The 103,701-nt window shown below is 37.9% G+C and overlaps 3 protein-coding genes across 8 annotated transcripts; 2 read left to right on the top strand and 1 right to left on the bottom strand.

The window, feature by feature from the left end:
• The first annotated feature begins 13,855 nt into the window (after window positions 1–13,855).
• Window positions 13,856–31,851, top strand: GLRX2 (glutaredoxin 2). Of its 3 annotated transcripts, XM_007191159.2 has the most exons (6): window positions 13,856–14,029; window positions 15,501–15,564; window positions 18,372–18,548; window positions 19,947–20,058; window positions 20,443–20,508; window positions 31,716–31,804. In XM_007191159.2, exons 1-5 carry the CDS (start codon window positions 13,929–13,931, stop codon window positions 20,478–20,480), a joined length of 492 nt encoding a protein of 163 aa, XP_007191221.2. In that variant the 5' UTR covers window positions 13,856–13,928; the 3' UTR covers window positions 20,481–20,508; window positions 31,716–31,804. The 3 variants fall into 3 exon arrangements, with proteins under 3 accessions (XP_007191221.2, XP_007191220.2, XP_007191222.2); XM_007191158.2 differs by lacking the exon at window positions 20,443–20,508 and having other exon boundaries at window positions 31,716–31,851; XM_007191160.3 differs by lacking the exons at window positions 20,443–20,508; window positions 31,716–31,804 and having other exon boundaries at window positions 19,947–20,267.
• On the bottom strand, window positions 23,411–51,393 carry RO60 (Ro60, Y RNA binding protein). 3 transcript variants are annotated; one of them, XM_057532597.1, is made up of 10 exons: window positions 51,190–51,393; window positions 48,841–49,014; window positions 41,790–42,389; window positions 37,456–37,676; window positions 36,690–36,836; window positions 36,303–36,440; window positions 33,252–33,368; window positions 32,128–32,241; window positions 31,698–31,844; window positions 23,411–30,211 (listed from the first exon to the last, which is right to left on the bottom strand). In XM_057532597.1, exons 3-10 carry the CDS (start codon window positions 42,367–42,369, stop codon window positions 30,059–30,061), a joined length of 1,617 nt encoding a protein of 538 aa, XP_057388580.1. In that variant the 5' UTR covers window positions 42,370–42,389; window positions 48,841–49,014; window positions 51,190–51,393; the 3' UTR covers window positions 23,411–30,058. The 3 variants fall into 3 exon arrangements, with proteins under 3 accessions (XP_057388580.1, XP_057388571.1, XP_057388563.1); XM_057532588.1 differs by having other exon boundaries at window positions 48,859–49,014; XM_057532580.1 differs by lacking the exon at window positions 48,841–49,014 and having other exon boundaries at window positions 51,190–51,392.
• A 172-nt stretch (window positions 51,394–51,565) lies between these two features.
• Window positions 51,566–102,543, top strand: UCHL5 (ubiquitin C-terminal hydrolase L5). 2 transcript variants are annotated; one of them, XM_007191162.3, is made up of 11 exons: window positions 51,566–51,768; window positions 60,223–60,286; window positions 62,627–62,732; window positions 76,024–76,149; window positions 76,232–76,293; window positions 76,366–76,496; window positions 77,882–77,945; window positions 86,170–86,272; window positions 87,126–87,236; window positions 97,407–97,505; window positions 102,078–102,543. In XM_007191162.3, exons 1-11 carry the CDS (start codon window positions 51,693–51,695, stop codon window positions 102,120–102,122), a joined length of 987 nt encoding a protein of 328 aa, XP_007191224.1. In that variant the 5' UTR covers window positions 51,566–51,692; the 3' UTR covers window positions 102,123–102,543. The 2 variants fall into 2 exon arrangements, with proteins under 2 accessions (XP_007191224.1, XP_007191223.1); XM_007191161.3 differs by having other exon boundaries at window positions 87,123–87,236.
• The last annotated feature ends 1,158 nt before the right edge of the window (window positions 102,544–103,701 follow it).

Below are 103,701 nucleotides of genomic sequence, written 5' to 3'. Positions count from 1 at the left end.
GCGCACTGGGTGCTCCACGACCCACCTGGAGTGTGGCCAGTGGTTCTCGGGTCTCTTCTTTAGCCAGGATGGAGTTTGGCGAGAGATTTGCAGAACCGGGATTACCTTCCCAACTAGATCGGACCCGCCTAGCAAATGGCCTGTAGGTCTTAGTGATTAAGCCCTCTTTGAAGGGACGGGTTTGGGGGAAGGGGTTGCTTTGGGGGTTGTTTTTTATTACGTGTTTTTGGTGGACTCGCATAGTGGAAAAGACCGCGTCCAGTGGAGATCAATCCCGGGCACTGGTGTTTGTTAGCTGCCTTTTGACCTTGGTCAAGTTACGCACCTTCTCACAGCATCAATTGGTTAATGGAGAAAATGGAATTAGTATAAGAAGGTGAAAGCACCTAGCAAATCATCTAAATATCATAAATGTTGGATCTTCCCCCTCAATTCCTTAGGTGGTGACTTTTTCCATCCTGTCCTCTTCTCCCCGCCAACCCCAAAGGGCTACATTTAAATGGCTCTGTTCCAAGATGCTGATAGGAAAGTTAGAGAACACGAACTCAATTTATTGATAGAAATTCAATGTACTGTGGCCTGTTTACCTGAATTGAAACATATCCCATAGGCCATTTTTAAAAATTTCTCTTACTATAAGCAGAAAGGAAAAGAAGGCAACTTTGTGATTGACATAACCAAATTCTGTTACCTGCTTTGAAAAGACTCAATTCTCGTTATCTGCCCTGCAGAGACATACATAGAAGAATGTGGTTCATTTTTCTATACACTCTCTAGCCATTTTGCAACTGAATTTGAGAAATTTTGGCTATTCTGCAAATGTTCCCGTTACTATGGTATTTTCCTAAACTTCACCCCAAACACTCAGGTTAAAAACAACGTTTTTTATTTATCCCCAGCACTATCTACTCTATTTATACTTGTATCAGAGCACCCAGTACTACTTGACTGCCTCCCCTACAAAACTAAATGACAATAGACCTGTGTCATCCTATCAGGGTGTCTTGCACATTATTTGCCACGTTGTTGGCCCCTTAAAAAAATGTTAAATCAATAAATGTATAGATGAGTTCAAGGAAGTCAAAGTTTTATGATCGATTAGGAGAGTCAACTTCAGTCCCCTCAGAAGATACTTAATTTCATTTCGTAAACAAACAACGATTATCTTAGTCCATTCAGGCTGCTACAAGAGAATACTATAGACTAGATGGCTTATAAACAAATTTATTTCTGATAGTTCTGAAGGCTAGGAAGTCCAAGAGCAAGGCACCTGCAGACTCAGTGTCTGGTGAGAGCCTGCTTCCTGGTTCATAGACCTTGGTCTTCACATTGCATCCTCACCTGGTAGAAAGAGGAAGGGAGCTCTCTGGAGTCTTTTTTATATATATATATAAGTTCCTAGTCACCCCTCCAAAGGCCTCACTCTTGGTACCATCACCCTGGAGTTAGAATTCCAACATATGAATTGGTGGATGGGCGCAGGGACACAAACATTCAGTTTTATAGCAGTGACCAAACAGTCTCTCTTTGGGGATAAATCATGTTTTTTTGAGGGTAATGATTCTATTTTTTTCTTTTCCATTATAGTTTATTACAAGATGTTGAATATAGTTTCCTGTGCTATGCAGTAGGACCTTGTTGTTTATTTTATATATAGTAGTTTGTATCTGCTAATCCCAAACTCCTAATTTATCCCTCCCCCCCTCCCCCTTTGGGAACCATAAGTTTGTTTTCTATGTCTGCGAGTCTGTTTTTGTATTGTAAATAAGTTCATTTGTATCATATTTTAGATTCCACATGTAAGTGGTGTCATATACTATCTTTCTCTGACTTCCTTCATTTGCTACAAATGGCATTATTTCATTATTTTTTATGGCTGAGTAGTATTCCATTGTATATATCAATATATATACCACACCTTCTTTAGCCATTCATTTAGGCTGCTTCCATGTCTTGGCTATTGTAAATAGTGCTGCTATGAACATTGGGGTGCATGTGTCTTTTCAAATTAGTGTTTTCTCCCGATATATGCCCAGGAGTGGGATTACAGGATCATATGGTAGCTCTATTTTTAGTTTTTAAAGGAACCTCCAAACGGTTCTCCATAGTGGCTGCTCCAATTTATATTCCCACCAGCAGTGTAGGAGGGTTCCCTTTCCTCCACACCTTGAAAGCAATGATTCTTAAACTCAATGTAGTGAGATATGTCATTAGTTATCTGTTACTTGTAACAGTTAAAGGACTGAAAGTTGTAGATCATTTTGTTTTTAAATCTCTTACAATTACCCCACTAATGTTAATTCAATAATGTTGTGTCAAAATACAATAAAGGCAAGTAGTAGCGCTGAAAAAGTAGAATATTAATTAGAAAAAAATCGAAAATTAGTCTTGTTTCTTGGTCTCAGATAAAAGCTGCCCACTTCTGTAGTCATCAGCTTCTAAAGAATTCTTAACAATCCTCAGTTTGAAGTCTCCTGATAGAATAAATGCCCAGCAATCAGGAGAAAGTGGAACATGCTTTTAGCTGCAAACCATGGATCCAAGATCGTCACCTTGGAGTTTTACCACTATGTCCATTGTTAACAGCGCCTGATAAGGATCTGTCCATCAATGCCCAAGGGCAGTTTTATTCTGATGCCTTTTCCAGATGACCAATCTCCAGGTTTTAGATCAAGAAGGGTCTGTTTTAGGTAGGTATTTTGGAAATGCAGCTTGAAACTGCTAGTGATAATTCTGGAGGCATCATAAATTTCTTGTAGTACTTATTAACGTTGCTCTGTAATGGATAGAATCTAGGATTGGAAGTAAACTTTTCAAATGCAAGGGATGGTGGGAGATGGAGAATGGGGTTGGGGCATAGTTGTTAAATCTTGAGGAGATGCTCTGGGTTCCAGAGGGAGTGATCTTATCGCCATCAAGGCCAATGGCAATACGAAAGGCAATGAAAGTTCAGCTTTCTGAGAGCTTTGCTAATTTTAGTTTTAGGATTCGATTAATTTTCTTTAGTTTTCCTAAAGTTTGTAGAAGATAGGAAATGGAATTATAGCTCCCCAGCAAGGAAAAACCTCTGCCCATCCTGAAAATAAACAAACAACGATCTGAACATATTCTTAACTTACTGCTAGAAGAATTTGTGTAAAATCTGTTTGGCAGTGTTTAAAGGGGCCTCGAGGCTGTGGCTTCTGTCCATTTCCTATCTTTACAGTCATGCCCAGATTATGTCCTTGGCTGAAAGGATGCACATTGGAAACATCCTCAGTGATACCCTCACGATTACCCCAAGAATGTTGGTTCCATATTGTTGTCAATTTATCTCTGCTACTGTGTTTAATATCATGAAGCATCCTGGTTAAAGTTCACTTTTATTATTGCTTTGTCCTTAGATGATAGCAAAGCATCTAAAGATTTTTAATTTGTTGTCCATTTTATAAAGGTTACTGTAGAGGTCGGGGATTCTCTTTGTTTTCAAAGCATTCCAAGGTCATGGACTTATCCAATACAATTATTACATATATATGTAATGTTTACACATATACACACATATATATGTGTGCGTGTCTATGTATATATACATATGTTTATCTATACATATGCATATATACATACCCTTACCTTTTGTCAGTAGGTTAGGTAAGAGAAATTTGGCATTCAAACTGATTTGATTCTGGAAGCACCTTATATTTTAAGGATAAATTTGAGCAATCTTTAATTTTTCTTTTTATGCATGAATCATCAACAAACAAAATTAAATCAGAAACATCCAAGAGTTCTTAGAGGTGTGTGTGTATTATGGATAGTTTTCTAACAGAGGTAATTTCTATTGGGATTCCTTTTGGTAAAGAAAGGAGGGTGCCTGGGCTCGGTATTGCAGTAATGGATAGTGGTGTGTAAGGAAAACAGTATTTTATAGGAGGTTAGGCAGCTAGCTGAGAAGTGTGGAGTATTTTTTGTCAATAAAAGAGTCTGCGTGGCTTGGGGAATGATTAGGTTTAGTGGATACCCTGGAACACTAAACATGAAGTTTTCACGTTTTGCTATTATTTGTTACAGCTCTTATACAAGATGGATGCCCTTTGCTGCTGGATCTAATGAAAGACTGAAATAAGTAATAAACCTCTGAAGAGTCAGGATGCCTGACCAGTAGTAGTTCAGACTTTTCATGAACACAAACAAGAAAATTTCCGCATGGGGGTTTCTTCCTTTGTTGTTCTAAAGCAACTCTGTAGTGAGTAATCTTGTTCTTGTCAAAAGTAGCCTAAGTGGCGGGTGTAATTCCAAATTGTCCCTGGCGCAATTGTGCCAGTTGGAAAGTTAAGCGTATAAGTGGACATTATGGTGTGAAAACATGAGGGAAGCAGGTTTGGGGCAAGGAAGTGGCAGTTTTCAATTTCGAGGAACATATGAGAACAGCAATGTTCCCCAAAGATGTGCTTGTGCAACCCCACATCTCTGGAAGTTGGTCAAAGGCTCAGCATCACCAAACACAGGTTGGACAAACCTCTTTCTTCCAAGCAGATGGAATTAAAGGAATCAGGGACATAAAGACAAGACTAAGGAGGAAGTCTTTGTATAATTTTTAAATGGAGACTCGAGGCAAAGTTGGTTCAGAGGCACTGGTCTGAGTAGACCTTCTGTGCTCATCAGCCCCAGGACCAGCTCAGGATAGACTTAGGAAGTCTCTGCCTGTCCTATGCCCATAGATTTTCCTCTAATAGACCACTAAACAAGCAGACAGACCTCAGGGGGGAAAAAAAAATGTTAGGAGGCTAGAAAAAGATTTCACTAAGGAGCGGTTCAAATCTGATCAGACAACAGAAGGATCCCTTGAGACTTTATTCCGAGGAAAAGAAAATAAAACCCAACGTGAAGGATTTCAACAAAATGTTGAAGCTCAATTAAACATCATTTTACCTCCCCACTCCAGGCATGATGGCCTTAACCAGGAGAAGATGCAAGAGATTTCAGCTGTCCAGACCAGGAAGTTGCAGGTCCCATCTGCAGCTGTGAGGATCTGAACTCAATCTTGGTGGAAACTTCACTTCTGTCAATGACCTTCAAACAGCAAACACCGGAGCACACTGTGGGGAGAGGCAGTCCACCAAGCGCCCTGGGTGTCCCTGCCTGTTCTTACTGAGGGTGCCAGACTGCAAGGCTTGTCCATCTCTTGATTCTAAACAGTTGCTGTATGAAGTTGTAGAGGCAACTAAATGTCAAGGTAACCTCAGACTCCTGCTCAACCCCCAGGCAAGGGGGACTGGTTTAATGGCGTCTTGCTGTAACCTTTGCTATTGCTCAAAAAACGCTGGACCCTTAGCCCCAGGTTCTTTTACCGTAAAGGAACCCACTGAATATACTGGTGTCATCTGGCCCTCCACATCTCCCTGTTAAAATTGGGGCTTAGGAAACCAGTGCAAATACGGTGACACTCTAGCCACTGTTTTCAGTAATAAAGCCCTTCATCTCTGATCCAGGAATCTCATGTCTTTTGTCATCATCTATGAAACGGATACAAATTAACTTGTCAGCTTGAAAGTGCAATAAAATCTCAGACCCTTCCCAGTTCTTGACCAGGAGTTGGCAAAATTTTCTGTGAAGGGTCGAATAATAAATATTTTAGCACTTGTGGGACATACATGGTCTCTGTTACATATTCTTCTTCGTTTGTTTGTTTGATTTGAAACAATCCTTCAATTTACAAAAATCACTTGTAGCTTTCAGGCCACAGATGGGATTTGGTCTGAGTTTGCTGGCTGTTGTTCTTGATACATTTATTGGTCAAACAAAGTTGGGCTTATTGACTGTTTGCTATAAGGAAGACCATACATTATGTGTATCTGTGCAGTATCTCTGTAAGAGGGTGTTAGGATTATTATAGGCTTTGGGACTGATGTTAGGTAATTTGGGGAAACACTTAAGGATGTGGAGCTTTGCTCTTCTTTGGATCCTCTCAGGAAGCAAAGGTAAACTTATGACTGTGTATCTTAATTTTCTCCAAAACAGGGATTGACAAACTTTTTCTGTAAATGACTAGATGGAAAATATTTTAGGCTTTGCAGGTGAACTATGGTCTCTTTCACATATTGTTCTTTGTTTTTATTTTCTTTTATTTTTTTACTTTTAAAAAATGTTAAAAACCATTCTTTGCTCAAAGGCTGTATGAGAACAGTCAAGGTCCAGATGCAACCTTATCTCGAAGGTGAGAGCAATGAAGTGAGGCTGAAACTGTAACTAGCAAACTGTAATGACCCCAGTAGTGGTCATTTTAGGATGTGCGTTCAGATATGATTCCTGAGTGGTCTTGTTTTGTCTTGATCCATCATGGTCACAGAGTGATCTTATCTGAAGTCGGTGCCCTGTGAAATTATTTATATTTAACAGGAGAATATCATGGCCTCGCTGTTGGTATGGATGCAGATCCTGGATGTCAAAGACAGCTTTTCTCTTTGTCTGTGAGTGGACAGAGGGCTAGACTGACTTCTTTCACTACCATTGCCTTGACAGTGCCCACCTCAGGTACCCTGAGGTACCTGATTTTACACAAATCTAACAAACAGGTGAACAGGTCTTTGTTCTGTGCTTGGCCCTCATATCATAGTGGAAAGTTGGTGATATTGGAATTGGAGAGACTTGGGATCAAACTGCAATTCTGTCATCAATAAGTGTAGCCTTGGTCATGTTACTTGCCCTTCCTTTTTTCATTACTAGTTAGAGATAAAAATATTCCATTGTGGGCTCTGGTTTCAGACTACTTGGATTAAAAGCCCAATCTGTCAACTGTATAACTCTAGACAAGTTACTTAAACTTTTGGTGCTTTGGGTTCTTTATATGTAAAATGAAAGGTAAGAACATACCTGCTTCATAAGGTGGCTAAGAACAGTAGATGAAAAAACATGTAAAGTACAGATGATCCTTGAACAACACACGTTTGAACTGCATGCGTCCACTCATGTATGGATTTTTTTTTCAATAGTAAATACTACAGGGCTTCCCTGGTGGCGCAGTGGTTAAGAATCCTCCTGCCAATGCAAGGGACACGGGCTCAAGCCCTGGTCCGGGAAGATCCCACATGCCGCGGAGCAACTAAGCCCCCGCGCCACAACTACTGAAGCCCGTGTGCCTAGATCCCGTGCTCCGCAACAAGAGAAGCCACCGCAATGAAGAGCCCGTGCACCACAACGAAGAGTAGCCCCCGCTCACCGCAACTAGAGAAAGCCCGTACGCAGCAATGAAGACTCAACGCAGACAAAATAAATAATAAATAAATAAATTTATTTTTTTAAAAAATAGTAAATACTACAGTACTACACGATCTGAGGTTGGTTGGGTTCCCGGATGCAAAACCTTGGATACGGAGGAACCAAGTTTACAGAGAGCCAACTATGAATTACATGCGGGGATTTCTGGTTGTGAAGTGCCCCTAACCCCAGCATTGTTCAAGGGTCAACTGGAGTTCCCAAGTAAGCTGTTGTTTGCCAAATGAGTTTCTATATGTGAATCACTCAAATGCAGTATCTGATACATCAGTAAATGTGAGTTATTTTCCGCTCTTCAAAGTGCTGTTTGCCAACCTCCTTAGCACCCTGGAGAGTGTCAGGCATATTGATCTCTGTTACTCAGTGGAGGGTTGGAGGGAAGACAACGGTAGCCTTCTACAGGCTCCAGGCCCCTTCCTTCTAGCTCAGACCTGCAGCACTGCTGGGAAATTCTCTGTTTGCCTTCACCTTCCCCTTTACCTTCTTTCTTCTCTTTCCTTTCACCTCAGTTGTCCGGATCACCTGGTTCTGCTCCATCCACAACTTCATAGTCAATCTCTTTGTCAGTCACCTCTAATCTGATTTCTGCTACTACCACAACCATTCATGAGAATTTGTCCCTTGAAAGGTAACAATATCTTTCCTTTTGCAAATCAAAGAATCTATGTAAGTTCTCACTCCTTCACTAATGTCCTTTTTTGCTGCTATTGACTCTGCCCTCTCTTCAGAAAACTTTTTCCCTCCATAATTCTGCCTACATTGTCTTGTGTGGATTCCCAAAAAGGATAAAAGATACAATTCAAGGAAAAAGAAAAGGGTTACAAAAGCCTATGTTCTTTGCCTCTTGTTTGCAGGAAAGCTGAAGTCTCCCAGGCTTCCCAAGGTCACAAAGGAGAAGGCTCGAGCAGTTAATGTCCTAATGATTAGGACAACAGAGTCATAGATTCGGTGTCTGATGTACATTCTGAGTTGTTTTACAAGTACTATAACTCCCACCAGAGGACATGACATAAGCTGCTCCAACTTGAGCAGTACTGAATCTATGGCTAGCACAATTCCAAGAACTGGCCTCAGGAACATGGGATTAAAACTATTGCTCATAATAATCTGTATCTTTGTGGGCATCAAAATAATTGTAGCTTTCTCTGCCCATATATGTAAGCTGGCAACTTAAATTGTCAGCAAAGAGATGCTACAGACCAATGTTGACATCTTCCACTTGAGAAAATGGTGCCCTATGTCAGCATGAAGAAGTTACAGAAGATGGACCTTTGCCCCTAATCCCATAGAAATGCAATGATGTTTGACAGTGGGGAATTGAAAGCGGCTCTTCTGCCCCTTTCCTGTTTGCCCATTTCTGTTCCTCTCTAACCTTCAAAGAACCTAATTATAAGAATGAGATCACTAGGCAGTTTAACCTAACTCCTGACTTATGCTCTCCTGAAGCACACCATGCCTTGCCTAACCTGTCAATTCTTTTCCTGGATAAAAAGAAGTAAGAATGAAGAATTAAATAATTAAAGAATGATTAGCTCTCTCCCCACAAAGGCCTCCTAAGGAATCCTGCAGGCAGATCATGTGGGCAAGATAACGTCTGAAAAGAGAGTCAGCCAGTCTGCATGCAGAGGAGAATGATGCAGTACCCAACCTCCTGCCTTGATGATTCACTGAGATTCTTTCCCCCATTTTTCCCTTTAAAAACTGTCATGACTGAGCAGAATCTTCGGAGTTGGTCTCTGGACACGAGTCCACCTTCTCCCCAGATTTCTGGCTTTTCTAATTAAAGCACCTTTCCTTTCTACTGACACTTGCCTCTAAGATTATTGACTTTTGAGCAGCGAGCAGCTGAACCTGAGTTCAGTAACAATACAAGTTCAGCCTCCTCTTAAGGAAAGAAATAGGACAGGGCAAAGCAATAGTGACCTCTATGGAGATAGAGAGAAAAGACAAAATTTCAGAATGCAAAGGTTAGGAAACATCTATCACAAAATGCTGTTTGTTCAACACCAGATGGCAATCAGAGGTATTAATTTGTCCAGTGCAAGGCTTATAGACTACCCAAGATCTTTTTTTTTTTTCAGTTGAGGTATGGCTGATTTACAATATTATGAAAGTTTCAGGTGTACAATGTAGTGATTCACAATTTTTAATGTTATACTCCATTTATAGTTACTATAAAATATTAGTTATATTCCCTGTGTTGTACAACATATCCTTATAGCTTATCTATTTATACATAGTAGTTTGTACCTCTTATCCTCAACCCCTATCTTGCCCCTCCCAGCTTCCCTCTCCCCACTGGTAACCACAACTTTGGTCCTCTATATCTGTGAGGCCACCCAAGATTTTAAAAAACAATTTGCTCACACTTCAAAAGAAAATATTTTTGTTCTTGTCATTCCCAGTCTATTGACCCAGAGACTTAAGAACACACATATTAGGGATTTAGAAATGATATAGAAGTTAAGAAGTGCTTGACAAAAAATAAAAGCTAAATAAATATTTTCATTAGAGCCCACTGGATGCTAATTCTTCAGCAAACTGAAGTGGTAGAGGTACCACATTCTTTAACAAAAGTTTCCCTAATCCATGATATAACTTTCATTTCCTTCATAAGTATGTCCAGGGCATACTTGGTTAAGGAATTCCAAGTCTTCCATATAGCTATAAAATACTCCCTATCTGGTTTTCTTTCCCCTGTTCTCTGGGCTCAGAGCATTTAAATATCTTTCAGTTTGACACTTAAAAATTCTGAATAAATCTTGACATAATTCTTTCCCATCTTACTATGCTGGTGGATATTCTAATCTACCTATCCAAGGTATTTTCTTATTCATTTCATTCTTGAATTAGGAACCTGAACTATATGCCTTCTGAGTATAAGAACTTAAATAACATTTGACATCCCCATTCATTATGGCTTATCCCTGGGTTCTTCCAAAAAGATCACATAGGTCCTTGTGGTATCAAAAATATATATATATATTTGGCTTTTGTCCCCGGTTTGGTTCCTGGCACAGAGCCCCTAAAACTCTTGGAATTTCCTGAGTGATTGAAGGGTTTTTGTTATTCATAACAAGTCCCTTCCCCTCATAACTGAGTTTATGTTAATGAATTTATTCTTGATGTCCCATATTTAGCTTCAAGGGAGGGGCTCGCTGGGCTTAAAAGTTGGATTTTCAATGCCCCCTGCCCCTCCCCCCAAACACACATCTCAATGGAAGGGACAAGTTTGAGTCCCACCAAGTCAGTGATCCAATCAGCCATGCCCATGCAATGGAACTTTGATACCAACTCCGGAATGACAAGATTTCGGGGAGCTTCCGGGCTGGTAAACAGGTTGATTTGCTGGAAGGGTGGTGCTCCTGGCGAGAGTGTTGGACTTCTGCACCCAACCTTCCCCCAGCCGCTCCCCAGGCATCGCTTCTATTGACCTGTTCCTGGTTTGTATCCTTCATAATAAAACTCTTTTTTGTAAGTACAGTGCTTTCCTGCATTTCGTTTGTTTGTTTAGTCAATTATTGAACTTGAGGTGAGGTCGTAGTAACACCCAAATTTGAAGCTGGCCAGGCAGAAGTGTGGGCAGCCTGGACACCCCCTTTTGGCTGGTGTCTGAAGTGGAAGCAGTCTTGTAGGACTGAGCCCTTGACGTTTGAGGTCTGTGCCACCTCCGCGTAGTTAGCGCCAGAATTAAATTGAAATGTAGGACACCCAGTTGATGTCAGAGCATTGGAAAACTGGGTGTTGTTTGAAAAAGCAGAGAGTCCTTATCAAGCTTTCCTGTGAAATAATAATGTGTTGTACTTTTTGTTACTTGTTGAATGAGAAACTCTATAATGCCCAAAAGCTTACAATGAATCTCAGTCATGGTTTTAAACTAATGTGGTTTTAATTTAGAGTTGCAGTCTATTTGGGAGAAAAACACAAGGGGGAGACATTGTTCAGGCTACGACAATGCACGGGCACACATAAGTTTGTTTTTACCTTTTCAAATGGGAGTACTTAACAGTGATGTCAAAGTAAAAATATGACACATCTTTGTGAACCATGAACTATACACCGTTTACAACTTTACAGCGTTCAAAAATTTGTTGAAAAGGTAGAGTGTTATCTCCTATGGGGCAGGAACCTCGTCTCTATCGTGTGTCCAGAACAGAGGCTGACCGAATAAAGGATGAAGTAATACAGGAAAACAAATCCAGAAAATGACTATAATGCAAAATTCACAGGATTTTAACAAAATACACAAGACTTCAGTGAAATATCAGGCTTTCTCTAGGCTGTGTTAGGTGTGGTAGGTTGAAAACCGGTCCTTCCCCCCAAAATGTGGAGGTCAAATCCCTGCAACCTGTGAATGTTACCTTATTTGGAAAACTGAATCTGCAGATGTAATTTCGTGAAGGACCTAGAGATGAAATCATCCTGGATTTTTCAGCTGGGCCCTAAACCTAATCACAAGTGTCCTTATCAGAGAAGGAGACGTGAAGAAGGAGCCAGAGACTGAAGAGATGTGGCCATAGCCAAGGAACACCTGGAGCACCAGAAGGTGGAAGAGGAAGGACATGAATTCCCCTTTATAGTTGCCTCTAGAAGGAACACAGTGCTGCCAGATTTTGGACTTTTAGCCTCCAGAACTGTGAGAGAATAGATTTCTGTCCTTTAAGTCTGTGGGAATTTGCTACAACAGCCCTAAGACAACGAATACAATAGCTGATCCTCCAGGGCTCACAATCACGCTCTTTTTAAAGTTTCTTTGGAGGAAGCATTTTCCAAGGTTCCTAGATGTCTAAGGTCCACAGGTTGGACCCACTCTGGAGGACCTCCTGAAGGGCCTTTCAAGTAGAAGATCTCATCGTTTACTGATCTGAGCGACTTGCAACGCTAGGAAGCGGAAAACCCTGCTCTTGATGTCAAACACACTGTGTGAGCTTTAACTGACAATTTAGAGAATAAAAAACGAGTTTGAAAGAACGTTCAAAGATACGTCAATTCTTTTAATTGATACCATGTCGAATCTTGAAAAAAAATTGTAGAACTCCTAAGGCTGTATTTACCAATATATTCTTGATCTACCTATACTGGCCATCCCCCATTATGTTCACACATAAATGAACAGCCCACATCTTCATGTATCATTGCAGACATCACAATTATGACCAAAAATCATCACTTCTGTAGCTACCCAAAGAAGTACAAAGCAGTTGAAGATGATGAATATATCATGCTTAATTCAGGCATAACACTTTTCGTCTGAAGTACTCTCATTTGGGAACCCCTTTTTAAAAATCTGTCCAGTGAATTCTGTGCTTAACATAGGCCATCTATACTATATTAAAATTAAATTGTGACGTGATTGTTTCACCTCACAATACACAAGTGGAGACAATAAGGTAAAATTCTACAACAAAACAAAAAAAAATACAGTAAATTTCCTAAAAAGCTGTCTTTTGATTAAAAAAAAACCAAAAACACAAAACCTCACAACATTGTAGATAACAACATATCTTCATTTTTAAATTTAATTTTGGATTTATGGAGAATGACTTTACACCTTTTGGGGTATTTGTTTTTGCAACCAATTTTCATCCTTTTATGAAGTAATGAAACATGGCCCACTTGAAAGTAGGGAAAGAACTCTCAGAACTAAATCTTAAATTTAGCTAATTGAGCATGAAGGATCAAAAAAGGTCTGAATTTTTCAAATAATTGTTTAGAATTTTAAACATACCATTTGACCTTTGACCTTAACAAATAGATTTCAACATCGTCAGTAAATAAAGGCCGACCGGCCTCTTCTTATACAGCCACGCACAAAGGGCTACTATTACCGTGACTGAGTGACACAATCCTGTCATTAGCAGCACTCAAAGCCATAGGGAAAACTCCTGGGCTATTTTAAGTTTTATTTTCTAATTTTATTTTGAAAACACAATCTTTGTTTTCTTTGGAATGAACGTTCTACATTGGATGGCTTTTTTTCTAAAATCCAATATTCCCATGATTTATATGAGTTCTCGATCAACGGCCTAATTTTGAGATGACATCTTTAGGCTCTGATTTCACCAACACAAAAACCTGTCCGATAGGAAGTTGCGCTGACGCTGCCTTCCTATGTAAACATCCCAGGCACTTTGATTCCGTGTCGGACACTCATTATTTTTCTTCTCCGTTTTGTCAGAATGTTGGCCACAATCCCCAGGAACTGCCTCCACGTGCCTGTGAGCCTTCATGAGCGTCCCGAACCCTAAAAGGAACAGGTGCGGGGCTTGGATGAACCCTTGAGACATGCAGGTGAGGCCTCGGCTAGGACTCCAACAGCTGTTCCCAAGTGGGCGGGGACTCGCGGGACCCAGCTTTTCGGCTGCCGGGACAGGGAGAACTCGCGGGCCGCACAGAGAGACCGGCGCCGGCGTGGGCAGCCCGGAGGGGCGCGGCCGGCCGGTGGGGGCGGGGCGGGCTAGCGGGGGCCGGGCCGGTGGGCGGAGGAGGGTTCTGAGGGGGCGGGGCCGTCGAACGAGGGTGGAACCGGCGGGAGGAGGCGGGGCCGGTTAGAGGGGCAGGGCCGGCGGATGACGGCGCCGGCAGCCCGGCGGGGCGGGGCCGGCGGGCGGGGGCGGGCTCTCACGGGTCGCAGTCGCCGGCGCGTCTACTCGCGGTGGCCCAGCGCCACGGCCATGTACCGGCGCCGCGCAGCACTGGTGGGGACGCGGCTTGTCCGGAGCGGGAGCAGGTCGGCGGACAGGCTCGAGGGGGCAGCGGGCGTTTCGGCCTCTGGGTAAGGGGCGCCGCGACCACCACCGGCCGGGCGTGGCGCAGAGGCCTCGCGGGGGTCTGGACCTAGCGGTGGGCGGGGCGGCTCTTCCCGGGTGCCGGGTGGGCCCTGAGTCGATGCAGGTGCCGAGGCCCCTCGGAGGGCTGGGGGCCCAGGAAGGGCGGGGAGGGAATATTCCCTAAGCGCTCAGGTCGACTTAAGGATCACGTGACTTTCAGGTTGCAAATACCTGAGTCTTGTTCGCTTGGATCCCCCCACCCCCTCGGTTGCTAGGTAAAATACAAGATGCTCTAATAAATTGGTATTTCAAATAAACATCGAATAATGGTTTGGTTTAAGTATATACCAAATATTGCACGGGACATACGTAGGCTAAACAGTTATTCGCTGTTTACCTGAAATTCCAATTTAACCGAGCGATCTTCATTCTTATTTGCTAAATCTGGCAACCCTGCGGCAGGAAGTGAAAGTGGCGCTTTCTACCAAATCGCCAAGTCTTTGAGGATAGGACGGTTGCCTACTCATGCTGAAGTCGTCCTTGGCTCGAGCGAGGACGGTGAATACCCGCGGCTCCCAGGCCTGCGGTGCGAGACCCACTGCCCAGACGGATGCTCTGCCCACCTCACTCCTGCGCGGCTGGTCGGGGCTGTCCTGTCCGCTCGCCCGTCTCTGCATCCATCCGTCTGTCTGGGAGTTTCTTCCTAATTCCTTGATCTGGTAACTCCTACCAGTTTTGCAAGACTCCAGGAACTCTTGATTAACCTTCTATGCTAAACTAGAGAACCCCTCCGGAAGGTGCCAATCACATAGTGCAACTGTTTGACAGGTCTTTGAGGCTCTTTGTGTTTTTCCAGTGATACGTATCCCTGGGGCATTTCGCCTGTTTAGCACATAGTCGGTGCTCCATAAATGTGGCATGGCTAGTGGCTACTTCATCAATGAAACGTTTATTGAACACTTGCTGCTTTCTCGACTAGAATTGGAGAAAAGTGCCTTCCAGAAGCTTTCTCTTTTCTTTGGCAGAGAAGAGAATGATGTTTCAGAATGCACCTCTCACCTCCTCTCTTAGTACCCAAGAAAGCATTGTCTTATGAAAGTTCTACTGGAATTCCTGCTTCCAGAGTAGATGCAAATAGTAGATGGTTTAGGGATGATAATTAAATGCTGGAATTGAGATGAAAAGGACGTGTTTTCTTAGTTGATAAGACAAATAGATTTCTGTGTTATTCCACCCCTGCACCCCTTAACCTCCTTTTTCTGTTCTGGAGGCTAGTTAGAGAAGCACACAGGCCCTTTTGATATTAGTAAACAAATACTTTGAAAACTGATATTTTGAACTGATATTAAGTAAAACTTTTTTCTCTTTCATAAGTTTGGATATATATTAGCATATCGGGTTTTCTTCAAATGGATCTCATCTGATATGTTGTCTTTATGTTTAATAAACTGCAGTGCCTTTTAAAATTCCTTTTAGGATGGGGACCAGCACATCGTCACCTTTGGGGAACACAGCAACTACTCCCATGAATCAGATCCAAGTGAGTGATGTGGGACATGTAGGAAAAAACTTTCCTTGGAAAAAGAATTGTCTTACACATTTAATATGCTTATTCTGTATCCAAACCTGACATAGTCCAGCAAATGAATTAGTAAGTTATTATATATTTTAAAATCAGCTATCAAAATCATGCATGTGACAAAGAAGTTCTAGATCATTTTGTTAGTCAGAATTTATGAGATTTATTCTTTGTTTTGTTTTTTTTGACCATGCTGCATTGCTTGTGGGATCTTAGTTCCCCGACCAGGGATCGAACCTTCCTGCAGTGGAAGTGCGGAGTCCTAACCACTGGACCGCCAGGGAATTCCCTATGAGATTTATTCTTAATGGAGCCTTCGCTTCCCTAAGCTGGGTCTATGACGTTGGCTGCTCTTACCATCTCACCCAACTCAGGTCTACTGTTGATACCAGTCAGGCTGCCCTTAACCAGGGGTAGTGTTTGGTTCTGGTCTGGGAAGCTGCTTCCCTAATACAGAACCAAGTTTGCAGTAGTTACTCTATGACCGATCCTCTCAAGGATACTGTGCACTGCTGTGTTCTCTTGTCTTTCTCTTGCTTGCACTGCGAAGCCCAGTTAAGCCTGCCTCAGAAAATTCCTCTTGTGTGTATGTTTTTCTTCCCTTGTAGCCTCCAGGACATACTCATTTGTCTGCTCCTCACCACCAAACACCACTTCACACAAACATTTTTGCCTTTAATTTATTTGGCTACAGAAGTATCCACCCGCAGCCACTGAATATAACAGTAATGTTGGAGACCTATAGTGAGGGATTGCCTCTTTTAAAATAAGAATACAAAACCATGGTGGGGGTGGGGGACTTCCCTGGCGGTCCAGTGGTTAAGACTCTGCACTTTCACTGCAGAGGGCATGGGTTCGATCCCTGGTCGTGGAACTAAGATCCTGCATACCGCGTGACTAGGTCCAAAAAAAAAGAATACAAAACCATGAACTGTTTAGCAAGGACGAGGTTGAGAAAAGGTGAGAAGGAAGGTTCAAGAAACTTGGACACTGTCACCCTGAGTTTCGGCTCACTTTGGAATCTCTCCATCAGTGTTTGTACTACGTCTCAGCCGCCAGGGTGCTCCTCTCTCTCTGAATTATGGTCCATGTGTCTCTAACCCGAGGCAGCACAGTGAGGAAGGAGCACTGGCTTTGGTGTTGGGACAGGTTGGGTGGAATCCCATCCAGTATTGTGGACTTCCCAACCTCAGTTTTCTCATCTGTAAAATGGATTCAGTAGTACATCTCTGGTGTGTCTGGCTCTCCCTGAGATAGACTTCTGTAGTAAATATTATGAGTGAGCAGGAGAGAAAGCATAAAAATAGACCAATCTGCAGACACCTAGACACTGACCTAGAACCCTTCTGACACCCAAGGGCAGATATAATTTCTGAAACACTTTGCCTGGGTGCTCCACTTTCTGATTTTTGGTCTTCTTGAAGGTGCTGCTTATAACCCACATTAGGATAGCCTAGGCAGATGCCTAGGTGCCAGACATGCCCATTCAGAAACTCTTGAAGTACCTGGGCATTGATATGTTTAGGAACACAAAGCTCAACAAATTTCACAGGTGACGCAGATGCATAGCAGAGTCTCAGGGTCTTTGTGATAAAAGCCTGGAGAGTAGCTTCCAAACCTGGCTGATATCATTAGAATCATCTGGAAAGGTTTTTCAAAAATAGCTTCTGACCTCTGCCTCAAACTCATTGAATTAGTCTTTCTGGAAGTAGCATTTCCAGGAACAACGCTGTGGGAAGACCTTATCAAAACAGTAATGACTTTTTTTGTTTTGTTTTTTTTACTATAAAGATACACAAGAAGGAGTGGAAGTTGAGGGGTAGGGGAAGCTGTTGTTTACATCTGGATCAGTGAAAGCCTTACATTTTAAAGAGAAATCATACATCATTTCTCACCACTGAACGTTTAGGAAATGGTGATCATTTTGTAAAGTATAAAAATATCGAATCACCATGCTCTACATTACATGAGACTAATATAATAGTGTAAATCAGTTATATTCCAGTTTTAAAAATAGCAAAGAAGGGAATTCCCTGGTGGTCCAGGGGTTAGGTTAGGACTCCACGCTTCCACTGCAGAGGGCATGGGTTCGATACCTGGTGGGGGATATAAGATCCTGCAAGCTGCATGGTATAGCGAAAAAAAAAAGCAAAGAACGGTTAAGATGGTAAAAATAAAAATAATAGTAATAATAAATTAAGAAAAAAAAGTTAAGGAAGGTAAGGAGTTAACTCCTGAACACCTTCTCCTGAACACCTTCTGAATATTTGAGAAGCAGTATAGCAGAGATTAACTGCTGTGGGCTGTGGCATCAGACTTGCCTGGGTTCAAATCCCAGCTCGCCCACTTATCGGCTGAGGACCAGGGGTAAGTTATTTCCCCTCCTCTGTACCTCAGTTTCCTCATCTGTAAAGTGGAGATGATGATAGCGCCTATCTCAAGATTGTAGTGAGGTTTAAGTGAGCTAGTAAAGGTAAAGTGTTGAGAATTGTGTCGGCACACAGAAGTATCTGCTGTATATGAATTGGCTGTGATTATTGGTGTTATTATTCTTTGCCAACACTTTCCACCTGTCACATCCTTTTTTTGCTAATAATGTTTCTTTGTCCTCAATCTACGGATGAGAAAACAGATTGATGGCGACTGAGTTTGAGCCCTGAATTGTGAGACTCCAAATTCCATACCCTTTCTACTGTATCATGATTCCTTTCTGAAAGATAATGTCTAGAATTCAAATGATTTTTTTGTTCTGGTTTGTTTTCCTGCAGGAAACCATTTCTAATAATTGCGTGGTGATTTTCTCCAAAACTTCTTGTTCTTACTGTACGATGGCAAAAAAACTTTTCCACGACATGAATGTAAACTATAAAGTGGTGGAATTGGACATGCTTGAACACGGAAGCCAGTTTCAAGACGCTCTTCACAAAATGACCGGTGAAAGAACTGTGAGTACCTCCACTGTGGTGCTTTGCCCCGAAGTGGGGACTGAGCTGGGTCACCTCGGGCCTGTGCCCTCATGTTGGGAAAAGTGAGCCAGACATACTCTGAGAATCTTAATTGATACAGAAATGGCAGATCTGGAAACCAGACTCATAGACTAGGAAACAGCAGAGTTCATTTGCTTTATTTTTATTTTTGCCGTGTGTGTGTGTGTGTGTGTGTGTGTGTGTGTGTGTGTGTGTGAGATGGGAGGGGTAATGATGATGTTGTCGTGAGTGCTGGTCTACCAATCTTTGAGGTCCTCCTGGGGCTTTTTCAAGATGAAAGCATCCTTCCTTCCTCCCTTGAACAGTGAAGACCAAGGGTTGGTCTTCATGTTCCGTGCTAATAGGAGTGTTTTCGGGCTCCATGTTTTTAGATTCTTGCGATCTGTGGATTTTCCCATAATATGCATTATCAGAAAAACACCCTGGCGGTCCAGTGGTTAGGGCTCCATGCTTCCACCGCAGGGGGCACAGGTTTGATCCCTGGTCAGGGAACTAAGATCCTGCATGCTGCGTGGCACGGCCAAAAAAAAACCCCAAACGCCCCGACGACCCAAAACAAACAAACAAACAAACAAAAGAAAAATAGATAATATTGCCATTTTCCTTCTTGTTTGTATGTGCCTGGAAGGAGTTGATAGTGTACTCTTCCTCTTTAGTAAACAATGGTAAGAAAGAACCACTTAAACATTATTAATAATTAGAGATTGCTTTATTTTGCCTTTTAAAAATTTTTCTTATTTTTTTATTTTTAAAAATTTATTTATTTTATTTTATTTATGGCTGTGTTAGGGTCTTCGTTTCTGTGCGAGGGCTTTCTCCAGTTGCGGCAAGCGGGGGCCACTCTTCATCACAGTGCGCGGGCCTCTCACTATCGCGGCCTCTCTTGCTGTGGAGCACAGGCTCCAGACGCGCAGGCTCAGTAATTGTGGCTCACGGGCCCAGTTGCTCCGCGGCATGTGGGATCTTCCCAGACCAGGACTCGAACCCGTGTCCCCTGCATTGGCAGGCAGATTCTCAACCACTGCGCCACCAGGGAAGATCCTATTTTGCCTTTTATATGCCATAGCGATGAGGAGGAGGGGGTTGAGAGTTAGATTGTCCTGGATTTACATCCCAGCTGTGTCATTTACTATCACTGTGATCTTGGGCAAGGTCCTGTGCCTCCTCTTCCTCCAAAATAAGGCTAAAAATAATACCTACCTGAAGGGTTGTAAAGTTTAAATAGGTAATTAGTCAGAGAGCTTCGTGTATGTCTGGCCCATAAAAGTACTCACAGTGGAATATGTATTAGCATTATGTGAATGGCCTTATACTTCTGACACCAAGGTGCCATCTAATCTTTTCTTTATCCAACAGGTGCCAAGAATATTTGTCAATGGAACTTTTATTGGCGGTGCAACTGACACTCACAGGCTTCACAAAGAAGGGAAATTGCTTCCACTAGTTCACCAGTGTTATCTAAAAAAAAGTAAGAGGAAAGAATTTTAGTGATGTAGGTGCTCATAACTTTGCTAATAAAATGTCACTATACATTTAAAGTGATAATGCCTGATAATGCCTTTTAAATATTCGAGGATATTTTAAACATATGAATTATCTTCATGAAAAAGTTGTAAAAATAGTGAACAATAAATCACGCTGGAAACCGCTTCTTATTTGCCAATTCTTGAGTAAAATGGATGATATTTAAAACTGAAGGAGTAGAGTTGTATCTAAAGATAAGGAAAGAATGTGTTTTATTCGGAATTTATAGATGAATTTTACAACCAAGAGCTAGAAAGTAAGCATTTGGGACTCTTTATTCTGTATTGTATTCAGAAGGAGTTAATGCCTTTTCTTTTCTGGCTTTCAGTGGTGAGCGCTGATGGGTGCCTTCTCTGCAAAATGTAAGGCTCTCACTGATGCAGTTGTGAACTCGGTAGGGATATCCTTGTACTGTATTGTGGCAAGCCTTCACACTTTGTGCTTCTAGAGTAAGAGAAGTATATTAAATTTGTAGGATGGAATGAAATTCATTTTAGAAAAACCACATTATTCATCTGATGATTTAGTAGTTCTAGAGAATAAAACGGCACCTCTGGGCAGAAATTAAGAGGAGGAAGATTTCAGCGTCGTATGAGGATGAACTGCTGAAGCAGTTCAGAAATGTACTTGAGTTATAGTGTGAGGTGGGGAGTTCTGCTTTCCAGGAGGTGTTGGAAGCTGTTGGAAATGTTCCATAGGGGATCCAGGTATTGGGTGGGAGATTAAACTGAATGTCCCTAATTCTGTGACTGGGAGTTCTAGCTGATCCCACAGAGTCACACGGGGCAGATTACCAGATGCTGGGAAGAGAGAAGTCTTCCTCAGAGGTGGGAGGAGGATGGACTTCAAGAGAAGCGGTGAGCGTCTGCTTTCTGGTCAAGATGGATCAGAGAATCTGGGATAGTCCCGCAGAAGACAGCTGGTGGCTTTTTTTGCCATTTGCCCTCAATGATGCTTCCTACACGGTCTATTAAGCTGTCGTTAGACCTTGATAAAGCAAGAATTTGGACTGTTTCATTCTCATGTGATAAGTTATAACGGGAATGGAACAGTGGAGTCATTCCTTTAGCCCTTTATTTTGCATTATGTCATGATGCAAAATTCTTGCCTGCTTGCTATGTTGTAAACTCTTTGTTAGAGAGTAGAGGAAATCTATTACCTCGTGTGATACTGTGATTTATATTAAATATATATTTGGTCTTCATGCCATTCCTAGCACACAGCTGAAACCCCTGGAATTTCCTGTGAGAAGAGCTATTAAATTGTCTTGGTTATGTTAATGAGGTGTTTTTTGGAAGGCCCCTGAGGATGGAGGCTGGTTGCCTGGGGAAGCTTGTGATTAGAAGGTTGGAAATATCAGCCCCACCTCCGACCTCTGGGGAGGGGAGAAGGGCTGGAGGTTGCGTTCAATCATCAATGGCTAATCGATCCTGCCTGTGTAATGAAGCCTCTGTAAAAACCCAAAAGGACAGGATTTGTGAAGCTCCCTGGTTGGTGAAAACGTGGAGACTGGGGGAGAACGAAGTGCCCAGGGAGGACACGGAAGCTCTCCCCTTTCCCCATACTTTGCTCTATACTTCTCTTACAACTAGCTGTTCCTGAGTTAGAGGCTTTTATCATACACTGGAAATCCAGAAAGTAAAATGTTCTCTCTGAGTACTGTGAGCTGCTGTAGCAAACTAATCAAACCCAAGGAAGGGAGGGAGAGGGTTGGTGGAATCCCGTCTATATCTGGTTGGGAGAAGCACAGGTGACAACCTGGACTTGAGATTGGCATCTGAAGTGAGGGCTGGAGGGGACAGCCTTGTGGGTCTGAGCAGCTGCCCCGATGACATGCCAATCCTGGCTGACCGAGGATTTAACTAGTTGTGCAGGGGCTAGTTACAAAGCCGAGGATTAACAGGAAGAGATTTCGATAGGGGACTGTAACAGATTCTCAGTGGAAAAACTCATATAATTGGTGCTGGGGATGAGGGTTTCAGCATAAATTTTGGGGAGACACGTTCAGTCCATGACACCATAAATTACAGCTAGATAAAAGTATATATATATATATAAAAAGTATAATATAAATCTAAGGCAAAACTAGGTATGAGGGGTTTCAGCAGCTCTGTTTTCTTTCCAAAACCATAGGTTAGAAAGAAAATCAGGACCAGTTTAAGAAAAAGTAATGATACCATTGTTTTTTTTTTTTGGTCCTCTATTTTTAATGTTAAGATCTGAAAGACATAGTTTAATATTTTAAAAATGGGCCATTTGTTTTCTCACTTTATCACTAATCAACTTACACATAAATTGCCAAAATATTTAATTGGGAAGCTGAAAAGCTGTTGAGAAAAAAAGGGGTCATTTGTTAAATATATCTGGATTTTATTATTTACTAATATTTTAAAAAATACCATTTGAATATATTTTTTAAAGGCAAGTTTTCTTGATAAGGTTTAACGTAAAGTTTTTTTAAGTTTAGTTTTTTCCATCTATGAGGAAATGTATACAGTTGACCCCTAGAACAACACAGGGGTTAGGGGCTCCAAACCCCACCTTGAAAATCCAAGTATAATTTATAGTCAGCCCTCTGCATCCAAGGTTCTGCATGCCCAGATTCAGCCGACCGCTGTTCAAGGGTCCACTGTAGTTTGTGATCGTCCTTTCTCCATACAACTGTTCACTGTCATCTTTAAATGGAGAACTATAAAATCGATCAAACATTCAAAGTTTTGGTGGGTATATTCATATGTAACTTGTTCTCACTCTTCTTCATAACCTACAGCTCAGATCTTAGAACTTTTAATATGAAAGTTTTATGGGAATTCAGAGAAAAGAAATTTCTGCAAATTGGCACTTAAAATATTTTTATTTGCATAGTTGACTTTTGGTGTTAACTTTTCCCAAAGGCAACTTTTATTTTCTTATTTTAAAAATTTTTTATTGAAGTATAGTTGATTTACAATGTTGGATTAGTTTCAGGTATACAGCAAAGTGATTCAGTTACAGATATATATATCCATTCTTTTTCAGATCCTTTTCCCTTATAGGTTATTACAAAGTATTGAGTATAGTTCCCTATGCTATACAGTAGTAGGTCCTTGTTGGTTATCTATTTTACATATAGTAGTGTGTATATGTTAATCCCAAACTCCTAATTTATCCCTCTCCCACTCCCAAAGGCAACTTTGAATTTTATTTTCACAAAAGAATCCTGTTTTAAACTCTTTAAGAATATGCACTTTTATTAAATCCAGTCGTTTTGATCCTATAATATAAAAATAAATACCACATATTTTAAATAATTAAATAATAGTTATATACAAGTAGAGGCATTTTAAGACCAATATTAATGGTCAAACCTTAATTTCATCTTATTTAAATATTATAAGATTGCTAAGAGCCTTACATTTTATAAGGCATATAATAACCTTAAAATTCTTCTTTAAAGAAATGGAAAGACAATTACTTGATGTGCATAGAGTTTATTTGGTACATCTATCAATCTTTACAATAATACAAGTGACCAGAAACAGTTCACATTGTGCCCACCTGCACTCCATGTCTAAAATGATTTATCCAGTATGGGGTTTTGCAGGGCTAGAAAGGAGAGTCCAGATTTCACAGTATCGGTGAAAACTGTTTTATCATGAAGTAAATTTCATACATTAGTATTTCATCCATTTTCGATCAGAAAACAGCAAGATTACATTGCTAGGTATGTTATTTACAGTGAAAACTTGGAAGACTCAACAAAGTATCAGTGAGTTGATCAACAGACCTAGGAAACCTCCTGCCCCTCCTTTCAGTGTCCTTTTCCTTTGAAATGGAACTTGTTATAAATTGAACTTTATATACTTTTAAGCACCAGCTTGACAATTTAAAGTTTTCTCTCATTTTTATAAAATATTCCTGCTTTGAAAGGCAAAGTGAATGTAAAAATGTGAATGTAATTAAACATCACTGGCCTGGATACTTTTTATTGCAATAGTTGCAGTGTCTTACAACTGTATTCACTTCTTTGAATGAATTTGCTGGTAGGCTTGAAACAAAATATTTGCCTTTTGTCTTGAAAAATTCCCTTAAAAAATTAATCATTTTTGGAACTGTACAACTATATTTTTCATTCAGAGTGTTTAAATATGCAACTTGGTCCTTGGAGATCAGTTACAGAGTCCAGCTTCCTGGATAATTTGTTATACAAAACAATAAAAAACGTTAAACTACCACAAAATATTACTGATGTTAACAGTCATGTATGTATAACACATCAGTGTCCCTAGATTATCCTGTTAATGGGTGCTTAAACAGCTAATGTACAATCAGGTTTTAAAACTTAATAATTAAATTTCCATTCTTTATGTAAAAGAGAAAGCTGTAAAAGACCTTTCAAGTTCTATACTTCAGAAACACTGACACTATTAAGGCATTACTTAATGAACAGACCCTATGCAAAGTATGTATGCCTGTGTTGGAGAGCTAGTCATATTTTAAGGCAGTCAGAAGGCTCATTTTTTTCACTTTAAGGCTCTTGCATACTTAAATTTTATTCTATGCAGGCATTAGTCTGTATAATTTAAATATTTATTGAGTGGTCAAATATGGAAATCAAAGCCTTTATATAAAGCAAATGGACAGTTTAGAACTAGATTATAACACCTCTTCCCCATTCAATTTTTTTAAAAAAGATGATTTCATGAATCTCATCTCTTGGAGAATTTCTTCATTATCAGAAGCTGGCAATAAAAGGAAGAAAATTGAACTCAAATGCATTACAAGTTATGTCTAGTCACACCATACCGAATTGCAAGCAGTCCATCTTTAGAATAATAGTGAACAAAAACACTTTTTCTTGGTTACTATTCATTAATTGTATAATATGTTTAATTTGGCTATCTATGGATTCTAAACAGTTTACATTGCAAATAAAGCCTAATAAGTAATTTAAACAGAAGTTTCAATACAATGATTATATTGATATAATATTCCATCAATTATGTGGTAATGATATATAGCAAGACTTTAACCTCATTTACTACACTTAACAATCCAAGTATTCATTAAGTGAAGCCAGCGAAGTGTAGCTAACTTACTATTTCTTTTGTTCAAGAACAGATTCTGATAACTTCTAAAAGCAGAGAAATTTAAATATATTTTAAAATGAAGTATATTATCACTTGTGTTCATAAAATTAATATGACACATGGTGGTGCTAAATTAAATAGAAGAGGAAAATCTCCTTAGGCTCAGAAACATCTTTATATCTTTTCATTGTATTTACAAAATTAATTCTCATTGAAAATAATCACCTTAATTTTAGTAACTGAATTTTGCAACATAACTCCTAAGTTTATGTTTCTTTCTACCAATTTCCTATATAATTTGGTATTTTCAGGGTTTAGGAAAATGTGTCATTTATTATAATTCTATTCAGACAGTAAGTTTGACTAAATTATTAGTTTTCTACATGAAAAATATTACCATATGATTTTTAAATTAACTTCATAATAATTTTTCAAAAGCAAATAAAAACACTCACCAATTAAAAAAATGTTGAATGTGGATACATGTCATTTACAAGACCTTTTATGCTACAAGCCATGTATATATAAGCTCTGTGAAGTATTTGGTAGACAAAGATTTTGTGGGTAGTCTTTATAATTATGGAAATATGAGCACTGAGACATGCTATTTTCTGAAAGAGTATTCACGTAATTATTTTTCAGAGTGCTTTTTCTAAGAGCTAGGTACATCTATAATTGCAAACAAAGGCTGAATAACTGATCCTATTCAAAGGCCACAAAATTTCTGCAAACATCTAATATAAAAGGTATGCAGTATAACTTGATTTGGGGAGAGAATTTATCAATTCAATTATTGTTCCAGGAGAACTGCCCATTATTAATTTGAAAACAATATGACCTTAAAATCTATATGGAACAAAAAGCAATCTGCAAGATGTATCCCAAACCTAAATACAGGTGACTTTCCTGTCATTTATTTTATTACTCAGGAAGAGCAGGACTAGAAAAACAAACAGAAGACCAAAATGTCAGAAGAAAGGAATTTTAAAAGAAAAAAAAAAAAGGTATAGAAGGAATCTTCCAACAAATAAGGGACTACGGAGCAAGTAACTGGGATATATACTAAATTAAATGCATACAGTAAATACAACTAATGAAATAGTTTAACTTATCTTTTTTCTAATTCTCCCTTGTGCACGTTTACATTGAAGCTATCTGACATTTCTCTAGAGGGGATATAGCCTTAACGAATCACCCAAGTCTGTGGTATACAAGACTAGAATTTTTCATTTGTGATTACTAACTGTAAGGGACTCACCGAGAGATCTGTGGGTATATCATCTTTAGGTCAAATTGAAATAAGTCCAATAAGTGATCACAATCATTTCCCTTTAATTATTGTTTAGATGTAGCTTTACTGTGCTTCTGAAGATGTTTCTTACTTAACTGTCAGATCCTCAAATTTATTCAGAAATTCTATCTTAAATTTCCAAAATAATTTTCAATTGTTTTGCAGAAAAAAATCCTGATTAACTAATATTCTATCGCTTGTAGATTTACCTGTTATTTTAAAAGATTAAGCAAATGTTCGTAACACCATCTTCTCATTTAGAGTATGAGTTAGTTTTTCTTGATCTATCTAATGGAATATATTCCTTCTTTCTCTTATCAGAGAATAGTGACTTCTTTAGTCATTACCTTTACTGTTAAAATTTTTCTTCCACATTTTCCCATTCAGAACAGGAGTGTTTAAAAAAACTATTGAGCCTACTGAGCTGTTTTCCTAAAACATTTTATCTTTCAAAACATATATCCTATTAAAAGTGTTTTTAATTTTTTAAAAAAGTTCTAATTTCTTTGCAAGCCTTCTTCCCAATTTCAAGTTTTATACAGATATAAAATCATTGATTCTTCTATGATCCAAGCATCAGATATGTTACTTTTTAAAGATAGCAAAATTGAATCACATAGGTTAAATTGGTTGTCTACAGTCACACAGTAAGTTAGATAAAGCAAAAGAGGTTCCAGAAGGGTATAACGCTAAATCCCATTCACTAGTGTCTTCCTCACCAATATTTCCTAAAATGATTACTAAACTAAATAATACATAAGTGTTAATAAGTGGAATTTCCAAGAAATTTCAACTAACAGGGATAGGGTAGGATCATAAGATTAGTTTTTGTTTTACTAATTACAACTATATCCTGAAAATATTTACATATTTTCTAGGAAATAAAGTTTACTTTTCTTAGGATTGTTTTTTAGAAGCAACGTTTTCCTAATCAGCAGTAATGCTAGAAGTAATTCAGAAAATAAAACTTCTTTATCACTTGAGTACATTTTATTCATAATGAGGTAAAGTTTTTTTATTCTATATGACTATGTTATATAGCAATACAGGTTATTAAGACATTAATTGTGCTTGAGGGTTACTATGAACTACAGAAGTATACATGTTCACAAGTTCTGTTTTTCTACTCCTAAAGCAATCATGTATATACATTATTTCCTAATACCTAAAAAGATAAAAGTCTTGAATAATTCTATTTTATCACCTACTCTTGTAAGTCAATGTCTTCCCATTTTGTGGGGAAATGAACACTGGAATGGGAATGAAGAGACCAAGGTTTCTAGATCTACTAGATCTAGGGCACCAAAGTCACACTCTCTCAGACCATGGATCCCTAACCTAACTCAAACAATTACCTTTTAAATTTCTAAGGTTTCTTCCAGCTCTAAAGCTCCATGATTTGAAAATAAATCTACCTTCAGTGGTGGCTTTTAGTTTTTTCTTTCTCAAATCTTACCATTTAATAGACTTATCTATGTGACTTCAAAAAAGTCACATCTAATCTTACTTCTCTGATGGATTTAATATTAGTTCCTGAACATATCTGTCTAAAAACAATATAGAAATAGCGTTTAACTGAAGGAAATAAACGTTTATACTACATTCCACTTAACATTTCTATTAGGAATAAAAAGTTAGATCATGTTATAATTTTTAATTTAAGAAGATTTTGGGTTTACTTACAGAATTCAAGTACTATTACAAAATTCTGTTAGGTTCTTTAAACTTTAAATTCAATCTGAACATAATATTTTAATGTATCAAAAGTAGCTAACATGTCAAATCCAATGCCTGACAGAGGATAAAAAACAAAGATATCAGAAGCCATGTATTTTTTTTGGGGGGGGGGTAGTGGTGCTACTAGCTTTGCTGACAAAAAAATCAGGTAAATCATAATATTTACAAATTGCCACCAGTGGCCTTGAAGGAAGAGCTACATATCAGACAAGGCCAGCATTAATATATCAAATAAGTTTGAAAGGAACATTGTCTTGTTACTCCCAGAGCCCAAGTTTCTCATGAAACAGAAGAAAATATACGAATTCTAACATTACTTAAGTCTCCCTGCCCCCCAAAACATAAAACCTCTAACCCCCAAGCACGTGAAAGTATAATTTACATTTACTAGTTTGACTTTTCATATAATATTGAGAAGGGCTTTATAAATCCCCAGTAAATCTTTAAATACATTTAAAGAACAATACATAAAAACTGAAGTTTTATGTGCACATTATCTTAGACAGCCATGATATAATTATGAGCAAATATACTGGCAGTTCAACAGGTTAAACCTCCCCACAAGGAAGGGATACTTGCTCAAGAAAATAATGCACTTTATAATGAATAGGAAGTTTAATATACACAAATAAAATAGAAAAAATTAATTTCTTACAGACTGATTAGTGATAATATGCCACACAAAACTGCCTTTCAAACCTGAAAGACCTACCTTGCTTTATTATTTTTTTATACTATCAAAAAAGAATGTTTTGTCACAAATGAATAATGGACAAAGCCACAGATGAATAATGGACGAGAGAGGAGGCCACTAACATGTTTACGATTAGAAATATCTAAAACCCATTTACAATTGGCTAAAAAAATAGATAAAAGTAATTAAAACAATATTTTTAAAGTAAGGAAAAAGCTAATCTGGCTATGTTTGAGATTTTAATTGTCATACTTTCAGATTATGAATGGGGGGAGTTAAAGGCTTGAAACATCTGTTTTCATTTAAGAGAATGAAAACAAAGTGTGCCTACATGTGGCTATGTTGTTATAAGCCAGAGGAAACTGTCAAGTCATGCCCCTCACTCACAGCAATAAACAAAAGCAAACCAAAATAGACTTCCTCAGCTGACACAAACTTCAGATCTCTTCTCAGGGGTTTCCCTTATGTTTCTGGTTAATGGTAACAATTCTACAAGTGTAAATTAAACCACAGAAACAAAATATCTTTTTCACTGACTGAGAAAGCTGCTATTTATGTGACTGTAGAAAACTGTTAAAGGAATTTCTAAAACTCATTCATAATCAAATGTCTTTGTTTTTTTTGTTTGTTTTTTTTAACCCCCTTGGTATAAAAGTTTACAAATGAGTTTCATATTCCATCACAGTTACATGGTCCAGTGCATTTCAGAATATTTGGACATTATCAAAGTTGTCCTTTACCAATGAAAACATTTAAGAAAACTTTAGGCATTTCTCAAATAAGTGACATGATATGGAACTACTTACACTTTTAGCTCTCTCTTCTTTTAAGTACAAATGTGATTATTCATCAAAGCAAAACTCTTTGACTATTTTACAGTCTCTCATCAAGAAGTTCTCTATTAGATAGAGGGGGCTACAGTGTATTCTGAAGCTATTTCCCAAGAGCTAGTTTAGTAGACAGAAAGAACTTTGGGCTCATCTTATTGTTCCTTCCTTTTTTTTTTTTTTTTGGTAAGGTAAACTTTCCATTATGCACATACTATACCATCATCCTAATGTCTTTCATTGGATTAAGATTAGCTGGGAAGTAGCGGTGTATTAGCGAGATCACTGATGGCAATGGACCTCTTAGACTGTGCTGGTGCTTATGATTAAATCATATCTAATGTGAAACTTCGAATCACGTCCAGAGCTCCTGTATCAAAGCCACACATATCCAACATGCCTCTATCATCTGGGTCTGCAATGGTAAAACCATTTGATGTCATTCCACAAACAATCAACTTAGCTGGAATATCCATATTCTGTAGGAAAAGATCAAAAATATTTTAAAAATAGTATGTAAGCAAAAGCAAATTTTAACCTAAAATTAAAACACTTTAAATTCTATCACAGCTTTTCATTACAAAGCCAACTTGTTCTTCCTCCATAAAATCTGTCAATCTTCTGGGGCCAGACTATGTGATCTTCAGAAGAATAGAAGGTTAATAAACGTGTCAACAACCTGCCTGAAATTCCTGCTTCTTTGTTCAACAGTTATTAGTCATTTTACAGGCATAGAACACATTCCTGAGCGGCACAGGGACTGTGTACTTATGAAACTAGTCAGGATATTCAGGGGCATGACATTTTTACCAACAAGTCAAACCCTGGGGCAGTATGTAAGGATATATATATAAGGAAACAGTTCCCTGGGGTTATCGATTTTTGGTTTATGACTTTGCTATGTGTAACATATATGTCACATGTAATAACCTGTTCTCTACAGCTATGATTTCAGGCTAAAATAATTGAGTTTTTGAGAAAAACCAACAATCACTGAGTGTGCACTATGTCAGACACCATGAGCTCTTTCGGCAATTTATCTAATGTAATTGTTGTAACAACCCTAAAAGCTAAGTAGTACTTTTAACTACCATGGCACATATCACAGTAGTGATATACTACTATGACATGTATCAGTTAAATATTGATAATTCACTTGGATCCACAGTTAGTATAACGAGAAAGGCCCAGGACTCAGACCCAGGCTGTCTTGACTCCGAATTCCGTTCTCTCACTTGTTCTCAAACGTAAGCATACATTAGAATCCCACAGTCCCACCCCAGAGTTCCTGATTTAGCAGGTTTCCCATGGGGCCCAGGAATATTCATTTCTAACAAGGTGCCAGGTGACGCTAAGGCTGCTAGTAGGGAAATCACACTTTGAGAACCACTGCTCTTCATCAAGCTCTATTTCCACTTCCGGTCGCACTTGCCACAATTCAAGTGCTCCACAGCCCGCGTGACTGGTAGATTTCACACTGGATAGTGCATATATAGAACAATTCCATCATTTCAGAAAGCTCAACTAGAGAGCACTGATTAGAACACAGAAAGACCCATAAAGCTTAAAACACAGATTACAGCTTTGCTTTAGGTTTATGTAATCCTTAGCAAAACTCAGAAATGATGCTTTAATTTTTCAAGGAGCGCACTGAATCATTAAAAATTTACAGTTAAGGTAAAACAATTTTGATTATTATTGAAAATACTGTTTGCAAAGGATATTAAAATGTATGGAACTGGAACTGGTTGAAATAAATTATATATGTGTAGGCAGTACTTCTTTATTTCCAGAACTGGTGTTACATTCCTATACAAAGGTACAGAACTACTGAGTCCAGAACTGGTGTAACATTCCTATACAAACGTACAGAACTACCTTCAGTATCATTTTTTGAAAAATATAGTGAATGTTTGAGAATCGAATCTTATTTGGGGTGAGAAAGAATATTAGAACTTATCTTACCTTTCGATATTCCCTCAGAGCAACGGCAGGATGGACATGTCCAGCAAACGTCTCGTTATCAGTGAATACTATGAAGACGTCGGCAGCTGTATTTGTGTTTTGAGCCCAGATCATTGGAAGAGAGCAATCAGTTCCACCTGCTGGGATCTAACTCGGAAAAAAAACATGGATAAGAGTACAAGAAAATGCCCTCATTTCCGTACTGACATGTCTGAAATAATTAAATACTTAAAAATACTATTTTATAGGTTATTTTGTTTAGACCCAATATATAGGCTTTCCCAAAGCTTGTAAATATATTTCTGATTTTGTGTTCATGAGAAAGTTGTGATGAAACAATTTGTTCTCACAAATTTATTAATATCAGGAATGACATCAATAAATTTTTATATAATACATGTTAAATAAACTTAATAAAACAGTTTCTTACCTGGCTCATAGCCATTAAAACCTGTTGTAAGGTCATATCTGTAGTCACTGGACATGGTACCATTTCATCTGAAAAAGCAACTATATAAGAATCTTTTTCTGTTCGTGTGACAACCTGAAAAATTCAATGGTAGTAATTTTCAGTAGATTTGGGGGAAACAAATACAGTATCTTGAAGTTCATCTTTAAAAGAAAATACCCTATGATGCTTACTTTTATTTCTAAACTTATATTACTGTGTTTGGAAACTACACAGTAACAGTGGTATAACTTTCAAAGTACTTTCACAAACTCTTATAAAGAAACTGGTTTTCACAACAATCCTTTGAAGCAAATAGAGTATACGTTATTCTTCTCATTTTATTAAATAAGGAATAAACCTACAGAAGAGAAGCTAAGAAGCTCGCCTACGGTTCATTTACTTGTTATTCAGCGACAGAGTCAGGCTAGGACAAGTCTCCTGACTGTTATTATTAGCTCCTGATCTTTTTTTTTTTTTTTTTTTTAATATTTATTTATTTATTTATTTATGGCTGTGTTGGGTCTTCGTTTCTGTGCGAGGGCTTTCTCTAGTTGTGGCAAGCGGGGGCCACTCTTCATCGCGGTGCGCGGTCCTCTCACTATCGTGGCCTCTCTTGTTGCGGAGCACAGGCTCCAGATGCGCAGGCTCAGTAATTGTGGCTCACGGGCCTAGTTGCTCCGTGGCATGTGGGATCCTCCCAGACCAGGGCTCGAACCCGTGTCCCCTGCATTGGCAGGCGGATTCTCAACCACTGCGCCACCAGGGAAGCCCCAGCTCCTGATCTTTTAATGTCTATATTCATTAATAGTTTCTCTAAGCATTATCTATTTCCTTAAAAATACTGGTAATATTTAATCTGTTGTTGTAAAATTAAAATTTCTACTCTGACTTTTCTTTAGACATGCTTTTTCAATATACCTACAATATTGTATATACCTAAGTATAAAAGTATATACAAGTATACTGAAGTATATATATAATACTTAAAGCTTTGCTTAAAACAAGTGAAAACATAATTCTTGATCATATCCAACTTTATAGTGTTGCCCCAGGGTAAAGGTTTTTAGGGTGGCAAAATCCTAAATTGTCTTAGGTGTTCTCACCATGCACATTGCTGCAGCTACTGTGCTAGCGTTGAGTACGCTACCCAAAACTCTTTGGTTCATAGAAGCACTGACATCAATTGCCAGTAAGAAACGCTTTCCAGCTGGCTCAACTGTCTAAAGAGAAAACAAAACCAAACAATCATTAAAAGCAATCAAAGAAATTATAAGTAGATTAAATTTCTAACGAATCATATTTACTTAATTTTCATTCAAAAGACTAAGATAAAACGCCTGATTTTTGATTTACCAATTGACAATTACAAATGCTTAGCTTTTACTAGAGGTAAAACAAAGGACATAAGACGGCCTATTTAGTAATTTAAAGAAGTTATCATCTTCCTTTTTTTTAAATCTTTCCACATGAAGTAAACTGGGAATTTCTAGCAAGAAAGTTTTTTGTGGTAAAATACAAATAACATAAAATTTACTTTTAATCATTTTTAAGTGTACAATTCAGTGGCATTAAGTACATTCATAATGTTATGTAACCACTATTCCAGAACTTTTTCATCATCCCAAACAGAAACTCTGTACCCATTAATAGTAACTCCCCATTCCCACCTCCCTCTAGCCCTAGACGACTTCTATTTTACTTTCTTTATCCATGAATCTGCATATTCTAGAAACCTCATATGAGTGGAATCATAGAATTCTTGTCCTTTTGTGTCTGGCTTATTTCACCTAGCACAGTGTTTTCAAGGTTCATTCATGTTGTAGCATCTTTCAAATTCTACTACTTTGTAAGGCTGAATACTCCACTATATGTATATACCATATTTCGTTTATCCATTCATCTCTTGATGAATACTTGGGCTCTTTCCACCTTTTTGCTGCTGTGAATAATGCTTGTTATCAACATCTATGTACAAGTATCTGTATGAGTTCCTGTTTTCAATTCTTTTGGGTATATACACAGGTGGTGGAATTGCTGGATGGCCAGAGCCACACAACTAAGTGTGAAGTGGCATCTCATTGTGGTTTTCATTTGCATTTGCTTGATGACTAATGATATTGAGCATCTTTCCATGTGCTTAACTGGCCAGTTTATCTTCCTTGGAGAAATGTCTGTTCAAGTACTTTGCCCATTTCTGAATTGGGGTGTTTGTACTTTTACGGTTGAGTTGTAGGAGTTATCTATCTATCTATCTACCTATCTATCTATCTATCTATCTATCTATTCTGGACATTAAACCCCTGCAAGATAGATGATCTGCAAATATTTTCTTTTCTGCAGGTTATCTTTTCACTCTCTTGATAGTGTCCTTTGATGCACAAAAGATTTGAATTTTGATGAAGTCCAATTTATCTACTTTTTCTTTTGTTGTCTGTGCTTTTGGTATCATATCTAAGAATCTATTGCCAAACCCAATGTAATGAAGCTTTTACAATATGTCTTGTTTTAAGAGTTTTATAGTTTTAGCTCTTATATGTAGGTCACTGATCCACTTTGAGTTAAATTTTGTATGTGGTGTAAAGTAATGGTCCAACTTCATACTTTTGCATGTGGATATCCAGTTTTCCCAGCACCATTTGTTAAAGACTATCTTTTCCCCATTGAACTGTCTTGACACTCTAGTCAACAATCAATTGACCGTGTATCTGAGAGTTTAATTCTAGGTTCTCTATTCTATTCCATTGGTCTATATGTCTGTATTTATACTACACTGTTTTGATTACTGTAGCTTTGTAGTAATTTTTGAAATCCTAAGTTTGGAAGTGTGGGTCTTCCAACTTTCTTTTCAAGATTGGGGTCCTTTGAGAGTCCATATAAATTTTAGGATGGGTTTTTCTATTTCTGCTAAACTTGCCATAGGGATTGCACTTAATCTGTAGACTGCTTTGGGTAGTACTGGCATCTTAACATTATTAAGTCTTCCAAACTATGAACATAGGATGTCTTCCCATTTATTTATTTCTTCTTAAATTTCTTTCAGTACTGTTTTGCACTTTCAGTATATAAGTCTTACATTCCCTACTTAAACTTATTCCAAAGTCTTTCATTATTTTTGATGCTACTGTAAATGGAAATGTTTTCTTAACTTTCCTTTTGAACTGGTCACTGCTACTATATAGAAATACTGTTGGTCTTTGCCTGTTGAATTTATATCCTGCAACTCTGCTGAATCCGTTTGTTAGCTCTAGTATTGTTTTGTGGATTCTTTATGGTTTTCTGCATATAAGATCATGGCATCTGAGAACAGAGATAATTTTCAATCTGGATGCCTTTTATTTCTTTTCCTTTCCTAACTGCTAGAACTTCAGTATATATGGAATCAAAGTGGAAAAAGTGGGCATCCTTGTCTCATTCTTAAGGGAAATGATTTCAATCTTCTACCACTGAGTATGATAGCTGTGGGTTTTTTACATATGACCTTTACCACACTGAGGAAGTTAACTTGTATTTCTAGTTTATTGAGTGTTTTTTTGTTTTCTTTTTAAATCAGGAAGGGTATTGAATTTTGTCAAATGCTTTTTCTGCATCAACTGAGATATCATGTTGTCTTTTAATGTGATGTATTACATTGATTGATTTTTCTTATATTCAATGATCCTTGTATCTTTAGGATAAATCTCACCTGTATAATCTCTTTAATCTGCTGCTGAATTTGGTTGCTAGTATTTTGTTGAATAGCAAGACATTTTTAAAACCAAAACTTTTAACTTATGGTTCTGATATAGAATTTCCATTCCTAAAAAAATTACTTCCTATCAAGACAGAAGAGATCTACTACTGATTAACGGAAAAATAGAGGACAGAGGACCAAGTCACAGGACTCCAGAGGAATGCAAATTTTTTAATTTGGTAACTTAAAACTTATCATAATGATCTTAGGATAACTGGTTGTTGTCCAAAGGTAGAGAGAAATACTTTATTCATAAGCTTACAATGTTAATTATATATTCATTTTCACATGAACTAAGAAAAAAACAAATGAATATCTAATCAAAAATGGTTAAACTACTAATATTATCTTTAAAATGTGTTTTTACAAAAGATATTAAATCCTAACTGGGTCTTTTGTTTTAAAATAAAAATCAAACCATTACCTTAAATGTTTTGTAAAAAGCAGCATCCAAAGCTTGCAAAATTTCTTCATCAGGGCGCCACTTCAGTTTTCCTCTGAGCCCATGACCTGTTTTGTAAGTTTCTAATGCAATTAAAACATGGAATGGATGTATACGAGCCTAGAAACACAACAAAGACATAAAGCAAATGTCAAATTCAAGTGAAAAACAGTAACTATTTCTTTAAGATTTTTGTTATTATGGCTAATAAATCTATTTCATAAAAGAGAAAAATGAGGACATATTAATCTTAGATTTAAGAGTCAGTGCAACTTGGTCTCTGAATACCTAAAAAATGTGCCGACTGCATTTCCAAAATTTAGGAGCCAACTTTTTCAATTAGTACTAGTTAACAAAGGTAATGCTCACCTTTTTTAACAGTTTTTCATTACACAGCTTTTCACATACTAAAGACACTTCTGAGTTTCCTGGTTCAAGCACTGAATTAGCAGTCATCTTTCCAAGATTCCTTAGTAATGCTGTAAGAGGCATTTCTTGTAACAAAGCCTTCCATACCTATTGCAATAACACAGGTAGAAATATAAGCAGTTAAGGGTAAATGAATAGGTATAACATAGCTGTATCAATTAATAACATAGACTTTAAGGCTTTCTTTTGGGGTTCAGAGCACATTCTAAATAAAAATCCGTGTGAACTGTTCAAAGGCTCATCAAATAAAATAACTTGCTCTTTACCAGGGTAAGAAAGTGACGTATATTTTGTAAAGGAATTGCATATAAGAATTTTATTTATTTATTTTAATTAGTGAGGCAAATTAACCAGCACATTTTCTGGAGTGAAACTAATATTTATAGAATGCCAACTACATCTAGGCATTGTGTTAGGTGTTTTAAATAAACGTTAATTTTAAGATATATTTAAATTAATTTTTTTAGGAAATCCCCTGGCAGTCCAGTGGTTAGCACCCAGTGCTTTCAGCGCTGGGGCCCAGGTTCAATCCCTGGTTGGGGAGCTAAGACCCTGCAAACTGTGTGGTGGGGCAAAAAAAAAAAAAATTTTTTTTAAGTACTAATGAATTATTTTTTAAAAGCATTACCCACAATTTATCCTTTTAATACACAGCATAAGTTCCTCATGTTTAATCACATGCTTTAACATATTATAATCTGCTTACCTCTTTAGACTTTAAGTGATTTGTTAGGAGATGCTCCCTAACCAGTCTGTGTTCTTCTATCAGATGAATGACTTCCAGTTCATCTTTTGTGCGCTTCACTTTCTCTACAGCCTCCAGATACTTTAATAATTTCTCAGTCTCCACAGAAAGTGCTTTTTCTTTATACATTTCATGGACCTCTTTCCAGCCCTTTGTAATATATTTGGTAACAATAGCAAGTCCTTTAACAAAATAAAGAATTAAAAAGGCATGTAGGATTACAGGGTAAAGAACAGGACATGTTATGGAGAACGCATTATGTGAAAGGCACACCTAGATACACGGGAGTTTAAACCGACATGCTACTTTCTATGATATGACAAACACATTTAAGCCAATGGAGTCTGCTAATTTTGCCTATTCCATCGTAACTGCTTCAGCATGAGACTCCGGAGGAAAAGCTCCAATATCCTAAATCATTTCATTATGGAGCTTTTATTTTTTTGAAGCACTAGCATTAGAACCTTTGGTACACAGTGCCTATCTCAGGTCCACGATCTCAGAACGACTCACAAAAGTACAGATCTACCTCAATTAATCTCATATTCACTTGCCCCTTTAGCTGCTAAATAAATATGCATTTATAAATTGTAGAGATAAGTGGAAGTAGACAGGTAGGTAGGTAATTTGTGCTTTTTTTTTTTAATAGCTGAGAAAGTATTACAGGCCAAATTTTTTAAAAAGGGAAAATAATGTGTTCATTTCTTCTACAATTCCTTTCAATAGCTGAAAGAGCTTTCAGTTGGGGGGCGGTGAGGAAACCTGGGTTCTAGCTTACATGTTGCCAATAAATGGCTGTGTGATCTTCTAGGCCTTAGTTTCCACGTCTGTAAAAGGGGGGAGGGGACGGACTGAATTATTAAATTCCAGGGTCTATGGGGGAAAGGTAGGTAAAGTAAATAAATAAACGAGGCCACTGATACAAGAGAGAGTGGTTAGCACTGTGGTGAACTAAAGAGAGAATGCCCTGACAAATGCTTTAGTGAAATATTGGCTCACTGCTGCCAAAAAACCGTATTTTCAAAAGAAGGTACAATATGGATTTTTATGTGATGCTGCGAAGAGTTCATTTTCTTCTAAAATATGGTGCAGGCCAAATAAAATACATCTCTAAGGCAGATTGAGCCTATGTGCTATTTCCGAACTCTAATTTAAATAACTTGATCAAAAGTTAGTACTAACATGCAGGAACTTCTAAAGTATCGTGACTCTTGCTATATTACAGATCTTAGTACAAAATCTTACATTGCCTTAAATGAGTTCATGTTTCATGTGAGCATGTCTTCTATTCTTTCCAACTAAAATAAAACTTTCGGGGCTTCCCTGGTGGCGCAGTGGTTACAAATCTGCCTGCCAACGCAGGGGACACGGGTTTGAGCACTGGTCCGGGAAGATCCCACATGCCACGGAGCAGCTAAGCCCATGCGCCACAACTACTGAGCCTGTGCTTTCTAAAGCCCGAGCGCCTAGAGCCTGTGCTCCCAACAAGAGAAGCCACCACAATGAGAAGCCCATACACTGCAATGAAGAGAAGCCCATGCTCGCCACAACTAGAGAAAGCCCGTGCGCAGCAACAAAGACCCAACGCAGCCAAAAATAAATTAATTTATTAAAAAAAAAAAACTTTCAAAAAGTCTGTCTTATTATTATTTTTATCTTCCTCAAGTCCTAGAATTGTGTTGGCCACACAGTAGGAACACAATAAACATCTGATTAGTTGAATCACACTTTGAATTGTTTTATCTGTTTAAATACACATTTCAGTTACTTATTTGGTAAATTAGAGTTTGTTTCCAAACACTAGGCTCTGAGAAGCCTAAGGATCTTCTACACCTAAACATATTGCTATTATTAGAAGGTTTCAAGTATGAGTTCTGCCCTCAAAAATCTAGAATTAAAGAATCCTATGTGTGGGACTAAGTTTAGGGAATATCTACTAATTTCTCAATTTATAGACCAAGAATTCAAAACCCAGAATAACTGTTTGCACAAATTCAGAAACTAATTTTTCCAATTTGAACTAGCACTTAGGCCCACACCACCACATAGTGTCTCAATAGACAAATAAAGCTGGATCCCTACAGCCTCCTCAAACTGGAGCAAAGATTTAAAGAAATTTTTAAAGTTAAAAAAATTAAGCCATGAATATGTTAGGAAAAAAACACAGGTAAGTATTTTTATGACTTTAGGTTGGAAATGGCCTTTCTAAACCTAACATAAAATAAAAACGTATTAACAAAGGCAGATAAGTTTGATTACATTAAAATTCCAAACTTCACTGTGCCAGAAACCCCCTCCCCATCAAAAAACAAAAAGACAAAGAAAAAAAATGGGGGGAAAAATGCATGCAATGTATATAATAATAAATTATTAATTCCTATACTTGGTATTCCAAGTTCTGAGAACAGTGCCCATCTACAGTAGGTGCTCAATAAATATTTGTTGAGTGAATGGTGACTATAATTATTGCTATTTTTATAATATTAAAAATAGCAACTTGATAGATAAAAAGAAAAAGATACAATATAATCCATAAAAAATACAAATAATCAATAAGCACATGAAAAGTTGAGCTTTTGCCCAAATACATAAATTCAAATAACAAGATAAAATTTTTCACCTATCATTGGCAAAGATTAAAAAACACTGGTAAATAGTCAGTGTTCAAATGTGGGGAAAGGGGCCACTTTCATATACTCTTTGTGGATTTAAGCATTACAGAAATTATAGAAACATTTATATTAACCAAGTTTTTTCACTGTAGTATTTTTGTAATAGTATAAAAAAACCAGAAGCTACTTAACTGTCATCAGTAAGAGACCAGCTACATAAATTATATTCATATAATGGTACACATGCAATTATTTCTACTGACCTGAAAAAAATCAATATACTTTTAGCTGAAACAAAGAAGGTATATAAAATTTTAAAAAATAAAACATAATATATATTTAGGAAAAATCGCGAGTAATATACAACCTATGTATAGTGATTTCTTTTGAAGGGCAGGACTACTTTCTGCATTATATTTTTTTGTATTATCCAGCTACTTTAAAACAAGCATGTAGGGAATTCCCTGGCAGTCCCGTAGTTAGGACTCAAGCTTTCACTGCTGAGGGCGCAGGTTCAATCCCAGGTCAGGGAACTAAGATGCCACAAGCTGTGCGTGAAATGAATGAATGAATGAATGAATAAATAAAACAAGCATGTAATTTCTAATAAAAAATCAAAATATATACGTGTTTGTATACATAAATGTTTGCAGTAATTTACTGCTTAAACTTCATTTGAAAAAGTCCATTTATAATAATAAAAAAAAGGGATAAATTAAGAATTACTGAGGAGATACTATGTATGAAGATATCATTACACAAGCTATGTGGGAGGGAGGGGAGGGAACCAACACTGCCCTTTACTCCGTGCCAGGAACTGTGGAAGTATTGTAATACACACTATCACATTTAGTCACAATAATTTTAAGAGTTATTCCTTTTCTACCTTTTTTAATAAATGAAGATACAGAAACTCAGAAAGGTTAAGTTACTTGGTGTAAGGACACAAAGTAATAAGTAGAACTGAAATTTGAACCCATCTGAGGGGCTGTCTTTTCAAGTTTCACTTCTGCTGTAAAAAAAAAAAAAAAGTCAAATTTGGACATGCTCATTTTGTGAAAGTTCACATTTAAAATTATTCCCGTGCAAAAGTTTTTCTTATTTCCCTTCTAAGAAGGACTAAAGAGTCATTGTAGACCCAACTCACTTTTCAGAAGTCTCTTCCCATAGACACAGAAAAACTGCCCCAAGTTACCATGACCCCTGGCTGACTGCCTGGAGACAATTAGCATCCTGAATTGTTAAGTTCAGCACTACTTTGGGTAGCCTTTAGGTTCCACGGAACATACGTCCTAGGAAGACAGGGAGGGGAAAAAGGGGCTAAAGCAGTACAGCCTGGCTATCTGCCATCTACTGGCTAGGAGCCGTTTTGATTCCTACAACTTTAATCATATCCATGCTGCTTTCATAGTCCATAATCAAGGGGGTGAGCATTCTAGTTAGCATGGTGACATTTTAAGATTTAGAATATCAAGCTGCAAATCTGTCATTTGGTTCTTGATCATTAATGTCTAGGTGTTTAATTCCAGGTTGACATTAAACATATATGAATTAATCAATGTGTTCTGAAAATTAAAGGCTATTTCTAGAAAATATTACACAACTGTCTTATGTCAAATAAAAATTTGCTGTTTTTTGGGTATCTGCACCTCACCCCCCCCCCCATGAAGATCTTACGCTTACCTTCACTGGAAGGTTTAAGATGAGACAATCTTAACAGATCTTTGTGAGACCAGCCATTTCTTTGTTTATATTTTGTAACGGCCAGGGCAAGGGCCATGCCACCTTTTTCATTGTACCAGTCTGCTACGGCCTTCCGGAGGGCGCGACCCCACATGCCACATTTCATGCTTTCCTTTAGATCTTTCTTAAATTGTATAAAAGTAAAGAGATGTGTAGGAATGCGACAAACTTCAGAAACAGCTTTGAAGGCGGCTTGTTTCGTGCTTATGTCGGAACACTGGGAACAAATGGCGAGGGCAAAGAGCGTAGGCTCCTGCTTTGCAGTTCTGCCTTCTTGACTAAATGACTTTATTTCCTGTATCACTTCACATCCTCTGCCATCTTCAATCAATCTAATTAAAGCTTCGGCATTCTCAAGGCCCAACTTCTGTTCTTTGATATAGTAAGTCCCACCTTCAGAACCAAAACATAAGAACCGGTGCAGCCGATTCATATCAGTGACTTGCCACACATATCCGTCTTCAGAATTGGCTATCTGCTTCTCATTCAGCGGCTGCATTTGGTTTACCAATTCCTCCATTTTTCTGTCTTTTAGGAAACCTGTCAAAAAGCAAAATGTTATTTTAGCTAGAAACAAGAAAATTCTAAAAAGGAAAATTATTTATTAATCTATGCTTATTGAAATCTGCCATGCAATCTTTTAATTTAAAAATATTTCTTAAGCTCAGTAACTGGTGGTATAACGATCAGAAGCAATAGCTAAGAAGTCGCATTTTTGAGGTATAGCTTGTTGCTTCAGAGACTGAGCAGGCAGTTCAGCATGGAGTCTAGAGGACCAGACGGAGGAGAATAAAAGGGGCGGCAATAGTCACTGACACAGACAGGGGGCTAGCACTCACTTTACTTCCTGAATAACTGTGTAGACATTTTTGATTGTGTATCCAACATCTGTTCCTCCCTTCCCCCTTCTCTTATCCTCTTTCTGGTAGTAATGCCCTTCAGGGGACATTCCCCAGCCCCAAGGGATGAATCTTGATTGCTCTAAGCCAGTGGTTCTCAAACTCTGTGTACATCAAAATTACTTGAAGTCCTAGTTAAAACACAAGATGATGGGTTCCACACCCGCCCCCCCACCCCGAAGTTTCTTTCATAATTCAGTGTGTCTGGTTGAGGCCTAAGCATTCGTACTTATCGCAAGTTCCCAGGTGATGCTCTCATTCCTCTTGCCATGTGACTGGTACAGGTATTGAGCAAGTATCACAACTCCCATCAGTGAGACATGATAAGTCTGCTGGTAATACTTCTGAGGTTTTCTTCCTTCTTAAAAAGGGGCTTGGGCTCTTAAAAAGGAATGTTCCCCTTTCTGCCCTGACATACTCATCTGCACATGATGCCTGAAGTGGTGTCAGCTACCTAGAGCCATGGGGGGTGCCAGTTTAAGAAGACAAACTAATTTATAAGGATGGAAGCACCAGAAAGAAAAAAAAAAGAAGGAATCTGGGTCACTGATATCATCAAGTTACCTGGAACTGCCCTACTTAGAAATGTCCTAATATATCATAAGTATATCCTTATTGTTTAAGCCACTGATAAGTTTTCTGCTACCTGCAGCTGAGAGCGTGCTAACTGATTAACATCCTGTATCAACAGTGCTCGTTTACAGTTTACTTCATCTGTGACTACCCACATTTTCCTCCTTCCAGTATCTCTGAAGCTACTAGAACTAGCTGTCTGGCAGCAGTATCCCTTTTTCTCCTCCAAAGGGAGTAACCACAATCATCCACTACTTTATCGGTTCACCGCTACTCTCACTATAGTACAGCTGTTTATCTTCAGGTTTCCTGCCTGGGCCACTACAGTGCACTGGGCTTCTCCCCATGGCAAACAACCAACAAAAAATCCCCAACCAGCATTTACTGCATACTGTGTGTAAGGCATGAAGGAGATTTCTGTTCCCTTAAAAAGATTTTTAAAACTTTTTTTCCTGCCCTCAGGGAAATCACAGTCTATGTGATGAGGTAGAAATTTATATATAATACAAAGCAAACTGTAATCAAGTGCTTTAACAGAAAAGTGAATGAGCAGAGGAGGATAAAATAATGCTGTCTCAATAATCCAGGAAGACTGAAAAACTGGCATATAAAGTTTGGGGAACACATTCCAGGAAGGGGTATATGAAATCTCGCTCTGTGTCTTTAAATTTTAGAAAAGGAACTAAATATACTGCAAAGAAATGTTGACAGATAAGGTAGTAGCTTAAAGAGGAACACAAGTAAAAGAAATTTTGTTTTGAAGATGATACAAGCTTGAGCATGTTTATATACTGTGGGGAAGGCTAAAGACACAATCCTGGTGAATATTAATTAAAAAAAAGCTAAGGAGAAAAGGGCCCTTTAAAGAAGAAAGAGAAGGAGAGGCACACAGACTTAAAATCAGGAGAGAGTGGTATCGTAGACCACAAGGAATAGAATTTCACAGAGTGAATGGCTGGTAACGTCAAATGCTCAGCAATCAAGTAAGTAAGGCTGAAGTTGGCAACAGGAATGCTGAGGAAAGGCAATCGCAGTCGGGCGCTGCGAGAAATAGCTTGATTCTAGTGAGGTCAGGAGGGCATGCAGCGATGAAGAGACTTCACAGGTAGACTACTCTTGCACAGAATCCAAGTTCTAAAGGGAAGGTAAGAGAGAAGGCAGGAGCTAGAGGAAAGATCTTTTTACCTTTTCAGATGAGAGGACTCTGAGGTTGAGGTTCAAAGTTCGATTTGGAGAGTTGAAGACAGCAGAGAAAGGGCGTAAGTGAGGGAACGAGATCCCTGAAAGAAGCTTCAGAGCATCCAGGCTGAGACTAGCCCTTGACAGCAAAAGAGGTATCTCCTTCACTAAGGGTGAAGGTTATGGGTAATGATCCCTTTGAGGGAGAAAGAGGAGTAAAGAAATTGAGGGAGTTCTCAATGCGGGGAAATTGGGTGAGTAAGGGAGCAATGAAAGACTGGGTCTCAGAGCGGGGAACACACAATGGTGCAGAGGTAAGTGCTGGGAAGAAAGCCTCACATTTTGCATGTGACTGAGGGGGACAGTGATTTGAATTGTGCTGGAAACAGCAGTGTCAATATTCCAAATAAAGCTCTGACATAAAGTAGTTAATCTCAGGGCAGGCCTAGGCTTCAGGTGGTGTCAGAGACGAAGTGATCATATTGTATCAGTCATTATGGACTGATTTATAGTGACTGAGTACAGCACAGGCTGAAACTCCTGGTGCAGTGGATGTTGCTTTTTCTATGTATTCGGACCCCCTTTTCAATATGGCATTTACCTCTGCCTTTCAATCCAAAAAGGCTAAGAGCCTTCTCAAAGATTGATAACATTAATTGCTAATTCCAGTAGAAATTTTTTGACATTGCTGGCCTCTCCTTTAGATTTAACAAAAACACACACTTTCTGGTGTTTCTTCAACCTGGCTATTCCTGCTTATTAGTCATATTTGTTAAATGAATAATTTTGAGAAGACATTCAATTATCAGATTATACTACACCAGTTTTCCTGCACCAAGGCCCAAGTGGTGAGATTTCAAGGTCCCAATATAAACCTCAACACCCCCCGCTCTCAAAGTTCTTTCCCTTTTATTATTCTTTGTGAGCATGTCCAGCTAACATCAATGGTTCCCTTGAGAACAGGGACCAGGCCTTATCTGTGTATCCCTCCTCTAGAACACCATTTTTAAGTAATTCCTAATATATATTTAAGGATAACTAAGCAGCATTAAAGTTGATTTTCTGAACCATTTATCTAAGTATTATGCATGACTGGCTTTTCCTTCCTGTAACACATTTACTTTGAAAATAAGTCTCAATGCATGCAATTAAAAACATAATTCAAGCCTTTAACATAAATTCTGTAATCAGGATAAAATAATGTACTATATGCAGGTAACAGAAATACAATTAAGAAAAATAAAACATGAAAAAGTTACAAAGAGAAAGTAATGAGTACTGAGTAAAAATGTCACCTGAGAACAGTATTTCTCTGTAAGTTCTTCTAATATGTTTAATATTAGGTATTCAAGTATCTTTTCTAAAGCAAGCAGAAAAATGAACTTTTAAATCTAGAGAGGATGCCTAAAAAAGAAATCCCTAAATGTAATCCTTGCAATCCCTATTATAAGAAATGAATTATTTATTCATAGCTGTACCAATGGAATCTTCCCTTGCATGTTATGTTTTATTAATGACAACCCTGACCACACACCCTTTCGATACTTCTGCAGGAGAAATTTTCACCTTTTCATATGCTTCTGTGAACATACTTTCCAGGGTGCAACACAAAACTGTGGATCAGATCACATCATTAACAGTTAACGGCACCTCTCTACTTGCTTATGTAGATTTACCTGAGTCAGAGTTTTAGAGTGAAATATAAAAAACAGAATGGCAGCATGTTCCAAGCTGCTCTCTTTGTCACTGAGCGCTGAAATACAAATTAACTTTAAAATTGGCTAGGTGATAAGACACAGTGGTATAATAAAGAATATCTGGTTTTTGCGGGAGGTACAGACTACTCGGTGCAAAATAGGCTACAAGGATGTAGAGTACAACACGGGGAATATAGCCAATATTTTGTAATAACTATAAATGGAGTGTAACCTTTAAAAATTGTATGAAAAAAAAAAAGAAAAAAGAAGAATATCTGATTTTTGTCCATGGTTCTCACAGGGCTTCACACACCACTTTGGGTTTATATCCGAAAAAAACAAAAACACTAACTCGAAAAGATACATGCACCTAATGTTCATGGCAGCGTTACTTACAATTGCCAAGGTATGGAAGCAACCTCAGTGTCCATCAACAGATGAATGAATAAATAAGATGTGGTATATACATATACAATGGAATACTACTCAGCTATAAAAAAGAATGAAATTTTGCCATTTGCAGCAACATGGATGGACTTGGAGGGCATTATGCTAAGTGAAGTAAGTCAGCCAGAGAAAGACAAATACTGTATGGTATCACTTACATGCAGAATCTAAAAAATACAACAAACTGGTGAATAAAACAAAAAAGAAGCAGACTCACAGATACAGAGAACAAACTAGTGGTTACAGTGGGGAGAAGGAAGAGGGAAGGGGAAATATAGGGATAGAGGATTAAAAAAAAGGGTTATTATGGGATTATATGAAATCATATGTGTGAAACTTCTGAAAACTGTAAAGCACTATAGAATTTAAAGAATCTTTTATTCAATTTAAAAAGTTAATAAAAAAAAAACCTTGGAATATCCTGATTGATGGGAGTGTCTTTGTTATGCTAATGAGGTGACTCATTCTGGGTCTTTGGATTGCTTCCAGTTGGGGGTCGCCATAAAGACCAATCATCTGATTAGAAGGTTGGAACTTTAGGCCAGATCAACCTCCCAGGAGGGAAGGAAGGCAGGTGACTGACCTCAACCACAGGGTCAATGAATTAATCAGTCATGCCTAGTCATGAAACCCCATATACAAACTCTGGACATCAAAGTACAGCGGAGGGACTTCCCTGGTGGTCCAGTGGTAAAGAATCCACGTTGCAATGTAAGGGACACGGGTTTGATCCCTGGTCAGGGAACTAAGATCCTTCATGCTGCGGGGCAGCTAAGCCTGCGCGCCACAACTACTGAGACCAAGTGCCGCAAACTACAGAGCCCACTTGCTCTGGAACCCGCACGCCACAACTAGAGAGAGAAAACCCGCACGCCACAACTAGAGAGGAGTCTGAGCACCTCAATGAAGAGCCCACGCGCCCCAACGAAAGATCCCGCATGCCTCAACGAGGATCCCACATGCCGCAACTAAGACCCGACGCAGCCAAAAATAAATAAAATAAAATAAATAATAAATAAATCTTTAAAGAAAGAAAACAAGTTCAGCAGAGACTCCCAGTTGGTGAACACGGATGTGCTGGGACGGTGATGTACCAGGATTCTACAAACAGAAGGAACCCCTCCGCTGCCTCCAGTGGCCTGGTGGTGTCTCCATTTGGCTGTTCCTGAGCTGCATCCCTTATAATAAAGGGTTTTATTATAAATCCTTTATGATAAAACTGTAATCATAAGGATGGTGCTTTTAGGGAGTTGAGTCATTCTAGTGAATTACTGACCCTGAGCGCATTGTGGGAAGCCTAGTTGGCTGGACTGGGACCTTATTTGAGGCTGTTGTGTGAAGTAAGGGCAATCTGTTTGAGATCCTGCCCTTTCACTTGGGGGATCTGATGCTAACTCTGGAACTGAAATGAGCTGATCTCAAAGTACAGACACCAAAGGTATAACTGACAGAAAAAAAACAAAACCGATAGACTGGACTTCATCAAAATGTAAAACTGTGTTTCAAAAGACACCACAAAGCAAGCAAAAGACATCCCATGGAATGGGAGAAAATAGTTGCAAATCATACATATGATAATGAATTTGTGTCTATGATATATAAATAACTCATAACTAAATAATAAAATGATAAATAACCCAATTAAAAAATAGGCAAAGAATCTACATAGGTATGTCTTCAAAGAAGGTATACAAATGGCCAACAAACACAAAAATGGATGCTGAATATCATTGGTCATCATGGAAATGCAAATCAAAACTGCAATGAGATACCACTTCACACCTACTAGAATGGCAATAATCAAAATGACAATAATAAGTGTTGGCGAGGATTTGGAGAAATTAGAACCTTCATATACTGCTAGTGGAATGTAAAATGTTGCATCATATGATATCTCTATACTTAACCTTTTGAGGACCTGCTACATTGTTCTCCAAAGTGGTAGGGGGTTTCTTTAGGGGTGATGAAAATGTTCTGAAATTATATAGTGGTGATGGTTACACAACTCTGTGAATATACTAAAACCCACTGAATGTAATGTGTGAATTCTATCTCAAAAATCTGTTATTAAAAAAAAATTAAAACTTGGCTAGGTGAAATATATTTGGCAAGTTATTTAAATAGATAAGCATTTAAGTGATATTTAACCCTACATTTTTTTATATTTGTCTTTAGAAAGAAATTTGAGATACACACAGACATACTATACAGGACCTTAATTTCTTCCTTCCCCAAATGTCATCAACCCCCTTCTCAAAGCTTAAGCTCCAGTGTCAGTGGTTTAGAAGGCAGTTGGGCAGTGAGTTAGGTCAAAGCCTGGTCATCAGTTAATCCACTTCTGAATAATCAAGCGTTGTAAATCCAGATTAACTAACAAACAAACAAACAAAAGATAGTTAATTCTTCTTTCAGTTGGCCTGACCTAGTCTGTGCTCTTAAAGCAACACCCCTGCAAGGAAATGTAATACAGCTAAAGTTGTATTAAACGTCTATAAATCAAAATTTTGAGAAGAAATCAAACAGATTACAATATCATTAAAAGCATGGCCACACTCTGAAATTGGTTGTGGATATTTTATACATTGCCCACTTCTCTTTTTCCTAATTTTGAATGCAAGATCAGTGAATGGCAGTAATACACAGTATGCAATAGCACTAGTTCTGCTTCTTATTCGCTAGAACTAGAACATCTATAGTAACTTTTAACAGTGCTAATAATATATTACTTCTAAGGATGCCTACATTCTTCTTGAATGTACACATCTAAATATCTTTCCCAAGTCTCTTGATCATTTGTCACTTGAAAAGGCTCTCTTTCATCCCAAGAGGTCAAACAAGTTTGCAGCTTATTCCTTTTTAAATGGAGTCAAAGCTGACTTACATCTATGAGAGCAAGACAGTTCGAAAGAAACAATACTGCAAAAACGGGGGCCACAAATTCAGAGAGCTGTATCACTCAGACAGGTCAATGGACATGAGCGAATCAAGTCAAGGGTGATGCAATAAAAAGTGGTGAGGAACTAGAGCAGACATGACAGCACGATATTCTGAAGGCATACACCTTTTAGCCAACTGGTCGTCATGTAGTTTGGGCCTCATATTGCCAGATCTTCTCATTTTTCTCAAAAACTCAGAAATCTGGATTTTTAGGTGACCTCTTAGAATTAAATGTTAACAACATAATTAAAGAAATTTGACACACACACACACACACACACCCCATTCTGATTACTTATAGGCTGTTTCAAGGGCTAAACTTTCAGTTCGGTCTTTCTACAACAGGCACCATGTTCAGTTGGGTATCAAATCTTAGTTTTGATGTATTCAATAGTTACTTAGCACCAAAAACATTTTCAAGTTCACAGCAATATTGCAGATGAAGAAAATACGGCAAATTCCTGCAAACAGCTTTGGGCTCTGATGACACTCATTCTAGGCGTGGTTCATAAGGAAATAAGGCCAGACTCCTGTGCCTCACAGACTTTCCCATTTAAGTATATTAACAGAATACATACCTCTCCCGCCCCCCACCAGCTTGAAGACACAGTCTCCCAGGGACAAACTTCAAGAAAGTTTCCAAAAAAAAATTTTTTTTTTAATTTAACCCCTGACATAGATTTTGGCTTCTACTCCATAATATAACCACGTTTGTTTTCATATAAAAGCTGTGCCGCTGTTTCTCTCAGTAAAATGTATCATGTTTATTTCGTGGCTTCGCATAGTCCTGCAGGACAAGGTTCCCTTATTCCAGGGCACAGGTCCTCCTGCTTGAGAAACAAAGAATCCGAGTTTTACCAAGTAAAGCTTTTTTTTTTTTTTTCTAGAAGCCAAGGGCCCTTCTTGGAAGTCAGAGTTTTAAGGAGTGATGCATGAACACTACTACTCTGAAAGATTTTAGTTTTAACATTACTATTCTGCAAGGGCCTGGTGAATGAGGTTTCGTGATTTAGCGAAGACAGCCATTTTTGGTTTAACGCATCTTTTAGTTTTAGGACCGTTACAAATATTTTCAGATTAACACACTGCATTTTTCAACCTCATGTGCCTTGGAGGCACCGCGCCCCTTTACACTTGTCTATCAGCCCCACCGACGACAGGACGGATCTTCTCCTGTCCCTCGTCATTCCCTCCAGGACAAATTCGTCCCTCGGTCTTCTCACAAAGATCCTTCTTCCCGAAGCCCAAGGGCCGGGCAACGCCTCTCGGCGCAGCAGCAGCGGCGGGAGGAGGAAAAGGAGGAGGAGAAGGAAGGGGAGGAGGAAAGCGGGCCCCTGGGACGCCGGCCTGCGGGAAGCTCCGCAAGTACAAGTGGGAGAGGTCCCGGCTTCGGGAAGGGCCCGGCCCAGCAGAGGTGCCGGTCCAGCCACCCAGACCGCCAGGGCACGGAGGCGGGGCGGGAGACGGGTCGGCGCAGCGTCTGCTCCGGCCTCGGCCGCAGGGATGCGGGGTGAGGGCCACGGAGGACCGGCCGGACCTTGCGCGTCCCCGGCGCCGCTCAGACCGCACAAAGGGCCCCGGCCAGCCGGCCGCCCGCGGTGTCCTCACCTGTGCCCGGCGGCCGACCCTCCCTCCGAAGCCGCCGCGCCACCGGGAGAAGCGCTGCGCCACGCCGCCGAAAGACGACGCGCGTCGGCCGGAGAGGTGATGCCTGCTCCGACTCCGCCGCCCGGGTCTCCCGGTTCGGCTCCCGGGAGCGAGCCCCGCCCCGCCGGGCGTACCCCGCCCCCGCCCCAGACTAGCGAGAGTCCCGGATGTTCCCTCCTCCGGCGCCCCAAATCCCGCCCTTTCTCGGCGGCCCTGGCCCCTTCCGAATCGGCTCCGGGTCCTGCGCGGCCCAGAAAGAGTTTCGCCGTCTCTTGGGTGGCTAGAGCGTCCTCCCGCGCTCTGTCGCGCTGCAGGTGACGGCGCCCGGAGGCTGTCGGGAAGTAGGCGGGGTGACGTGAGGTTGACGAGCCAGCGGCGGGTTTGCAGAGCTCAGTGGCCGGAGGCGGCTGGATTAGGGGGGTGCCGGAGCCGGAGGTGGAGCGGGGCGGCGTGTGGCCGGGGCCATGACGGGCAATGCTGGGGAGTGGTGCCTCATGGAAAGCGACCCCGGGGTCTTCACCGAGCTCATTAAAGGATTCGGTGAGAGCCAAGGGGACCGTCCTGGGCCGGGGGTCACGGGAGGAGGCCTGAGCTGGGCACGGAGTGCTTCCCTGCGGCTGCCGCCGCCCAGCGTCTGGAGGGAGGCGACTCTCTAACCCTGGAGTCGGGGAGGGGGAAAGGCAGGGCTCCGGTCCCTCCTTGGTCCCGGCCAGTCGCGTTTCCGTGGTGATCTGAGAGCCACACCGCGAGGGCAGGAGCGTGTCCCCAGGACTCGGCGCTCCAGTACCAGCTCCACTGATCTGAGCCCCCGCCCCAGTTCCCCCCGACTTTACGTACCGATTCTTCCCTTTCCACTACGGGGCGCCCCCATTCCAGGCAGGGGTGCCCAGGTGCGTGTCTCAGGCCATCGGTGCTACAGGAAGAGTCGGGTGCGCCTTGTCGAGGGTGGGGTGTCCAAGGCCCAAGCCGCCCCGGAACATGACATTCGAGTTATTCGGAGCAGAACCCCTCGAGTGTGTGACCAGCCCTGCGAACGTCCGCACAGGCTGGCCGCGTGGGACGCACGGACCACCTCGCTCGTTCTGCTCATTTTGTGGCTTCCGGGGAAGTGTGCTTTCTCCAGCTAGTGCTCCGGAGGCCACATGCTTGCCTCGTAATTTCTTTCTGACTCTGTTCCTTATCTCTGGTCCTAAGTAACCAGCATATTTGACTTTGTAGCCTTCCCTGTCCCTCCAGCTCTTCTTTGGCAGTAAGTTTATTTTTATCTGTTACATTTTCTCAAGTATTAATTTTAGCTATTATGTTAAAACTTGTACTTGAGGTGGAAATTCAACATTGATATAGATAACTGTTTGTTGTACGTAGCTGACTGTTTGGATATCATGTATCGGGCATATATTGTTTACCTGCTGTGTCTGACACATTGGTAGGGTTTGGATAGTTTTAATGTGAATAAAGCATGACTGCTGTTCTAAAGAACTGACAAGCAAATTATAATATGGCGTATTAATTGCTACATTAGAGTAGGTACACACAGGTCGTGGAAGAGCACGGGCAGAAGGAAAGGCATAAACAGTAGTGGTGGTAAAGTATATGACTTAGGGAACAGCTGGGAAAGTGACTAAAACATAATGTAACAGACTTCAGGAGTATTTCAATCCGAAGCTGAAAAGATAAACTGAGGCCAGATTGTGTGTCATGTTGTGTAGTGTGGATTGCCCTGTAGCCCCTGGGGACTTAACTGTCAAAGATATTTCAAGGCTGAAATGATATTTTTATAATTTAAAAAGATTTACTACTTGTAGTGTGCAGGGTAGATTGGAATGAAGTAAGAGAAGCTAGAAGCCTCTTAAAATGGTCAGAATTTGAGATGATTGGCTCCACACATAAAGTAGTGATTTGGAGAGGAGGAGGTAGATTCAATAATTTTTGCTATATTTAAATCCACAGGACTGTTAACTGCTGGGATGTAGGGAAAAAGAGGTGACTACGACTCTAGTTTCTAGCTTGGGAGACTGGTGAAGTACAAGTACAAGAGAAGAGTAGGCTTGATGGACAAGAAAATGGGTTCAGCTTTGGACATACACTGAGTTTGAGATGTCTGCAGGTTTTAGCCGTAAACGTTACCTTCAAAACCTTAACTATTATGACATGTTAGAGTTAACCTTAAGAAACGTATCAGGCAAATTTGTTTATTTTAAAATTAGTCCATTCTGTTAACAGCTTTTGCTTCAATTTCATACATGCAGAAAACTTGGAATTGAAAATGATTTAAATAAAAGCATGCGTAAGAGACTGCCATGGAACTGCACCTTCTGTACCTGCACAAATGAAAACTGAAGCTATAGTTATTAGACTGGTTTAATTAGCAGAAGAAGAACTTTGCAAAAAGTTAAATGATGGTAGTTGTATATCACCATCAGATGCTTCAAAGAGACTGAGTTTATTCCAATCATTTTCTTTTTTCCTCATTCAATTCATGGATTTAAAAAACCTTTGGAAGTTTATTCTTTCAAAAGTGAAACATCTTATTGTATTATGAATGCTATTGTAGATTTAAGTTTCTTCATTGAAGGGGAAATTATATGTGAGTTGAGTGAATATATTAAATAAAATTTTTGGTGGAATATAACATCATGGTAAAACAAAGTTCTTATTAAATTAAGAAACTGATGGAGCAGAACTATACTTTTAATTGATACAATGCATATGTAATTCATAAATGCAGCAAAACAAACTAGGATAGTCTACTAATTAAAAATAGAGGCTGTGTATTTCTGCTTCCAGCCAAGATAGAGTAACAGGGACTGGATTTGCTACAACAAATCAGTGACCTCAGCTTTCCCTTCAAGAAACTAGAAAAAGATGAGTAAATTAAACCTAAAGTAAGCAGATAAAAGGAAGTAATAGAGATCAGAGTTGAAATTAGTAAAACAGGAAGGAGAAAAATAGTGGAGAAAGTCAATGAAACCAAAAGCTGGTTTCTCAAAGATCCATAAAATGCATAAACCTCTAGTCAGACTGATGAGAAGAAAGAGAGGAGACAAATGACCAATATCAGGAATAGGAGAGATGACATCACTACAGATTCTACAGATTTAAAAAAAAAAATTAAATAGTTATTTTTTGGCTGCATTGGGTCTTCGTTGCTGCGTGTGGGCTTTCTCTAGTTGCGGCGAGCGGGGGCTACTCTTCGTTGCAGTGCGCGGGCTTCTCATTGCAGTGGCTTCTCTTGTTGGGGAGCACAGGCTCTGGGCGTGAGGGCTTCAGTAGTTGTGGCACGTGGGATCAGTAGCCATGGCTCAGGGGCTCAAGATTGTGGGCTCAGTATTGTGGCTCATGGGCTCTAGATCACAGGCTCAGTAGTTGTGGCTCACGGGCTTAGTTGCTCCGTGGCATGTGGGATCTTCCCGGACCAGGGATTGAACCCATGTCCCTGCGTTGGCAGGCGGATTCTTAACCACTGCACCACCAGGGAAGTCCCAGATTCTACAGATATTAAAAGGATAAGTGAATATTTAATAAATATTTATGCAAATAAATTTGACAACTTGGATGACATGTACAAATTCCTTTAAAGACGCAAATTACCAAAGTTCACTCAAGAGGTAATAAATAAACAGTATAGCCTTATGTGTATTAAAGAAATTGAAATTGTAATTTAAAATTTTCCCACAAAGAAAACTCTAGCCAAAATGGCTTCACTAATAAATTCTGTCAAGTATTTAAGGGATAAGTAATACCATTCTACACAAGCTTTTCCAAAGACATTGGAGAGGAGGAAGTACTCCCCAACTCATTTTATGAAGGTCAGCATTATCCTAACACCCAAACCAGACAAAGACATTATAAGAAAAGGAAACTGCAGACCCATATCCATCATCAACATAGATGCAGAAGTTCTAAACAAAATATTAGCAAATCAAATCCAATAATATATTAAATAGACAATATATCATGACTGAGAGGAGTTTATCCCAGGAATTCAGGGTTGGTTTAACATTTGAGATTTACACCATATTAAACTAAACAAGAAAAACCATACGATTAGATTATCTCAATAATTGCAAAAAGCATTTGAGAAAATCCAGCATCTGTTAAGAATTACGAAGTGTTAGATTTTACCCTGCTTGCCAGCTGACAAATGGGCCTGCCACTATTTTATAGATGCTGGCAGACAACTTCAGCTTTATAGCTAAAGGATTGTATTACTCCTGGCACAGTAGGCAACAGGAGATTCATGTTTGCATTGGTTCCCTTGTCCTTTAAGTCCATAGAAGTGGAGGTAGATGCTGCATGCATGAGTTTCTGTCATAGCTAAGGAACCCCCAACCTTAGGGAGCTCCCAATGTTAAAAGAGGCTGCTAGCAAACTTGCTCAACCTTTAGCTCTAGGGAGATACTATTATTACAGACAGCAATAAGTCTTCCCTCTGCCCCAGAGGGAGAAAATATCTCTGCCTTTCAAGTCTGTTTACTATTTTGACATCATTGAAAAGACAGTTTTGAACAAGTCTGGTAATTCCTCTCAGAAGACAAGCAGTAACAGTAGAAACCCATTGAGAATTGTCTCCCAGCAAAACCCATCCTTTCTTTCTATACCAAATATGCCATTCCCTCAGCTACTCTGATTAATCTGACCTGACCTGCAGGGCTGGTACCAAATCTGTTTAATTTATCTCTTGGAGTGTTTTTGTTAGGGAGCCAGGTGACTTTTTCAAGTCTTTGGATCAGCCTTTCCTCTCAGCTTAAGGCATTAACTCAGATATAGCAGGGTGTATTCGTGATTGTGCAGACTCTGCCTGGGTCTGCAGGGAAGAAGTCTAGAAGAATTCCATCACCCACAACAACTCAGGCCCCTGAGCTGAGGCAGATCTGAGTGACTTAGAGCCAATGTGGTGTTTCCTTTACGTGAAGGTCTGTTTCAGACACTTGTAAGGTGCATGTCACCTTGTTTTGGGGAGAGAGGCGAGTTAATGCCTGGCATTAATTAAAAGTATAGGCATTCACACAGGAAATAAAAGTATAGTTATGAGCACATGGTACGCTTGGAAGCAAGTGTTGATTATAATCGTTGGGGCCTCCAAAATGGGACCTTCTTATTAGGGGTACAAGTTAACAGTGCCTCCAGCTTAGGGCTGCCTGTTCATTTCACATAATTGAGTCCAGTCCTCAGAGAGATTGCCTAAGAGCTGACAATATGGTTTTTCCTATTTGGTCACATCACCAGCTAAATGACATTTGTCTGTGCCATGAAATAACTGAAAGTGGGGTTGGGGAAGATATCAAGGGCTGTTTTTCATGGGAGGTGCAGAAGCTGGGCCCACGCCTGCTGCTTCTGGTAGACCTGTTGATACGGTTAGGGGACTGGCAATCAGTGTTGTCAGAACTGCGTGTTGCAAGATAGCATCCCTACCAGCCAATTAAATTTAAGTCACTGGCAACAGATTGGGAGAGCCTCACCAGAGTATTTTTCTCGGGGAGAAAGACTCCAGGTATATTGTTAAGAAAATTATTTTTAGAATTAGTTTTTGTTTTATTTATTTATTTATTTATTTATTTATTTATGGCTGTGTTGGGTCTTCGTCTCTGCGCGAGGGCTTTCTGTAGTTGGGGCGAGCGGGGGCCACTCTTCATCGCGGTGCGCGGGCCTCTCTTGTTGCGGAGCACAGGCTCCAGACGCGCAGGCGCAGTAGTTGTGGCTCACGGGCTTAGTTGCTCCATGGCATATGGGATCTTCCCAGACCAGGGCTCGAACCCGGGTCCCCTGCATTGGCAGGCGGATTCTCAACCACTGCGCCACCAGGGAAGCCCTAGAATTAGTTTTTGAATAGACTTTCATGGAGCCACCAGTGCTATAATACGAATGTGTTGGTCAAGATATAAATGTTTTAAGACATTTTAATTTAAAAATTTATTTACTGTCCTATTAAGTAAAATCAACTTAATAAAAGCAGTGTTCTGCTTTGAATGACAGATTATTTGATCATCCTATTTAAGACCCAGTTCAACTATTTTTAAATTATTTATTTATTTATTTAATTTTTTTGGCCGCGCACCATGTGGGTTCTTAGTTCCCTGACCAGGGATCAAACCCGAGCCCCTTGCATTGGAAGCAGGGAGTCTTAACCACTGGGTCGCCAGGGAAGTCCCCCAGTTCAACTATACATTAAAGTTTTTTCTGATCAGCAAGGATAGTCGCCCACCTCTTAACTTCCAGAACGCATCCCGTGTCTTTGAGTTATATGAGCTTGTTTCCTACTAGGTTGAAGTTCTTAAGTATCGTTAAAATAGTTTATTATTTCCTGTCCTTGTTAGGGCCTAATATCATGCTTGGCACTTACTTTTAACCTGCGGTTGGTTGAATCTGCGGACGCAGAACCTCTTGGATACAGAGGGCTGAATGTATTTGTTAAATACCAGTGAATCGTTAACTTTTTAAAGCCTACGCCCACCCCCACTCAACTTTTTACTTAATATGTATTAGAGGAATCAGCATGGTGATTCTTTGTGTTTGGTATTTGAGAACGTATACCTCACAAGAATTGTGTGGATTGGATGAAGCAGATAGTATTCTTGTTTTAAACATGAGGAAAGTGAGGCTCAAAGACATGTTCTCACTCAAGGTAAAGAACTTAAAGGCAGTGGTAGAATTACAACCCAGTTCTCTTGAATCATTGCTTATTTCTCTTTCCATTATACCATGCATTATTTGAAATTGAATGTACATAAGGGGATTATTAGAATTGAATGTATATAAGGAGATAGATGCTAACAGTTAAGTACTATGTTTTCCTTACACAGAGATGTGTATGTGTCTAACATGAGGTTATTTAAACAGTGTCACCACTTGAAATTATACCTTTGCAAAAGATTTTGGGGCTCTTATAATTCAGTGGCTTTTGTTGTGTTTTTGTATGATATGTGCAATGTTTTAATGTTTGGCCTTTTTACAGTTGATTTCCAATAGCATAACCAGTGTTAACAAGTGCATTAGTGTTCTTTTGTGCCCTTTCTTGATACACGTATAAATATAGGTTCACACTTAAACAAGCTTTTTTTCCCAAATTAATGTATGTGGACGTCTAGCAACCTGTTCTAGACATTCAGGTTGTTTCTAGTTTTCTCTACTGCAAATAACGAAGTAACTCTCCTTGTACCTGTATCTTTAATACTTGGGTGAGAGCTAATAGATATTTGCTGAGCAGAGCAAATTGAGGTACTGAATGGTATGAATGCCCAAAGTCACATAGTTGGTTGGTCCAGTATTTTTTTTTTTTTAAACCACAGATTTTTGCATGTGATCTAAAGGCTTCTCCAGCACTCACTTGAGAACAATCTGGAACAATAGAAAGTGCCCAGACTTTGGAACCAGACATGGGTTTTAATTAACTTTTTGGCATATATTAGTTGTAGTGAATTTAGACAAGACACCTAACATCCCTAAGCCTCTTCCATATAATACTTTCCTTGCAGGGATTAGAGATAATGCATTCAAAGCACTTTACACATTGAAGTTCCTGGTAAATACGGCTGTTTTTTTCTGTTGTGATCATAATGCTACCTGACATTTAATGGATCCTTAAAGTGTGCCAAGGCATTGTATTAAATGTATCTCATGCATAATAAATTACCTTATGAGATAGTAAGTTATCTCATTTATTTCTCACAACAGCTCTATGAGTATGGGGAGCAGAGAGGTTCAGTGGTCATACAGCTGGTAAATGGAGGAGCCATGGTTCAAACCTTGGCAGTTTGGAGGCCAGGCTCTTAACCAGTACACCATTACCACCATATGAACTACTAGAGCACAGTTCTCGACCTTGGTACTCTTGACTTGCCTTGCAGGGGTTAGACACTTTGGGCCCGATAATTCATTTTATCTTGACACTTTGGGGCAGATAATTCTCTGTTGTCAGGGGCTATTCTGTGCAATGTAGGCTGTTCAGTATCTCTGGCCTCTACCTACTAGATGCTGCCTCCCCCCCCTCCAAGTGACAGTAGTGACGGTAAAAATGTCTTCAGACATTTTGAGATGTTCCCTGGCGGGGGTGGGGGGGTGCAGAGGCATAAAAAAAATCATCCTGGTTGAGAACCACTGTTGTAGAAGAAGAACATATTGGGGGACTCTGATGTAGTTGATATTAAATTAAATTTTTAAAGTGTGTAGAATTGGAATTTAGGAAAAGGGTCAGAACTAAATAGTATTCTGAAATTCACTGTTAAGTGGTAGCTATTTATTACCACTTTATTTATTTATTTATTTATTTTATTATTTATTTTTGGCTGCGTTGGGTCTTTGTTGCTGCCTGCGGGCTTTCTCTAGTTGCGGCGAGCGGGGGCTACTCTTCGTTGCGGTGCGCGGGCTTCTCATTGCGGTGGCTTCTCTTGTTGCAGAGGATGGGCTCTAGGCATGCAGGCTTCAGTAGTTGTGGCACACGGGCTCAGTAGTTGTGGCTCGCGGGCTCTAGAGCACAGGCTCAGTAGTTGTGGCGCACGAGCTTAGTTGCTCCGCGGCATGTGGGATCTTCCCAGACCAGGGCTTGAACCCGTGTCCTCTGCATTGGCGGGCGGATTCTCAACCACTGCGCCACCAGGGAAGCCTCTATTACCACTTTAAAAATTAAGTGTACAGTAAGGAAAAAAGGGGGCTGCGGGCAGAGCTGTGGAAACATAGCAGCTGAGTGAAGAGAGTGGGTGGAGAGGAGCCAGAGATTGAGAGAGACTGAGAAGGAGGAGTCATGGGGTGGTGTTCCAGTGAAAATAAATCTTGAAACTTTTTAAAGTTGTCAAAGGAATATACTCCCACTATAATAATTGGGAAATAGTAAAGGTAGGACTAGGATTTGACTGTGAGCCTTACCAGTTTTACCATTTTAATTTGTCATGTTTTATCGCCCCCAAATATGCTTTTCTTTCAGTTAATATTTTATTTAATGGCGAAGGAAAAAAAATGAGTTATTTTGTCTTCTGAAGAAATAATTTCTTATTTCAGGTTGCCGAGGAGCCCAAGTAGAAGAAATATGGAGTTTAGAGCCTGAGAATTTTGAAAAATTAAAGTAAGTATGTTTTTACTTATGTTAAAAGTAATATGTCTATAGTTAAGCAAACTTTCATGAGTTTATTTTACTTGGATTACCTTAGGCTGAACACATTATCTCCTTTAAAATTTTTTTCAATTGTGTGAGGTAGGTATTATTCCCATTTTATAACCAAGAACCTGAGGCTCATAGATAAGTAATTTGCAAGGGATTCAAAACTAAGTCTCTGTAATTCCATATCAACAAAGTACTGATAGGCTGATTTTTCACAACTTTCACTTATAGATCAATACTGTTAGAACATGGAAAACATTTTAACATAAAACACGTGAATAATAGGTCAGTCTACAAAACTATATTTGACAGATAATGTATATTAATAGTAATTCAGAACTTTTTAAAAAAATTAATTTATTTTTGGCTGTGTTGGGTCTTCATGCTGCACGTAGGCTTTCTCTAGTTGCGGCGAGCGGGGGCCACCCTTTGTTGCAGTGTGCGGGCTTCTTATTGCGGTGGCTTCTCTTGTTGCAGAGCAAGGGCTCTAGGCGCGTGGGTTCAGTAGTTGTGGCTCGTGGGCTCTAGAGCGCAGGCTCAGTAGTTGTGGCTCACGGACTTAGTTGCTCCGCGGCATGTGGGATCTTCCCGGACCAGGGCTCGAACCCGTGTCCCCTGCATTGGCAGGTGGACTCTCAACCACTGTGCTACCAGGGAAGTCCCAGAACTTTTTTTTATACATTATTACATTGCTTCTTGGGGAGGTTACAGTTCAGACTCCAAATGTTGATGCCAGAAAGTACCTTCCTCTTACTCCGTCCTTCTGACTTCTCTGGGCCTCTCCTTAACCCCCAACCTCCAAGCATTGACCCTGGATTGCAAATGGAGGGCTAGGGAGTTTTCACTGCGGGGAGCATTCTTAGGTCCTGGAATGGGGACTGTAGGGATATGTTTTTTATAGTAAGGAGACAGTTCCCTCCCCCCTATTTTCTTCTTCCCCACAAAGAGAGCAATCATTTTAGATGGAATAAGAGAGAAATTCTGGCTGGATGATCAGGGAAGGTTAATTAAAGATGCATCATTTGACCTGTCTGTAAGGGATAGGAAAGATTTTTGTGGCATGGAAGGCAGTGGTGAAAGATAGACTGGAGAGAATCCTGAAGTGGTGGTTTAACGGTTTGTGGGCAACAACCGTTCCTTTGGGGAGGTGGTGATTTCATTATGTGTGAGATGCAACATCCAGTCATACGGTAGTGTGACGGTTGCTCATGTGTCCAATAATTATATGAAGGCGACGTCCTATATTTCATAGTATTTATGCTAGCAGCCATTTATCTGTAAACATCCTATGTGAACTTTATTCATGTATATCAGGATTCAGTCTAGGGTTAACAGCTTCTTCTAGTTTTGCTATGTTCTTTCTGTTTTTAAGTGAGGTAATATAAGGTAGAATTGAATAATGCACAGATTTGAGATTATTCCTTTCATTGTAATTCCATTTTTTAAAAATTTTTATTTATTTATTTATTTATTTATTTATGGCTGTGTTGGGTCTTCGTTTCTGTGCGAGAGCTTTCTCTAGTTGCGGCAAGCGGGGGCCACTCTTCATCACAGCGCGCTGGCCTCTCACTATCGCGGTCTCTCTTGTTGCAGAGCACAGGCTCCAGATGCGGAGGCTTAGTAGTTGTGGCTCCCGGGCCCAGTTGCTCCGCGGCATGTGGGATCTTCCCAGACCAGGGCTCAAACCCGCGTCCCCTGCATTGGCAGGCAGATTCTCAACCACTGTGCCACCAGGGAAGCCCTATAATTTCATTTTAATTGATGTATTTTTTTGAAGTTTTGTTAGCCGTGTCTTAGGCAACATTCTAGTAAATATGAACAGCAATAGAAATCTTAAAAAAATTTCTCAAAGTTACTTCATTTGCATTGTTATTTGTTAAGTAAACGACTAAAACTTAACATATTGACAGTGTGTTAAAAGAAGCAAGGTTTGGGGGCTTCCCTGGTGGCGCGGTGGTTGGGAGTCTGCCTGCCAGTGCAGGGGACGCGGGTTCGAGCCCTGGTCTGGGAAGATCCCACATGCTGCGGAGCGACTAAGCCCGTGAGCCACAATTGCTGAGCCTGCGCGTCTGGAGCCTGTGCTCCGCAACGGGAGAGGCCACGATAGTGAGAGGCCCGCGCACCGCGATGAAGAGTGGTCCCCACTTGCCGCAACTAGAGAAAGCCCTCACACAGAAACGAAGACCCAACACAGCCATAAATAAATAAATAAATAAATAAATATATAAATAAATAAATAAATTAAAAAAAAAAAAAAAAGAAGCAAGGTTTGGTGTCACTAACTGGTATTTTTTTGTTTTGTAGGCCAGTTCATGGGCTGATTTTTCTTTTCAAGTGGCAGCCAGGAGAAGAACCAGCAGGCTCTGTGGTTCAGGACTCCAGACTTGACACGATATTCTTTGCCAAGCAGGTATGGCCCTTGGATGCTGTGGCGTCTCAAGAGCAGCCCTCTTCACACACAGGGCTCTTCCACCTGTGTCTCTAGCGCAGCCGTTCTCAGACTTCTCGGTCCTAGGGCTCCTCCACATTCTTAAAAATTACTGAGAGCCCCAAAGACCTTCTGTTTATATGGGTTATATTTATTAGTATTCATCATTTAGACATTAAAACTGAGACATTTAAAATATGTATTAATTGCTTTAAAAGTAACAATAAATTCATTACATGTTAATGATAAGGTATTTTTTTAATGAAGCATAAATATCTTTACCAAAGCAAAAGAGTAGTGAGACAAGTGCATTATCTTACATTTTTGTAAATATCTTTAATGTCTGGCTTAATAGCACACAGCTGGATTCTCCTATCAGCTTCTTTATTCAGTCTGTTGCAATGTTTTCGTTTCGTTTTGTTCTTGGTTGAAGTATATGATTTAGTCTCACACATGTGTAGTTAGAGAGGGAGAAGTATGCTAATTTCTTTTCCAGGAAATTATGGATATTCTTTGATATTATATCAAAACTCCAAAAATGTTCCTCTCCTAAAGATTGGTTGCAGTGTGAAATCTGAGATCATATTAATGAGCTTTGTACTTTGATATATAAAAATCCTTTGGTTTATCTTGCTCTTCAAAAGGATCTTTTACTCTTGGAGGATCTTATAACATTGTGCATTGGTCATTTTGAAAATTTACCGACTTAGGCAGATTTTCTAAATGTTGACACATGATTATATGTGTTATCAACAAGTCACATTTGTTAATATCAGCATCTGTATCATTAGAAGAATTGATAAAGTATCCTGAAACTTTTAAACTCACAGTGGTGGATCTATGCATCTGAATCTTACAAAATTCTAATTTTCACTTGAGAATTCAAATTTTATGAAGGACAACAAATACTGTTAGATGTTTTCCTTGAAGTGACAGACTCATTTCACTCATTTTCAAGAAAATATCTGCCAGATGCCGTCTGAAGAACCGTATTTGTCTGCTGTATGTCCTTTCAAGTAAAAATGATGTTCCAAGAAAAAGCAGCCAACTTAGCTGACAGTTCAAACAATTGTACTAATGCCTTTCCTGGAATCAACTGGCATGTTTTGGTTTGCAGCTGAAGTGCTTTATTTGTACCACCTGTTTCACTCAACCATAATATTAAAGACTTGTACTCTGAGGTCAAAATATAATAAAAATTTTACTGCTTTATCAAAGACATTCTTCACTAAAACTGGTTTTTGTTTTGTTAATTTTTTAAATTATGCACGTGTGTCAGTGAAACAGTTTAATGCCACTGCCTAGGTATATGCTAAAATACCAGCAGTTTTACCCTCGACTGCTGTTGTGCTACAGTGTAAATAAGAAAGCAGGAGGAAAAAGCAAAAACAGTTTTGGCATTATTATGGAAACAATTTTTAGCTCACAAACCCCTTGAAAATGGTCTTAGGAATTCCCAGGGTTGCATGGACCCCACTTTGAGAACTGCTGTTCTGGAGTATACAGTGAAACGTTTAACCAACATTATTAGATGCCTCCATATTTTGGAGTCCATTGTTTGGAAAAGCTGAAAAAGAGAATAATGAAAGAGGTTTGATTAATGTATAAAATCTAAGCTAAATATGATTGCATTTGTTTGAAAATTGCACTTATTTCTGAGACTCAAAAAATTGCTTAAGATAATCTGATTAACCTTTAGAAAGGTGGAAACTTTTTAATAAAACTGCTAATTCTTATTACTGCCCTTTAAATCAAACGTTTACTATTCCACTTAGTAACTTGTTTTTCCTTTTTCTCTTATTTTATTACTTCTTTCCATTTTCCCCCCAACTTTTAAAAATTGAGTGTTTTTAGAGAAATTAGAGTTTTTTTGCTTTACTTCAAGGGTTAGGAAAACATTATTTTATCATTGTGTACTTAAAGTATCTTAAGTTACAGAAATATATAGTGATGAGTGAATATCCCTGTGCTCCCACACCCATGTCTACTAACCCCTTCTAACAGTTTGACTCATTCATTTAATCAACAAGTAGTTGTTGAGCACCTCCTTTGTGCTGGGCATTGTTTTAGGTCCTAGGGATGGAATGGTGGATAAGGCAGGCATGTGTCTTCTTATTAGTAACTATCCCCATAGCAGTACCAACAACAGCCCACATTTACCATGTTTGCTGTGTGCCAGATATTGTGCTTTAGGTATATTATTTATTTAACCCTTGCAACAGCCCTATGAGGTGTTACCCTCATTTCACAGATGAAGAAACTGAGGCTTAGAAAAATTAACTTACTTGCCTGAGGTCACACAGCTAGTACATGGTGGATCCAGGATTTAAACCCAGGTCTAAAGCCCAGGTTGGTGGTTCCACCTGCCATACTACCTCCCACATTTTCTATTCACTTGTTAACACATTCATTTTTTTTTTTTTTTACTGAAATTGGACTGTCGTGCGAAATATTTTGCATCTTTCTTCACTTAATGATAAAAGTTTGACTTTCAGTGCACACAACAGTATTAGCTAACATATTGAAGGCTTATTAGGTACGTTTATATGTATTATTTTTTAGTATTAATTTATTTGTAGTAACTGATCCTCACAATGACCCTATGTGGTTTTACAGGTTCCTCATCATTTCACAGATGTGGAAACTGAGTCCCAGAGAGGTTAAGAAACATGCCCAAGTTATGTAGCTAGTCAGTGGGAGAGCTGGGTACAAACCCAGGCACTGTTGCCTTGAAGTCCATACTCTTAACCATATCACAACACCACCTCTTTTAAAAGTATTCTTAGTATAAGCGTCCTATAATTTATTTAACTAAATTTCTTAATGATAAACATTTTGAGATTCTGATTATTTCTCTAACACAAATAATCCATTTATAAATTGTAATATTTATCATTGTACTACAATAATTATAATCACTGTTTGTGATTTTCAAGATCTAGGTAGTAGAGAAGAAGTAGGGGACAGATAGTTTGGTCCTTCAGGTGATTTTTCTCCTTTTAAAGACAGTTTTTTTAAGGTATATAAGAATCTATACCCATGATATAAAATGTAAGCATTATAAATGTACAATGTAGAAAATAAAAGTCCATTATAATCCCTGCTCCAGAGATAACCACTTAAAACAGTTTATATTTTTCAAGATTTTTTCCATATATATTTGTGTGTGTATTTAATTGTATTTCTTCCATACTAAATTGTAAACCCAGGAGTTTTCATGTATAATCCCTGACACATAGTAGGTATCTGATAAATGTAGAAAGAATATTACAGTTAAAGAACACTAGGATTCACTAAGACACTGACAATGACTGACATATAGAGGCCTAGGTATTTTTAAGGTATAAGAAAGTACTCTACAAAGAAAAAAAAATGATAGTGGAGTATGAACTTATAATTTCAAGAGTCCCTTGATACTTTTCTAGTTCTGTATTACATTTCTACCTTACTATAATTTAATGTTTTATTTGTATTACATTATTCCTACCATGTTTATTAATATGCCAGATTAGTGATTTCCCAATTATATTTTTTTATACTATATTATGCCAGCAGTTTCTATTAAACTGATCAGTAATTCAACAATAATATCTATCAGTATTTTTAGTGTATGCCTCCTATGAGCCTATGCTAGAAATTTTATAGTATATATTACATAAATATATAATCCTTGGTTCTAGGCTTCAAGAGCTTATAGTAAAGATTTCCAATCCAGGGTCTCTGGACTCTGAGGAATATTTTCAGATATTTAAAACATTTAATTAAAATTATATTTATTTGTGATAACGTCATACAGATTAACTAAATGCATAGTTTTGGTATTTATGGATGGAATTGCATCATTTTAGAGAGGTAATACTGCCTGTCTTATGCTAATCACATGCTCTAATTGGAAGTGTGCATATGTGTGGATCACTGATTAACAAAATATCGAGAAAAGAAGGTGTCTTCTAGTAGTTACAATTTGTGTATAAGGATCCAGGAATGACCCTTTTGGTAATGCTTCTCTGCAAAACATTGTTGTCTTGTTACTGTTTCACTGATGAGAAAGCTAGGGTCTGTCTGACTTGTTGCTTTCGGTCATTGGTACTAGGTTTGTGTGACTCCACCTGCTCTGTCTTTCAGGAAAGAAGGATTGAGTGTCTGCAATGTGTCAGACACTGTGCCAGGTGCTTGGGGAATGATAAACGTCAGGAGCCCTCTCCTCAAGGGTGTTCAGAGCTTAGTGGAGGAGATTGGTATTAATCAGTGAAATACAAAATTACAGTGGCAGTAAGTGCTGCATGGAGTGAAATGAGAACCGTATTGTGAAGCTCGAAAATAATCTATTAAGACCACCCTCCCTTCGGACAGCAACTACAGAGTTTTGGGGACCCCAAACCACCCTCACTTCTGATACTTGCAAGTCTGGGGAGTCCCCAAGACCACCCTCAGGTTCTGTAATTTGTTAGAAAATCTCATAGACCTCACCAAAGTCTGTTATAGTCACATAGTTTATTACAGTGAAAGGACACAGATTAAATTCAGCCAAGGGAAGAGACACGTAGGGCAGAGTCCAGGGAAGCTGCTCCTTGTCTTCTCCCAGGGGGGTCAAAGCCAGCGCTGTAACTTGACTGGCAGTGATGTGTGACAGTGTGCACAGAGTGCTGCCACTCAGGCCATCTCAGCCGATTCTTGGTATCGAGTTTTTATTGGCCCTCAGTCTCCAGCCACCCTGGAGGTTGAGATGATACTGTTGACCCAGAACCCACCCTAAGTCACACTGTGAGACCATCTGTGTGGCCCACAGCCCCCAGGTAAACGGAGACACTTTTGTGAGGCATGGCTTCTCGGGAGCTTAGAGATCACCTCCCAGGAGCCAAGGGCAAAGGCCAGGCCTCTCTTAGGGCAAGACTAGATTCTTCACTGCACACATAAAAATGAGACTGACCTCTTCAGGGAGATCTGAGAAAGCTTCTCTGAGTAAGTGACATTTCAGCTGAAATCTAAAGGTTAAGTAGGTATTAACTGGGGGAAAGAGGTTGAGGATCATCCCAGATTACTAACAGCTTTTTAGTAAAAGGGAGTAAGGCTAGTAAAATGTACTGTTACAGGAGGGCCAGTGTAGCTGGACTGGCGAGAGCACAGGCAGGCTGGTCTGAGATGATGAAGCTGAGCAAGCCGTGTGTTAGTCAGGGTTCAGTACGGCTACGTGTAGGGAAACAATGGTTTACAAGAAACACAAGTTTTTCTCTTTCTCATTCACCGTGGAGCGCGTCAAGATGGCAGGCTCTTTTGTTTAGCTCCTTTGTGTGTGCTTTCTATTCCAAAGGTTACTTCGTGGTCTGAGATGATGGTTGGAGTTTCAGCCGTTCTGTCTCAATTCCACATTCAAGACAGGGGAAGCGGACAGCACGCTCCTCTCTTTTTGCGGACATTTTCTAGAACTTGCTCACGTTGCATGCTTTCTTCTCTTTGTCCAGAACTCAGTCACATGGCTGTACTTAGCAGCAGAGGGGGAAGCTGTCCTCATTCCAGGTGGACATGGACCCAGATAAAATTTGGGTCCTCTGTTCATCTGGAAGAGGGAGAACGTGGGTATTAGAGAATAACTCTCCACTTCCTGCCAAGATGTGGACAGAGGCAGAGCATGCTTGAGCCTTTTGTCTGTATCCTAAGAGCAGTAAAAGGTTACTGAGATGTTTTAAGAAGGATGACATGATCAGATTTTCATTTAGAAGAGAGCACTTTGGCTACAGTGTGGGGAATGCATCTGAGGAGGAGGGAGGGGTGTAGGATATGAGACTACATATCAGTTAGGAGGCTTTTGTAGAAGTCCATGCAAAAGCAGGTAAAAGACTGTTAGTGGTGATAGATGTGAACAGATTTGATTAATACTCAGGAGGTAAAGTAACTAGCACCTTTAATGTGTAATGATTAGACGTGATGAAGGAAGAGGACAGATCAATCAGTGATGTTGAGTGTGTTTTTCTTTTTTCCTTTTTAAAAAACTGATCTTCAGGTACACAGCATGGAGTTACGATAATTCTTGACTGATGACACATGCTCATGTCCTCCTTTTATTTATTTGTTTACTTATTTGGCGACTAAGTAATGTAGTAAGCACCTAAGAACCCACCGCCTAGATAAACGTCATCTAACTGTCATTTCCTTCTGTCCCACCCATTGTCCCACATAGCTCTCATCCTCCCTCCCTTCATCCAAGTAACCTACACGTGGAATTCTGTATATCGTTTCCTTGCTTTCCACTTTCTGTATTTTTTCTAATCCTAAAAAGGCTGTGTGTATATAAAATTTTAACTTGATAAAAAGTATCACGCTCCTTGTAGTTTTGGGAGACTTACTTTTTTGACTTAATATTTTAAGATTTATCCACGAGTTGTTTATCGTAATAGTTAACTTATTTTGCATGCTGTACAATAGTAATTGCACGAATGTGCATAAAGAGTAAGTAATTGTTTACTCTTTGTAGATTGGCATTTGAGTTTTCATTTGCATTACTGTAAACTGTATACATTTTTGTACGTCTCCTGTTGTACTTGTGCAAATTTCTCCTGGTACATATCTAGAAGTACAACAGTGCTTCTGATAGGTAAATGTAACTTTAGGAGGAAATATCAAAGTGCTTTCGGAAGTAGATACTCCAGTTTACACCCCTACTAGCAATATCTGAGTTACTGTGCAGCCACATACTCCAATATGTGGTATTGTCAGGCCTTTTTTAAAAAAAAAATAGATTTATTTATGTATTTATTTATTTTTGGCTGCATTGGGTCTCCGTTGTTGGGTCTTCGTTGCTGCGTGCGGGCTTTCTCTAGTTGTGGCGAGCGGGGGCTACTCTTCATTGCGGTGGCCTCTCTTGTTTCGGAGCACGGGCTCTAGGCACGTGGGCTTCAGTAGTTGTGGCTTGCAGGCTCAGTAGTTGTGGTTTGCGGGCTCTAGAGCACAGGCTCAGTAGTTGTGGCGCATGGGCTTAGTTGCTCTGTGGCATGTGGGATCTTCCCAGACCAGGGCTCAAACCCATGTCCCCTGCATTGGCAGGCAGATTCTCAACCATTGCGCCAGAGGCCTTTTTGATTTTTGCCAACCAGCTCATTCTAAAATGGAACTTCATTTTGGTCTTGGTTTACATCTCCCTGGGCACTAATCATGTTGAAAGGGTGTTGATGTACTTAGTGGCCATATGTGTTTCTTTTGTGAAATTCTTAAATTATTTTTCTGTAGGACTAGTTGTACTTTTTGATTTGTAGGCGTTGTTTATATCTTCATGATACTGCTTCTCCAAGTTGGCACCTTATTGTTTTACCTTTTCTGGGTGTCTTTTGATGAATAGAATTTTGTGTTTTATTTATTTATTTATTTTTATAAATTTATTTATTTTATTTATTTATTATTTTTGGCTGCGTTGGGTCTTCGTTGCTGTGCGCTAGTTGCGGTGAGCGGGGGCTACTCTTTGTTGCAGTGCGCAGACTTCTCGTTGCAGTGGCTTCTCTTGTTGTGGAGCACGGGCTCTAGGTGCGCGGGCTTCAGTAGTTGTGGCTTGTGGGCTCTAGAGCGCAGACTCAGTAGTTGTGGCTCACGGGCTTAGTTGCTCCATAGCATGTGGGATCTTCCCAGACCAGGGCTCGAACCCGTGTCCCCTGCATTGGCAGGAGGATTCTTAACCACTGCGCCACCACGGAAGCCCGAATTTTGTATTTTAGAGCCAATGCTTTTTTGTATCTTGTTGAAGAAATTGTTATCTATCTGAATTTGTAAAAGATATTTACCTATGCATTTAAATTTTAATTTTTGATATCTATGTCCATAATTCATTGGGAGTTGGATTTTTGGTATATTATATGAGGCAGGGGTTCAATTTCATCTTTTTCCATGTGGATCACCCTTTTTTTCTAACCTCTTTTATTGAACATCCATTATTTTCCCTATTTATCGGACATGCCACCTCTGTTGTATACCATAGTTCCGTGTGTGTGTGTGTGTGTGTTTGTGTTTTCTGGACTCTACTGATCAATTTGTTTGTCTCTCTGCCAATACCACACTGTCTTAATTCCTTTCACTTCTTCATAAGTTCTTACATCTAATAGGTCATGTCTCTTCTCCCTCCTCTTTTTCAGAAATAGCCTTGCTATTCTTGACCCTATGTTCTTCATATAAATTTCAATGTCATCTTATCAAATTGTATGAAAAATTCTGTTGGAATTTTGACTGGAATAGCATTAAATATATGTATCAATTTGGGGAGAATTTATATCTTCATGATACTAAGTCATGAAGTAGTATGTATCTCTATTTAGATCTGCTTTTATCTATTTATTTTTAGATGCTTTTATTATCTTTATTATGTTGCATAATTTTCTCTATAGAGGTTTTACATCTTTTATTAGATTTATCTTAATTCCTTGATCTCTTTGTTATAATTATAAATCATCTTTTCTTCAGTTACATTTTCTAGGTGTTTGTTGCTGGTACAAAAAAATGTAATTCATTCTTATGTCTTAATATTATATTTAGCCATTTTGCTAACCTCTGTTATCTCTGTTATTTGTTGGTTTTGGGGGGGTTCTATCTAAATTATGCGTCAAACAAAGCAGTTTCATCTCCTCATTTTGAATCCTTATGTCTCTGATTTATTTTTCTTATCTTACTGACTGGTTAAGACCTCCAGTAAAATCATTGTGGTTTTAAAGGGAATGCTTTTACCATTTCCCATTTCAGATTTTTTTTTCTTAATGTTCAGGTAAGGACATTCTTTTAATAATTTAGCAAGTGTCCTTATTATGGAAGGATTAAGTTTTTTCAAATGCTTTTCTGCATCTATTGAGATGATCATGTTTATTTTCCCTCTTAATAGGTTAATATGGTTAGTTATGTTTATGAATTTTTCTAATATTAAATCATTCTTCCATATCTGAGGTAAGCCCAGTTGATCATTCTTCCATATCTGAGGTAAGCCCATATTCTCTTTTTATGCACTGTTGAATTTAGTGCAGTAATATTTGTTTAGAATTTTTACATCTATATTTATGAATGAAATGGCCTTAATTTTCCTTTCTTGTAATGGCTTTGACTAGTTTTAGTATGAGGGTTGTGCTGGCTTCATGAATTGAGTTGGAATTTCCTCTTTTTCTTATTGTCCTGAAGAATTTGGACAGTTTAGACCATCTAAAATTTAGAAAGTCTGTTTCTTCAAATTTTGTTAGAATTGGCCTATAAAACCATCTGTGCCTGGTATTTTCTTTATGAGTATATTTTTAACTACCACTTCAATTTAATAGTTAAAAGACTTATTTGGGCTACTTATTTTTTCTTGACTTAGTTCTGGTAAGATTTTTTTTTTAATTTCTGCATTTTAGCTTAAATTTACAAAATTGTTTTGTATGGTTGTTATTACTATCCCCTTATTCTTTTTAATCGGATTTTATTTTTAGTTATATTCCTGACTCCTAGAATTCTGCCTCGCCTATTTGGGTAATCCTGCTTTGGGTGATCCTGCTTCATTAATCTATTGCCCTTTATTATTTCATACTAGCATTAGAGGAGCAACCCAGTGGATCTTGTTTGTTTTTAGCCATCTTCAGTCTCTCCTGTAAATTGTCTTAAACTGAACCTTTCTGAATCACTGTATTTACTGTTATTTCCTATTAAAAATCTCTTACTCCTAGCGTGAACTCCTAATTGCTTAAAGGCACTGATTTACTAGGTAACCAATGACCCCATGCTCTGATTACAAGCATACTAATACATACCAATATGCTCATTGTCTCTTGAACATCTCGTCTTAATTTGTTCCTTGTTCGTCCCCTTCACGTTTCATAGAATGAATTTCCTTCTCTGTTCTCTAGGTACTACCGGGCTTTCAGAGCTCTATTAAAATTTCACATTCATAGAAAAACCTTCTCTGATACTCCAGTCCAAGATGATTTCTTCCTTCATTATTTTGGTTTTCTGTTCATCTCTTTTACATGTGTATTAATCCTTATGGAAGGATTAAGTTTTTTCAAATGCTTTTCTGCATGTATTGAGATACAGAAAATTTTAATTTTAATTTAAAATTAAATTGATATCTATGTCCATAATTCATTGGGAGTTGGATTTTGGTATATTATATGAGGACATTTATTTTTTATATATATTTTAAAGTATTACATTCCCTTTAGGAACCTAGTTTTATCCTCAACCTTTTTTCCCCTTGATTAGTAATGAATATTAAAAAATTTATTAATTTATCCTATAGCTATGACTCAGTGAAGATTGACTATAATTTATAATGCAGTACTTCAAGCGATTTTAGTAGTATTCCTCTAGGCATCTGCAATGTTCTTTTATATAAACCGTGACAAGAAGTTAGTCTCTAGACCGTGGGTTACTAAGTCAGATGGCTGCAGGATCAGGTTGGCAGCATGAATGTGTGAACTGGGTTTTGTGTAAGAGCTAGGGAGTGGAAGAGCCTAGATGAACTAAAGAATATATGTCCTCTTAAAGGAATTCAAACCAAATTCTTAAGGTTCTGGGGCAGTCCTACTTGTGACCTCCTGCTCTAGCCTTCCTTCTATTCTTAAACTCTACTACTTTATTTAAAAATGTGTTAAAAGCCAAGGTATATAGTAGAACGTTCAGGATAAGTTAAAGATTTAAGAAGTTGGGGACTATATATATAATTTATACTGCAATAATTTTTTGTGAAGAAAGATGAAGTTAAAATTCTCTCCAATGGATGTATATAAGGTGATTTTTAAGTGTTTCACGAGGACAAGGACCACATGTCTCTTGTTCACTGTGTGTTCAGCATTTATCACAATGTCTAGCACACAGTGAGTGCTCAGTAATAAATATTTGAACGAATGAATGGCTGTGCACTTTTTAGTGTCTTAAATTTTTTGTTTTTTGGTAATTCTGTGCAGTATTCCCCCCTTACCTACTGTTTTACTTTCCATGGTTTCAGTCAACTCTGGCTGAAATATTAAATGGAAAATTCCAGAAATAAACCATAAGTTTTAAATTGTGTGCCATTCTGAATAGTGTGATGAAATCTCATTCTGTTCCTTCACTGTCCCACGTGGGATGCATCCCTTTGTCCCTCATGTGTGCTACCAGCCTGTTAGTATAGGAAAAAACATGATATATATAGGGGTTGGTACTAGCCATGTTTGAGGCATCCATTGGGGGTCTTGGAAGATATCCCCCAAGGATAAGGGGACCACTGTGCTATTTATAACATAACCACTTGGTGGCACTTAACTCATTTAAAAACCTGAAGAGGTATGTTTACACTGAGGCACACCGTAATGACTGTTCTTCACACATATGCAAAATGAGCTGTAATAAATCGTGGACAGTGTAAATCCTTACTAACACCGGAAGAGAAGTATCAGTAACCACGAGATTTTTTTCTTTTTTTCCTTAAAAAAAAAAACAGGTTTACTGAAATAAAATTGGTATACAAAAAACTGTACATGTTTAGTGTGTACAATTTGATGAGTTTGAAAAAAAAAATTCCTAAAGTGATAGGTTACAGACTTGAAGTCCTTAGATCATAGGAATGTTTGATAGTATTCTCTGCCATAGCCTCAGCATCTAGCCTAGCATTAGGTACATATTATATCTTTAATGTGTCATCATTTTGGAAGGATGTGTGAATGAGTATAAATTTTAACTTCTGCTAACTTCGCTTCTACCAACCCATCTCCAGATAATTTTGGCCCAAGATAAGGGAGCACTAAGTCCTGTTTTAGTTAACAACCTTTATGATGTCTCCTTTAATCATTAAAAATTTTCATCCAAGTTTACTAAAGAACTGTGACTCGTATCAGAATACATATTAAAAGAAATCAGCAGCAATGTTAATTGGATTCTAGATCTCCTGTTACTTTTCCTTAATCGTCAATCATAAGATAGTTTTGAGTACAAAATACTGTAAGAGGAATTACAAGAATGTGGTGGTATCACTGTTTGAGAATTGGGAGTAAGACAGTGTTCTCTAATGGAGAAAGCAGCCTTATCAAGGAATTCCTCAAGCATACTGCAGTCAAAAATGTAAGAACTGGTGGGTACTCACAAGACTTCAAAAGTCTGGCAAAAAAAAGTACAGGAGTATAAGAGTTAATGAGGGAAGATAATGGAAAAATTTTCTTTTGAAATCAGGCAAGATAGAAATAATTTACCAAATTGTAAGATCATAAGTGAATTAGCATTTTTGGAAAATGGTATTTAATTATAATATTGTAATGAAATATAGCAATGGGACTAAACTGTATTTAAAAAAATCATTTATCAAGTTTAATTTAACTCTACAGTTAACCTTGCTGGTGTTGGAAGTGATCATCTGAGGCTCTTTCCACCTCTGTGGTCTCAGCCCTGTGTAGGTGCTGTAGGGAGGGTGGCAGAAGCCCTTGTCCATAAGTAGGTTATAATCTTGTTGGAGAGACCACATACGTGTACAGAGCCAGCCTCATGTTGTGGCTAAGTACACCAAATTCTAGAACGAGATCACCTGCCTCTTGCTTAGCTCTGGGCCCTTTGGGCAAGCTACTTAACCGCTTTGAGCCTCAGCTTCCACAAATGTAAAATGAGGATAATAATATTACTCCTTCTTCATAGGCTGTTGATTGACAGGATTAAAGAATTAATACATGTGAAGTGCCTAGAAAATTACCCACACATAGTAAGTGCTATCTAAACGTTCTCTCCTCTCACTAGAATGTAAGGTCCACATAACTTGTTAAATAAACAGTTAATAGCTAGATGACAGCGCTGTAAAGATTGAATTGAAAAATATGTAGACAGCATATACACGTTTTTAGGAATTCAAATGAGGGAAGAAAGTAATATGAGTTGTTGGATAAGTTCTCTAAGAGACACATCGGTGAGTTGGAGCTTGCATTGGATACTGAAATATGGGTTGAATATTTATAGGTAGAAGTGAGCATAGGAGGAAGTGAATAAGAGGGAAGGACAGGCTCTTTTGGTTTAATTAGATATATGTTTTAGACCAGGAAAGATTGGTTTTGTTACCCTAACTGGATTGGTTTTCACTGATATTATGAGTTCATTTATTCGACTTCCTAGAATCTTCAGCTCCAGAATTGCAGCAAATTCCTGAAAATAGAGTAGATTGGAAACTGATCATGTTTATTATGTTTATGCTAAGACTGTATGAAATAAAATTTGGAAACTATTAATTTTTTTCATATTTTGGGGGTCATCGTCACCAGTTAAAAGCTGTTTTTTTTTTTTAACAAATCGATAATATTTTTGCTTTCATATTTTATAGGTAATTAATAATGCTTGTGCTACTCAAGCCATAGTAAGTGTGTTATTGAACTGTACCCATCAAGATGTCCATTTAGGAGACACATTATCAGAGTTTAAAGAATTTTCACAAAGCTTTGATGCAGCTGTGAGTACAGTCGTATTATTCTTAAAATGCCCTGTTTGTGGTGGTTCTTATTTTAATAGGCTATTCTTAAAACTTATTTCAGATGAAAGGTTTGGCACTGAGTAATTCGGATGTGATTCGACAAGTACACAACAGTTTCGCCAGGTAAAGATACTTCATGTGAAATAAATACTGTCTCTGTTTGTTTGTCTCTCACTGTTTTTTTCTTCACTGTAGACAGCAAATGTTTGAATTTGATGCAAAGACATCAGCAAAAGAAGAAGATGCTTTTCACTTTGTCAGTTATGTTCCTGTTAATGGAAGACTGTATGAATTAGATGGATTAAGAGAAGGACCGATTGATTTAGGTAATGTGGTTACTATTCCTGGTATTTCACTTTTGATAAGGACAAAAAGATTGGGTGTTCACCTTTGGTTTAGCCCTAGTCCTGCTTAAGTTTAGAAAGGGGAGGTGACTGTGAGGTGTGATGCCATGCAGGCTTTAAGCTCTTCAGTACTTTATGAAATTAAGTAACAGGTAGTTAGGACATGTTGCCTACTGTAGTTGCATTGGGACCTTTAGTTTTTTTCCTAGAAGAAAAGTTTTTTCAACCCATAGATTACATAATTTATTTTTAATTTTTCAGTTTACTTTTAAAAACTACTTTTTTCTATGTAACTAGTGCATTAATGTGCTGTCCTTTGTGCCAAAGGGTGTATTTGTCCTGATCCCACCCCATCTCCTACCTTGAGCTAATGATAAATGGTTATTGAGGTTGAGGTGGTTCTGATCTAGTAATGAACTAATAGACCCACAAAAGAATTTTAACTCCTTATTTTTACCTCATTAAGTTTTCTTTTTCTTTTTTTTTTAAATTAGGTTTAAGTGCAGTGTAACCTGTTTTACTGGAATTACTGTTATCTGCTGTCCATAAAACTTTATACTTTCAGATTAAAAAAAAAAATTAACACTTCCATTTTGCTTGTTCTTATTGACCATGCCCATGTCTAGAACTAATACTTCATCTAATGCAGATTTACATGTTTAAAAATATTTTTTTCTATGTTTCTTAAAGTAAATTAATAGAATGTTCTTTTAATTCTGTAGAAGCTGATTTTCTCTGGTTTGGGGGTTGATCTGATCGCTGCATTTTTTTCTCTTGGCTTCTATCTGGTCAGCCATTCTCTATTCATTAGATCCATCAGATATAAAGGAAGTAAAATATAAAACAGAACAGCCAGTTTTGCTATACAGCTGGTGGCTATACTAAAATTTAGGTAAAAAAGAGGATTAAAAAACTGGGTAAAATTGGTTTTGCATTGTGTGTGGATTTCATTTTTTTTTCCTGTAGTTATGATGGTGGGGAGTCAGAAAAGGATTGAATCCTTCTTTTGTCACTAATATGTGAGCTGGTTTTTCTTAGCCCTCTGTCTCATCATCTGTAAAATGGGGGTAGTTATCCTTATCTCACAGAGTCGAGAGTTTTAATGAAATAATTCCCTAGTTCATTATTTTCTCAAACATTTGTTTAGCACCGCTAAGTGACAATGTGGAAATGCAAATTATGATAATACTCTTTCCCCTTACCATTACTAAGAAAGTAAGAGTTGGAGCTTAACATAGTTATGCTAAAAGGTTTTTTACTATCCTGAATTTGTCGAAATATTAATAAAAAGATATTTTGGACCAAACTTTTGAAATAATATTAATGTTGATTTTATTTGACATAAATGCTTTTACATTTCTTCCTAGGTGCATGCAATCAAGATGATTGGATCAGCGCAGTGAGGCCAGTCATAGAAAAAAGGATACAAAAGTAAATGCTCAGCTAATCTCATTGGCATAACTAATGTTCTCGTTTTTAAACCTTTATTTTATTGTTGTTTTAGCAATACTTATTGAACATCTACTTTTGATTGGATTAATGTGTTCAGGAAATCTATTCGGAAAATCTCTAAATTCTACATCGTAGTAAGTCACCTTGTCTTTATAGAAGTTAAACATGCACATTTCCATTAAGTTAGATATTTTGTACAGTTATTTTGTAGAGTTTTGTTTTTAGGAGTATCTGTCTTTTTTATTAAATTAAACTTTTTATTTCGAGATAATTATATATTCACATTAAGTTATAAAAATAATACAGAGAGCTCCTGTGTACCCTTTACCCTGCAGGAGTAGCGTCTTGTAGAACTATGGTACAATGTCACAGCCAGCTATTGATGTTAATATAGTCAAGGTACAGAATAATTCCATCACCACAGTGGTTCTTCATTTTGCCCTTTTATAGCTACAGCCACTGCCCCCAACCCCACCCTCCCGCATCCTTAATCCCTAGTTCTATAATTTTTGTTATTTAAAGAATGTTATATAAATGGAATCATACAATATGTAACCTTTTTGGATTGGCTTTTTTCACTCAGCGTAATTCTCCGGAGATTCATCCAGGTTGTTAAGTATATCGATAGTGCATTCTTTTCTATAGATGGGTAGTAGTCTATGGTATAGATATTCCATTTTTTTTGCCCATTCACCCATTGAAGGACATCTGGATTGTTTCCTGTTTTTAGCTGTTATGAATAAAGCTGCAGTAAACATTTGTGTACAGATTTTTGTGTGTACATAAGTTTTCATTTCTCTGGGATAAATACCTAGTTGTATGGTAAATACATGTTTAATTTTTTAAGAAATTGACAAACTCTTCCAGAGTAGCTGTACTAATTTATTTTACATTTCCACCAGCAGTGTAGTATGAGTGATCCAGTTTCTCCACATGCTAGCTAGCATTTTGTCAAAATTTTTTATCTTAGCCATTTTGATAGGTGGGTAGTAATATTTCATTGTGGTTTTAATCTGCATCTCCCTAGTGACTAACGTTGAAAATCATGCCTTTTGTTTATTTTGTAATTGGATTGTTTTTTTGACTCTTGAGCCTTGAAGTTCTTTACATACTCTAGCTATCACTAGTCCTTTGTCAGACACGTTGTCTGAAAATATTCTCTCCCAGTCTATAGCCCATCCTCTCCTCCTCCCAACATGGTTTTTCACAGAGCAAAAGCTCTTAATTCCAGTGAAGTCCAATTTGTCAGTCTTTCCCACTGTGAACTGTATTTTTGTCATCCAATCTAAGAATTCTTTGCCTAGCCCTAGATCCCAAAGATTTTCTCCTTTTTTTCTAAAAGGTTTATATAACATTTTACATATGTTTATGATCTATTTTGAGTTAATTTTTGTGTGGTGTGAAGTTAAGTCAAGGTTCATTTTTTTTCCTCTGTTTGTCCAATTGGTCTAGCACCATTTGTTAAAAAGGCTATCCTTCCTCCTCTGAACTGCTGCTGCACCCTTGTAAAAAAAATCCAGTGGGGCATATTTGTGTGGGTCTATTTCTGGTTCACTGTTCTGTTCCATTGATCTATTTGTCTGCTGTCTGCAAGTACTACAGAGTCTTGATGACTGTAGCTATATTGTAAGTCTTGAAATCAGGTAGACAAATGCCCCCAACTTTATTCTTTTTCTTCAGAATTGTTTTAGCTGTTATAGATACTCTGCCCTCCATGTAAATTTTAGTATAATCTTGTATCTACAAAAATTCTTGTTGAGATTTTGATAAGAATTGTGTCAAACATCAATTTTAAGAGAATTGGCATTTTTACTATATTGATTTTTCCAATCCACGAACATGGTATATCTATCCGTTTACTTGGATCTTCTTTAATTTCTTTCATCAGCATTTTGTAGTTTTCCACATGCTAGTTCCATACGTATTTTGTCAGATTTATACCCAAGCACTTCATATTCTTTTGAGTGATTACAAATGATACTATATTTTCATTTTTGTTCCCTGTGATCATTGTTAGTGTGTAGAAATAAAGTTGATTTTTTTCTTCCTTTGTCTTGTATCCTTCAACCTTGCTAAGCTCACCCACCAGCTTTAGAAGTTTTGTGAATTCCTTGACATTTCCTACATATTGATAGATATCATGTCATTTGCAAATAGGCACAGTTTTGAATTTGGCTATTTCTAATTTAAGTTTTATCAGTTTTTCCCTTACATATTCTGCAGGTCTCTTGTTTGTTGCATAAACATTTATGATCACTATTTCTTCTTAGTGGATTGACCTTTTTATCATTATGCAATATTTCTCTCTAGTAATTTTCTTTGCTCTGAAGTTTACTTTATCTCACAGTAATATAGCCACTTCTGCTTTGTTTTGATTCATATATGCATGATATATTTTTTCCATCCTTTTACTTTCAACCTTCCTGTCATTATATTTGAAGTGAATTTCATATAGACAGCATATATTGAATCATATCTTTTAGTCCACTCTGCCATTTTCTGTCTTACTTGGTAGATTGAGACCATTTACATTGAATGTAATGGATTTATAAAATTACGTATAAAATGAAATGTATATTTAATATGTAATTATTAATGTCTTATGGTTTAAATCTGCCATTTAAATTTTTTCTCTTTGTTCTGTTTTTTTGTTTGGTTCTCTGTTTTCCTTTTCCTGCTTTTCTGTTAGTTACTCAGACATCTATAGTGGTTTTGAGTTTATTTCTTTGTATGGCTTTTCTAATGGTTTCTCTAACTTATCCCAATCTACTGGTGTTAACATTTTACCAGTTTGAGTGAAGTGGAGAAGTCTTACCTTCCTTTATGTACTTTTACTGTCCACTGTTACATTTGTCTTAAATAATTCCTCTACATACATTTAGGACTCCATCAGACAGTATTATAATTTTTGTTTTAACCATGAAGCTTAATTTAAAAAACTTAAGAGAAGGAAAATGTATTTACCCATATTTTTACTTTTTCCATTGTTCTTTCTTCGTCATGTTCCAGAACTAAATTCTTTTATCATTTCCTGTCTGTTTAGAAAACTTCATTTAGCCATTCCTTTAGGGTAGTTCTGCTGTCAACAGAGTCCTAGTTTTTCTTCATTTAAGAATGTCTTGATTTCCCTTTTATTTCTGAAGGTTATTTTCACTGTGTATAGAATTCCGGGTTGATAGTCTTTTCTTTTAGCACGTGAAAATTGTTATGTCGCTCCCTTCTGGCCTCCATGGTTTCTACTGGTAAATCCACTGTTGTTCAAACAGGTTTTGCCCTATAGATATGGTGGTGTTTCTCCTGTTGTTGGTCTCAAATTATTTTTTTTTTTGGTTTGTTTTTAGTTTTCATATATTTGAGTATGATGTGTCTTGGTGTGGATTTCTGTGCATTTATTCTGTTTGGATTTTGCTTAGCTACTTGAATCTGTGCGTTTATGTCTTGTCAAATATGGGAAGTTTTTAGCCATTATAACTTGGAGAACTTTTTCAATCTCACCCTCTTTCTCACCTCTTCCAGGACTCCAATGACACAAATGTCTCCTGCTTTAGTCCCACAGGTCCCTGGGGCTCTCTTTATTTTTCTTAGTCTGTTTTCTTTGTTCAGTTGGGTAATTTCTGTTGTTCTACTTTTCAGTTCACTGATTCTTTCCTCTGTCTCCTCCATTCTGCTGTTGAACTCACCCATTGAGCTTTTTTATCGTTTTATATTTCAGGTGTAAAATTTCCATTTGTTTCTTCTTTATATCTTCTGTTTCTTTGCTGAGACTTTCTATTTTTTGTTTCCAGGGTGTTCATAGTTGTTCATTGGATCATTTTTATGATGGCTGTTTTAAAGTCTCTGTCAGTTAATTCGGACATCTATCATTGCTCTATCTGTTGAATGTCTCTCATTCAAATTGAGCTTTTCATGATTTTTAATAGGACAAGTGATTATTGATTGAAACCTGGGCGTTTTCAGTACTATATTATAAGACTCTGAATCTTATTTAAAACTTCTCTTTTAGCTGGTTTTTATGGGCAGTGTTCTGGCAGGGTAAGTCAGGGATGCCACCCCATTACTGCCAGGTGGAAGTAGAAGTCCAGGTTTCCCACTCTGTCTTCATTGACACCTGAGGTGGGAAGGGGTTCCTTGTTACTGCTGGGCAGGAGGTGGGAGTTCTGGTCCCCAGTATGGCTTCCCCTGATACTACCCTGGCCGGGAGGAGTAGCAGTGCCTTGTGACTGCTCTCTGCATGGCTCCACTGATACCAAATTTGGGAGGGGGGCTTCTTTACTCCTGGATGGTAGTGACTTCACATTTGGCTTCCCACTTAGTTTCCTCTGACACTGCAAATAGATGTCATTACTGTTTGCAGGGATGAAAGTCCTAGCTCCCTACACAGCCTTTTCTGACACCACCCCAGGTGCCTGTTACAGCCTGGTGGGGGTGGAAGTCCAGGCTCCCTACCCAGCCTTTGCTGGCCGGTAGGGTTTGGGCCAGGTTTTTCAGTTGTGTTTGGGTATGGTAGAGTGGTTATTGTCTCAAAGTTTTCTGTCTCACGAGGTTGCCCCTTTCCTGTTTGGATAGAAAGAGCAGACTATTGTTGGTACTTTTTTGTCTGTGCCTGTTGGCATTTCTCAATTGATGGCTTCTTTAACTCCAAGGCCAGGACATATGCAGCAGAATGATAAGCCAGAGACTTCACCACTGTCATTCTTGGGTCCTGGTTCCCTAGCATGTCTGCCTTCTCTTCACTTTTCAGAATTTTAATTTTTTTCATTTTTTAAAAAATATATGTCTAGATTTTTTTAGTTTGATATTTTTTACTGGGAGGAATAGGGAAATTGAAGTCCCATAAGTAGAGTTTTAAAAACAGCATTTTTACGTAGTTCAAAGTGCTATAGTTATACTGGGCCATATTCTTTCCAGTGAATAGAACTATTTATGAGAAGCTCTTGCAGGTGAACTAATGCAAAAACAGGCTTACATTTTCTACATGTTTTCATCTGGTTAAGTGCCATTTACATAATGTTATGGATAATCTTTCCAATGTCAATCCTTACCATAAACAAGCTTATACTATAAGATGTTTCATTGGTTTCAGAGTAGTGAAAATAAAACAGTATTCAGAAATTTTACAAGAGATTATTTATAACGTATTACATAAATATATATTTATATATGATAAAAGTACAAGTGAAATGTAAAACATATATTAGTTAAGAATAGAAACAAAATCATGATTTGGAAAAAATTATATAGTAAGGAATATAGTTAATACCATCAAGATGCCAGTAAAATTAATTCAACAAATGTGAGGTCTTAGTTTAATTATTTTTTTTAATTGAGATAAAAGGTAATTGATAGTTACCATATTTTTTGTGAAAGTATGAGAACTGATGAAAACACGTTATTTCAAACGTCTAGGAGGTACTAAAACATTTAATAATATATTTGTGATTGATGAAATTTAGCTGATTTTTTCCTTTCATATATGAAAGCTTATTTATCTGTCTATAGACAAAAGTATTAATAAATAAATTTATATTGAAGTATAGTTGACTTCCAATACTGTATTAGTTTCAGGTGTACAACGTATTTTTATAGATTATGCATCATACAAAGTTATAACAATATTATTGACTATATTCCTTATGCTAAATGTTACATCCCTGTTTATTTATTTTATAAATGGTAGTTTATACCTCTTAATCCCCTTCACCTATTTCACCTACCCTGCCAATTCCCCACTCAACTACTAGTTTGTTCTCTATATCTGAATTTGTTTGAGTTTGTTTCTGTTTGGTTATATTTGTTTTGTTTTTTATAGTGAAATCATATAATATTTGTTTTTCTCTGTCTTACTTATTTCACTTAGCATAATACCCTCTAGGTTCATCCATGTTGTTGCAGATGGCAAGATTTCCTTCTTTTATATGGCTAAGTAATATTCCATTGTGTGTGTGTATAAAACATCTTTTTTATCCATTCATCAGTCAATGGACCCTTAGGTTGCTTTCATATCTTGGCTATTGTAAATAACGCTGCTATAAACATTGGGGTACATACATCTTTTCAAATCTGTGTTTTTGTTTTCTTTGGAAAAATACCAGAAGTGAAATTGCTGGATTGTGAACTCTTTATATATTTTGGATATTAACCTGTTATCAGATATATCATTTGCAAATGTCTTCTCCCATTCAGTAGGCAGCCTTTTCATTTTGTTGGTGCTTTCCTTTGCTGTGCAAAAGCTTTTTAGTTTGATGTAGTCCATTTGTTTATTTTTTATTTTGTTTCCCTTGCTCGAGGGGACAGATCCAAAAATTATTGCTAAGACCAATGTGAAAGAGCTACTGCCTATGTTTCTTCTAGGAGTTTTATGGTTTCAGGTCTAACATTTAAGTCTGTAATCCATTTTGAGTTTATTTTTGTATATGGTGTGAGAAAATGGTTTAGTTTCATTCTTTTACATGTAGCTGTCCGGTTTTTCCAACAACACTTATTGAAGAGACTTTTTCCCCATTGTATATTCTTGCCTCCTTTGTTGTAGATTAATTGACTGTGTGTTTTGTGGGTTTATTTCTGGACTCTGTTCTGTTCCACTGATCTATATATGTGTTTTTGTGCCAGTACCATACTGTTTTGATTACTTTGGCTTTATAGTATAGTTTGAAGTCAGGGAGCATGATACCTTCAGCTTTTTCTTTCCCAAGATTGCTTTAGCTATTTGGGGTCTTTTGTGGTTTCATACAAATTTTAGGAATATTTGTTCTAGTTCTGTGAAAATAGGGATTATTGAATCTATAGGTTGCTTTGGGTGGTATGGACATTTTAACAGTATTAATTCTTCCAATCCATGAGCGTGGTATATCTTTCTATTTGTGTTGTCTTCAGTTTCTTTCATCAATATCTTACAGTTTTCAGAGTACAGGTCTTTCATCTCCTTGTTTAACTTTATTCCTAGTTATTTTATTCTTTTTGATGCAGTTGTAAATGGAATTGTTTTCTTGATTTCTCTTTCTGATAGTTCATTATTAGTGTACAGAAATGCAACAGATTTCTGTATTTTGATTTTGTATGCTATAACTTCAGTGAATTCACTTATTCTAATAGTTTTTTGGTAGAATTTTTAGGATTTTTTGTATTTAATATCATGTCATCTGCAAATAGTGAGTTTTACTTTTTCCCTTCCAATTTGGATGCCTTTTATTTCTTTTATTTTTTTTGTATGATTGCTGTGGCTAGGACTTCTAATACTATATTGAATAAAAGTGGTGAGAGTGGGCATCCTTGTCTTCTTACTGATCTTAGAGGAAAAGCTTTTAGCTTTTCACTGTTGAGTATGATGTTAGCTGTGGGTTTGGCTTAAATGACCCTTATTATGTTGAGATTGTTCTGTCTATGCCAAGTTTGTTAAGAGTTTTTATCATGAATGGATGTTGAATTTTGTCAAATACTTTTTCTGCCTCTATTAAGATGATCATGGGATTTCTGTCCATTGTTTTGTTGACATAGTTATAACGTTGATTGATTTGTGTATACTGAACCATCTTTGCATCCCTGGAATAAATCCCACTTGATCATTATGTGCAATCCTTTTAATGTATTGTTGAATTCTGTTTGCTAATATTTTATTGGGGATGTTTTGCATCTGTGTTCATCAGGGATATTGGTCTGTAATTTTCTTTTTCTGTAGTGTCTTTGGTTTTTGTATCAGGGTAATGCTGGACTCATAGAATGAGTTTGGAAGTATTCCCTCCTCTTCAGTTTTTTGGAATAGTTTGAGAAATAAAGGCATTAATTCCTCTTTAAATGTTTGGTAGAATTCCCCTGTGCAGTCCTCTGGTCCTGGAGTTTTGGTGGTTGGGATTTTTTTGTTTGCTGATTCAATTACATTACTAATAATCAGTCTGTTCAGATTTTCTGTTTCTTCCTGATTCAGTCTTGGAAGATTGTTTCTAGGAAAGTATCCATTTCTTCTAGGTTGCTCAATTTGTTGGTGTATCATTTTTCATAGTATTCTCTTATGATTGTTTGTATTTTTGTGATACTGGTTGTAACTTCTCCTCTTTAGGAAAGATTTTTTAAAATGTCAGTTTTTATGGTTAGCCAATTGGTAGATCTGTGTTTACCCCAGAGAATAAGGGAGTAATCACAATAGATTATCTTAATTGTAATAGTGTTACATTTCTTTACTACATTATAAACTTTAATTTTTTTTTAGGTACAGTGAAGGTGAAATTCGATTTAACTTAATGGCCATTGTGTCTGACAGAAAAATGATATATGAACAGAAGATAGCAGAGTTACAAAGACAACTTGCTGAGGTTTGTGACCATGTTTTTATGTACAAAGTTCTAGCTTAGTTATTCTCTCAGGGAAACTATTTATTTTCTTCTTTCCTTTTTTCCTTCTTCCTTCTTTCTTTGTCTGAAATGTAGATTTAATCAAGTATCCTGAGTGGTAATTAAGAGAATATGCTCTGGAGTCAGGCTTCTTAGATTCAGCTCCTGCCTTTGCCACTTAGTGGAAGTATGATTTTGAGTGTATTTCTTTGTGCCTCAGTTTTTTCATGTAAAGTAGGGATAATAGTATTTACCTTAAAAGGTGGTTGTGAAGAATAACTGAGATAACGTATAAATAAACCACTTAAAAAAGTGACTGACAAATAGTATGTGCTAAATAAGTGTTAACAATTTACTGTAATTTCATTATATAATTAAGCAAGTTAGAATATATTTCTTACAGAATTAATTGGGCACATTTAGATTCACATGTAATCTTTACTCTTCCTTATGATGATTATCTTTATAGTAAATATGATTGGAGAAGAGAATTAGTAATAGACAGACTTTTTTGTTATGTTCCTTTGATCACATTTTCATGAGTATATTTAAGCAGATTTACTTTATAGCTCAACAGCAGATTATAGCAATTCAGTTTGCTACAGTATAGATTGTTTTTAGATAAAAATTCGTATGTATTGTTGTAGAACATAGAAAATTGGAAGATACTACTTAGCTTTTATCCTTTAATATTGCAGTTAGTAAGTTGGTATTCTATCACCAATATTAAGAATAAAATTTGAAAATGACTGTACTATGTTTATCATTTAAAAATAGCTTAGACTTAAGCCTCAGTCATTAGGGTGTGCTATTTCTTTTTCTTTCCCCTAAGGAGGAACCCATGGATACAGATCAGGGTAATAACATGTTAAGTGCTATTCAGTCAGAGGTTGCCAAAAATCAGATGCTTATTGAAGAAGAAGTACAGAAATTAAAAAGATATAAGGTATGTACTTTTTATTTGTTCCTTTAATGTTTTAATACAGAGTGGTATATTTTGACACGAAGGTATGTTGAATGCTTGATTGTTTTTTCCCCATCATTTACACTTTTCCAGAATAATGTGTTGAGTCCCTGGCATCCAACAAAGGTAACTAGTGAGGTTTCTTTCCTTTTTTTTTTTTCTTTTTTTTCAAGTATTATTACAAACAGATATTTAACATATTTGATGCTAAAGTTCACAGCAGTTATTATTGATGCTCAAATTATCCCATCTTTAGCCATTGGAAGCCACTTCAGGCTGTCTCCTAAGTCCTTTTGATGTGACTCTCTTCATCTTTGATAGCTTCCTTGCTTTCTAGTATGACAAGATGTTTCAGACTCACCTTGTACATTTCCTGCTTCAGACTTGGAAACAGCCATTTTTTTCAAGAAGTCCTGAGTGCTTTTGGTGAGAAGTCGTATTTAGAAACCATTATCTGGTTGCTCAGGGTGCTCAGTCATACTGATTATTCATTATTTCTAGGACTTTTCAGAGCTAAGAAATATGTTTTTATTTCTTGTTTTATTTTTGAAGAGAAAATGCAACATGAATTCATATTAATACTCAAATTTAGAATTAAAGGGCTTTATATTTGAAGTTAAGCATTTGTATCTTTTCACCTGAAAGTCCTGGTTTCTATCAACATTAACATAATTACCTATTTGCTTTATGCTGTCTATCTGTATTTGTATGTATATATAAAAAGGTTCAGAATAACAGTGCCAGTAGTGTTAATAACAACTGAGAAGTGTTTTCTTCAGTTAATTTTTTCCTTAGGATATATTTCATTTTGGATGTGCAATCAAATTAGCATATTTTAAAATTCATCTGAAAAAATTTTCTCTTGGTGTCATTCTATCACCAACTTAATACAAAGTTGGATTCGTTTTTTAGATTTTGCTTTCCAGTTTTTTTAGGGTTTTACATTTTTAAAATTTATTTTAATTATGTCAAATATTATATAACTCAGAGTAAAATATTAAGCAAGGCTGTCTTTAATAATGTCATTCTCCTTCACTTGCAGTCTGTCTGATAAGCTTTTTTTTTTTTTTAAACATCTTTATTGGAGTATAATTGCTTTACAATGGTGTGTTAGTTTCTGCTTTATAACAAAGTGAATCAGTTATACGTATACATATGTCCCCATATCTCTTCCCTCTTGCATCTCCCTCCCTCCCACCCTCCCTATCCCACCTCTCTAGGTTGTCAAAAAGCACCGAGCTGATCTCTCTGTGCTATGCGGCTGCTTCCTACTAGCTATCTGTTTTACGTTTGGTACTGTATATATATCCATGCCACTCTCTCACTTTGTCCCACCCTGTGACCTCAAGTCCATTCTCTAGTAGGTCTGTGTCTTTATTCCCGTCTTGCCACTAGGTTCTTCATGACCTTTTTTTTTTTTTTTTTTTAGATTCCATATATATGTGTTAGATACGGTATTTGTTTTTCTTTTTCTGACTTACTTCACTCTGTATGACAGGCTCTAGGTCCATCCATCTCACTACAAATAACTCAATTTCGTTTCTTTTTAGGGCTGAGTAATATTCCATTGTATATATGTGCCACATCTTCTTTATCCATTCATCTGTTGATGGACACTTAGGTTGCTTCCATGTCCTGGCTATTGTAAATAGAGCTGCAGTGAACATTGTGTTACATGACTCTTTTTGAATTATGGTTTTCTCAGGGTATATGCCCAGTAGTGGGATTGCTGGGTCGTATGGTAGTTCTATTTTTAGTTTTTTAAGGAACCTCCATACTGTTCTCCATAGTGGCTGTATCAATTTACATTCCGACCAACAGTGCAAGAGTGTTCCCTTTCCTCCACACCCTCTCCAGCATTTATTGTTTCTAGATTTTTTGATGATGGCCATTCTGACCAGTGTGAGATGATATCTCATTGTAGTTTTGATTTGCATTTCTCTAATGATTAATGATGTTGAGCATTCTTTCATATGTTTGTTGGCAATCTGTATATCTTCTTTGGAGAAATGTCTATTTAGGTCTTCTGCCCATTTTTGGATTGGGCTGTTCGTTTTTTTGATATTGAGCTGCATGAGCTGCTTGTACATTTTGGAGATTAATCCTGTCAGTTGCTTCATTTGCAAATATTTTCTCCCATTCTGAGGGTTGTCTTTTGGTCTTGTTTATGGTTTCCTTTGCTGTGCAAAAGCTTTTAAGTTTCATTAGGTCCCATTTCTTTATTTTTGTTTTTATTTCCATTTTTCTCGAAGGTGGGTCAAAAAGGATCTTGCTGTGATTTATGTCATAGAGTGTTCTGCCTATGTTTTCCTCTAAGAGTTTGATAGTGTCTGGCCTTACATTTAGGTCTTTAATCCATTTTGAGTTTATTTTTGTGTATGGTGTTAGGGAGTGTTCTAATTTCATTCTTTTACATGTAGCTGTCCAGTTTTCCCAGCACCACTTATTGAAGAGACTGTCTTTTCTCCACTGTATATTCTTGCCTCTTTTATCAAAGATAAGGTGACCATATGTGCATGGGTTTATCTCTGGGCTTTCTATCCTGTTCCATTAATCTATATTTCTGTTTTTGTGCCAGTACCATACCCTCTTGATTACTGTAGCTTTGTAGTATTGTCTGAAGTCAGGGAGCCTGATTCCTCCAGCTCTGCTTTTCTTTTCAAGATTTCTTTGGCTATTCGGGATCTTTTGTGTTTCCATACAAATTGTGAAATTTTTTGTTCTAGTTCTGTGAAAAATGCCAGTTGTAGTTTGATAGGGATTGCATTGAATCTGTAGATTGCTTTGGGGAGTATAGTCATTTTCACAGTGTTGATTCTTCTAATCCAAGAACATGGTATATCTCTCCATCTATTTGTATCATCTTTAATTTCTTTCATCAGTGTCTTGTAATTTTCTGCATACAGGTCTTTTGTCTCCTTAGGTAGGTTTGTTCCTAGGTATTTTATTCTTTTTGTTGTAATGGTAAATGGGAGTGCTTCCTTAATTTCTCTTTCAGATTTTTCATCTTTAGTGTATAGGAATGCAAAAGATGTATCCTGCAACTTTACCAAATTCATTGATTAGCTCTGGTAGTTTTCTGGTAGCATCTTTAGGATTCTCTATGTATAGTATCATGTCATCTGCAAACAGTGACAGCTTTACTTCTTCTTTTCCGATTTGGATTCCTTTTATTTCTCTTTCTTCTCTGATTGCTGTGGCTAAAACTTCCAAAACTATGTTGAATAATAGTGGTGAGAGTGGGCAGCCTTGTCTTGTTCCAGATCTTAGTGGAAATGGTTTCAGTTTTTCACCATTGAGGACAATGTTGGCTGTGGGTTTGTCATATATGGCCTTTATTATGTTGAGGAAAGTTCCCTCTATGCCTACTTTCTGGAGGGTTTTTATCATAAATGGGTGTTGAATTTTGTCGAAAGCTTTCTCTGCATCTATTGAGATGATCATATGGTTTTTCTCCTTCAATTTGTTAATATGGTGTATCACATTGATTGATTCGCGTATATTGAAGAATCCTTGCATTCCTGGGATAAACCCCACTTGATCATGGTGTATGATCCTTTTAATGTGCTGTTGGATTTTGTTTGCTAGTATTTTGTTGAGGATTTTTACGTCTATGTTCATCAGTGATATTGGCCTGTAGTTTTCTTTCTTTGTGACATCTTTGTCTGGTTTTGGTGTCAGGGTGATGGTGGCCTCGTAGAATGAGCTTGGGAGTGTTCCTCCATCAGCTATATTTTGGAAGAGTTTGAGAAGGATAGGTGTTAGCTCTTCTCTAAATGTTTGATAGACTTCGCCTGTGAAGCCATCTGGGCCTGGGCTTTTGTTGGAAGATTTTTAATCACAGTTTCAATTTCAGTGCTTGTGATTGGTCTGTTCATATTTTCTATTTCTTCCTGGTTCAGTCTTGGAAGGTTGTGCATTTCTAAGAATCTGTCCATTTCTTCCAGGTTGTCCATTTTATTGGCATATAGTTGCTTGTAGTAATCTCTCATGATCCTTTGTATTTCTGCATTGTCCGTTGTTACTTCTTGTTTTTCATTCTAATTCTACTGATTTGAGTCTTCTCCCTTTCTTTCTTCGTGAGGCTGGCTAATGGTTTATCAATTTTGTTTATTTTCTCAAAGAACCAGCTTCTAGTTTTATTGATCTCTGCTATCATTTCCCTCATTTCTTTTTCATTTATTTCTGATATGATCTTTATGCTTTCTTTCCTTCTGCTAACTTTGGGTTTTTTTGATCTTCGTTCTCTAATTGTGTTAGGTGTAAGGTTAGGTTGCTTATTTGAGATGTTTCTTGTTTCTTAGGGTAGGATTGTATTGCTATAAACTTCCTTCGTAGGACTACTTTTGCTGCAATCCCATAGGTTTTGGGTCATCGTGTTTTCATTGTCATTTGTTTCTAGGTATTTTTTGATTTCCTCTTTGATTTCTTCAGTGATCTCTTGGTTATTAAGTAGTGTATTGTTTAGCCTCCATGTGTTTGTATTTTTTACGGATTTTTTCCTGTAGTTGATATCTAGTCTCATAACATTGTGGTTGGGAAAGATACTTGATATGATTTCAATTTTCTTAAATTTATCAAGGCTTGATTTGTGCCCCAAGATATGATCTAGCCTGGAGAATGTTCCATGATCACTTGAGAAGAAAGTGTATTCTGTTGTTTTTGGATGGAATGTCCTATAAATATCAATTAAGTCCATCTTCTTTAATGTATCATTTAAAGCTTGTGTTTCCTTATTTGTTTTCATTTTGGATGATCTGTCCATTGGTGAAAGTGGGGTGTTGAAGTCCCCTACTATGATTGTGTTATTGTCGATTTCCCCTTTTATGGGTGTTAGTATTTGCCTTATGTATTGAGGTGCTCCTATGTTGGGTGCATAAATATTTACAATTGTTATATCTTCTTGCGTTGATCCCTTGATCATTATGTAGTGTCCTTCTTTGTCTCCTGTAATAGTCTTTGTTTTAAAATCTATTTTGTCTGATATGAGACTTGCTACTCCAGCTTTCTTTTTTTTTTTTTTTTTTTTTAATTTTATAGCTACTTTATTTCTTTATTTCTTTATTTTTGGCTGTGTTGGGTCTTCAGTTCGTGCGAGGGCTTTCTCTAGTTACGGCAAGTGGGGGCCACTCTTCATCGCGGTGCAGGGACCGCTCTTCATCGCGGTGCGCGGGCCTCTCACTATCGCGGCCCCTCCCGTTGCGGGGCACAGGCTCCAGACGCGCAGGCTCAGTAGTTGTGGCTCACGGGCCCAGCTGCTCCGTGGCATGTGGGATCTTCCCAGACCAGGGCTCGAACCCGTGTCCCCTGCATTAGCAGGCAGATTCTCAACCACTGCGCCACCAGGGAAGCCCTCCAGCTTTCTTTTGATTTCCATTTGCATAGAATATCTTTTTCCATCCCCTCACTTTCAGTCTGTATGTGTCCCTAGGTCTGAGGTGGGTCTCTTGTAGACAGCATATATATGGGTCTTGTTTTTGTATCCATTCAGCCAGTCTGTGTCTTTTGGTTGGAGCAGTTAATCCATTTACATTTAAGGTAATTATCGATATGTATGTTCCTATTCCCATTTTCTTAATTGTTTTGGGTTTGTTATTGTAGGTGTTTTCCTTCTCTTGTGTTTCCTGCCTAGAGAAGTTCCTTTAGCATTTGTTATAAAGCTGGTTTGGTGGTACTGAATTCTCTTAGCTTTTGCTTGTCTGTAAAGGTTTTAATTTCTCCGTGAAATCTGAATGAGATCCATGATGGGTAGAGTAATCTTGGTTGTAAGTTTTTCTCCTTCATCAGTTTAAATATGTCTTGCCACTCCCTTCTGGCTTGCAGATTTTCTGGTGAAATATCAACTGTTAACCTTATGGGAGTTCCCTTGTGTGTTATTTGTTGTTTTTCCCTTGCTGCTTTTAATATGTTTTCTTTATATTTAATTTTGGATAGTTTGATTAATATGTGTCTTGGCATGTTTCTCCTTGGATTTATCCTGTATGGGACTCTCTGTGCTTCCTGGACTTGATTAACTATTTCCTTTCCCATATTAGGGAAGTTTTCAACTATAATCTCTTCAAATATTTTCTCAGTCCCTTTCTTTTTCTCTTCTTCTTCTGGGACCTCTATAATTCGAATGTTGGTGCGTTTAATGTTGTCCCAGAGGTCTCTGAGACTGTCCTCAATTGTTTTCATTCTTTTTTCTTTATTCTGCTCTGCAGTAGTTATTTCCACTATTTTATCTTCCAGGTCACTTATCCGTTCTTCTGCCTCAGTTATTCTGCTATTGATCCCTTCTAGAGAATTTTTAATTTCATTTATTGTGTTGTTCATCACTGTTTGTTTACTGTTTAGTTCTTCTAGGTCCTTGGTAAACGTTTCTTGTGTTTTCTCCATTCTATTTCTAAGAGTTTGGATCATCTTTACTATCATTATTCTGAATTCTTTTTCAGGTAGACTGCCTATTTCCTCTTCCTTTGTTAGGTGTGGTGGGTTTTTGCCTTGCTCCTTCATCTGCTGTGTGTTTCTGTCTTCTCATTTTGCTTAGCTTACTGTGTTTGGGGTCTCCTTTTCGCAGGCTGGATGTTCGTAGTTCCCGTTGTTTTTGGTGTCTGTCCCTAGTGGCTAAGGTTGGTTCAGTGGGTTGTGTAGGCTTCCTGGTGGAGGGGACTAGTGCCTGTGTTCTGGTGGATGAGACTGGATCTTGTCTTTCTGGTGGGCAGGTCCATGTCTGGTGGTGTATTTTAGGGTGTCTGTGGCCTTATTATGGTTTTAGGCAGCCTTTCTGCTAATGGGTGGGGTTGTGTTCCTGTCTTGCTAGTTGTTTGGCATAGGGTGTCCAGCACTAGAGCTTGCTGGTCGTTGAGTGGAGCTGGGTCTTGGTGTTGATGGAGATCTCTGGGAGTATTTTGCCGTTTGATATTACGTGGAGCTGGGAGGTCTCTTGTGGACCAGTGTCCTGAACTTGGCTCTCCCAGCTCAGAGGCACAGCCCTGATGCCTGGCTGGAGCACCAAGAGCCTTTCATCCACACGGCTCAGAATAAAAGGGAGAAAAAAGCAAGCAAGCAAGAAAGAAGAAGATAAAATAAAGTAAAATAAAATAAAGTTATTAAAATGAAAAATAATTATTAAAAAAATATCTTAAGTAATTAAAAAAAAGAAAGAAAGAAAGAAGAGAGCAACCAAACCAAAAAACAAATCCACCAATGATAACAAGTGCTAAAAAGTATACTAAAAATAAAAACAAAAAAAACGGACAGAGAGAACCCTAGGACAAATGGTAAAAGCAAAGCTACACAGACAAAATAACACACAGAAGCATACACATGCACACTCACAAAAAGGGAAAAAAATATATATATCGCTGCTCCCAAGGTTCACCTCCTCAATTTGGGATGATTCGTTGTCTATTCAGGTGTTCCACAGATGCAGTTTGCATCAAGTTGATTGTGGAGACTTAATCCGCTGCTCCTGAGGCTGCTGGGAGAGATTTCCCTTTCTCTTCTTTGTTCACACAGCTCCCGGGGTTTAGCTTTGGATTTGGACCCGCCTCTGCGTGTAGGTCGCCTGAGGGCGTCTGTTCTTCATTCAGACCGGAGGGGGTTAAAGGAGCAGCTGATTCGGGGGCTCTGGCTCACTCAGGCCGTGGGGAGGGAGGGGTACGGATGCGGGGCGAGCCTGCGGCGGCAGAGGCCGGCATGATGTTGCAGCAGCCCGAGGCGCGCCGTGCGTTCTCCCGGGGAAGTTGTCCCTGGATCACGGGGCCCTGGCAGTGGCGGGCTGCACAGGCTCCCGGGAGGGGTGGTGTGGAGAGTGACCTGTGCTTGCACACAGGCTTCTTGGTGGCGGCAGCAGCAGCCTTATCGTCTCATGCCCGTCTCTGGTGTCCACGCTGATAACCGCGGCTTGCGCCCGTCTCTGGAGCTCCTTTAAGCGGTGCTCTGAATCCCCTCTCCTCATGCACCAGGAAACAAAGAGGCAAGAAAAAGTCTCTTGCCTCTTCGGCAGCTCCAGACTTTTTCGCGGACTCCCTCCCGGCTAGCTGTGGCGCACTAGCCCCCTTCAGGCTGTGTTCACACCGCCAACCCCAGTCCTCTTCCTGCGATCCGACTGAAGCCCGAGCCTCAGCTCCCAGCCCCGCCCGCCCCAGCGGGTGAGCAGACAAGTCTCTCGGGCTGGTGAGTGCTGGTCGGTACTGATCCTCGTGCGGGAATCTCTCTGCTTTGCCCTCTACACCCCTGTGGCTGCGCTCTCCTCCGTGGCTCCGAAGCTTCCCCCCTCCAACACCCGCAGTCTCCGCTGGCGAAGGGGCTCCTAGTGTGTGGAGACCTTTCCTCCTTCACAGCTCCCTCCCACTGGTGCAGGTCCCGTCCCTATTCTTTTGTGTCTGTTTTTTCTTTTTTCTTTTGCCTTTCCCAGGTACATGGGGAGTTTCTTCCCTTTTGGGAGGTCTGAGGTCTTCTGCCAGCGTTCAGTAGGTGTTCTGTAGGAGTTGTTCCACATGTAGATGTATTTCTGATGTATTTGTGGGTAGGAAGGTGATCTCCACGTCTTACTCTTCCGCCATCTTGAAGCTCCGCCTGATAAGCTTTTTTCAGAGAGTGAAAAGAGTGAAGGAAACTTCGAATTTTGTAGGACTTTGGAAATGGTACTTATTCAATTTGTCATGTTTGTCACAGTAGAAAAAGCAGTTTTTCATTTGAAGTTCAGTTGAAGGCAGGGATTATTCTTTTTCTTTCTGTTGCTTACCACAGTGTCAGAATACTGTTTTGCAACACACTTAACAGCCAACAATGTGATGGTTAGAATATGTGGACCTTGGACTAGTAGGATTCCTTCAGGTGGAAGTGGTAGGGACTGGCTCCAGAGTATTCCAGGCAGGAGAAAGGAGGGCTGAATTTATGGTGACAGGAAAGTAAGGGATGGAAACTTGAATGTTATCTTCTATTTTATGTGATATAAAAAAAGACCTACCTATTTATATATTCTTATGCAGTGTTGTTACATAATTAACTAATTTTTAATATTTGCCTAAAATAAAACTTAAGTTTTTAGAATCTTTACTATATTGTTGGAGAATGCTTTGTTCAAAAAAATAAAATGATTCTTATACTGATATAAAATGAACATGTTAAGATTTTATTTAGTTCATTAATTGAGCAAACCTGTAAGATATCACAACTATTTCAAAGGAGAAGTCAAAGAAGCTCAAATTTATATGAAATATAGGAATGTTGAAACGAATTCACAAAAGATGGAAACTTTTTTCTTCCCCTATGGGAAGGGAAGTAAATTGAACCTCTACCAGACAGTGAAAGGTTGCAATCACATAACTTGGGAGAGCATACTTTAGACAATGCATAGTTTTCCACTGAAGCACAGACAGTCCCTACAGTCTATTTGCTTTTGATCAAAAATAATGTCAAAGAAAGATTGTTCTTAATCACACAATAAAGCTGGTCTCATTAGGCATGGCTTTATTATTTACATAGGTGTAGTAGCAAGAGTGTTAATTTATCATGTGGACCTTCTAAGTTTGATTTCCTTTTTTTTTTTTTTTAAGATTTAATTTTATTTATTTTTGGCTGTGTTGAGTCTTCGTTTGCTGCAGGTGGGCTTTCTCTAGTTGTGGTGAGTGGGGGCTACTCTTTGTTGTGGTACGCTGGCTTCTCATTGTGGTGGCTTCTCTTGTTGTGGAGCACAGGCTCTAGGCACACGGGCTTCAGTAGTTGTGGCACGCAGGCTCAGTATTTGTGGTGCACGGGCTTAGTTGCTCTGCGGTATGTGGGATCTTCCCGGACTAGGATTTGAACCCGTGTCCCCTGCATTGGCAGGTGGATTCTTATCCATTGCGCCACCAGGGAAGTCCCTCTAAGTTTGCTTTCGTAAGTTAAGTTTTCATAAATTATCTCAGATTAGACTTTTAAAAGCCTCTGTTATTTGCTAAGCCAAGAGTAGGAAGCGACACCCAGGGGACTCTCTCCACATGTTTTATTGTAATTAGTCTTTATTCTCAATGGCAATGGAAATCTCATTATTTCTCATATTTTTTTTTATGAGAATGGAGGATTTTCTTCCATTTCTATTTTGAGTTGGAGGCAAAAATTAAAATATCAGAAACTTAGTGAAAATACAAAGTTAGTGTGGTTTGAAACGTGTTTTATTTTCAGATTGAAAATATCAGAAGGAAGCATAATTATCTGCCGTTCATTATGGAATTGTTAAAGACTTTAGCAGAACACCAGCAGTTAATACCACTAGTAGAAAAGGTAAGTATTTTACTGGTGAGTACTTAAATTAGATTTAGATTCTCCAAAAAATGTTATTTGGCTTGAGAAGAGATAAAATTTGGTGAAGCTTTTTATTTTTATATTTTGCTCTTACTTACTGTTTTTCATCTAGAGGAACATTAGTTCAATCTAATATTGCAAAATAAAAATAAGGAATTGCATTACTGCTTTAGCGTTCCAGAATCCTTAGTGTCAGGAATTCAGGTTGTGCTATATTAGAATGAAATTTAAAACATTTTTCTTTCTTTAGCTGAAAACAAATTATTAATTTTAATTATTGAAATAATAGATTTTTCTTATTTAATTTAGCAAAAATTTGAATTATCATCGAATTTACTACTAGAATGAAGGGGGAAAAAAACATAACCTAGCCTAAGAAATAGGTTTTCTTATTCCTAAGTTATTACTCTTTCCACTGAGGGAAAACTAGCATAGGTTAGTGAAAAATTTGGACCATTAACTTAAAGACCAGAATACATAGTAGGTTTTTTTTTTTATTATTAATTTTTAAGTTCATGAAACAAAGATACATTTCAACCCAGCCGTTTGATATCATCATAAATTCTAAATAATACAAGATGTGACTTAGGGTTTTTATATATACCTTATTATCTAGATCCTGAACATGTGCTTCAACTTTTAGCATTAAATGTAAAAATTGTTGCAAGAAGACTGCTAAGTCTTCTCTTTTCCGTATAGGTTTTTCTATTCGTGTATCTCAGGGTGTTAAATCATAAAAGTCCAAGATGGGAAACTGATTTTTAAAGTTTTAGATTAACAATTAGGGTCCTGTGATCCTCAAAATTGCCTGGTTAACAGAGTACCTCGATATTATATTCTTTGTATGAAACACTATGAAATATTTCTCTGTTGAAAATATTAAACAAAATGAAATATAGACTGTTATGCTCAGTTGTATGATGTATCAGGTAGTAAGTATAGATAAATATTATTAGGGACCAGACAAATGTTATTAGAGAAATTTTAAATATATTTGTTTTGCTTTAAAATTGGCCTGTGAGTAAACTTTTTTGGGCAAGTTAAGAAAAGGACCATTCTTATTTGATTTTAATGACAGTATATTTCCATAATTTTTAAAAAAGCATAGTTAGAGTACAATAGCTTTTCAGCTTTTACATTAGAACCATAATTCCTTAGTTCACATTATTTTGGACACAGGGTGGCAGTATATGAATGCCTAGTGTTAGTGGAATACCAACTCAGTCTCTTCTTGTGTTTGCATTTGTTTTATTGAATATAATACAAAGACATTATTATATGTCTGTTTTATTGAATATAATACAAAGACATTATATGTCTGTTTTATTGAAAGGGTAGTTACTGACTTGCTTGTTCTTTGACTAATAATATTGTACAAGCAATATTGAGGTACATTTCTTTCTGTATAGATACTATACAGAAAGATACTGTATATGCAGTATCTTTTATGTGCCTAGATTCTGAAGGGAATTCAGATTCATTATTTGATTAAAATTTTTGAAATGTTTTGATTATTTATCCAACATTTATCTAGCTGAAACTATATTTGAGGCAGTCTCTTAAAGTCAATGGATATATACATAATTAAGACACATTTTTCTCTCTTAAGCAACTTAGTTGGGGAAAGGAATACATGATTATAGTACTGTGCTGGATAGTATTATTCTGATAAGTGCTAGAATAAAGTCATGCTAAAGATTCTGCGGCATCACAGGGTAGCTCCTAAATAGCTTTATGCTACTTAAAATTTCACGTCCACAAATTCTGAATCTGTGGTGAGAATTAAATGCTTAATTTCTGCCAATAATCAGCTTCCTTAGCACAAATATATTTTTGTTCATCTTATTTTGAAAAAAGAAATCATATATCATATTGAAATATCACTTTCTGCTGGTAAATGCAAATGTTAAAAATTAAAACACAATAGATTAAGATTAGATTTTACAATTATATCCAATATAAAGACTTTAGTAGTGAAAATTACTTAATAAGTAATACTTCTAAGAAAAGAATTACATGTAGAATTCAGAAATGGATTATTATGTCAAAAATCCCCCCCTTCCCCCCAATGCCAAGTGAAAGTAGAAAAGATGTGGCTAGTCTAGGCAGTGTTGTTACGTGCTTAAAGCCATCCAGGATCAGATTTCTGAGTAATTGGAGGCAGGCCCTGACTGCCTGTGATGGTGTGGAAGTATTTGACCTGTGGAAATCTTTTCATTTTACAAAATAACAAAGAGTGAGGACTTTGATTCTCCCAAGAGCATGTGGCTTTAATGAATTAGGTTAAGATCTTGCCTTGTAAGTGTTCCTGTTCTATGGAGCTTCTGTTCTTATCTGATCAGTTCATTGAGTATACATTACATAAAGATTGCTCAGGAGGTAACCTAAAAATGTAAAGTTATAAAACTTCTTGTGCCATAGACCAAATCTGTTCCTTAAAATATAAAATAAAATCAGCTATATTAAGATTTCATTTGTAAAACTTTTATTCAGACACATTTACAATTCTTTTAAAATTTTATCTCAACCTTTATATGTATTTCTGAATTACTGTCTATCCCAGGTTTTTAACAACCACCAATAACCTACCATAATTTAAAATCACAGATTTTGTTGCTATGGGGGATTCAAAGCACAGTACTGAATTTTGTCCAGATTTTACTAAGACATTATAATTCAGTTGGTAACAAATAACTAATCTGCAGAACTTACTTTTTCTATCTCTTAATAGAAATAAGGTAGAAGAATAAAGTTATCCGCAATAATATGTACATTAATACCTATGATTACAGAATTTTCTGACTTGAGTCAGCAATTTTTAGTATCTCACTAGCACACTAAATAGAAGGAAAGTATTTCTTAACAGTGAACATTTTTTCCATGCTATTTTGAAATACAGTATTTTTTATTTTTCGACAAAGGCAAAACAGAATACAGGCTTTCAGTTTAAATCTTAGATATGTTACTTAGCTGTTATGTTATTAGCTGTTGCTTTTAGGCAAGTTATTTACTTTATTATAGAATCTATTTCCTCATCTATAAATTGGGAATCACACTTCACATTCTTAAGGGTTAAATGAGATAATATTGGCCAAGTTCATAATATGTGCTCAATAAGGTGGTAATTATTTATAACTTATTTTATTTAACTTACCCTTAGTTTTATCTGAATTATATCGTTTAATACATGTATGATACTCTGCATTATATGTCTTTGCTTTTTAAATTATGTTGTAAAATTTATGTCATTAACCAGTAGATTCATTCCTGTTAATCCTAGTAAACTTCCTGTATATTCAGAGATCATTAAGAAAAGAGGTACATATTTTTATTTCCAAATTACATCTAAAATCGAATAGTATTTTTATTATTTGGAAACAGAAGCCTTCTTTGAGAAATTGTACATATCAAATTACAAATTACGCTTGTTATCTAAAAATGTTTATGCAAGCAATTTTTAAATTTTTATATGGTATGTATAACATATTTCCTCAATATATTCTAAGGCATTGCACTTTATTTTATCATACGGTTGTATGATAATTCTATTATCATTATAATGCATTATAAAAAAAGATTATAGTTCTCATTAAAGAAGTTTTTTTTCTTAATTGTATAATAGCAAAAGCCTAATTTATTTGTTCCTTTCTGATTCAAGTGCCATAGTGGAAAGAACATTATATTCTAGTCTTCTAAAATCTTGCTTCTCAAAGTGTCACCTGAGGACCAGCAGACTTGGCATCACCTGAGAGTTTGCTAGAAATTTAGATCCTCAGGCATTTTACCAATTCAGCCTGCATTTTAACACAGTCCCCAGGTCATTGGTCTCTACATTAGAAGCACTGCTATAGAATATGTGTCTTTTGACCTCTATTGAGGTTTTGTTATATATTAGCTGTGTGACTTGGTCAAGTTTGATAACACCTGTAAGCTCTGGCTTCCTCATCTGCTAAAAAGTGAAATAGAATTACTGTGTTCAAGCTCTATACTTGTTACGAGGTTCAAGTGAAACAACTTGTGAAAACATTTTTTTGGTCTTACATGACCGAAAAAAGCCTCACTTATATGTGAGGTTTATCAACACTATGGGTATATAATCCTTAGTTATGTTAAACTCATTTAAACTATTATGTTAAATTCATTTATTCAAATATGCAGAAATTAATATAGAATTTTTCATATACTCAGTTTGTATGAGAAATGGGCACATATGTAAATATATTGTTTTGAAATAGTTATGAATGAGTATGACTTTATAGGATGAGTAATTTTGTATTTTTAAATTGTTACCATTATAATAATACATTTCAACTTCAGGTAAGAAAGAACTGCAAACCAAATATGATCCTTTTTTATTGAGGGCAAAGCATAACTATATCATTGTCCAGGAGTAGTTTGCTGTGAGTCTTATAAAAGATAATTCTCTAGAAATCTTGCAAACAACGCATCTCAAGCTTTTTAGCTTAAGAATGCCCTCTTAGACACATTTCATTTTAATATGAACTGGAACAGACTTTTAAGATTTTATAGTATACTGTCTTTAATTTCTAGGCAAAAGAAAAACAGAATGCAAAGAAAGCACAGGAAACCAAATGAAGAAGAAGATGCTTTGGGATGTGTACACATTTCTGCTTCTGCACTTACTTTCAAGGAAACCATTAAGTATAAAGAACTTTGAGCAACATCCTCATCGACTCAGCGCACGTTTGGCAATAGTCCCAGTCTGTCTCGTCTTCAATGCATGGATTCATAACCTCTCCCTGCCTGCATCATGTGCATGTGGTGCATATTAAATAAAAGTGGTGTTCAGAGCGCTTGCCCAAATCCTATTATATGACATTGGATCTGAGAACTCCTGTTGGTTCTCTGGATAGATAACTACCGTAATGAACCATAATGAACTACCATAATGAAAATGGACAGATGATATTCTCTACCTGTAATTGTTATAATTAATCTTCCAATCTTCCAGCTTGGTTAAATGCTTAAAATTTATAAATGTCAGATCTTGATTAAATGGAGTCTCTTGTTTCTTCTCATCATTAATGAAAAAATCAGTATTTCTGTCTTTGATATCTAAATATTTTGAAGATTTAAAAACTGAATTTTATCTTCTATACCAATTATTTGTAAAAGCTTGATTTTAAAGGAGATCGTTTGAAAAGAACAGAAGTATAGTTTCTGGACTTCCCTGGTGGCCCAGTGGTTAAGAATCTGCCTGCCAATGCAGGGGACATGGGTTCGAGGCCTGGTCTGGGAAGATCCCACATGCCATGGAGCAACTAAGCCCATGTGCCACAGCTGCTGAGCCTGCGCTCTAGAGCCCCCGAGCCACAACTACTGAAGCCCACGTGCCTAGAGCCTGTGCTCTGCAACAAGAGAAGCCACCGCAATGAGAAGCCCACACACCACAACGAAGAGTAGCCCCCGCTCGACGCAACTAGAGAAAGCCCACGCACAGCAACGAAGACCCAATGCAGCCAAACATAAATAAATAAATGTTTAAAAAAAAAAGCATAGTTTCTAGTGATTTCCATTGCTACCAGTAGAAAAAGTAAAAAAATCCCAATTTTATTTTAGCAAACTTTTTTCAGTGTTTGGGATTATTTTTGTATTGTAGAATTATTTCAGGAAGGTGTATTATGCATCAAAGCAAAATTTTAGGTTAAGAACAGATTGTAAATCTTAAAGATTTTTGGTGCTACTCTCAGTTTGGCAACATTTTGTATCTTTATAAAGAAATGGGGGGTTTAGCAATTCAGGCTATCTGCTTTTTTTAAAAAAGGATGATGGTGGTGGTGGAGGATCCTTCTTTGCCAATTTGAACAAAATTAGTACAGCCAAGTAGTTTCCAAGAGCCATTTATCGTTTGCCCACAATGGAATTGGGAGTTGCTTTGTTTTTTATTTTATAAAATAATATTGTATTCTTGCTCTTAATCTTCTTTTCCAAGTTAAACTTTAAAGGAAATTTTAGGGCTTCCCTGGTGGCGCAGTGGTTGAGAATCTGCCTGCTAATGCAGGGGACACAGGTTCGAGCCCTGGTCTGGGAAGATCCCACATACCGCGGAGCAACTGGGTCCGTGAGCCACAATAACTGAGCCTGCGCGTCTGGAGCCTGTGCTCCGCAACAAGAGAGGCCGCGATAATGAGAGGCCCGCACACTGGGATGAAGA

The sequence above is a fragment of the Balaenoptera acutorostrata genome, chromosome 1 (genome assembly GCF_949987535.1).
Source record: "Balaenoptera acutorostrata chromosome 1, mBalAcu1.1, whole genome shotgun sequence".
Taxonomy (NCBI): domain Eukaryota; kingdom Metazoa; phylum Chordata; class Mammalia; order Artiodactyla; family Balaenopteridae; genus Balaenoptera; species Balaenoptera acutorostrata.
This window is presented reverse-complemented; position numbering and strand designations above follow the sequence as displayed.

Coding starts and splice junctions, on each gene's coding strand:
- GLRX2 (XM_007191158.2), top strand. CDS start 13,929: ATGTACCGGCGCCGCGCAGCACTGGTGGGGACGCGGCTTGTCCGGAGC. Junction 14,030..15,500: donor GCGGGCGTTTCGGCCTCTGG/GTAAGGGGCGCC, acceptor AATTCCTTTTAG/GATGGGGACCAGCACATCGT. Junction 15,565..18,371: donor CTCCCATGAATCAGATCCAA/GTGAGTGATGTG, acceptor GTTTTCCTGCAG/GAAACCATTTCTAATAATTG.
- RO60 (XM_057532597.1), bottom strand. CDS start 42,369: ATGGAGGAATTGGTAAACCAAATGCAGCCGCTGAATGAGAAGCAGATA. Junction 36,441..36,689: donor ATGAAAAACTGTTAAAAAAG/GTGAGCATTACC, acceptor TTGTGTTTCTAG/GCTCGTATACATCCATTCCA. Junction 33,369..36,302: donor CTTTTTACAAAACATTTAAG/GTAATGGTTTGA, acceptor TTTTCTCTTTAG/ACAGTTGAGCCAGCTGGAAA.
- UCHL5 (XM_007191161.3), top strand. CDS start 51,693: ATGACGGGCAATGCTGGGGAGTGGTGCCTCATGGAAAGCGACCCCGGG. Junction 60,287..62,626: donor GAGAATTTTGAAAAATTAAA/GTAAGTATGTTT, acceptor TTTGTTTTGTAG/GCCAGTTCATGGGCTGATTT. Junction 97,506..102,077: donor TAATACCACTAGTAGAAAAG/GTAAGTATTTTA, acceptor TTTAATTTCTAG/GCAAAAGAAAAACAGAATGC.